This window comes from Mesocricetus auratus, unplaced genomic scaffold, assembly GCF_017639785.1.
Source record: "Mesocricetus auratus isolate SY011 unplaced genomic scaffold, BCM_Maur_2.0 Super-Scaffold_100007, whole genome shotgun sequence".
NCBI lineage: Eukaryota > Metazoa > Chordata > Mammalia > Rodentia > Cricetidae > Mesocricetus > Mesocricetus auratus.
The window spans coordinates 58,525,866-58,637,199 of NW_024429191.1; the positions used below are offsets into that span (position 1 = coordinate 58,525,866).

General features: G+C 42.7%; 3 protein-coding genes and 1 non-coding gene across 8 annotated transcripts; 2 read left to right on the forward strand and 2 right to left on the reverse strand.

The window, feature by feature from the left end:
* Positions 1-6,150: 6,150 nt before the first annotated feature.
* Positions 6,151-62,457, forward strand: Atad5 (ATPase family AAA domain containing 5). The gene is made up of 23 exons (XM_040749267.1): positions 6,151-6,589; positions 15,080-16,974; positions 23,332-23,428; positions 25,091-25,252; positions 26,793-26,919; positions 28,640-28,721; positions 34,393-34,577; positions 36,996-37,150; positions 38,469-38,628; positions 39,246-39,434; positions 41,661-41,757; positions 43,419-43,498; positions 43,740-43,879; positions 44,839-44,989; positions 49,234-49,407; positions 49,735-49,871; positions 50,910-51,003; positions 52,329-52,393; positions 57,291-57,471; positions 58,482-58,660; positions 59,126-59,970; positions 60,700-60,858; positions 60,965-62,457. The coding sequence occupies exons 1-23, from the start codon at positions 6,524-6,526 to the stop codon at positions 61,041-61,043; spliced, it is 5,499 nt and encodes a 1,832-aa protein (XP_040605201.1). The 5' UTR covers positions 6,151-6,523; the 3' UTR covers positions 61,044-62,457.
* On the reverse strand, positions 8,789-8,923 carry LOC121141685. Its single transcript, XR_005878648.1, has one exon. It is a non-coding gene; the product is annotated as a small nucleolar RNA U109 (small nucleolar RNA).
* An 897-nt stretch (positions 62,458-63,354) lies between the features above and the next one.
* Tefm (transcription elongation factor, mitochondrial) lies at positions 63,355-68,519 on the reverse strand. Of its 2 annotated transcripts, none has more exons than XM_013118283.3 (4): positions 68,279-68,519; positions 66,095-66,564; positions 64,426-64,575; positions 63,355-63,951 (listed from the first exon to the last, which is right to left on the reverse strand). In XM_013118283.3, the coding sequence occupies exons 1-4, from the start codon at positions 68,319-68,321 to the stop codon at positions 63,511-63,513; spliced, it is 1,104 nt and encodes a 367-aa protein (XP_012973737.1). In that variant the 5' UTR covers positions 68,322-68,519; the 3' UTR covers positions 63,355-63,510. The 2 variants fall into 2 exon arrangements, with proteins under 2 accessions (XP_012973737.1, XP_005077040.1); XM_005076983.4 differs by having other exon boundaries at positions 66,095-66,552; positions 68,279-68,508.
* A 10,984-nt stretch (positions 68,520-79,503) lies between these two features.
* On the forward strand, positions 79,504-110,111 carry Adap2 (ArfGAP with dual PH domains 2). Of its 4 annotated transcripts, XR_005878335.1 has the most exons (12): positions 79,504-79,922; positions 80,566-80,696; positions 82,679-82,770; positions 85,394-85,473; positions 90,188-90,300; positions 96,295-96,441; positions 100,882-100,965; positions 104,775-104,837; positions 106,824-106,901; positions 107,805-108,033; positions 108,523-108,634; positions 109,151-110,111. XR_005878335.1 is itself a non-coding variant. In XM_005076982.4 (11 exons), the coding sequence occupies exons 1-11, from the start codon at positions 79,670-79,672 to the stop codon at positions 109,183-109,185; spliced, it is 1,305 nt and encodes a 434-aa protein (XP_005077039.2). In that variant the 5' UTR covers positions 79,504-79,669; the 3' UTR covers positions 109,186-110,111. The 4 variants fall into 4 exon arrangements, 3 of the variants coding, with proteins under 3 accessions (XP_005077039.2, XP_012973729.1, XP_040605202.1); XM_005076982.4 differs by lacking the exon at positions 108,523-108,634; XM_013118275.3 differs by lacking the exons at positions 100,882-100,965; positions 108,523-108,634.
* Positions 110,112-111,334: the final 1,223 nt, after the last annotated feature.

The following is a 111,334-nucleotide window of genomic DNA, read 5'->3' on the forward strand; positions in this document are numbered from 1 at the left end:
ACAACGGAAGCTCAGAACCCTTAAATTTTAGCCATAACATTTTTTTTGTTTTTCAAGACAGGGTTTCTCTGTATTGTTTTGGAGGCTGTCCTGGACCTCGCTCTTGTAGACCAGGCTGGTCTACAAGATTTGCCTGACTCTGCCTCCTGAGTGCTGGGATTAAAGGCATTCGCCACCAACACCCAGCTAACCATAACATTTTGACTGAGGTGGAGGACATAGTTGTGCAGAGGTTGTAGAGAAAGTTCCTAAGAGAAAGTAACCCTTAAGCTGGATCTTGTGGTTCTTTTGGAGTCGGCTGCATCTAGTTTTCTTCTTTCCTTTCCAAATATCTATCAAATAACAGTAAAGGAGTTTAAGGTTAGAATTAAGAATTGGAACTCTGGAGAATGGGAGGACGCAAAAGACTATCAGAGAGGCCTGGAAATGGTAGGAAACTGGAAAGCAGATGGAAGAGGTGTCACTGCTCATGTCAACAGAAGGAAGTTGCCTCCTAATCTGCAGAGAGGAACCACTCACAACTCGGCCAACTACCGTCTGAAGATGCTTGAGAAACTTTGGTCGGAATAACCCAGATATATACATATGCATATATATGTACATATACATATACATATACATACACATACACATACACATACATCATACACTCTCATGTAGCCCAGGCTAATTTCAAACTAGCTGTGCAGTGGAGGATAATCTTGACCTTCTGACCTTCCACCTGACTTCCTAAGTGCTATGACTACAGGTATGTGCCACCACACTTGACTAGCCCCAGAAAATGCTTACCACTTTAAAAAAATATATACACTTTGCTGGGTGTTGGTGGCACACTCCTTTGATCCCAGCACTCAGCCAGAAGACATCACTCCAGTCCCCCCCCCGCCCCCCACCTTTTTGTGTTGATTTATTTTGTGTGTGCGGAGGGGTAGTACATGCATACATGTGTGCAGAGGTCAGAGGACAACCCTTGAGAGTCAGCTCTCTAGTTCTCTCCTTCACCGTGTGAGTTTTCGGAATTGAACTCTGGTTATCAGGCTTAGGACCAAATTCCCTGCTGAGTGACTCCTGTCTTTCCCTTACCCTACTTCCATCACTATTTTCTCTTCTATGTTTGTCCTTACACAATATACCATGCACTTTATTGTTACTTTAATTAATATGTCTTCCCACTAGTATATGAACTCCAAGTAGTGGTTTGAATCTGGTTTGTTCACATGTGTTTCCTTGACAGCTGGCATGGAGCAAGCACGACATACTATTTAAGGGCTGGCTGGATGGGTGCATGATGGAAGTATATCATGGAAGATAGTGAGAGATGTCTGCTTGAAGGAGATGATAATGGTGAAAACTAAGGCTTGGCTCTCATGAGCCCATATTCCTTGCTGTTAAGTGATCTATTCTCCTTGCTTCTTTCTGTTCAGTCCCCACGAGTCAGCTTTAAGGAACCATGTAGCAGGCTTTCCTGGACAGCCAGTCCCCAAATCATGATACTGAGACTTATTATGGGTTGTGAATGCTCAGCCTTAGCTTATGCTTGTCCCAGCTTCTAACTTCATTTAAGCTGTTTCTCTTCATCTACATTTTGCCTCAGGGTTTTTACCTTTCATTCTCTAGGTTCTGCTTTTTCTGCTGACGTCTGGCTGCCTGGCTGATGCCTGGCTGACCCTAGATTCCTCCTCCTACTTATTCTCTCTTTCTGCCAGCCCCACATATCCCTCCCTGCCTAGCTATTGGCTGTTTAGCTTTCATTAGACCAATCAGTGTCTAGGGCAAGCAGGGTAAAACAAACGCAGCGCATCTTTACATAGTAAAAGTAATATTCCACAAAAGAATTTTTTTAGGTGCTGGAGAGATAGCTCAGCAATTAAGAGTATTTGTCCAACTGGTAGTGGTGGCACAGGCCTTTAATCCCAGCACTCAGGGAGCAGAGTCAGGTGGATCTCTGTGAGTCTGAGGACAGCCTGGTCTACAGAGTGAGCTCCAGGACAGGCAGGGCTGTTAACACAGAGAAACCCTGTCTTAAAAAAACCAAAGAGTGGGGGCTGGAGAGATGGCTCAGAGGTTAAGAGCACTGACTGCTCTTCCAGAGGTCATGAGTTCAATTCCCAGCAACCACATGGTGGCTCACAACCATCTGTAATGAGATCTGGTGCCCTGAGCCACCATCTGTAATGAGATCTGGTGCCCTCTGCTGGCGTGTAGACGTACATGGGGGCAGGGTGTTGTGTTCATAATAAATAAATCTTAAAAAAAAAAAAACCAAAGAGTACTTATTTCTCTTGCCTATAATTGAGGTTTTATTCCCAGAACCCACTAGGGTGGCTCACAACAATTTGTAAATCCAGTTCCAGAGATCCAACATCCTCTTCTGACCTCCTCAGGCATCAAACACACGTGTGTAGTGCATAAATAGGCATCCAGGCAAAATATGCACATGGATGTAAAATAAAAATAAATTAATCCTTTAAATTGTATTTATTTATTTAATCATTGTTCACAGTGCTCGGGATTGGCTTTAAGACCTTGAGCATGGCAAGGATTAAAAATGTGTGCCACCACCGGGCGTTGGTGGCGCACGCCTTTAATCCCAGCACTTGGGAGGCAGAGGCAGGTGGATCTCTGTGAGTTCGAGGCCTGCCTGGTCTACCAAGCGAGTTCCAGTACAGCCTCCAAGACAATACAGAGAAACCCTCTCTGGAAAAACCAAAAAAAAAAAAAAAAAAAAATGTGTGCCACCATGTCCTGCTTAGGCCTGGAACTCTTATTTTAAACTTTTTTATTTTTTAAAACAATCTTTTTTATTTTTTACATACCAATCCCAGTTCCCTCTATTATCTTTAAAGATATTTATTTATTTATTATTTGAGTTGCAGGGGTGAGTGTGTCTTTGTGTGTACTCTGGGAGGTAGAAGAGGGTCTGTCACTTTCTGCTTATTCCTTAGAGGGAACAGCTCCTTGAACCTGCACTCATGACTTTTCAGTTAGGCTGGAGGACAGGCCCTGTGATCCTTCTGTCTCTGCTGCTAGTCTCAGAGCTGGGATTACAGCCAGACATAGATATCCAGTTTGTTGCATGGTACTGGCTGGAAATTATAATTTTCATGATTGAACATCAATTGCTCTTTTTTTTTTTTTCGAGACAGTGTTTCTCTGTATTGTTTTGGAGGCTGTCCTGGAACTCGATCTGCAGACCAGGCTGGCCTCAAACTCACAGAGATCCACCTGCCTCTGCCTCCCGAGTGCTGGTATTAAAGGCGTGCACCACCACCGCCTGGCTACATCAATCTCTCTTAACACTGTTCTCCTACACTATGCTTAACATTTTCCTTATGGGCTTTTATTTTTAAGTTTATTTATTTTGAAATTATGTGAATAGCTGTGTGTGTGTGGGTATGTGGATATGAGTGAGTGCCTATGAAATTCAGCAGAGGGCATTGGATCCCCTGGAGGTAGAGTTACAGGTTGTTATGACTTGCCTGACTTAGGTGCTGATAACCAAGCTTATGTCCTCTGCAGAAGTGTGAACTCATTTATTTATTTATTTTAAGATTTATTTATTGGGGCTGGAGAGATGGCTCAGAGGCTAAGAGCACTGACTGCTCTTCCAGAGGTCCTGAGTTCAGTTCCCAGCAACCATGTGGTGGCTCACAACCATCTATAATGAGATCTGGTGTCCTCTTCCAGCCCACAGACATACATGCAGGAAGAATACTGTATGCATAATAAATAAATCTTTAAAAAGATTTATTTATTTACAGTGTTCTGTCTGCAGATACCCCTGTATATCAGAAGAGAGCACCAGAGCTCATTACAGATGGTTGTGAGCCATCATGTGGTTGCTGGGAATTGAACTCAGAACCTCTGGAAGGATAGTCAGTGCTCTTAATCTCTGAGCCATCTCTCCAACTCCTTTTTTTTTTTTTTGGTTTTACGAGACAGGGTTTCTCTGTATTGTTTTGGAGGTTGTCGGTCCAGCCTGGCCTCGAACTCACAGAGATCCGCCTGCCTCTGCCTCCCGAGTGCTGGGATTAAAGGCATGCGCCACCACCGCCCAGCTCTCCAACTCCTTCTAAAGTTGACTTTTTTTTGTCTGTTTGTTTGCTTTTTTCCAAGACAAGGTTTCTCTGTGTCACAGTTATAGCTGTCCTGGAATTTTGGCTGTAGACCAGGTTGGCTTTGAATTTACAGAGATTTGTCTGATTCTGCCTCCCAAGTGCTGGGATTAAAGGTGTGCACCACTACCATGCAGCCCAGTGTGCACACTTAACCCCTGAGCTATCTCTCTAGCCCCATGCTTATGTTTGCTTTTGTTTTTAAAGATTCTTTATTTTTATTTTATATGAACGAATGTTTTGCCTGCATCAATGTCTCTTCACAATTTGCTTGGTGCTACAGAAACCAGAAAGAGGGTGATGGATCTATTAGAACTGGAGTTACAGACAGCTGTGAGCTGCCGTGTGGGTGCTAGCAATTGAACTTGGTTCTCTTAACTGCTATCTCTTTACCCCCCCCCCATGCTTGGCTTTTTATTGGTTTAGAGTTACCTTTTGGCAGTGCTCAGGATTGGTCCCACCACCTTGTGAATGGGAGGTATTTCTCTAGCCCTCATTTCTTTTTATTGCTGAGAAGGATTCCATTGTACAGTTATTACATGATTGTACTACACTGTGTTTACTAACCTATCTGATGAAAAGGTGAAAGAAGTTTCATTGTGGGCGATGTTATAGAGCAGTTAAATCTTTAACCACGGTAGCAGGGTTTTACACATACTCTTTGTAATAGTTAAATCATGGCTGGAACTGTAGTTCAGTAGCACAGCACATGCTTTTTGTAACTGGGGACTAGAGAGATAACTCAGCTGTAAAGAGGTCTTATTACTCTTGCAGAGGACCTGGGTTTGGTTTCCAGCATCCACATGGTGCCTCATAACTGCCTTTAACCCCAGGCAATGTCCTCTTCTGTTTTCCACAGGTACCAGGCACACACATGGTGCAAATACATACATGTAGGTAAAACACTCATAACATAAAATAAAAGAAAAAAATTGGATTTTTTTTTCCGAGACAGCGTTTCCCTGTGTAGCTTTGGAGGCTGTCCTGGAACTCGCTCTGTAGACCAGGCTGGCCTCGAACTCACAGAGATCCGCCTGCCTCTGCCTCCCGAGTGCTGGGATTAAAGGCGTGCCTCACCAACGTCCGGCTTTTTTTTTTTTTGAGGCAGAGTTTCTCTGTGGCTTTGGAGGCTGTCCTGGAACTTGCTCTGTAGACCAGGCTGGTCTAGAACTCACAGAGATCCGCCTGCCTCTGCCTCCTGAAGCGTGTGCCACCACTGCCCAGCTGGATTTTTTTTTTTAAACAGGGTTTCTCTGTGTAGACCTGGCTGTCCTAGAACTTTTGCTCTGTAGACCAGGCTGGCCTCGAACTCAGAAATCGGCCTGCTTCTGCCTCCTGAGTGCTGGGATCAAAGGGTGCATTCATCAACACCACCTGGCTCTTCTACCTCTTCTTAAAGTCTTTCTATCATTTACTTATTTGACAGAATCTCTTGGCTCAACTAGAACTCTATGTAGGCCACCACCACCTGGCTTTTCTACCTCTACTTCTTTCTATATTTATTCATTCATTTATTTCTCTCTCTTTTGCTATCTATCTCTCTGATAGAACTCTCTAAGCAGCCCAGACTGTGCCGGAATTAAAGTCATGTATCACTACTTCCTGGTTTTAAAATATAATTTTAAGAATGGCTAAAGTTGCTGGGCAGTGGTGATGCACACCTTTAATCCTAGCACTCAGGAGGCAGAGGACGGAGGATCTCTGTGATTTCGAGGCCAGACTGATCTATAGAGATCCAGAACAGCCAGGACTATTACACAGAGAAACCCTGTCTCATAAAACAAACAAAATTCAAAACAAAACAAAACTGGTTAAAGTCTAAGTCTTAGTTCGGCCACTAAATTACTAGGTAGTCTTAGACAAATCACGTTTTCAATGCCCAAACTGTAACACCGAATTATGAAAGTCTGAAAGCTCATTAAAATTCCAGACAGAACTGGTTCCATCACCTTTTGATTCGCCAAACGAAGTAGTTTGGTCTTTGTGGTTCACCGTAGGCCCGGCCTCCAGAAGCAGTCATAGGCTCCGCCCCCTGCGTTCCGGACGGCGCGAAAACCCAATTGACAAGAAGTCCCTCCGAAGCCCAAGGCCTGGTCCGCGTTCCGTGTGCGGCGGCCACTGAGGCCCGGGGCTCGAACGCTGAGCCTGGAGCGCCTGCCTCGGGGGCCCTGAGCACTGTGAAGCCGCCCCCGTGGCGTCTGCGCCCGCGCTTTTTCGATTAAGCCCGGCTGGACGGCCCTGGGCCCAGCCTCGCACTCGCGTCCGTCCGGTGGGCTCTGGGGGAGCCCGTGACAGACCCCGCGGCCCCGCAGCTTGCTCCCCTTGGACCGGCCGCCTCCATGGCCTCCAGCCAGGCTGGGCCGGACCGCTGGAGGTCCTAGGATCCCTGGCTCTGGGAGGCAGGGATCATGGTGGGGGTCCTGACCATGGCGGCGGCTGCAGCTCCCCGTCCAGTAAAGGACTACGAGATTGAGGTGAGCTCCAGGATCTGTCAGGTTCTTTTCTGCCTGTGTTGGGGAATTGTGGCGTGCGGGTGGTGGGAGTCCTGCTTGTTTTCTGGGACAGGAAAAGAATGATGTGATGATCCACAGCTCTAATTTTGTGTGGGATGGTCGCCTCGGTGTGCTGTGGTAAGCCTTCTTTGGAATTCTCAGAAATTTTCGGGCTCGCTGTAAGCTCAGGATTTAAAAAATCACTGTTCCCGGGTCCTGAAACATTGGTGGAATGACATGTCACCGAGGGTCTCAGACTCAAATTCTTTGTTCGTGATGTGGAATCATAGAACAGCGAAAAAGATAATTTCATCTAGTCCGTACAAACACCTGTCCTAGGAATTCCATGTAGAATTAAGAATTAAGTGAGGTACGTAAGTCGGTTTCTCGTGGCTTCAGAGCTTAAAGCAATGTAGTTAAGAGTCTCTGACACCTTAGGTGTTCTGTATTTACCATGTTTCAGAGAATACACTAAGCTAGAGATAGTACTTGTTCTGGGAAGTCCTGGGTTACAGAAAGAAATAAAAATACACTAGGCAACCATAATGATAGTCTATGCTATTGGGTAGGATCGTAAAGTACATGACTGATATGTATACATAGATAGAAAATCCAACCCAAGTTGGATTCGGACCTACTGATCCTCCTGTCACCACTTTCCAAATGTTGGGACTACAGGCTTGTGCCTCTTCATAGCTGCTATGGTTTTTGGTTTTTTTTAATACACCATATCTCAGACTAGCATTCTAATTCATGTGTTCTGGTGCCTTTCAAGTGAGCTAAGATGTGTATTCACTTAAATTCTAACTCTTTCTTTGTTTTGTTTTTTGAGACAGGGTTTCTCTGTATAGTCCTGGCTGTCCTAGAATTCATTCTATAGATCAGGCTGGCCTAGAACTCAAAGAGATCCTCCTGCCTCTGCCACTTGAGTGCTGAGATTGAAGGCTTTCGCCACTTTCTCAGGCTTGTTTTTATTTCTTGTTACACTTATGAACTTACAGTTTTTGATTGGTGGTGTGGAGATCAGAGGACAACCTGTAGGAGTCAGTTCTCTTCTTCTATCCTGTGGGTCCCAGGGCCTGAACTCAGATTGTCAGTTTGGCAGCGAGCACCGTTTATCTACTGGGTCATCTCACTGGCCCTGTTTTGGTTTTTAGACAAGATCCCATACAGCCCAGGCTTGTGAAAGCTCACCCAGCTTATATTTCTTTGTAGCATATTTAGTAGTTTCTAATTCTTTTTTTTTAAAAGATTTGTTTATTTATTACATATACAGTGTTCTGCCTACATGCCAGAAGAGGACACCAGATTGAATTGTAGATGGTTGTGAGCCACCATGTGGTTGCTGGGAATTGAACTCAGGACCCCTGGAAGAGCAGTCAGTGCTCTTAACCTCTGAGCCATCTCTCCAGCCCCAGTTTCTAATTCTCTTTCTTTCTTTCTTTCTTTCTTTCTTTCTTTCTTTCTTTCTTTCTTTCTTTCTTTCTTTCTTTCTTTCTTTCGTTTTTTTGAGACAGGATTTCTCTGTGGCTTTGGAGGCTGTCCTGGAACTAGCTCTTGTAGATCAAGCTGGTCTCGAACTCACAGAGATCTGCCTGCCTCTGCCTCCTGATTGCAAACTGTCATCTAATTTTCTTAAGAACTTGGTTTCAGAAATATTTCTTCATCAGATATTTTTTAATTGAGTTATTTATTTTACGTATGTTTGTGTTTTAACTGTATGTATGCCTGTGTGAGCAAATCCCCTGGTGCTGGAGTTACAGCTGTGAGCTGCCATGTGGGTGCTGGGAGTTGAACCCTGGTTTTCTGGAAGAGCAGATAGTGCTCTTATCTGCTGAGCCATTTCTCCATCCCCATCACATGAATTTTTTAGTTTCTATGGCTGTTTAGTCATTGTTGTGCCCTGCATCTGACACAAGCAATTTTTAGTGACTTTCTCCATTCCAGATCCTGTGTTTTCAGGATCAGTCAGCCATGCTTCTTCCCAGGGGAAGTTGTCAGTTTGTGTGTTGTCTGCTCCATAGTCACAGTTCTGTTGGGATAGATCCTGGTCACATAGTCACATAAAATCAAGGTGAACAAACAAGAAAGGAAAAAGAGTACTATGAAGTTCTGCAAAATTAATCCCCTATGATTTTTCTCTCTCTTTTTGTTCTCTTCCTTTTTTTTTTCCTTTTTCTTAATTGTAGGAGAAATATGCTACTACTCAACCTCTACGGTAAGGCTGGTAGCCCTGAGAACTCCTTGATCAATGTAGCATGTTATGGATACATTCCTACTCCCAGAGAAGAGAGGAGTGGATATGTTCACATGCAATCATTTTTCTCTTTAATTAGTTCTAACTTTTTTTTTTTTTTTGGTTTTACGAGACAGGGTTTCTCTGTTTTGGAGGCTGTTGGTCCAGCCTGGCCTCGAACTCACAGAGATCCGCCTGCCTCTGCCTCCCGAGTGCTGGGATTAAAGGCGTGCGCCACCAATGCCCGGCTAGTTCTAACTTTTAATTTTTAAAATCAAGTAACTGTTTTCTGTTGCAGAATACGTATATTATTTGCTAAATCAAGTGAATTATTTAACTTATCTCATGTATAAAGGACTTTGGGCATTGACTTATTTGTTTCGGGAGAGTGGGTTTTTTTCAGTCTTTGGCTTATGGTTTTTGCTTAGAAAGTCTATTTTATGAGCCAGGCAGTGGTGGCATATGCCTTTAGTCCCAGCACTCGGAAGGCAGAGGCAGGTGGATCTCTGAGTTTGAGGCTAGCCTGGTCTACAGAGCAAGTTACACAGAGAAACCCTGTCTCCCCCCCCAAAAAAACCCTAAAAAACAAAAAAAAAGAAAGAAAACAAAGAAAAGAAAAAGCAAAGCAAGTCTATTTTATAATAATGATATTTACTCTTTAATATGGTAAAGGCTTTTTACATATTTTTTGCATAATAACCCTGTGATAAGGTATTATCTCTATGAAAGATGGTTGAGTTCCAGGAGAGAGCTGCAATGAGACTGTCTCAAAATGCCTAGTAATAATAATAATAGTAATAATAATAATAATAATAAAATCAATTAAAAAGGATGTGGGCCACCATACCTGATCTATAAGAAAATCTTACATCTGGGCCTAGTGGCATATACCTTTAACACCAGAACTCTGGGGATAGAGACCGGTGGATCTCTGTGAGTTCAAGGTAAGCCTGGTCTACATATCAAATTCCAGGACAACCAGGGCTATGTAGAGAGACACTGTCTCAAAAACAAAAACTACCACCGCGCAGCTACCACTTAAATTCTTTTAAAAATTATTTTGCTACATTTGTTTTATTGTTTGTGCAGGGTTCAACATATGTGTGGAGGTCAGAAGGCAACTTTTCACCATGATCCTGAGATTCAAACTAGGTCACTGGGCTTAGCAGTAAGCACCTTTGCCTACTGGGCTGTGTCAAGGATCCCCTGTATAAATTCTTACACAACCTTGTCTTGTTTTGCTTTTCAGACACACTCCATTGAGCTTCTTGTCTACTTGTGCTATGCTTTTAACCACGATAACTTTGTTAATTCATTTGAATTTTCTAAAAATAAAAACTCATCCTTATTACTTGTCTTTAAAAGTGATTTTTTTTTTTTGCAGATTTAGTTTTTCAAATGAACTGAGAAGTAAGATTGGTAGTAGGATGGAAATATAGCTCAGGGGTAAGTTTATTTAGTACTGTAAGGCTTGTGGTTCAGTGAAGCAAAAGACAGAAAAAAGTTAGGGCTAGAGCAGTGGCTCAGTTGGCAGAGTGCTTGTACCAGCAGGGAGTGGGGTGTTATGGAAACTAATGGAGTTGTTTGTTTATTAGACAATCTCATTATATAGACCAGACAGACTGGCCTCAAACTCAAAGAAGTCTGCCTATCTCTGTCTCCTGAATGCTGGGATTAAAGGCATGTGTGACTATGCACAGCCAATAATTATTTTGTGACCAATATAGTAGTATGCATTTTTAGTTATGCAAGTTACTAATGCATTTATTAACTTACTTTCATCATGTCTTTTTTTTTTTTTTTTTTTTTTTTTTTTTGGCTTTTACGAGACAGGGTTTCTCTGTATTGTTTTGGAGGCTGTCGGTCCAACCTGGCCTCGAACTCACAGAGATCCGCCTGCCTGTGCCTCCCGAGTGCTGGGATTAAAGGCGTGCGCCACCACCGCCTGGCACTTTCATCATGTCTTAGTCACTGTTTTATTGTTGTGAAGAGACACCATGACCAAGGCAAGTTTTTAATTTTAAAAAATTTAGTTTTCATTTTACACATCAACCCCATTTCTCTTTCCTCTTTTTCTACCCCCACCCCAAGGCAACTTTTATAAAGGAAACATTTAATTGGGGCTTGCTTACAGTTTCAGAGGTTTAGTCCATTATCATGTCAGGAGCATGGCAATACTCATGATGCTTGTAGCAGTAGCTGAGACTACATCCTGACTTGCAGACTAAGGGAAAGAGAAAGACTGGGCCTGGCATGGGCTTCTGAAACATCAAGGCTCTCCAACCCTCCACATTGCCAGTGACACACTTTCTCCAACAAGGCCACACCTCCTAATTCTTCTCAAATAGGAAGAGCAGTCAGTGCTCTTAACCTGTGAGCCATCTCTGCAGCTCCTTATAGGCCATTCTTATTCAAACCACCACAACATATTTGCTTAATTTAGTGAATTTCTAGGTCAGGCTTAAGGGTCTTTATAAGTAGTTTATGTTATTTATACCTGTTTCTTTGAGTTTTCATCCTGTAGCCCATGCTGACCTGGAACTCTGTATAACCTAGGAGGGCTTCCAGTTCACTATAGCCATTCTGCCTCAGCTTCCAAGGTACTGGAACTATAGGTATGAGTCTCCATGCCCAGCTTTTGTTTATATTTAAAACGTACAATACTCATAGAAATGAAATGAGAAAGATAGGTTAGATATTGTAATCCAGTACATTCAGGACAGTAAGATACTTCCGTACTCTAGTAGCAAGGTTGATACAATACCATTCACATGTAGTCAAGAAGACAAACATAGATCACAGAAAATCAGACCAGTTAATTTGCCCCGTGCTACCCTACAGGTTTCAAATTACAGTTCAAATTCCCTGTACTCTAAGGTAAAGCCATGAAACCTTTAGAAGATACATGTACAGCCAAAAATGGGATAATTATTGTTAGTGAGCCAGCAGCTGGATGAGTCCCAGTCATACTCAAGATGCATCAAAAGTCTATTTGCTCTAGGGATATAGAGAGCATTAAATCTATGTGTGATCCATATTCAAGTATAGTCTACTTCTAGAAGTTGATTGTTTTTTCTAGTTATGACATTGGTTTTTGTTCCAGACAGTGTCTCATGTAGCCTTGACTGTCTTCAAACTCACTAAACTCACCCTGAGCTTCTGATGTTCCACTTCTATCTCTTCAGTGATGTGATTGCAAGCATGTGCCACCATGCTTGATTTTACTTAGTGGTGGGAACCAAATCCAGGATTTTGTGCATACCTAGGCAGTTATTCTCCTCAGCCTTAGTTATAACAATGGAAATTATATTTTTCTTGATAGTATAACTTGGTTCGTGATTGTCCACCTTGAGCCTCTTATGCTTTTTTCCTAGCAGCCAGTGCCTTGCCCAGTCTTCAACAGCCATACCCGAGCTCATTGTAATCTCTGCTTAGCCTGCATGCAGACAAATATAACTGTCCTTAGTGTTATAATCTCCTTGATTCTGTGAGGGTAATGGCTATTGCCGGGGGTAGGCATTGACTTGTAGTAGCAAATTAAAGCATTAGACATGTGATAAGTGTTCTTTTGTTGGTTCTGTGCTTCTTAAATAACTATTTCTTACAGATACTTAGAATGATGTGTTTAGGACTAGAGAGATGGCTCAGAGGTTAAGAGCACCGGCTGCTCTTCCAGAGGTCCTTAGTTCAATTCCCAGCAACCACATGGTGGCTGACAACCATCTGTAATGATAGCCCTCTTCTGGCCTGTAGGATACATGCAGACAGAACACTGTATACATAATAAAAAAATAAATCTTAAAAAAAAAGAATGAGCCGGGCGTTGGTGGCGCACGCCTTTAATCCCAGCACTCAGGAGGCAGAGGCAGGCGGATCTCTGTGAGTTCGAGACCAGCCTGGACTACCGAGCGAGTTCCAGGACAGCCTCCAAAGCCACAGAGAAACCCTGTCTCAAAAAAAAGAATGATGTGTTTAATTATATATTTATTTTTAAAAATTTATTTATTTATTATGTATGCAGTATTCTGTCTGCATGTGTCCCTGCAGGCCAGAAGAGGGCACCAGATCTCATTACAGATGCTTGTGAGCTACCATGTGGTTGCTGGGAATTGAACTTAGGACCTCTGGAAGAACAACGGGTGCTCTTGACCTCTGAGCCATCTCTCCAGTCCCCTGATGTATTTATTTTTAACCAAAGAAGTAAAGCAGAGCTGGGCATTGGTGGTGCATGCCTTTAATCCCAGCACTTGGGAGACAGAGGCAGGTGTATCTCTGTAAGTTCGAGGCTAGCCTGGTCTACAGAGCAAGTGCCAGGATAGGCTCTAAAGCTACACAGAGAAACCCTGTCTTGAAAAACCAAGAAAAAAAAAGTAAAGCAGAGTGGATTGTTTGTAGGCGCCCTACCCTGTGTTAGGTTCCACATATTTTAATGTATCCAGTATAGATTCTGTGAGGTAGATGGTGTTATTCTAAGGTTATAGAGGGTAGGTGGGGCATGGTGATTGACAGCATTAGTCTCAGCATTTGGGAGGTAGAGCCAGGCAGATCTCTTAAGTTCAAGGCTAACCTGGTCTATATACTGAGTTCCAGGACAGCTGGGCCTGTATAGAAAGATACCATCTCAAAAACACAAAATAAAGTAAAATAATCAGAGGACAGTAGAAATTTGTGTTTTCAGCCTGGCGTTGGTGGCGCACCCTTTTAATCCCAGCACTTAGGAGACAGAGGCCTGTGGATTTCTGTGAGTTCGAGGCCAGCCTGGTCTACAGAGCTAGTTCTAGGACAGCTAGGGCTGTTACATAGGCAAATCTTGTATCAAAAAACCAAAGAGAGAGAGAGGGAGGGAGGGAGGGAGGGAGGGAGGGAGGGAGGGAGGGAGGGAGGGAGGGAGGGAGGGAGAGAGAGAGAGAGAGAGAGATTGATTGATTTGTGTTTCCTTATGAGTTCAGTTTTGTTTCAATATAAATGTTTTGTTTTGTTTGAGCTAGAGTCTCACTATAGTTCCTGGCCTGGAGCTTGCTATGTAGACCAAGCTCTCCTCAAACTCATAGAGATCTGCCAGTCTCAGATTCCTTAGTGCTGATCAATATAAACTTTGTTGTTTTGTTTTTTTTTGCTCATTTGTTTTTGAGGCAGGGTCTGACTACCTGTCCAGTAGCCCTGACTGGCCTAGAACTTTCTCTGTTGACCAAACTGGCCTCCAGCTCACAGAGATCTTCCTGCTTCTAACTCCTAAATACTGGGATTAAAGGCATAAACCACCACACCTAGCAATATAAACTTTTTTTTTTAAAGATTTTATTTATTTATTATGAATACAACATCCTGCCTCTACATATGTCTGCACGCCAGGAGAGGGCTTCAGATCTCATTACGGATGGTTGTGAGCCACCATGTGGTTGCTGGGAATTGAACTCAGGACCTCTGGAAGAGCAGTCAGTGCTCTTAACCGCTGAGCCATCTCTCCAGCCCGCAATATAAACTTTTAATTTAAGTATAGTATATACACATGTGGTGTAAAGTATACAAATTAAATATATAACTTGATATAACATTAAATTTTGAATGTAGGGCTCGGCATTGGTGGCGCATGACTTTAATCCCAGCACTCGGGAGGCAGAGGCAGGCGGATCTCTGAGTTCAAGGCCGGGCTGGACCAACAGCCTTCAAAACAATACAGAGAAACCCTGTCTCGTAAAACCAAAAAAAAAAAAAAAAAAAAAAATGAATGTAGGTTTAACATTAAAGGTCATTTTCTTTCTAATGTATCATTTTTTTTTTACCTAAAGTAGCCTTCTAGAGCTGGGTAGATAGTTCAATGGGTAAGAATGCTTTCATGTACAAGTATAAAACCTGAGTTCAAATCTCCAGCAAGTCAGGAATGGCGACTGTATAGGCCTGTAACTCCAGTGTTTTGGGGAAGCAAAGTCAGGATTGCTGGGACCTGCTGACCACCAAGCTAACTCCAGGTATTAATGAGAGAACCTGCAAGAGAATTAGACTGAAAGTGATAGGTCAGGACACCTGACATCCTCCTCCAGCCTCTGCATGCACTCTTGTATATATGTGTGTGCATACATCACACACATCTTGCATGTATACATACAAAGTAGCCATTCGAAGTTTTTCCATCCATTTATTTGAACTGTGAAATCTGTGTTTATAGTTAATATTTCATATTATTTTACTTGAAATAAATGTGTTTTTCCCTTCCTGTTTTTTTTTTAAATTGCTAGCCATGTAAAAAGCGGAGAAAAGATGATGACAGCTCTTCCTGTGAAACAATTACCAAATATTTATCACCAATAGAGAAGACTGGAGACAGAGTCTTCTCTCCACCAAAACCCAGTAATATTCTTCATTATTTTAGAAAGACTTCACCCACAAATGAGAAGCTACAGTCGACAAAGGAGTGCAAGATAAAGCCATCTCCCTCGTTGCTTGTTGGCAATAGCAAAGAGTGTAAGACACCTATGGAAGTGCTCTCAAATACAGAATTTAAGAAGAAAGGAAAGAGAGTTAATTTATCTCATCAACTGAATGATATTAAAATTGAATCTCCAGTTGGAATTAGTAGTGGTGATAGTAAGGAGGACTGCAGTTTAAGTGATTTTGTGGAAAGCAGATCTGATGTTTTCCTTTACAAGAAACATGTAGAAGTTCTTGAAGAAAGCAGTCAAGACAACAGAAACCAGCCCAATACAATGACCTCCAAACAAAATTCTCAGAAAGGAAATCCTAAACAAGGCACCACAAAAAATGATGGCAAAAGATTGAGAAAAAGGAAGCACAGCCAGATACTGGGTCTGTCTGAAAGTTTACCCTTGACAGACGAAATAAGTCTGCATAAGAAAGGTGGCAAAGACGGTAAACAGACCAGACCTTCCCAGGCCGATGAAAACGAGAGGACTGCAAATCATGTAGACTCCATGGCCTGTGCAACCAAAATGGCTGATTTAAACAAGAGTACAATAACTGTCTCCTATGAGGAATTTTTAAAAAGTCACAAGGCAGCTAGAGTGGAAGAGATACCTGACCCTGTAGTGCCAGCTTGTGTTCCTTCTGGACCTGGTGAAGTGGTCAAAAGTGGTTGTGAAGGTGAATCAGAAAGCTGTGAATTATCTCCACAGGTACACCTTAAGACAGTTACTGTTCTTGCACAAGTTCACCCCACTCCCCCTAAAAAGAAAGGGAAAATACCCTCAATCTTTTTGAAACAGAAACAGCTTGAGCTAGAGAGTAGCTTCTCTGATCCAGAGAATGAGCCATCAGTTCAGAAAAGAAAATCAAATGTTGTGATCCAGGAGGGCCAGTTAGAACTGGCTGTGCTAGAAGCTGGGAGCTCTGAGCCTTCACTACCAAAGTGCAGTGTGGAAGAGAGACAGCAGTTCATGAGAGCATTCAGACAGCCACCATCAGAATTGCTCAAAAATGGGCTCAAGAAACCTGTAGAGAAACAGAAAGACCCAAGTGAAAAATCTGTAAATGAAGAAGATGATAACCATTCTGCAAAAATAATAGAAAATCCTAATATCCGAATAGTTTCAAAACATGGCAGTTCACTGACACACACTGATAAAGCAAGTTTTCCTCAAGAGAAAAGTAAAAAGCTGAAGAAAAAGGGTAAGAAAACTATAGGCACTAGGACCATCTCAGGTGGAAACAGAGAAGAAAACATGCAAAAGGAAAAAACATCCTTTCCCTCAAATGATAAACAAAAGAAAAATAGCCTTCGAAGGAGTTTAAGGCAGAAGTCTGAAGTTTTCAAAAGCAATTTGTTACTTAACAGTGAAAGTCTTGTTTGTGAGGATATAGCACATGACTCTTTAAAAAAGCCTCTGTGTGACAAAAATAAATCAAGAACACACAGCACACCAATCAGGGATGTTACACATATCAAAGCTGACCCTGAAAACAGGATGGTAAACGTTTCCACACCCAAATCAACCAGGAGATCTTTAAGAGGCTGCATGCTTGCCACAGTCACCCTTAGAGATTCTGAGTCTGAGGATGCCCAGGACACGAGTCCTGTGAAGGCTTCCTCTACAAAAGCAGCCAGCAGGTCACAAAAACACAGCCTGTACACAGCGGAATTAATAACAATATCCTCTGATTCGGAGAGCCCCATTAGGTAAAGTTTGTTTTTCTTCTCAAGTTGGAACATTGTTAATTGGGAAGGGAAATTCTTCAAGCACTGTAGAGTTCATTTATTTTCTAGACTACAGTTTGTGTGTGTGTGTGTGTGTGTGTGTGTGTGTGTGTGTGTGTGTGTGTGTATTTTATGTGTATACAACCCCGAGGACTGAACCTCATCGGTAAGTGGTCTACCACTGAGCTACAACCCCATCCTCTTTTCATTCTGAGACAAGGTCTTCTAGGTTGCCAGGCTGGTGTTGATTTTCTGCCAGGTCTTAAACATGCTCACCCTCTCTATACTCTTCCAAGTAGCTTAGTGATAGATCTGTGCCACCAAACCTGGCTTTTGTTTGGTTTGTTTTGGATTTTTATTTTTATTTTTGTCTTTGTTTTTGTTTTTCAAGACAAGAGTTTCTCTGTGTAGCTTTGGTTGTCTTAGAACTCACCTATAGAACAGGCTGGCCTCAAACTCACAGATATCTGCTTGTGTCTGCCTCCCAAGTGCTAGGATTAAAGGCCTACACCACCACTGCCCAGCTAGCACTAAACTCTTCATTTTGTTTTGTTTTGTTTTTTTTCGAGACAGGGATTCTCTGTGTAGCTTCGGAGCCTCACCTGGTACTCTCTCTGTAGACTAGGCTGTCCTTGAACTCACAGAAATCCACCTGCCTGCCTCCCAAGTGCTGGCATCAAAGGCATGCGCCACCACCACCCAATTTAGTACTAAACTCTTATTTGTCATAGTTGAGTAATAGTCCTCAAATATGAGTGCATTGAATGTGAGGTTAAAAATAAATCATAAGAGTGTTTTTTTTTTTGTTGTTCGTTTTTATTATTGGTTTGAAACAGGGATTCTCTATGTAGCCTTGGCTATCCTGGAACTCTATGTAGACCAGTCTGACCTCCAACTCAAAGAGATTCCCTTTTCTCTGTGTCTGTGGTGCTGAGATTAAAGACGTGCACCACCATTCCCAGCTGAGTGTTATTCCTTAGGTAAGCTGACCAGTCAGTACATAATGGATTATATTCCAGATATTGGGCCTGTCTAATGGTATAATGATCCAGGGACTAGTTTTAATTTTCTTCAAGAAGTATTATTTTAGCCTGGCGGTGGTGGCGCACGCCTTTAATCCCAGCACTCAGGAGGCAGAGGCAGGCGGATTTCTGTGAGTTTGAGGCTGGGCTGGACCGACAGACTCAAAAACAATACAGAGAAACACTGTCTCGAAAAACCAAAAAAAAAAGTATTATTTTTCTCTGTTTTCGCTATGCTGATTGGGGTTTAAACTCAGGGCCTTGCTCATGCTAGGTAGGTAGGCTTATCTTCCCTCCTTTCCTCCTTCCATCCCTGTTTTTTTGTTGTTGTTGTTGTTTTTGTTTTTTTAAGACAGGGCCTTTGTTGGATAGCTTGGAACTAGCTATAGAGACCAGGCTATATCATGAGTGATTCTCCTGCCTCTGGTTCCCAAGTGCTTGAATTATGGATGTGTACCACTGTAGTTGAACCTTTTCTTCAGGACTGCTGGCTCCCCAGTAATGACACAGAGACTTACTAATTATGAAAGCTTGGCTAGCCGGGTGTTGGTGGCGCACGCCTTTAATCCCAGCACTCGGGAGGCAGAGGCAGGTGGATCTCTGTGAGTTCGAAGTCAGCCTGGTCAACAGAGCAAGTTCCAGGACAGCCTCCAAAATAATACAGAGAAACCCTGTCTCGAAAAACCAAAAAAAAAAAAAAAAAAAAAAAAAAAAAGAAAAAGAAAAGAAAAGAAAGCTTGGCTGAAAGCTTAGGCTTGTCCCTGTAGCTTTTATAACTTAAATTAACCATTTATATTTATCTATGTGTTACCATGTGACTTATGGCATTTACCTGTTCTCTGCATGTCTTGCACCCTTTCCATCTGGCTGACAACTCCCTGTGTCTCTGCCCTTCTACCAAGTGTCTCTCTGCCCCCAAAATCCTGCCTAGCTATTGACCATTCAGCTTTTTATTAAACCAATCTGAGTAACAAATCTTTATAGTGTACAACAAGATTGTTCTCTGTAGACCAGGCTGGTCTTGAACTCACAGAGAAGTACAAGATTGTTTCACAACATTTCCCCCTTTTGTCTAAATAAAAAGAAAAGGTTTTAACTCTAACATAATAAAACTATAAACAATAAGAAAAATTATTAGATAAGAATTACATTTATAATGTCCAATCCCTTTATATTTGGCATATTTGGGGAAAACACTCCATTATTTATTCTATCTTGATGAATCCAAAGCTCTGTACTTAATTTACCTTCTATCATAACTAAGGAAAACAATGACTGTCTTACTCTTCAAGTCCATCAAAAATCCCAGAAGGATATAACCTTAGTAAACAGGAAGTACAGAAGTACAGAACAAGCAACTTGTGAAACTATAGAAATGACAGAAATAGCTGGCTGCCTGGACAGTCACCTAAGGTTCCTCTGCAACATTGGTTGCATCCATCTTCAGCCTACAGGCCTGGAATATCTGGCAAAATTTTCTGTGAAGCAGGAATTTTTGAAGAACTGCCTTACCCTGCCTTGTCAAAGTTTGGCAGTCACTTTTCTTTCTGTCCTGCTGGTCTGTTTTGGACACCATACTGTCAGAAGTTAAGGTAAGGACAGTTTCTTACCCAAATGGCTAGTTTTTGCCATAAAGAAGGCAAACGCCAGCCAGGCTTTGGTGGCGCACGCCTTTAATCCCAGCACTAGGGAGGCAGAGGCAGGCGGATCTCTGTGAGTTCGAGACCAGCCTGGACTACCCAGCGAGTTCCAGGACAGCCTCCAAAACCCTGTCTCGAAAAACCAAAAAAAAAAAAAAAAAAAAAAAAAAAAAATGCAAACGCCATATGGAGGTTCTTAGTGCCCATCATACTTTTTTGAAGTATATTGGTACTCATTGTCATGAAAAACCTTATGTTATTAAAACATCTTAAATGCTGTATCCTGTAGGTCTGTGAAGTGTTTGAAGACTACCTGTCTATCTAAAATATATCCTTGTTTGACCTTGAAAATGTATCTAACACGACTACAAGTTTGATTGTTATAGGGGACTAACTACTAATGTGCATTTTTATTACCCTAAATAGTTTTTAATAACTTTCAAGGACTAGAAATTTGCATTACATTGTTAAAATGAACTGCAAAGGTACAATACCTTAAACATGAGTAGAAATGTATATATAGTATGTTGAAACAAAGATAACCTTGAATTTGTATCAGTATACAAAAATACCTTAAACAAGAGTAGAAGCACAAATACAGTATAATAAAAATAAATTTGTATCAATATGCAAAAACCTATGCCAATGTAAAATATTTAAGAGTAGTAGTTGCTTTTTAGTTTAAAAGTAGATTCAACAGTCTACCCTTTTGTTCTATCATCTCTGTATCCCCCTTTTCATTTTCAGAATGAGATCCCTGAATCTAAATTTTTTAAGCTTTTTTCCTGACCATTAGCAACAACAACATGTCACTAACCCCCCTAAATGATGACAAATATCCATAATCCATTAAATGATGATAAACTTTCTACCTTATATTTGAGTGGACGTTGTATTCTCTAGGTTGCTTTCTGTTGTCTGGGGCTGTTGGTATCTTTAGGTGATCCTGAGAAAATTGGGATAATAGTCAAATTCTGGGAGAGCTAACTTGTTCAGTCTCTGTGCAATGGAAAAGTGTAAGACTTTTCTGAAGTCCCAGCTAGTACTAGTATTTGAGGCTGGACCATCTCAGCTAGCAGTCTTGAAGCTTTTCTGGATGCAGAACTCTGAGGAACCTGCAACAGAGACACTCTGAGAGGCTGGATCACCTGGGCCACCTGTTTTCATTAGTGTCTGGTTCCCTTGCTCTGAAAACACATAGACTTTCAGAGGTAACATACATATCTGTATTAACACACGGACAGAATGGACAGAATGTGTGGTATACACGTCAGTTAAAGATGATTTTTTTGTTTTGTTTTGTTTTATGTTTGAGCCGGTAAAAGGCATCTGTCAACTTTTTAAGTCTGTTATATAACCAAACTGTAATATAAATCTATCTATGCCATATGAAAGGATGGCATATATCAATAAGTCATGAGGACTTTATAGCCAATAAGATTTATCATGTCTCATCTCAGAGCCATTTCCGTGTCAAGGTGCTTACATGTAACCTGTCTTTTTTTTTCTTTTTCTTTTTGCTTCCTCCCTATGTCTGTAACCAATATTCTTAGGTCTCCCCTGGTCAAGTCTGGTCTCTTTTAATCTGGATGGAATTCACAGCCTTTTGTTTCCTGTGGAAACAAAAACATAACGTCTCCCCCAATGTAACACATTGACTTCCATTTTGAAGTTAAGACATTTTCAAAATGTTGGTTTAATTAACTTTACTCTCTCTTTAAAGATTTTACTCACGATGGGCGTTGGTGGCACATGCCTTTAATCCCAGCACTCCGGAGGCAGAGGCACATGGATCTCTGTTCTCTGTGAGTTCAAGGCCAGCCTGGTCTACAGAGCGAGTTCCAGAACAGCCTCCAAAACAGTAGAGAGAAACCCTGTCTTGAAAAACCAAAAAAAAAAAAAAGAAAAACATTTTACTTACTATTTTTAAATTATTTTTTCTATGATTGTCTATATCCATTTTATTTTTAAGCACATTGCTAAATATACTGTAACCTGTTTAGAGGTTTTTCCCTGTCTGAACCTGTTTTATGGCATATCTGTAACCTTTTTGTCTGCATGAGCAAAAACTTAAACTCACTATGTGACTTAGTTCATGGGGCACTGGAGGCTCAAGCACCCAGGAGACATGTCTTTGTACCATGGCCAGCATTAGAGACAGGAGACTAGGAAGCTGAGTTTGGCTCTGTTTTTGTGTTTAGAACCTTTTTTTTTTTTAATATTTATTATGTATACAGTGTTCTGTCTGCAGGCCAGAAGAGGGCCCCAGATCTCTTTACATATGGTTGTGAGCCATGATGTCGTTGCTGGGAATTGAACTCAGAACCTCTGGAAGGGTAGCCATAGCCATCCCTCCAGCCCGTGTTTAGAACCTTTATAAAAGCTTTCTCAGGTCATAAATAAATAATGTGGTCCCATGTTGGATGCCATTTGTAGTTGGACCTTTTTATCAGGACTGCCAGCTTCTCAATAATGACACAGAGACTTATTAATTATGAAAACTTGGTTGATACCTTAGGCTTGCTAGCTCTTATAACTTAACCCATTTCTGTTCGCCTGTGTGTTACCACATGACTCATGGCATTTAACTGTCCTGCATGTCTTGCTTCCCCTCAGCCTGAGTGGTTACTTCCCACATTTCCACCCTTTTTCTTAGTGTTCTTTCTGCCCTGAAAATCCTGCCAAGCTATTGACTGTTCAGCTTTGTACTAAACTAATCCAAGTGACAAATTTCACAGTGTACAAAAAAAGATTATTTTACAACATAGCACCATACCTGGTATGGCTTATTTTTTGGGAGTGGGGTGTTGAGAAAGGGATTCTTTGTGAAGGCTTGGCTGTCTTGGAACTCACTCTGTAGACCAGACTAGCCTTGAACTCAAATTCAGCCTGCCTTTGCCTTCCAAGACCTGGGATCAAAGGTGTGTGCCCCTACCACCTGGCATGCTTTACTGGTTTTAATTTTTTGCAAGTAAGCAAGATTTTATTGAAGAGTAAGCTCTCCACAGCAGGGAGTAGTCTTAAAAATGTGTTGATTAAAACCTTGTCTCGTAAAACCAAAAGAAAAAAAAATGTGTTGATTAGGCTTATTGTTTTTCTTTCATTTTTTTGGTTTTTGTCGAGACAGGTTTTCTTTCTGTAGCCCTAGCTGTCCTGGAACTAGCTTTGCAGATCAGGCTGGCCTCAAGCTCGTAGAGATGTGCCTGCCTCTGCCTTCTGAATGCTGGGATTAAAGGTGAGGGCCACCGCCGCTGGCTGGGCTTATTAAATGACATAATAAATGATAAAGCGTGTGGCTGGCAATATAGGTTGGTGGTCGAATGGTTGGTCAATATATACATGGCTCCATCTCCAGCACCAGAATTAAATAAAAAATTTTTACTTAACTGTTGAATCAAACTGATAAGAATTGTTTTTTCTTCTTTTGGTTTTTTGAGACAAGGTTTCTCTGTATTATTTTGGAGGCTGTCCTGGAACTCGCTCTGTAGACCAGGCTGGCCTCTAACTCACAGAGATCTGCCTGCTTCTGCCTCCTGAGTTCTGGGATTAAAGGTGTGTGCCACCAACGCCTGGCACTTAATTTTTCTTTTTAAGTTGTAATGTTAACTGGTTTGTTTTTATATTTAAGATTCTTGTACATTATTATGAAAATATTTGTGTCATCTCTTTTTTTCCAGAATGAAATTCACTAGAATTAGTACTCCCAAAAAATCTAAGAAAGGATTTAAGAAATCTGAAACAACTGAGGGTGATCTCACTTCTCTTAAGAGAAAGGTAATCAAAATACTGGAGTCCTGAAGGTGATACTGTTTCCTTAAAAGACTCGCAGTAGATACTGGAAGTCATGTCAAAAAAGATTCCTATGTGTTTGAGTCTATTAATTACAACCTATGCCATTTATTCCCTGTTCCTCTAGGTAATTTATTAAGATTCGTTTGTATACACACACACACACACACACACAGAGTGTATTATGTGATTGTATTAGCTTTGTCTCTTTGGGGTCAAGGGGACAGTGCTGGGATGTGTAAGGCCCTAGGTCTTATGCATTCTAGGTTAAGTGCTCTACCATTAAACCTTATCCTCTGCCCTCTTTTTGCTTTTTTTGAGTCAAAGTCTTTCTAAGTTGCTTAGCTGGCCTTGAACTCAAAAGACAGACAGGCAGGCATTGAATGTGTGATTGGACTGCTTCATTCTTCCTATGTGCTTTGTTTTGTCTTTACTTTTCTTTATTTTTATTTTCTGTATATGGGTGTTTTTGCCTGCTTTTGTGCCTGCATCACAAGTATGCAGTACCTGAAGGAACCAGGAAAGGACTTCAAATCCCCTAGAACCAGAGTTACAGATGGTTGTGAGCTACCTGGGTGCTGGGAATTGAACCCAGTGCTCTTAACTACTAAGATACCTGTACTGGTTTTTTTTTTTTTTTTTAAGATTTATTTAGGCTGGGTGTTGGTGGCACATGCCTTTAATCCCAGCACTCAGGAGGCAGAGGCAGGCAGATCTCTGTGAGTTCAAGATCAGCCTGGGCTATAGAGCAAGTTCCAGGACAGGCTCCAAAGCAATACAGAGAAACCCTGTCTTGGAAAAAAAAAAGTATTTATTATGTATGCAGTGTTCTGTCCATGTGTGCCTATAGGCCAGAAGAAGGCACCAGATCTCATTATAAGTGGCTGTGAGCCACCACGTGGTTGCTGGGACTTGAACTCAGGACCTATGGAAGAGCAGCCAGCGCTCTTAACCGATGAGCCATCTTTCAAGCCTGAGACCTGTGCTCTTATCTAATGAACCACCTCTCCAGCTCCTCCCTATGTGTTCTTAACCCCTTTTATGAAACATGAACTCCCTATGTACACCAGGCTGGTCTAGAACTCAGAGATCCACCTGCCTCTGCCTCCCGAGTGCTTGGATTAAAGGGATGTGCTGCCACTACCTAGCTGGTTCTGGTTTTTTAAACTCAGATTCTCAAACTGAGCCATCTCTTCAGCCCTTTCTTCTGGGTGTTTTACACATATGCAGATACAGTTACAGTGGCAATATAGGTTTAAAAAAAAAAAAGCATACTGGGGCTGGAGAGATGGCTCAGAGGATAAGAGCACTGCCTGCTCTTCCAGAGGTCCTGAGTTCATTTCCCAGCAACCACATGGTGGCTCACAACCATCTGTAATGAGATCTGGTGCCCTCTTCTGGCCTGTGGGCATACAGACATATGCTGTATACATAATAAATAAATAAATAAATGTTTTTAAAAAAAAAAAGCATACTAATTATCTCTAAATACATTTGTGTTTGGGGTACCTGGTAAGATTTGAATAATCATTTCTTGGTTGACTAATGTAATGTAAATATATTTTTTCTATTACATATTTGCTTTTTCTATTCTCAAATATGAAGTTCTTGGTATGCTCTGAATTAATAGTCCAAACTTTTGTCTAGGCAAACAGTACTTCAAAAAATGTATCAAAAGCGAAACAACTTATTGAGAAAGCGAAAGCTTTCCGAGTCAGTGGGTCAAAGGCTGAAGAAACAGCGGTGCCCTTGAGGCGGTCCTCTAGGCACCAGACAATTCCTGAAAGGGAGAAGTTACCAGAGACAGATGTAAGTATCCCAGTATCTCCTGATACAGTTGTTGTTTTGTTATTAGGGATGGGAGAAGGAATCCTTTACAAAGGTGTAAAGTCACGTTTGATAGCCTGGTAGACGCTCTGCTTTAAAAGACTTTGGTTTACAGGGTATAATCCAGTCACAGGCCACTTAAGGTGTCTTGTAAACTGAGCTGATTCTTCCCATGCCCCAAGCCGTTGTTTACCACAGTCATACTAAATTTCATTTCTCCCCACAGTTCACTTTTCACTATTCATTTTATTTTCTCACTTTGAAATTCATATTCCAAAGTCTGTCCTCTACCTGAGAATTCTCTACTTTTACTATCCTGCTAAAAGCCACTACCTCCTATTTTTAAAAATAGTTTTATTGAGATATAATTTACATGCTGTACAGTTGGCCATTTAAGTGTACAATTTAAAACCAAAGGTGTTATGATACAAACCTGGAATTGTAGCACTAGGGAGGTAAGATAGAGGAATCAGAAGTTGGGAGTGATCCTCAGGCTATGTGATAGGTTCAAAGACAGCCTGGCCTACATGAGTCCCTGTCTCAAATAAAAAGAAAAAAGTATGCAGTTCAGTGTCTTCAAATACATTCAGAGTTGTGTATCTACTATAATCAATTTTAGAAAAATTTTTGTTTTTTGAAACAGGATCTTACTATGTAGCGCAGGGTCCTTCAAATTTCCAATCCTTTGCCTCAGCTAGCATTGTCTGGGTCACTGTGCCAGTTTAGAACATTTCCACTGCCTCCAAAGAGGACACCATCTCCCTTTGCTCTTGCTTTCCAATCCTCCCATTTCCCTGTGACAGCTACTTATCATCTGTCTATTTCTGTAGATTTTCTATTCTGGACAGTTCATAAAATACTGTATGATTTAATATGGGAGACTTCTACCAACTGAGCTACAACCCCAGCCTTCTATGATATCAATTATCCCCTTTTCCAGTGTATCCACACTTTATATACTGTCTACCCATTAGTTATTTAGTAGCTATTTCAGTTATCTGATCAACTGAGGCCGGATTAACCATCTTGGTGTCCAGACATCCTTATTTTTCTTGATAGGGGCTCCATAGTATAAGAATAGTAATGCTGGCAATTTGGGTACACATAAGAGAATTAGTGGAAAAGGTGAAAATTCTTCAACTAATAAGGAACTAAGTCTTTAACCTGAGCATCCCAGACAGAGGTAGGCAGATCTCTTGAGTTTGAGGTTAGCATGTTCTGCAGGACAGCCAGGGATATGCTGTGATGACCTGTTTTAAGGACAGAAAGCTATATTCTGAAACTGAAAAAATCTGTAGTAAGAATCTTTTATCTGTGAAACTATGAAGAAAAAGGAAATTCCTTCAGTTTCACTGTCACACCTCAGTCTGTAATAGTTATGGCTGAAGTTTGTGATTAGGTATGTATGTTTGTGAAACCACCTGAGGGTTAGGTATGCACTGAGGTTATTGTAGTCTCATGTGGACAAGGGGAAACACTATAACATTAAGGTGTTTTTTTTTCCTTCTCTATTGTGTTTTAGGACTCTATCATACTAATAGATTCAAGTCCAACTTCTGTAAAGCAACCAGAGAAAAATCAGAAGAAACTTAAGAATTTGAATGATGTACTAGGAAAAAAAATTAACAAGCCTTCTAAAAATATCCCTGGTAATTGGATTTAATACTGTCTGATGAGTAGTAGAAGAATGTTTGGGGGCAATTCTGAATTTTTGGTACAAAGTTAATGTCTTGTCCCATAAAATAGAAAATTTAGGTGTTTTGTTTGTTTGTTTTCTTTTTTTGAGACAGGTTCTCACTATGTATCCCTGGCCTACTGAGAACTGTCTGCCTCTGCCTGTGAAGTGGTGGGATTAAAGGCATGTACCATCATGCCTGGCTTTTGTTTTGTTTTGTGGGTCAGGATCTCCTGTCACCAGGCAAGTTACTTACCATGTAATTGAGGCTGGCCTTGAACTTCTCATCTTCCTGTGTTCACCTTCAAGTGCTGGGATTATAGTGTGTGCCATCTTGCCTGCCTAATTATTGACATTTTGATCAGGATTTTTAAAGAAAAATTGAACATCTTTTTTATATTGGGACATATTTTAAATTATTGTATTTCTGTATATATACTTAGCAGCTCCCAAAATTGGCTATCAAATTTTTCTGTGTTCGTTAAAACATTTCCTTATAGCCAGGTGCAGTGGCACATGCCTTTAATCCAAAGGTAGAGGCACGCAGATCGCTGTGAGTTCGAGACCAGCCTGTCCTACAGAGCAAGTTCTAGGACATCCAGAGCTACACAGAGAAACCCTGTCTTAACACCAAACCAAACCAAAAAAATCATTTCCTCATTATTATTATTATTCTTATTTTGGTGTCTTGGTTTTTAATATAGGGTTTTTCTGTGTAGCCTTGGCTGTCCTGGAACTACCTTTTGTAGATAACGATGGCCTGGATCTCAAAGAAATCTTCCTGCCCCTGCTTCCTGAGTGCTGGGATTAAAGACATACAACACCACTGCCTGGCACATTTCCCTACTTTTTATTGATTGATTGATTTATGTGTTCCTGTGTGAGGGAGCAAGACAATTTCAGGTATCAGTCTTCGCCTTCCACTTGTGGCTTATACATGAGCTTCAGATATGAAGCCTGGTCTTTATGGCTCTATCTACTGAGCCATCTCTACAACCCCCAGTTTTTTAAAAAATAAGTTTTATTTGTTTATTATTTATTTTTAAAGATTTATTTATGTATTGTATGTATATGAGAGCTCTATCTGCATGTATACGTGCACACCAAAAGAGGGCATCAGATCCCACTATAGATACCTGTGAACCACCATGTGCTTGCTGGAAATTGAACTCAGGACCTCTGGAAGTGCAGCCAGTGCTCTTATCTGCTGAGCCCCAACTATTTATTTATTGAGACAAGATCTCACTTCACAATCATATCTGTTCTGGAACTTACTATGTAGAACAAGCTGGCTTTGAACTCAGAAATCAACTGACCTCTGCCTTCCAAGAGCTGGGATTAAAGGTGTACACCACCTTGCCAGCTCCATTTATTTATTTATTTGTTTGTTTGTTTATTGGTTTTTCGAGACAGGGTTTCTCTGTAGCTTTGGAGCCTGTCCTGGAACTCACTTTGTAGACCAGGTTGGCCTTGAACTCACAGAGATCCTGCCTCTGCCATTTCAAATTTTAGGTATTTTCCTTGACACACTGAGCAAAATTTAAAGGGAATTCCAATACTACCAAGTTGATGAAACATTATTATATAGCATTTTTATTGTTAAAAAGTTATGTTTCTAAAAGTTTTTAGAGATAACTGAAGGTAAGTGGAGATACTAAACATTTAATACTAATCCAAGTTTTGCTTTTTCTAAGGAAAAATGAAAATTGCTCCTTTATTTCTTGCCAAAAAGACTAAGACAACAGCTATTACTATCATTGATTTGGATGAAAGCAGGTCAGTCCAATACAAATATGTAAACATTAAATATTTTATGGAATACAAGTTGTATCTACTTGTTTACTTTAATTAGATATCAGTGAACATTTGAAATCTTTTTCATTTTGCATGTGCATGTAAGTGTGGTGTGTGTATATAGCATATTTGTGGGTATCTACTCACGTGTGTTTGTGTACTTGTGTGCAGTTGCTCATATGTGTGTAAATGGATATCAAAGACTGATAACAGGAATCCTTCTCCATTGCTCACCTTGTCTGTGGGTGTTGTGCATCGCAGCTCCAATCTCCACACTTACATGGCAAGTGCTTGATTCACCTGAGTCGTCTCCCTAGTCCTCTGATGAAGTTTTAAAACATACTGTTCTATGTTTGCACTCTCCCCTGAAAAACAAAACAAAACATTCTGTTGATAATGCTGGAAGCTACTGTTGAAGGTCTTAGGTTTTTTTTTTAAAGGCTTTGTGGCTTTTTCACATAAAATAGCAGAATAAAAAAAAAAACACCCTGAATTATTTTGTTCATGACTTTGTTTATTCAGCACTATTTTTTTTTTTTTTTTTTTTTGGTTTTTATGAGACAGGGTTTCTCTGTATTGTTTTGGAGGCTTTCGGTCCAGTATTCAGCACTATTTTTGACACTAGGAATGTTACAGGAAACACATTGCTTGTCCTTATAAGGCTTATAGTCTCCAGAGGGAATACAATCTATAATTAAATATTAACTGGCTTAGCAAATGAAAAATTGACAGTGTGCTAAAGAAAGGGACAAAATTTATTAGTTTATATTAAATAGATTTTTATTTGGTCATTTCACTGACAATTTTGTTACCTGACCTCAAGCGGCACATCAAGGGGAGGGAAAGTGTTCTGGCCAGAGGGAAGTATGTGTGCAAGGTCCCTGAGGCTGCACGATATGTGCTAAGTACCAACGATGCAAAGAATGTAGTGTGACTTGAGCACCAGAGCAGGAGAGGAATGCAAGATTAACTGGAGAGATAGGTACTACCCAGTAGAAGACCATAGATGCCATGCTGAAGAATTTGCTAAGATTGAAACAAATACACAAGGGTTTTAGGCATGAATATTAATGTAAACATATTTGGATTGTGAAAGCTTAATGTGCCTACTAGATATTCTTATGACCTCATAAAGAACAGGATACAGGTTGTTAGAGTACCTTTTCTAACTTGCACGGAGCCACAAGTTTAATTTCTAGCCCTGAATAATTTGGGTGTGAAGATAGACACCTGTAGTTGGGCAGTGTTGGTGTATAACTTTAATCCCAGCACTTGGGAGGCAAAGGCAGGCAGATCTCTGTGAGTTCGAGACCAGCCTGGTCTACAAGAGCTAGTTACAAGACAGGCTCCAAAGGTACCCAGAGAAACCCTGTCTCGAAACCAAACCAAGCAAACAAACGAACAAGCCTCACCACCCCAGCCCTTAGACGATTGGGGCAGGAGAAGCACAGGTGCAGAGCCGTCTTCACATACAGGGAACGTGAGGCCAGCCCAGGATACCTAAGACCCATTTTTTTTGTTTATTTGTTTAAAAGAGTAGAATGATAAATAAGTTAAAGTAGATATAGGAGTACAGATATGAGGTGTTGGGGATGGAAGCTAGAGTGTTGGAAGTGATATATGAATAGATTAGGAGATAAATTTTTGTGGGGTTATGTGTGTGTTTATGTTTTTCTCCAGTACTGGGAATTAAACAGAACCACATTCCAGCCCTGTGTTGATTTGTTTTAGACAGGGTCTTGCTAAGTTACCCAGGCAGGCCCTCTATCCTCAGCCTCCTGAATACAGGTGTGTGCCACCATAGCTGGTAAAATTTTTTCATTATTACTGGGTTGTGGGTTAGGCCTAGGCTCATCTTTTACTCTAGAAAGGAAATATATATATATATATATATATATATATTTCTTCCTCTTACTAACACCACCACCTTCATGACAAGAGATTATTATTTAAATTGCCTATTAACTCCTTTTTAAAAAGATTTACAGGTTGCTTTAGTCACTGTTCCAATGTTGTAAAGAGATACCATGACCAAGGCAGCTCTTATTGAGCAAGGCAGTTGGGAACTTCCTTATAGATTTAGAGGATGTACCAGGCTTTTTCTTTTGGGGCCACAAACCAGCTTACAGAGACTTCTTTTTGTTGTTGTTGTTTTTCTTTTTTCTTTTTTTTGGTTTTATGAGACAGGGCTTCTCTGTATTGTTTTGGAGGCTGTTGGACCAGCCCAGCCTTGAACTCACAGAGATCCGCCTGCCTCTGCCTCCTGAGTGCTGGGATTAAAGGCATGCACCACCACCTCCCGGCGTTGTTGTTGTTTTTCAAGACAGGGTTTCCTTGTCTAGTCCTGACTGTCCTGGAACAGGCTGCCTCAAACTCAGATATCAGCTTGCCTCTGCCTCTTGAATGCTGGGAGGGACCAAAGGTGTGCGCCACCACCACCTGGCCAACACAGACTTCTTATTAGTTATGAATGTTTAGACTAGCTTAGGCACATTTCTGGCTAGCTCTTTTAACTTAAATTAAGCTGTTTCTCTTTATTTACTTTTTGCATTGGGACTTTTACTTTTCTTTCCTTCTGTTTATCTTACTTTCCTGCTTCTCATGTCTGGCTGCCGATCTTCTTGCCCCAGGTGTGTCCCTCTTTCTCCTTGTTCTCTTCTTTTTTTTTGTTCTCTTTTCCCTTGAGTCTGGATTTCTCCTATTTATTCTTTCTCCTGCCTACCTATTGGCTGTTTAACTTTTTATTAGACCAATCAGGTGCCTCAGACAGGCAAAGAGAAACAAATACAACACATCTTTAGTTAATTATACAGCTGCAGCATAAACAAAAGTGACACACCTTTGTAGGCAGAGTTTCTCTGTCTTGACAGCCATTTCCAAATAACCACCCAGAGACTTACAATTAATTATAAATCCTTGACAGACAGCTCAAGCTTGTTACTAGCTATCTCTTATATTTTCAGTTAACATGTGGTGGTACCTTCTTTCAACACAGCACATTCATTTTGTATCTTTCTGCATCCTCTCATGACTCCCGAGACTCCTTCCTTTTTCTTCCTAGCATCCTCTGTATCTGGCTGTCCCACCTGTACCTCCTGCCTAGCTACCATCCAGTCAGCTCTTTTATTAAACCAATCAGAAGGCATCTTAGGAAAGACACATTTTTTTTTTTTTTGGAAAGACATATCTTCACAGTGTACAAAAAGATTATTTCATTACATTTCCCTCATTTAATCTAATTAAAAAAGGTTTTGCCGTGCGTTGGTGGCGCACGCCTTTAATCACAGCACTCGGGAGGCAGAGGCAGGCGGATCTCTGTGAGTTCGAGGCCAGCCTGGTCTACAAAGTGAGTTCCAGGACGGCCTCAAAAAAAAAAAAAAAAAAAAAAAGGTTAAACTTTTACATGGTAAAACTATATATAACAAAGATATTTATCAAGTAAGAATTACAGTTACAATATCCAGTTCATTTGTATTTTGGCAAAATTAGAGAAAATGCTCTATTTTATCTTTGTATGTCTAAAGTTTTATGCCTAATTTATTTTTTATCATAACCAAAAAAAACATAACTTTTTTTTTGTTTTGTTTTTCGAGACAGGGTTTCTCTGTGGCTTTGGAGGCTGTCCTGGAACTCGCTCGGTAGTCCAGGCTGGTCTCAAACTCACAGAGATCCGCCTACCTCTGCCTCCCGAGTGCTGGGATTAAAGGCGTGCGCCACCAACGCCCGGCAAAAAAACATAAATTTAATTACTTAGTCTTTAACTCCCTCAAAGACCTTAGAAGAGTATAATGTTTCCTAATCATAGGGACATCTGTAACATTGGGGTAGAAAAAGTTTGACAGTTGCTTTCTTTTGTGTCCTGCTGGACAATATACTGTCAGCAGTTGAGGCAAGGGCAGTTTCTCTGTCTAGATGGTTAGCTTTTGCCATAAAGAAAGCAAAACTCCATATGGAGGTTCTCTGATGCCCATCATCTTTGTTTTTGCTTTTTCGAGACAGGGTTTCTTTGTGTAACTTGGAAGTCTGTCCTGGAACTCGCTCTGTAGTACAGGCTGTCCTGGAACTCTCAGAGTTCCAGCTGCCTCTGCCTCCCGAGTGCTGGGATTAAAGGCATGCATCACCAGAGCACAGCCATCATCTTCTTTTGAAATAAGTTGGAGCTGTCAGGAACAGCCGTGTCTCACTGTCATGAAAAGCCTTAGGTTAATAAACATATTAAATGCCATAGTCTGTAGTAGGTCTTTGAAGTATTTGAAGACCGTCTATCTAAATATATCTGTATGGCCTTGAAAACATACATAATGGGCTGGAGAGGTGACTCAGGTTAAAAGCACTGGCTGCTCTTCCATAGGTCCTGAGTTCAATTCCTAGCAACCACAGGGACATCTGGTGCCCTCTTCTGGCATGTAAGCATACATGCTGGCAGAATACTGTATACATAATAAATAAATTAAACAAAAGAAAACATTCATAATATGAATATGTTTGACTATTATAGATGACTATTAATCTATATTTCTTCACTGTATGTTACATTTTAAAATGAGCTGCACAGGCCGGGCTTTAAGACTCATTTGCCCCTCAGTTTTTACTCAAAGAAGAGAGGAGAACAGATGCAGAATTTTTTTGCAACCCAAGTTTGTACAGAAATTTTCAGGCCTTGTATATATGGCGGGCTAGGAAGGATATGCAGGCCGTGACAAACCACCACACTCTTTCTACCCTCAATCGCTCCAACTTTCTCGTCTCCCCCTACCCGCACACTTCTCTCCATATCAGCTGTGTTAAAGTTTTCTGTGATTCATAACCTCACAATAAGCCAAGTAAAGTAAATCTTCGTGGCCGGGCGTTGGTGGCGCACGCCTTTAATCCCAGCACTCGGGAGGCAGAGGCAGGCGGATCTCTGTGAGTTCGAGGCCAGCCTGGTCTACAGAGTGAGTTCCAGGACAGCCTCCAAAGCCACAGAGAAACCTTGTCTCGAAAAACCAAAGAAAAGAAAAAAAAAAAAAGTAAATCTTCGTGATGAAGACTTCCCTGTTACTGTACTGGAAACAGTGCTGTTGTGTTGTTATTATGCAAGGGTTACGGGTGTGTACCACTACATCAGCTTCTTTGTTTCTTTTCTTTGGTGGTGCTGGAGATTGAACACAGGCTCCTGCATATACTAGGGAAGGGTTTGCCTATAGAGCTATTGTATTAAGTTCTGAATATGACACTGACTTTGCTTTTCTGATTATAATATAAATGCTTATTTAATAACAACAACATCCCTCATGCTGGGGATGTAGTTCACAGGTAGAGTGCCTGCTTCATAGTATGACCCTGAGTTTGCTTTCTAGCTGGCACAAGGAAGAAAACTCCCATCTGAAGAGTCCCAGTTAGCATTTTCTGGGTACCTTTTAAGACAGGTTTTTGTTTTTTTAATGTATACTTATTTGTCTTATTTAATTTTCTAACATGAGTAATAAGCAAAAAAGAATTTTACTACCTAATTTATTGAATGTGCTTAATTTTGAAAACTTTTTTAGATTTCATTTTGTGTGTGTGCATGCTCCTATGTTGTGGGTACTAGGAAATTGAACTCAGGTTGTCAATTTATTCCTTCAGTGCTTATAACTTTTGCTTTTATTTTTTCAAATAATTTTCTTCAAAGTCAAGATTCATCAGAACAAACTCAGGATTGTGATGTACAGTTTAAAGCAAAACGTGATTTTCTAATGAGTGGTTTGCCAGATTTGCTGAAACGACAGATTGCCAAGAAGGCCGCTGCACTAGATGTGTACAATGCAGTGAGTACCAGTTTCCAGAGAGTTGTTCATGTACAACAGAAGGATGATGGTAAGTTAATTTTGTGTTTATGTGGGTATGTATGTTTTTGTCTATTTATTTATTTAGACAGGTCTCTGTGTAGCTTAGCTGTCTTGGAACTCACAACGAAGACCAGGCTGGCCCCGAATGTATTTATTTTTGAGCCAGGGTCTTATTCTATAGCCCAGTCTAGCTTTGAAATTATGTATCCTTAAAATTAGTGGTATTTCTGCTTTAGCATCCCAAATGTTGGGATTAGAGACATGGGCCAGTACCTGGCTAAGTATTTATTTCTTTGATTTTTTTTTTTTTCCTCACAGGGTTTCTCTGTGTGACAGTCTTGGTTGTCCTGGAATTTGCTTTGTAGACCAGGCTAGCCTTGAACTCACAGCGATCCACCACCACTGCCCTGCTTAAGTATTTATTCTTACTATATTAGAAATAATCTGATAATATGTAAGGTGGTGTTAGAAAAAAATAGGAACTGTCAGGTGGTGGTGGTACACACCTTTAGTACCAGCACTTGGGAGGCTATGACAGGCAGATCTCTGTGAGTTCCAGGCCAGCCTGGTCTACAAAGTGAGTTCTGAGACCACCAGGGTTACACAGAGAAACCCTATTTTGAACCCCCCACCCCCAAAAAAAGAAAGAAAAGAAAAGGGACTTGGGGATGTCCTGGTTGATAGAATATCTGCCTGCATGTGAAGCCAGGGGTTTGATCCTCAGCACAACAAACGGTAAAAGTGAGGCTAAGCTCTAACGACAGTGGCACCGCCTGTTATCCTAACACTGGAGCCTGACAGCAGGAGCATCAATCGTTTGAGGCCATTCTGAGCTATAGTGAGACTCTGGGTTTTTTTGTTTTTCTAAAGAAAAAGAGTTGGAGAAATGTCTCAGTGGTTAGGAGCACTTACCTCTTTCAGAGTACCTGTGTTTGAGTTCCAGAACCTATATGAAGGCTCATAACCACCTGTAACTCCAGCTCCAGGAGATCAGTGTTTATTGTATTCAGGAAGGAAAAACTCTCTCCAGTCCTCAATGGGTACTGGTACACATGTACTACACATACATACATGAAGGCACACACACATAAAAATAAAAATATCCTAGCGTTTAAGAGGTAGAAACAGGTGAAACTCTTGAGTTCAAGGCTAGCCTGGTCTACACAACATGTTCCAGGCCAGCTAGAGCTATATTATGAGACCTGTCTTTAAAAAATGAAAGAAATGCTTTCAAAAATTAATAAATTTTTTGTTTGTTTTTTATTTCGTGAGGCAGGGTTTTTTTGTGTAGCCTTGGCTTTCCTGGAACATACTCTATAGACTAGACTGGCCTTAAACTCACAGAGATCTACCTGCCTCTGTCTCCTGAGTGCTGGGATAATTAAAGGTATGTGTCACCACCTCCTGGTAATAATAAAAATTTAAAAAGAAGAAAATGCTTAGGTTTTCTGGTTTTATAGCATTCTGATGGTGATTTTAGTGACTACAAGTATATTTTATCCTTTTTTTTCTCATCCCTGTACCCTTTTACTAAAGATGCTCTTATATAGAGCAAAGGAGGCAGAGGGATCCTTATCCTATCCCTTGTGTCATCATTGCGTCATTGCTGTAAGGGACCTTGGGTGAATATTGTTTTAATGTTTAAACTTGAACTTGTTGTGAGACTTTGTCTGAGGATCTGTAGGTCATGGCCTGTCAGATATTTATCAGGTTAGTACTAGCCTGGGCTCCATTGTGAGGCTATGTCTAAAAACAAACAGGGCAACAACAATCGAAAAATCAAAACTCATAATGCTAAACAGTACCTTGGTCTTTTAACCTATAATCAAAGTTGATTTAAAAAGAAATGAGCTTTCTGGTATTTGCTCATTTTTTTACAAATTAAACAGAAGATGAAGTAATTTTAATCAGTTGTTTTTTGGTGGGGGCCTTGCTGTGACGCCTAGGCAAGCCTTGTGCTCAGTCCTGTCTCAACCTCTCAAGTGTTGGGATTATAGGATGTACCTTGGCATGGCTGAGCTGTGCATTTGTTGACTATGTATTTGGGTGTTTGATATTTTTGTTTGAACTATATAGCTGCTTTGGTTTGTTTCTTTGCTGGGGTTTTTGCTTTGGTTGTTGCTGTTTGGTATTGCTGAGCTTTGAACTTAGAATCTTTTTGTTTGTTTCTATGTTTTTTTGTTTTCTTTTGTTTGTTTTGTTTTTCAAGACAGGCTTTCTCTGTGGCTTTGGAGGCTGTCCTGGAACTAGCTCTTGTAGACCAGACTGGTCTCGAACTCACAGAGATCCATCTGCTTCTGCCTCCTAAGTGCTAGGATTAAAGGCATGCACTGCCACTGCCTGGCAAACTCAGAGTCTTATATATAAGATTTGTCAGACCTTTTCATGTTTGATATTCCATAAATGAATAGTGTATAACTTAGTATACTTTTCTATTTTTCTTTAGAGTATTGGTTATGGGATTTGAAGCCACCTTCTTGTCCTCTGTTAACTGAATTTAAAGAATCGAGTACTAAAGTAACAGATGTCTCAAAATGTGTTCTTGCTCTTGGTGAATTTTCAACATTGAATTCAAATCCAAGAAGTAATTCTGCTGTTGTGGTGAGTTCAGAGAAACCATCCATGATCCATGGGTTATTCTTTCCCAGCTTTTAGAAGAAATCACTGGCTATCAACTGTTTAGGCTGGGGGCTCCTCTTTTCCTAGGCTCTAGTTTTAAAAATAATTGTATTTGAAATACAGATTCTCAGCCAGGCAGTGATGGTGCACACCTTTCGTCTTAGTACTCAAGGCAGAGGCAGGAGGATTTCTGAGTTCAAGGCCTTCATCCTCTACAGAGCTAGTTCCAGGATAGCCAAGACTATACAGAACCTTGTCTCAAAAAAAAAAAAAAAAAAGAAAAGAAAGAAAGAAAGAAAAGACAAAAGGGGGGAAAGGGGAAAAAGAAAAAAATACATATTCTCTTTAAATAGTCATAGAGCTTTAAAGATGTATATGTGTTTATGTAAATTTTATGTTTATGTGTTCCTCGGTATATGTGTGCATACCATGTGTGCTCATAGAAACCAGAAGAGGGCATGACATGCCCTAGAACTGAAGATAACAGGCAGTTGGGAGTCATCTAATATTGGTGCTGGGAACTGAACAACAGAGTGCTCCTAACCACTGAGCCATTTCTCTAACCCCTTTAAAACATCAGAATATTAATGGTAGAGCCAGGCATGTGGATACATGAGTATAAACCAAGCACCTGGAAGGTTAAGGCATGAAGTTGATGAATTTAAGGCCAGCCTGAGCTATATACTGAAATCTTATCTGTATTTTGAGAAAGGTTTTCAAATTCACTATGTTGCATTGGCTGGCATGGAGCTCACTATGTAGGTCAAGCTGGCCTTGAACTCACAGAGATTTACCTGCCTCTGGGATTAAAGGTATATACCACCATGCTTAGCAAGACCCTACCTTTCAAATAAAATTTAAAAAAAGAATAAAAAAGCAATTTTAACAAAATATTAGATTATATAGCACATTTAAATACTTTGTAAGCCAGAACTACTGTGTAAAGTATAATTAGTTGAAAGTAGAAAATAAATACATGAAATAGGTCCTTCCAAAGCTAAGTTTTTTTTTGTTTGTTTGTTTTAGTTTTTACGAGACAGGGTTTCTCTGTATTGTTTTGGAGGCTGTCGGTCCAGCCTGGCCTCGAACTCACAGAGATCCGCCTGCCTCTGCCTGCGGAGTGCTGGGATTAAAGGCGTACGCCACCACCGCCAGGCCCCAAAGCTAAGTTTTTATGTTTGGTGACTAAAGCTAATATTCCATTGATAGTGACTTTCTGGGCAGGAAGCATTTGGTAGTGTTGTTACTAAGGCAATATATGATACAGGCTCATTATTGTACATCTTGTTCTTCATTGCAGTTGATGAGGACAAGGAAGGATTTTACTAAAGAAGTAAGAAATCTTTTGCTGGAGGAAATAAAGTGGTCAAATCCTGAGTTTTCTTTAGGAAAATATTTTCCCTTGCTTCTAAAAAAACGAATAGAGCACCAGGTACTTTCTGAGGGTCATGGTAAACAAGGTTAGTGATAATCATTGTCATTTATGTCTACGTTTGAGTTTTGTCTCCATTTTGGGGGGGTTGTTTTGTGTTTTTCAGGGTTTGTCTGTGTAGCTGTGACTGTTCTAGAACTCACTTTGTGGACCAGGCTAGTCTTGAACTTTGAACTTAAAAAGATCTGCCTGCTTGCCTACCAAGTCCTGGGATTAAAGGAGCGTGTGCCACCACCACCTGGCTTACATTTGAATTTTGAAAGATGAAGACCCAGTCTTTGACTCTTAGAAGTGGTTATTATAGACAGAACTTTTCTGCCAGTTGGCAAGGGAGGTTGTTTAGGAGTGCAGTGTAGTGTTTGGTCCTGCTAACTTCCAGAGATCCCAACCCAGGCAGATTTAGTTATGTTAAAGTGTTTATCATTTATTAGGAAAGCCTTAAATAAAGTCATTGCAACTTACTTTCTTGTACAATCTAAGTATAAAGGTCTTAAACTTACTCTAATTACATAAAATTTGATTCTTAACTTTTCATCTTAATGTTGTAAGACTATGGGATATTTGAAAGTGATAGAAAGATTATTGGGTTTGAGGATTGTTTTGTTGATTAGTAAGCACATACATTTCTCTCAATTTCCAAAATAGCAAGTCCACAACTACAGCCTCACATCAGTCAAAAAGAAACCAAAAGGAAACGTGTAGAAACAGGAAATCAGAAGTCAAAAAGAAAAAAACCAAATGAATATTCAGTGAGCCCAGAAAAGATAAAGGAGAAGTCAGAAGATCTTGACAAAAGAGTCAGCTCTTCTGGGATGAATCTACATTCTTCCAAAGGTATATTTCTAAATATCTCAGGGAAGAAGCAAACTGCTGTAAGTACATGTAAAGTCAAGACAGAAGCAGTAGATGACGATATTGTGATACTAGATGAAGGCAGAGTCAGTGCAGAAATACTGTCCTTTCCAGACTAGTTGGATTTTTTTCTGCCTCTCATCCTAGAACACATGATTTTTAACCTCTCAATCCCTACCTCATTTTGAGATATTCTTATACAGCTCAGGCTAACCTCAAACAATCTCATCTGACCATGAGCTTCTTGCCTCAACCTCCCAAACTCCAGGATTGTAAGCATGCAATATTTATACATATTGCTGGGGACTGAACCCATGCCTTAGCCCATGCTAGGCAAATATCCTACCTACTAAGCCACATTGTGAATCCCTAACCTGTCACACTTCTTTACCACTCTCCCCATTTTAGAAAAAACAGTTTTCTGGTTGTCTTGAACTTGTTCTTGTGTCTCAACCTCCCAAATAGCTGTGTTGGCTCACACAAAAGTATATTAACATGTTGGTGTTTAATTTATGGTTGTATTGTTCCTCTGTAAATACACATGCTGTTTTGTTTGTAGACATAATATCCTGCTGTGTGTATCTGGCTGGGCTTGAATTCATGAGCATTTGGATTTTTGACCTCCATCACACTTTCCTTCTACTTAAGTTTTGTTTTTTAAGCCAGAGATTAAACAGACCTGTTGGTTCAGGCCTATAACCAAAGTTATTCAGGAAGCCAGTCAGGAGGATCACAAGTTTAAAGTCTAACTTGTGGTATAGAATTGAATTCAAGGCCAGCCTGAGAAACTTAGTGAGACCTGTTTCTGGGACTATAGTGCAGTGGTAGCTCAATCCCCAGCCCTATGAGAAGGAAGAAGGGAGGGAGAGGGAGAGAAATAAACCTGTAATCACACTGTTTATATTGTTTTTCAGTATTATTTTGCCTTTCTGCACATTTCTATTCAGCATATATGTATACACGCACATCTTGTGTAAAAGTATTCTATTGAGTAGATTTTGTTGATGTCTTTTGTATCTTTTTTTCTTTTTTTGGTTTTTACGAGACAGGGTTTCTCTGTATTGTTTTGGAGGCTGTCAGTCCAGCCCAGCCTCGAACTCACAGAGATCCACCTGCCTCTGCCTCCGGAGTGCTGGGATTAAAGGCGTGCACCACCACCACCCGGTGATGTCTTTTGTTTCTGTCTGTACTGGCTGTCATGGAAGTCACTCTTAAGGCAAGGCTAGCCTCAGTCCCAGAGGTCCTCTTGCCTTCTGAGTGCTGGGATTTAAGACGTAAACCACCACACCAGAATCTGTTGAGTTGATTTGATTCATCTGTTTTATATAAAGTTTATGGAATGTTTTAATATTTGATATGGAATGTCACCTACCATTGATTTAAATTTTTTAAAATTTTACTTTATATGCATTTCTCCTACATGTATATTTACACCATATGTAGGATGGGGCTGGCAAAGCACTAGACGAAGGCATTAGAGCTCCTGGAACTGGGGTTACAGATGGTTGTGAGGGTACAAGAACAAACTTGGGTTCTCTGGAAGAGCAGTTAGTCCTCTTAACTTCCAGAGAGCTATCTCTCCAGTCCCCTTGCCTACTACTAGGGATATTTTTATGAACTGACTTCCTTAAGTATACTATCAGCTTCCTCACCTGTATAAATCCCATTGAGATTTTTGAATTTTCATTGGTTGGCATATTAGTTTGGTGAGGATTTCCATCTTGGCAGTCTACTCTGTTAGAGGTGTGTCCTTCATTTCTTTATTCAGATTGGCTTCATAAATCACAGGCTGCTTTTGTTCTTTAGCGGGCTTACTGGTTTCTGTGCTACACACTATTCTTAATGGTTCATATTGCCAAATATGGTAATTTAAGATGTAGTTGTTGAAAGTTGTAATGCACATACATTACTCCATACTTTGTTTTTCGAGACAGGGTTTCTCTGTGTAACAGCAGCCCTGGCTGTCTTGGAACTCACTCTGTAGACCAGGCTGGTTGTTTTTTATTTTGTTTATTTTTGTTTTTTAAGGTGATTTGAGTTTGGTATGACAAATTTTAAATGTAACGTTTTAAAAATAGATTTTTACATTTTACAAATAAAATTTCTATAGATGTCTTTTATTATATTTATAAGAAGGTAAATGTCTAAGGATGTTTGTTTTTGTCAAAGAATGAATAATAATTTAATGTATATTTATTTTTGCCTTAGATTCTGGAACTGAAGACATGCTTTGGACAGAAAAGTACCAGCCTCAAAATTCGAATGAACTCATAGGCAATGAATTAGCTATCAAAAAGTTACATAGGTGGGTAAAATTTGTAAAGGAATTAAGAAATACGTTATGGATCTAGTTTTGCTATTTAGACTAAAATTTAGAAACTACACTGGGCAGTAGTGGTACATGCCTTTAATCCCAGCACTCAAGAGGGAGAGGCAGGTGGATATTTGTGAGTTCTAGGCCATACTGGTCTATAGAGCAAGCTCCAGGACAGGCTCCAAAGCTACACACACAAACTCTGTCTCGGAAGAAAAGGCTCTTTTAAAAAATAATTTCAAATAAAAAGTTTCTCGGGGGCTGGAGAGATGGCCCAGAGGTTAAGAGCACTGCCTACTCTTCCAGAGGACCTGAGTTCAATTCCCAGCAACCACATGGTAGCTCACAACCATCCGTAATGAGATCTGGTGCCCCCTTCTGGTGTCCAAGCATAGAACACTATATGCATACATAATAAAAATTAAAAAGAAAAACAAAAAAAAAGTTTCTCTTTGGGAATGGTGTTGCATGCCTTTGATACCAGCACTAAGGAAGCAGAGGCAGGTGGATGTCTGTGAGTTCAAGGCCAGCCTGGTCTACAGAGTGAGTTCTAGGAAAGCTAAGTCTTTTCTGAGAAATACAATATAGGGGGAGGGGTGTGTTTCTTTTTATTCCTCCTCACCAGAGGTTATCACTATTGAAACCATCTCAAAACTTTCAGACAAAATTATATACACTGGTCATGGTTGTGACACCTATAATCCCAGCAGTCTAGAAATGGATGTAAGAGGACTAGTAAATGCCAGTTTGAACTACATAGCAAGGGTTAGGCTAGTCTGGGCTACATGATTCTCTTACCTCAAAAAAAAAAAAGATACACACATATTAAATTTTATTTGTTTGTTGAAACCTGGTTTCTCTGCATAGCCTTGGTTGTCCTAAGAACTAGCTCTGTAGGCTAGGCTGGCTCCAACTCACAGAGATCCACCTGCCTCTGCCTCCCTAGTGTTGGAGATAAAGGCATGTGCCACCACCATTCAACAATTCTTGCTTTCTAACCAATAGGATTGCATTACTATTAATTTCAGGTCCACAATTCCAAAGCTAAAATTTACTGGCTTTGTAAAGTTCATTATAGTGGGTCTGTATTGGTCATTCTTAGAAATTCCAATTATCCTTCCGAAAGCTGGGCATAGAGGTATACACCTTTAATCCCAACAATTGAAAGGCAAAGGCAGATGGATCTCCTCGTAAGTTCAAGGATAGCCTGGTCTATAGTGAGTTCCAGGACAGCCAGAGCTATATTACGTCTCCAAAACAAAACAAAAAACAAAATTGCCTTTCTAGAGCCAGACTTCATGATGTGCTCCTGTAATCCTAGTACATGGGAGGCTAGGGAAAGAGAATTATTGTCAGTTCAAGGTCAGTGTGGGTGACATAGCCCAGACTGTCTTAAAAAAATAAACCAGTAGGGATCATCATGATGGCTCAGTGGGTAAAGATGTCTGACAGCCTGAGTCCTTTGTTTTTCAAGACAGGGTTTTGTGTTTCAGCTCCAGCTGACCTGTTATACACTCTGGAGATCAGGCTGGCCTTGAATTCACAGAGATCCACCTACCTCTGTCTCCTGAGTGTTGGGATTAAAGGAGTACACTACCTACCACCACCCAGCAGTCTAGATTATTTGTATTAACACATTTCTTTTATGTCAGTTGGTTGAAGGACTGGAAAAGAAGAGCTGAACTGGAAGAAAGACAGAATTTGAAGGGAAAAAGAGATGAAAAACAGGAAGGTATTTTGAGTTATAGTTTTTTTTAATTTCACTGAACATTTTTAGAGTTAAATTTTAGAGCTAAAATTTGCATAAATTTAAGGATTAGTGTATTTCATATTTGATTTTTTTTTTACTCTTTGAGAATTCACTTTATACTGTTTATTGGCAAGAAATCCATGGAGTCTAACTGCTGTGTTTCATGAAGTAAAAGAGCTTCTAAGCAATTAATCATTTTACTTGTATTTGAATAATTTTTCAGATTTGTCAGATAGCGTGGACTTTAAAGGCAGTTCAGATGATGAAGAGTGTCATCTTTGCAACACTGTTCTTATAACAGGACCAACGGGAGTGGGAAAAACTGCTGCCGTGTATGCTTGTGCCCAGGAACTTGGATTTAAGGTTAGTAATTAACAACAGTGAATGTTAATGTAAGAATAGAAAAATAAGCTTGCTAGTTTTCCTGTAGTCCTAGCATTAAACTGGAGGATCAGAAACCCAAGGCCAGCCTGTGTCAATTAAGTCCTGTTTCAAAAAGGAGGAAAAGGTGATGGGGCGGTGACTCTGTTGGAAAAGTACTTGACAACTGAGTTCATATTCCCAGCACCTGTGAGAAAGTTGCTAAGCAGTGCATATATGTTGTCCCAGGGCTGGAGAGGTGAAGTCAGGCAGATTTCTGGAGCACACCAGCTGGACTCATCAGTCACAAATACTAGGTTCACCAAAAGATCCTCTCTCTCTCTCTCTCTCTCTCTCTCTCTCTCTCTCTCTCTCTCTCTCTCTCTCTCTCTCTCTCTCTCTCTCTCTCTCTCTCTCTCTCCCTCTCCCTCTCCCTCTCCCTCTCCCCCTCTTCCTCTCCCTCCCTGTCTCTCTGTCTCTCACTGTCTCTCATTCCCTTCTTTTCCTCTCAATCTCTCAATCTCTCTCTCTTGCTTTTTTTTTTGTTTTGTTTGAGAAAGGGTCTCTATGTAGGCCAGGCTGACCTGGAGCTCAGAGATTCGAATGCCTCTGCCTTCGATTACAAGTTCCAGGATTACAAGTATGCTCCACCACACAGTAATCAAAAGGCCCTTTCTTAAAAACAAGGTGAGGATAAATTGAGGAGGACACCCAAGGTCATACTCTGTCCTCCACATACACACACTCCCACTTGCACATTTGCAGAAGAAGAAGCAGGTATAATGGTTCACACTTGTAATCTTAGCACTCAGGAAGCTGAGGACTGAAACAGAATTGCTTTGCATTCTAGCCCAACCTAGGCTACAGTGTGAGACCCTGTCCCCTGCCCCCTCAAAAAAGAAAGGATAGGAAGAAAATATAAAACCTATTTGCCTTTTTAAAAATATATATTCTTCTTTTAGATATTTGAAGTGAACGCCTCTTCCCAGAGAAGTGGTAGACAAATCCTGTCTCAGCTGAAGGAAGCTACCCAGTCCCATCAAGTAGATAAACAAGGTGTAAACTCCCAAAAACCCTGCTTCTTTAATAACTACAGCATTGGCAAGTCACCAAGTAAGTAACTTACTCCCTTAAACTATAGTCATCTTTTGAAAAGTAAAATCTGAGAGAATAGTTCTCATCAACACCTGCCATTTTCTTTCTCTCTTTTCCTATACACAAATACAGCTGTTTCTCACAGGGCTATAAAATAAATTTGAAGGACATAAATTAGATCTCAAAACCATTCTAATGTTCTAGTCCACATGTTATTCAACATATGTTTCTAAACATTAAGGACTTTCTTTTTTTTTTAAAGGTTTATTTATTTATTATGTATACAGTGTTCTGTCTGCATGCATGCCTGCAGGCCAGATAAAGGCATCAGATCTCATTATAGACAGTTGTGAGCCGCCATGTGGGTACTGGGAATTGAACCCAGGTCCTCTGGAGGAACAGCCAGTGCTCTTAATCACTGATCCATCTCTCCAGCCCCCCATTAAGGACTTTTTAAAAAAGCATAGCAATAGTATAATTAAACCTAACAAAATGAGGCTTGTTTCTTGCTAAAAACCATCTGGTTTCATTTTTCTGTGATTTTACATGGCTTGTTCAAATCAGTATCCAAATTAGGCTCGCATCTCACATTTGACTAGTACTTGCTTCTTAGGTTTCTTTAACATCTCTATCAAGTCCCTACCTTTTCTGTCCCTGTCTTTATGTGTTGAAGAACTGAGTCCTTGTCACACTATGGATTTGGCTTCTCAATGTTTATGTATTCTCATGGTATCAGTCACCATATTCCCCTTCCCACATTTCTTATAAGCTGCTGGTTAGATTACTTTCTATGGTATGACTGAAATACAGGAATGATATCATGAAAGAAGACCTGTCCATGTCTAGTGATTGATGAATGAATTCAGGTATTTTCATTCTGGCTCACTCATTTTAAAACTCTCTGTCATCTTTAATGTTACTGTGTAGCCATTAATCATCTTTTTCTAATATAAGATGTCTCACTGCTACTGACAATTCATCTATTTCTCAGTTGTTTCCTCTTTGCATTTCAATTTGAAAAATTATTGCTGTATATTCAAGTTTGTGAATGTGTTCTGCAGTATCTAAGATGCTTGTAGTGCCATCCAGCATAGTTTTCATTTCCAGAAGTTTCATGTGGGTCTTTTTTGTCCAAACTTCTGTGTTTCCAGTTGTCACATGCCCCATTTTCCTACAAATATTTGATCATGTGGAATGTGATTATAGCTGCTCATTGTTCTTGTCCATATTTCTGTCATCTGTATAATTTCCAAGTTAGTTTTCAGCCTTATTTATGGATTATATTCTTCTTTTGATGCCTGCTGCTTTCTTTAGATTTATTTTTATTGTTTATGTATGTGTTTCTGCAGATGTTTATGTGCACCATTTACATGCAGTGCCTGTAGACAGCCCCACATTATTTGATCCCTAGAATTTTGGAGTTACAGGCAGTTCTGACCTGCCTGGTGTGGATGCTGGAAACAACCTGAGTCCTCTAGAAAGGCAGTATGCTCTTAACCACTGAGCCATGTCTCCAGCCTGAAAGCCCGATACTTGTAATTGCCTGTCAAACTTTATACAGTTTCTCTTGTTGGATGCTGGGTATTTCTGCCTGCTGTAACTGTCCTTGACCTTTGAGTTTGTTCATTTAAGGTCTGTTAAGCTATACTAGGCAAGATCATAGCAGCATTTAGACCTAGGCTGATTCTGCTCCTCTACTTGGTACTGCTTCTGAGCACCCTTGCTTGTCTCTCATCAGTAATGTTGTCTATTGATCTGTCCAGTGAAAAGAATGAATTCAGCCAGGCATGGTGGCACAGGCTATGAGTTTGAGGCCAGCTTTGCTTTATATAGTGAGTTCTAGGTCATTCAGGGCTAGTTAGTGAGACCTTATCTCTAACACAAAACAAATAAGAAAAGGGTGAATTCCCATCCCTAGATTTCTGTATGTGTCTGTTTTTGTTTCCCATGGCCCTTCCCTCATGAGTACTTAATTTTAGACTTGGCAAAGGAGGACTGCAGATTGCAGAGCACTCAATGTAGCTCTCAATTTGTGCATTCTCTCCTATGAGCTCTGTCTGCCTAGATTTTCTCATCACCTGCTCTAGTCTCCTTGACTTAGGAAAATTTGTACTGCATGTGGCTTAGGAATTCTTTCAAAGCAATGAGCTGGGCATCCTTCATGTTTAGCTTTTTGTGTCTTGTCCCTCAGGGATCACTGTCTTTTGTTGGATGGTAGCCAAAAACTTGAAAAATGTTTCATGCAGTTGTCTGTTTTTTTTTTAGTATGTCTATTTTTTTATTGTTACTGTTTTAGATAGAGAAGTAAGTCCAGTTTCAGATCCTCTTATCTTGCCTAGAATCAGAATCACATCTTTTGTTTTTTTCTTCTGGTGTTTATATAATCCCTCTTTGGCTGGCAAGAGACTGTTTCAATGGCTCTGTGTCCTTTCCATGTGGCCTTAGGAATCACTGTATCTCCTTGCTTTCTGCTGTGCCAGGTTGCCCTATACTTAGAGTTGGCTGGAGGTGATTCTTCTATTGGAAAAGTTTTAGAAATTATTTTTTAATTTAAATTTGAGTATCTTGAAATTACAGATAGCATATAATGCCAGGTATAATAGCTCACACCTGAAATACGAATATATAGGAGGCTGAGATGAGTGCAAAGCTACCCTTGGTTGCAGAGTAAGAAACTGTCTCAAAAACAAAGTTGGAAAGGTGCCTTAGCAGTTAAGAGTACTAGCCCTGCAGGGCAGTAGTGGCGCACGCCTTTAATCCTAGCACTTGGGAGGCAGAGGCAGGTGGATTCTGTGAGTTTGAGGCCAGCCTGGTCTACAGAGCTACAAAGAGAAACCCTGTCTCAAAAAATAAATAAATAAATAAATAATAAAAATTTTAAAAAGGAGTACTGACGATGCGCGATGGTGGCGCATGCCTTTAAACCCAGTACTGGGGAGGCAGAGACAGGCGGATCTCTGTAAGTTCGAGACCAGCCTGCTCTACAAGAGTTAGTTTCAGGATAGTCTCCAAAGCCACAGAGAAACCCTGCCTTGAAAAACAAGCCGGGTGGGTGGTGGCGCAGGCCTTTAATCCCAGCACTCGGGAGGCAGAGGCAGGCGGATCTCTGGGACAGAGATAGTCCCAGGACAGCTAGGACTGTTACAAAGAGAAACCCTGTCTTGAAAAACCAAAAAATAAATTGAAAAATCTCATGCTTCGGTAGAGAAGAGATTACCTCTTTATGGTTTGACTTGGTATCCATCTCTAGAATGTGTTTGGAAATGCACACTACTTGCTTGTAATACTGCTGTACTGTATAGCCCAGGGTGTGCCTGCCATTGCCAGTTTTCCTCCAGTGTCTTCTGATTTCAAGCAGCTATAGCAAAAATAACTGGAGGAACTGTGAACATTATTTCAAAATCATGTATTTATCATAGGTGTTTGCTGCATACCTGTAATCTCTGCACTGAGGGCAGAGGTAAAGAGGATTGCGATGTTCAGCATGGCTCCAGGGGTGGCGAAAGAATGAAGAAACAAATTAAATCACAGACACAGCAAAGATGGGGTTGGGTGGACTGGACTCTTTGGAGAAACCCCAACACCTCAGAAACTTAGCGTGCTTACGGTTGAACAGAAACAGGGTTATTGTATACAGCTGCTAAAGAGATGGAGTTATCATATACATACAGATAAACAAGAAGGCAGGGTTTATGGTATATAGTTGAACAGCGAGGCAGGTTTAGCTCATCTAGGCAGGAACAGTTTTCAGGCTGTAACATGGGGAGAGACTGTGACAAATGTTTTCTGCACATACTACCATTGTCTACACATGGATGAGTCGGCTTTGCCATCACTCTGAACCTGGGAGAATGGGTGCCATTTTCTCATGGGCTTGAGGCTGTGGGGTCCTTGACATGACTATGTCCTTGTCAACAATATACATTTACTCAGGACTCACTTACTCAGGACTTCCTCTACACCCCACAAAGGTTCAAAAACTTAAGCCCTATCTGAGTACCATAGAAAGACTTTTTCAAATGGTCAATCAGAGAAAGCATGTATCTTTGGAAAAGATTGTTTCTGACTAGTTGCTTTGTCCTATCATTCTGCTAGAATATATACAATACAATAATATCTGTATAGAGTTTTTGCATAGAAGAATGAAAGAAAATGTCTGCTTTTGGTTTTTATCATGTAAGAGTAGAAATATATCCTGGATAATTTTATTTTGCAATCAGTATAATTTTAGAATGTTCTTAAATGTAGTTTGTTTTTCATAGAAAAGTTAAACTCCCCTGGGAAAGTTGTTACATCACCAAGAAAGCTTCCTCCATCATCACCAAGAGGAAGTGGGCAAAAGCGAGCGCTTCTCCCTAAAACTTTGGCAAATTACTTTAAAGTTCCCTCCAAATCCAAAAATAATGAAGAAATCGGGGCACTCATGGGAAATAAAGGTAAACATTAAGTTAACAAAGCAAATTAACCTTGATGCATGAAACTGTATTTCACGTGGTCCTCTGCTATTTATTAAGCCTCAGTCACACTAATGATCCCAAAGATTTGATGTGGGAGTTCAGTTTCTGGGTATATCTTGTGTTTTATAAAAGGGAGTTTTGCCAGGTGTAGTGGTACATACCTTTAATTCCAGCCCTTTGGAAGTAGAGATGGATAGACCTCTGTAAACTCAAGACCAGCCTGCCTGATCTACACAGTGAAATCCTGTCTAAAAAAGAAAAAAAAAAGTGAGTTTTACCTAAAATGTTAACATTATATTTATGCAGGAATCAAAAATTCTTCTTTGGAACAGAGGCAAATTATTCAGACTAAATCAACAAATGCAAATAATTCAAATGTTAAAGAATGTGGAGCTGAAGAATCCAATAGAAAGAATGCAACATCTCTCATTCTCTTTGAAGAGGTAGGTTTGCAGGGCATACATTGTGAGGTTCATAGTGGAAACTTATTTTAAAAGATTACTATGTGTTTTCTTATAAGGAATTATAAAATAATAAATCCAATTTTAGAATAATATTTCTTTTTTAAAGGATGGTAATTTTTTGTTTTTTATAACATTTTCTTTATATTATTTTCTTTTATGTATGTGGATGTTATGCCTTCCTGTATGAATGTATATCATGTGTGAACATCACCTTAGGAGGCCAGAGGAGGGTGTTGGATCCCTTGGAACTGGAGTTACAGATGGTTGTGAACTGCTGTGTGGATGCTGGGAATCAAACTCAGGTCTTCTGAAAGAGCAACTAATGCTCTTAACCCCAAGCCATTTCTCCAACCCTGTCTAGAATAATTTTAAGATGATTAACATAATTCATACTGATTATAGAAGTTATTGCAACTCATATCTACCCACTTATTGGTGATTGTGTTTTATTTAGCTTTTTGTTTGCTTGTTTTTGTTTTTGTTGTTGTTTGGTTTTGTTTTTGAGACAGGGTGACAGGGTTTCTGTGTAATAGCCCTGACTGTCCTGGAACTTGCTTTGTAGACCAGGCTAGTCTCAAACTCACAAAGAATCTGCCTGCCTCTGCCTCCTGAGTCCTGGGATTAAAGCCATGTACCACCGCTGCCTGGCTTTTATTTGGTTTTAATGTTTACTGTTACCGTCTTAAAGGTTCTTTTATGGTATAAGACAATGCTTTCTCCAGGCAGTTGAGGTGCACACTTTTAATCCCATCACTCAGGAGGCAGAGACAAGCAGATCTTGAGTTTGAGGCCAGCCCTTGTCTATAGAGTGAGATCCAGGACAGTCAGGACTACACAGAAAAACCCTGTCTTGAAAAACCAAAAATAAATAAATAAATTTTCAGCGTGAGGTCAATATTCTAAAATTAATCAGCGTTGACTCTGACATCATATGTGTACTGTATATAACTATAGCTGATCTGAATACTAGGGTATTGTTACTCTCACTAAATTAATATTCTAATGAATGGTTTGTAGGTTGATGTCATTTTTGATGAAGATGCTGGATTTTTGAATGCAGTCAAAACATTCATGGCAACAACTAAACGACCAGTAATTCTCACTACAAGTGGTATGTAACAATAAATCCAGTACAGCTTATTTTTTGTTGAAGTGTTTTGGGAGAGCTACTAACTTTAAAGTTTAGTAAAGCACAGTATGGACTGGGGAGATGGCTCAGCAGGTCAAGGCGCCTTCCAGACAAGTCTATTGACCTGAGTTTGATGCCTGAAATCCACTTAAAGGTGGAAGGAGAATATCAGTTCCATAGGGTTAATATGTTGCTTCTGAATGCTTATTTATATACATAACCACACACAAAACAAAATACTAATAATAAATGACACTTTAAAACAAATGGGGTACTGGAAACATGACTCCATGGTTAAGAGCACTCATTGTTTTCAGAGAAGCTGGGTTCAGCACCCACATGACAGCATACTCAAGTTTCCTGGGATTTAATGTCCTCGTCTGACCTCCTCAGGCACCAGGCACTCACATGGGACACAGACATACATGCAGGCAAAAATTCAAACACATAAATAAATTGAAAAAGCTTTTTTTTTTTCTTTTCAAAACAAGGCATAATGTAATCTGTAATTCTAGTACTCAGGAGGCAGAGGCAGGAAGCTCCCTACAAATTTGAGGCTAGCCTAATGTCTGTAATGAATTACAGGCCAGCTAATACTACATAGCCAAAACCTCTCTTAAAACAAAACAAACAAAAGCTGTCACACAAAGGCTATACTTAGAAACCCTGTCTCGAAGGAGGAAGAGGAGGAGGGGAAAATCTTAATAATCATAGTTTAGGTGATAATTTAATTAAAAGGTCATAATTACTTTGGATCAAATAGAAAGTTCCTACAGGAATTACCATTTGTATGAAACTGTAGTCTCCCTTCATCTGAGAGGGATACTTCCACACTTTACCACCCCATGGATGCTTGACATTTTAAATAGTGCCACACTGTATATATACCTTTCCTCCTATACATACATACTTAGAACACTAGTTGTAGTTAGAAATTAACAACCAATTACCAAGAGAACAATTAAAACACTTGTTAACAATTGTAAATATAAGGACCGGGAGAGTTGATTCAACAGTTAAGAGCACTTGGAGAGGAGCCAGGTTTAGTCCCCAGACCCTGAAGACCAGAAGTATCAGATCTCCTGGAGCTGGGGTTACAGGCAGTTGTGAGCTATGTGAGATATGATTTCTGGGAACTAAACTCTAGCCCTCTGCAAGATCAGAAAGCACTATAGCCACTGACCCATCTTTACAATTCCTGTCCTTTAATTGCCAATGAAATGCTAGATGTTGTCATACAAAAGTATAACTGAAAAAAGTTATTTAGTGGTCTCATTTAAAAAAAAAACTTTGTTGTTTTCTTATAGATCCCACATTTAGTTTAGTGTTTGATGGCTGCTTTGAAGAAATCAATTTCAATATTCCTTCCCCGGTAAGTTTTGAATTTTCATGATCATAATCATGATCATGATCGTAGATTATATGTACCACAATTATGTAAAAGATATCTTTTAAATTGAATTTATATTTCGAAATGTGTTTTTTCAAGGGAAATGTTAAACCTTCTGAGTTTTAGAAAACTTGTGGTTATTTCCTTTTTTGCTCTAAAATAAAGTTTTTTTTCGGATATTTAAGTTTTCTGTATATTCTAATACTCCCTTTTGTTTTTGTTTTTGTTTTTCCTTTGAGATTGTTATACTATGTAGCATTGGAGGGCTTGAAACTCTATGTAGTCTTGAACTTACAGAGATTCACTGCCTCTGCCTCCTGAGTGCAGGGATTAGAGTTAAACCTTGCACTTTTCTGAGGCCGATATAATCACAGTCTAGACCTGAATAGAGAACTGTCTCCCTCTTTGCTTCTGAAGGTCTGGCTATGTGCTCCTCACATGCAGCATGACTCACAGGACTGTTGTAAGGATTTACAACCTAAGAACAGGGTGAATATTTGAAATTATCAAATTCACGGTGTTAACCTTGTGTGTTAAGTTCATCTTAAACAATAAACCTGTTTACTTTTTTTAAAGACTTATTTTGTTTTTATGTGTGTGACTGTTTGCATACATGCATGTATAGGCAACACGTGCATGCTTGGTGCCTGTGGAGGTTAGAAGAGGATGTTAGATCCCCTGAAACTAAAGTTACAGATGGTTAGGAACCACCAGGAGAGTGCTGCTTACTGAATCCCTGGCTCTCTGCTACAAGTGTTCTTAACTTCTGAGCCTTCTTCTCTAGCATATCCCCCCATCTTCTTCTTAAAGATTTATTTTAGCTAAGCATTGTGGTACACACCTTTAGTCCCAGCACTTGGAGGCAGAGGCTTATTTATTCTGTGTGTAAATGGATTTATATGGGTGCACATGTGACATGACAAATGTATAGAGGTCAGAGGGCCGCTTTTAGGAGTTGGGTCTCCTTCCGTAGCATGTGGGTTCTGGGGATTGAACTCAGACTGTCAGCCTTTTAACCAGGGCTATTAGCCTGAGCCATCTTACTCAGAGAGATGTCCCTGAATGGGCTCTCTTTAGCTTTTGAGGCATGATCTCATTTAGTCCAGGTTGCTTTGAGTTTACTGTATAGCCAAGAATGAACAAGCCTTTACCACCAAACCTGGTTTATGTGGTGCCTGGAATGAAATCTAGGGCCTCTTGCATGCTAAGCACTTTGCCAACTGAGCTGGTTGTCCCTAGACTTGTTTTTGTAATAGCATCTATTATAGGCCATACTGGCCTCAATCTAAATGTGCATTTGAATATGACCCCTGGTCTTCTTGCATTCATACTCAAAATAATAGGATGACAGATGTGTGTTACCTTTACTGAGGTTTTTAGGATATTGAGCCTTGTTTTTTTCCCACTCTTCCTTTATTGGTGATTGAATCCAGAGTTTTGTATGCTTAACACTCTGGCAGGAGCTATAGCCCTTGGATTTTTCAGATGCTCTTACTATTTATCCCTGACTGGCCCAGAACCTGCAGTCCTTCTCCAATGCTAGAGTTATAGGCATGAACCACCGTGCACAGCTGTTTGTTGTCTTTTCAAGGGCCGTCTGACTATCTGTACCTCCTTATTGAAGTATTCCTTCAAAGTTTTGAGAAAGGTTGAGTGGGGTGCCGAGAATGAATGCTGAGCTTTGTGCCTGTCAGTCAAACACTGGAAGTGAACTGTATATACTCCCAGCTCCTTTTCAGATGTCTTGTCTCCTCCTTTAATTAGTTATTTATTTACTGAAGTATTTTTTAAAATAACGTGGGTATGTTTACATTAGATTTGTATCTTATAAATGATTTTTCCCAGTTCATGGCTTTTCTTTTTTTTTAATTGTAAGGTAAACATTTTTAATTTTAATAAAATATACTTTACTGGATTTTTATTTCATAGTTTGTGGTTCTATATACCGTTTAAGCTTATAACAATTCTGCCTATGCAATTTTATAATAGCTGTTTTACTTAGGTCTAAAACCTGCTTAGACCGAATTTTATAAGATGATTTGTTTTCTTTTTTTTTCTTTTCTTTTCTTTTCTTTTTTTTTTTCTTTTTTTTTTTTTTTTGGTTTTTCGAGACAGGGTTTCTCTGTAATGTTTTGGAGGCTGTCCTGGAACTCGCTCTGTAGACCAGGCTGGCCTTGAACTCACAGAGATCCGCCTGCCTCTGCCTCCCGAGTGCTGGGATTAAAGGCGTGTGCCACCACCGCCCGGCCGATGATTTGTTTTCTTATAGATATCTAATTGTTCAAACATTACTTATTCAAAGTACCTCTATTTGTTTTGTTTGAAGACATATTATGTATACTGTGTTTCTCCTGCATGTACACACCTGCAAGCCAGAAGAGGGCACCAGATCTCATTATGGATGGTTGTGAGCCACCATGTGGTCGCTGGGAATTGAACTCAAAACATCTAGAAGAGCAGCCAGTGCTCTTAACTGCTGAACCATCTCTCCAGCTCCCCCCCCCCCCCCTTTTTGTTTTGAGATAGGGTTTGTCTATGTAGCCGTGGCTATCCAAGAATCCCCAGTGTAGACCAGGCTGGCCTCAAACTCACAGATATCCATTTCCTATGCCTCCTGAGCGCTGGGATTAAAGGTGAGCTCCCCCCATGCCAGGCTTCAAAGTACCTTTTCCAAAATTTTGTAAGTTAAATGTATTTATTGTGTGTGTGCCCATGGTGCACATGTGAAGGTCAGAGGATAGCTTGCAGGAGTTGTTTCACTTCTGCCCAACCTAGGGATCAAAAGGAAGTCATCAGAAGGTTTGGAGGTTTGCATTTACCTGCTGTGCCATCTTGTTGGGCCGCAAAGTACCCTTTTGTTTTGTTCTGTTTTTAGGTGCAGGATTTCTCTGTGTAGCTTTGGAGTCTGTCCTAGAACTTAGTCTGTAGACTAGGCTAGCCTCAAACTCACAGAGATCTGCCTGCCTCTGCCTCCCGAGTGCTTGGATTAAAATCGTACACCACCACTGCCCATCAAAAGATACCTTTTTGCAGTAAGCACTACTACAGGATTTTGTTTAGTTTTTCCAACTATGCTTACTTTGTTCTTAATATTTATGTGAGAATTGATGTTGGCTTGATTACTGTAACTGTACCAAGTCTTGAAGTTAAGGACCTCTTTTACTTTGCTAAATTGTTTTGACTGTTACAGATATTACTCATTTCTCTGCTAATTTTAGAAAGGGATTGTCAATTTTTACAGTTTATTCTGGTGTTGTCTTAGAATTTGATTGACTTTATAATCAAATTTGGGGCAGTAGACATTTGATGATACTGAATCTTGTAATTAATGGTCATTTTGCTTAGGGGCAGTATTGATTTTTCTCAAATTTGTTTGTTGGTTTGGTTTTTTGATATAGGGTCTCTCTATATAGCCGTGGCTTCCTTGGCTTTATGTGGCTGCCTTATTTTACTCGACACAGGTTTGAGTATTTTGTAGCATCTGTGTTGACTTCAAACTCAGTATGTAGCTGAGGATGACCTTGAACTCTTGATCTTTCTGTTTCCTTCTCTCAAAAGTTAGTTTACAGGCTAGGATTACTGGCATAGGCCACCACACCTGGCTCTTTTTAATTTCCTTCTCATACTTTATTCATTGATGATGACATCAATGCCACACTAAGTAGAGGTATTGGCAGTCGACAATTGTAGCTGTTTATAGACACAACCTCAGATAGGAAGTGATCACTATTACTATTGGCCACAAAGCTACCTGTAGGATTTTTTTTGTACACTTTGTAGGAGTAAGGATATTCCCTATTAATCAGATTTTAAAAGGATTTTTTATAAAGAATAAATTCATGATTTAAGTTGTACTTTATTATTTTTTCTGTTACTACTTGATAGTTTTCTAATTTTTATTTTAAAATTAGAAAAGTATATTTCAGTATTGTTATAATATTTATAATTTTACTGGCTATAAAATATCCTGTGAATCATCTAGGTATAGTGATGTACACCTTTAATCCCAGCACTTGGGAGAAAGAGGCAGGATCCTTGTGAGTTGGAGGCCATTCTTGGTTTACAGAGTGAGTTCCAGGACAGCCAGGGCTATAAAGAGAGGCCTTGTCTCAAAATTTAAAAAAGGTGTGGGGGAGAGGAAAGGAATCCTGTCCCGTGTACCATTACTTAACCCAGCTCTATAAAACTGTCTGTTGTTCAAGTTAGAGCATTTTGTGTAAGTTTCCTTGCCAGGCTGAATGTGGTAGTACACACCTATAATCCTAGCATCCAAGAGGCAGAGTCAAGGAGTATGTGAGTTTGAGGTCTGCCTGGGCTGTATAGCAAGAACCTGATTAAAACAACAACAAAACCAGGTATAGGGGAAAATGCTAGTAATCCTAGCACTTGGGAGGTGGTGGCAGAAGAATCAGAGATTCAAGTTCAAGACCAGCCTAGATTGTATAAGATTCTGTTTTAAACACACATAGTTTTTTGTTGTTGCTGTCCTGGACTGTATACAATCAACACAAGAAGAATATATAAATGCCTTTAATTTGGTGGTATATGCTCTTGTATTTTCTAAAGAAATTTCATTCTCAAAAAGTTTTAAGATATTGTGGATTCTGCCAGGCAGTGGTAGCGCACACCTTTAATCCCAGCACTCGGGAGACAGAGGCAGGCAGATCTCTGTGAGTTCGACATCAGCCTGGTTTACAGAGTGAGTTCTAGGACAGCCTCCATAGCCACAGAGAAACCCTGTCTCGAAAAACAAACAAAAAAAATATATTGTGGATTTTAACAAAGTTCTTCCTCGATGTCCAGGATTATTACTCCATTTCTGACAGTTATGTAACTAACTGTGTCATTCTCTCCCCCATCTTGTTTTTCTATTTTTAAGATGAATGTTGCCAGCTATTTACAAGTGATCTGTTTAGTTGAGAATTTCAGAACCGACTTAAAAGACTTTGTAACCTTGTTGACTGCAAATGCTTGTGACATCAGAAAAAGTATCCTTTACTTACAGTTTTGGATTAGAAGTGGAGGAGGAATTTTAGAAGAAATGCCATTATCACAGTATCGTAAGTAGTCTGTCATGAGAAAATGTTCTTAATAGACCATTGTTTTGACTGTTACAGGTCTTATGGAACCATATTCTTGAGTATATACTCTATCAAAATATTTTTAGCCAGGCCCTGTTTTGGTTTTTAGACAAGATCTCTTGTATTATATTTAATAGTTTGTAATTCTACGAACTTGGTTTCAGAAATATTTTTTCTCACATATGTATTTTTACTTTCTACTACTCTTCAGTTACTGTTGTGCCCTTTGCACAAGCAATTATTGGTGACTTTCTCCATTCCAGATCCTGTGTTTTCAGGATCAGTCAGCCATGCTTCTTCCCAGGGGAAGTTGTCAGTTTGTGTGTTGTCTGCTCCATAGTCACAGTTCTGTTGGGATAGATCCTGGTCACATAGTCACATAAAATCAAGGTGAACAAACAAGATAGGAAGATGAAAAACAGTAGTATGAAGTTCTGCGAAATTAATCCCCTATCATTTTTTAAGTAGTTCAAAATTTAAGCATTGTTTTTCAAAATAGATGTACCTATATTTTTTATTCATTGTAAGCTAGCAGCTTTAACAAGCTCTCAAAAGATAAATATGATAAATAAAACATGGGAAAAAACATCCTGGTGTGTGATCACAGCAGAATCAGATGTTCAAGGTTGTATACACCTGAAGTTGTCCTCTGACCACCAAACACACAAAGGAGTTCAAGGTTATCCTTGCCTATATTGCAAATGTGAGGCCAGCCTGGGCTAAATGAGGTCCTGACTCAATGAAATAATAAAATAGCCTTGGTATAAACATCAAATACTGATAATAAATAAAAGATAGGGTGAATCATTTCACTTAGGTATTTTGCAAGTGATGAATTACATTGTGTTTCTAATGTAGTAAATGCGCGTGGAGAACAAAAGGGATAAAGGCCAGGAGTTGGGCAGGGCACCTCTTCAGAACTTGTGCTTTGTTTCATACAGTTTCTTTAAAATATATTCGCCTAAGATTTGTCTTTATTAATTTTCTAGGAGGAAATAGCAGAAATGAACTGATTTGCTCTGAAGATGGCACTGATACAAAAATTAACTCTAAAAACAGCAGAAGGAACCGAGTTGCCCTCCCCAAATGCGACACTGGCTGTACAGAGGCATTGTTTGGACTCAAGAACATTGCCTCCCCATCCCAAGACTTATTTTCATTTTTAAAGGTATTTTCCACATCTGTGTGGAATGTTGAATTCATGGTCTGTCTTCTCAGTATTTACCCTGTGTTTTGAGTATTAGTTCAACTTAAAATACACTAATATTTTTTAGACTGTAGATGTGAGATTGTAACTCACTTGCCTGTGTTGATAAACGGTGCATAGGCATAACTTTAAAAGTATAGTATGAGGGCGCTGGAGAGATGGCTCAGCAGTTAAGAGCACTGACTCCTCTTCCAGACCTCCTGAGTTCAATTCCCAGCAACCACATGGTGGTTCACAGCCATCCATAGTGGGATCTGATACGTCCTTATGGCTTTGCAGGTGTACATGCAGATAGAGCACTCATACATATAAAATAAATAAATCTTTAAAAAATAGATAAAAGGTAGAGATACATAGAAGTAAGTCTATATTCCTAAGGGTGGGAAGAAACTCTTAAACATCTCTTTACTCAAAATTGCTTTTCAGCACAAGATCACAACAAAGGAAGAATGGCATAAATTCATCCAGCTCCTCACAGAATTCCACCTGCAAAATATAGATTTATTATATAGTAATCTTGAGTTCATCTTGCCATTGCCAGTTACTGTCATTCCAGTAGTAAAAGATGCTTATGGCTTCCCAGTGACTACAGAAGCCAGTGCACCAGCAAGCATGGAGCATCTTCCCAGGAAGCAGTCAGAAGACCAGCCATTAAAGAAGTCACAGAAAAGGAAACATAAAAAAATGATGACCCTAGATGACAGTGACTTATTTGACACTGGACTGGACTTTTCTGATGAACTGACTAGCTTGTCTCCTGTGCCTTCCTCAGCTTTAGAAGATGTCACAAGCAGAGACAGAGAAGGCAACTCAGAAACACAAACACAAAACAAATGTTCCACGTCTGACTCTGTGCCTCAGCCTCCTAAGATACCAGCAGAGAAGTGTTCTGTGCTCGTTTCCCACTGTTTAAATTCTCTTACTGAGTTCATGGAGAACATGTCCTTCTTAGATGCCCTTTTAACAGACCCAAGGGAACAGAATGAACTGGGTAAAAATCCTTTTCACTGGACAAGTGGAAAGGTTAAAAGTGGACTTTGTGATGAGTTCAGTATTGAGAGTAGAGATGGGCGGGCTCCTCGGAGCTCTGAAGAATTAAAAGCAGCTGCAGAAGCTCTCAGCTTTACTAAATGCTCTTCTAGCATTTCAAAAGCACTGGAGTCCTTGAATTCACACACACATTCAGGGAGAGATGCAGTCAGTGAGCTCAGTTTCTGTGTTTCACAAAGGTGCAGTGATGTATGCTTCCGCCAGTCAGCAGCTAATCTACAGTAAGTATTATTTGTTACCTTCTATTTATTTCAGTAATCAGTCTAGTTTTAAAATGTTGGGATATTGATAATGGGAAACAGTGTTAATATAGCTTCTCATACAAGTTGAAGAGATTACTGAAAAAACTAGCTTGAATGAAATTTGAGAAACCTAGGTGAGTGTGTGGTGCACACCTTTAATCTGAGTGCTCAGGAGGCAGAGGCGGGCAGATCTCTCTGAGTCCAAGGCCAGCCTGGTCTATGGAGTGAGTTCCAGGACAGCTAGTGCTACACAAAACAATCCTGTCTTGGAAAAGAAAAGAAAAAAAAAATTGGGTGACAGAGGAGTGTAGGTGACAGGAGTTTAGAGTTGTGACAGGTAAAAAGTAGCCATTAAGATATTTCCCTATCACCCCAGGCATGGTGGCACATGTTGGTAATCACAGGACTTAGGAGGTAGAGGCACAAGGATCAAGAGTTTGAAGCTAACCCCAGCTACATGAGATCCTGTCTCAAAACAAAAATTGTCAATATGAAGTTGAATGTATCAGTACAAGACTGAGTGAAGTCAGGCTGAGCTATATGGAGTTCTAGGCCAGTCTGGGTATATAGGACTGTGACTGATACTGTCGACAGGAAATTGCAAGCATCATCTGGTCTAGACCAGAAGCAGGAACACTGGTTACATTTGGGGTTGTAACATTTTTATGTACAAAATACCAAAAAATAATGCTTACTCTTAATTTGTAGCAATGCTGACAAGAGGATGGCAGTCATTAAAAGAGTATTTTCTAGTCGATCTCTTCTGAGTGTGGGTAATAAGCAAGCTAGTATAGTTGACTACCTGCCAACTCTTCGGAACATTTGTCGGACAGAGAAGCTAAAAGAACAAGTGAAAAATAAAAGAAGGTAAAGTGTGTTAAAAAGTAATGTTTTAAGTAGACACATCAAGATTAGTAAATGTGTTCGTGGTAATGGAAATACTGATGTTAAATTATTTTTGTAATTTTGACAGATTTCTGCACTACTTTGAAGGAATTCATCTTGATATTCCTGAAGAGACTGTGACTGATTTGGCCACTGACTTCCCTTGATGCTTCCCGTCTTCAGTGTCCTGTACAGATGATGTAGTCCTTAAAACACACTAGATTATGTAGATTTTAAAGAAGAGCTTATTTCTCTTAATGTAAATTTTAATAGACTTTGTATTTTTGTGATTCAAGTATTTAAAAGGAAAAAATGGGTTTCAAACTGTATATATGATTGTGGAATATTTTTTTCTGAATGTTTTGTATTACTGATTTTTGCTTTGCTGGTGTGCTTTCTGTGTGTGAGAGCTGTCTGTAGAAGGTAGTGTTCACTAGGAGACTTCTAAAGTTGTTTTAGTGCTGAGCTCATCTGCAGTTTTCCCTTTTCTTCTGCCCTTCCTCTGCTCTCCAGCATCAGAGCGGTACCGCCATGAATAGGCGTGGCACCTAGCGTGCAGTCCCTAAAGTTACACAGCATAAAAGGTACATATGGAGTAATTTTTAAGTCTACTAGGAAGGAAATTATGTATCAGTTTTGGAAAGCCTTTATGTCTTGTGCCCTTCTCCAGCATGTTTTACCATCTAATCATTGAGTCATTTGTGTTGGCAAAGTAAAGCATTCTGAAATCTAAGCTTTCATAAACCTTTCTTATCACTCCAAGTAGGTAAGTCTTGTGCATTTTGCCAACTCAGATCATCTGTACATTTTCTAGTACTTTTACATCATGTTTTCTTAAAAAATGTAATGACATTAATTCATCTATTTTGGACAAGTTTTTGATGGTTGAAGAAATAATGAAGGATTCTACCATGGGGTTTCTACCTAACAAGCTATTTCCATTTAAGTTTGGTTTTTTGGTTTTGTGGTGCTGAGGATTTAAACCCAGGGTCTTTGTGTTGTAGGCAAGTGTCCTATGTCTTAGTACATACACAATCCTGTTTTTGTAACTATTTGTGGTGCTACAGATCAAACCCAAGGCCTTGTACATTCGAGGGACACACTTAACCACCCTGTTTTTGAGACGAGGTCTGGTTATAATGCTTAGGCTACCTCCAAACTCCTTCCCAACTTATATGATCCTCCTGTCTCAGCTTTTCAAGTACCTGGAAATACAGGCATATGCTGCCACACCCAGTAAGGTCATGGGTTTTTCTTTTTCTTTTTTTTTTAAGTACCTATTTTTACTTTAGTAACAAGATTTTAAAACGTCACATTTTCCTTAATGTTATTTTTCAGTCAGATAATCAGGTATGTTTAAAATTGCTTCATATTATATATATTTGTATAATAATACAATATTCAGGTACATTTTCTGATGAATTGTATTTTTAACTCAAAAGTTAAGGATCCTAGTTTTGTACTTTCTTAAAGCGTGGGTGCACACCTGTTTACAAATGTGTGTAAAGATGTGTTTTTACCTTTTGTTCAACCTACTTTTTCTTGTATTAATTAGCAAATTAATTAAAAGTTAAAGCCAAAGGCTTTAAGTGGTATTTAAATAGTTATGATCGTCTTAATGTACATGTATATTGAATACATTCAGATAAATGCTACAACTTTGCTGAAGAAAAAACAATATGGTCAAAGCTTTTTAAAGATTTGCTTTTTATATGTGTTAATGTTTTGCCTGCATGTATGCATGTGCATCACATGCTTGCAATGCTTGAGGAGGCCAGAAGAGGCCATTGGATACCATGGAATTAGAGTTTAGGGATGATGGTTGTGAGCTGCCTATCATATGAGGGTTCAGAACTGTACCTGGGACCCCTTCAAGGGCTGCAAGTGCTCTTAATGCTGAGCCATCTCTCCAAATCCTGAAGCCTTTAAGTGTGCATATCTGTTTTCCGACAGTGTCTACTACAGGTGCTTAGCTGCTAGTTGGGTGTTTTATTATTAGGGACTTTGACCATCTCAATAACTGATGAACCAATACAATCACATAAAAGTGTTCAAGTTAGGGGCTAAATAGATGGCTTAGTGGTTAAGAGTACCCACTGCTATTCCAGAGGTCCTGAGTTCAAGTCCCAGCAACCATATGGTGTTTCACCACCATTTATAATGGGGTCTGATACCTTTCTTGGTGTATAGGCATATATGCAGTCAGAGTACTCATACATAAATAAATTTGTTTTGTTTTGTTTTTTGAGAAGGGTTTCTCTGTGGCTCTAGAGGCTGTCCTGGAACTCACTCTTGTAGAGCAGGCTGGTCTCGAACTCACAGAGATCCACCTCCCGAGTGCTGGGGTTCTCTGGAAAAGCAAGTGCTGTTAATAGCCAAGACATTTCTCTAGCCTGGTACTTGCTTTTAAACAGAGGTAACTTGTGGCTGTGTAGGTGGCATCTTACTATTTAGCACTTAAACGAATAAGGCACAGAATTTCACAAAATATTTATTGATTTCATCTTGGTTCATTTATACTATTTCACAGCCAAGATTCTCATTTTATAAACATAGAAAATATACTATTCTCCACTAACATGGAGGATGAGAACAGCTAGTTTAATAAATTAATATAACACTAGAGTGAGTGCATTATTGGACCTCTGAGCCTTTGCCAAAAGCTAACTCATAAAAGGCAACAGCTTGTAACAGTGAATCGTACAGCTCTTCAATGTGGTGTGAGTCCTTCAGAACCTTCTGTCTGTACTGCACTATTCGCCCGTGTGGGAAGAACACCCGAGGCTCCTCCTTCAGCACAGAGTCAGAGAGGAACTGCTTCACTAGCTCTCTGCCACTAGTCCTTGTGTCGCCGATCATCAGGTCAAAGTGCTTGCCCACCACATTTCGATTCATGCTTAGCACCCGATGCTGGCCATCCTTGGCAAAAGTTTTGTTGAGTAAGGCATACAGCATGGCTTCCGTGATAAGAAAGTGTAACAGTATAGGAAACAGGGATGTGTTCTGAATGGAAGGTCCTGATTTTTCCAAAATGTAGAGATCTGCTTGAGGCATCTTTGAAATGACTGAAGAAATCTTAAAAAAAAATCAGAAATAATTGATTATTAATGTTTCGTGCTTGTCCCACTTCTGACAACCCTAGAAGAACAAAAGCTCAGGAAGAAGCTAAAATGAATGAGCTCTTGTCCTGGCAGTGTTGTCATCCCTAACATCTGTACTGGCTTCAGGATTCAGCAACCCAAAACTTGACCATCTGAAATGCTTTGAAGAGGACTGGCACTGGCCAGGAATTTCTGCTGGTGTCACTAATACAGCAATTACTACCCATTTCACATCTTGAATTTAAAGAAAAGGTTTCTAAATTTTTTAAATTCAACATAATAAAGCTGTAATAGGAGTAAAAAGGCACCCCCCTAAAGACGAGCTTCACTATTCTTTGTTTTGTTTTCTCTTACATCCCTTTTGAAACTGCCAAGCTAAACTGTACAAGGAACCATGTAGGAATGCACAAGACAGAAAACAAGAAGCAGGGACCAGCCACTGCCTTACCTCTTCCAGATAGACAGATGATGGGTATATTCTGTTCGTTAATTTCCAACACACAGCCTGCTGCCAATCCAGCACCTGAAGTTTCCGGTCAAGGTGAGCCCATGCAATTCTTCGAGTACCAAAAACAATAGATACTATACTATTAACTGCCTAAAGGAAATAAGTAATAAATAAATAAAAGTTTTGTCTTGCTGTATGTGTGTGTGCTCTCCAGTGTGCCTTAGCATCTCTAGATGGACTGTGACTTCTAAAATGGAAAGGAATCCTTTTCCAAGTTGCTTTTGGTCATAGTGTTTTCACACAGCAACAGAAAGCAAAATAAGACACTCGGTTTCAAAAAACAAAACAAAACAGGGTTGGGTCAGCAAGATTGCTTGGTGGGTAAAGACAGAAAGAGTCAGTTGAGCCAGGCGGTGGTGGCGCACGCTTTTAATCCCAGCACTCTGGAAGCAGAGGCAGGTGGATCTCTGTGAGTTCGAGGCCAGGCTGGACTGACAGCCTCCAAAACAATACAGAGAAACCCTGTCTCGTAAAACCAAAAAAAAAAAAAAAAAAAAAAGAGTCAGTTGACTCCCACAAGGTGTCCTCTGATTTCTACTGTGAAAGGGACACATGAATAAAAATGCAATTAAACCTTAAAAAACAACAACCACAAGATAGCAAAGGAGGAATGTCACCTGAAGTCCATGGCACACATGTGCTCTGCATACATATGCACATAAATAAAAATTAAATGAGGTAGAGGGACAACTTAGTGAGGAAAGCTGCTTTCCACTAAGCCAGAGTTCAATCCCTGAGACCCACATGGTGGAAGGAAAAAACTAGCTCATTCAGATTATCCTCTGACCTCCCACGCATCCATACACACCAAAAATAAACACAGAAGTAAATAAATGTAATGAAAAAGGCAGAGCAGCATCTTCAAAATAAAAAGCTGTTTCCTGTGCATGGATGTTACTATACAACCTGCACACAACCCTTCTCTGGACAACTGATTTTTATTTTTAATTGATTTTAATGGGGGGCGAGCAGGCAGATCTCTGTGATTTGAAGGCCAGCCTGGTCTACAGAGAGAGTTCCAGGACAGCCTCCAAAACAAGACAGAGAAACCCTGTCTCAAAAAACCAAAAGAAAAAAAATTGTTTTGGTGTGTGGTATATGTACATCAGTACTGTGAGGGTGCGTGTGTTTGAAGGTGTGTACAACTACACTGGACTTAGAACATAATTTTAAATTGTGCTAGAAAGACTGCCATTAAAATCTTCTGTAGACATACTTCTTGTTATTCATATTTTCTATCCAGAATGCCCTCTTCCTGCCAGCCTAATTAGCTCTTTTCCAAATAAACTGAGTTCTCAGTAAACTTTTCCCAAGTTCTACCTCACAGCATTCCCTCCGATTTGCCAACTGTCTATACCTTTCATTTTGTTCCATAGATGATCTATTAATAGGAGTATATCTAGATTCCTAACTAAACCTAAAGGTTCTTGTTTTAAGCCAGTTAAAGCCCTCACAACCAAGCTTGACAAGGACCCATGTGACAGAAGGAAAGAATGGACTCTTGAAAATTGTTCTCTGACTACACACACACACACATCTCTAACCCACTACTGGGAATAGTGCTTTCTAGAGTAAGTTCTCAAAGGGTAGGTGGTCAGGGAAACTGTACCTTAAGTCTCTCTCTCTCTACAGCTGGTTTGATGAACTTTCCTAGCAGCCACTTTTCCTGCGACTTTTTTTTCCTCCCATTCTCTGGACAAAGAATGGAGTTACACACTTGAACAGCAGTTTTATATTGGATCAAGGGTACGTCTGTCAAACTCTCCAGATTCTGAAATGGCCCAAACTTCTTTCTGTGCTCCACAATGTTGACGGACTTCCTTCCACGGAGCAGTCTGAAAGCTTCCAGTTCCTTATCAGAAGCTGTGTTCAACACGTGCAAGACAGAGGCCTGCTGTTCCGGGGAGAAGAGCTTGTCTACTGCATCCTCAGGCTTCCTTCCGTTTGTGCCACAAACTACACCGGCAACAATTTTCTCAGGTGCGGTAGACTTTCTCCGAGAGCAGACATTATTTAGGACTGGAGGCAGGGATGAGTACTCTGAGACTGGAAGCCATCTCCACCTCCCTAAAAGGAAAACTTAAAAATTTGAATTGGGACGTTCTCCTTTGAGTGTTAATTTCCAAGTTTGTACAGTCACACAGACTTGCACACAAACCATATTATCACAGAGAATTGTCTTTAAAAACCGTAAAGTGCGGGGCGTTGGTGGCACGCACCTTTAATCACAGCACTGGGGAGACTGAGGCAGGTGGATCTCTGAGTTCGAGGTCAGCCTGGTCTACAGAGAGAATTCCAGGACAGCCTCCAAAACAAGACAGAGAAACCCTGTCTGGAAAAACCAAAAAAAAAAAAAAAATGTGTAAAGCTTGTGGTAGTTGTCCATGCCTTTAATCCCAGCACTAGGGAGGGAGAAGCAGGTAGATCTCTGAGTTCAAGACCAGCCTAGTCTACAAAGCAATTTCCAGGTCAGTCAGGGATACAGAGAAACCTGGTATCAAAAACAAATAAAACAAAGAGTAGTCTTAGAATTAATACAGTTATCTCTATCACTAAAGGGTTCTTTTGTTTGATTTTGAGTATTGGTGATGGGGGGGGGTTGTTTTTGAAACAGGGTCTCACTAGATAGTCCAATCAGGCAATCAGGCCTCAAATTTAGTATGTAGATCAGGATGGCCTTGAGTTCACATCCACCTGCACCAGGGTAGCCACTGCTACACAGAGGCCCTGACTTGTCAAGGAAAAAGCTGTAGTTCCCTGGCATTGTAATCACTTATCTATAATCTCAGCAACTGAGAGGCAGAAGAATCAGATTCCAGGCAAGACTCGGTAAATTTGCCACCAGTCCAGGCTGCATGAGACCATGTCTCCAAAAAATAAATTAGTTAAAATAAAAAAAAATTGTAGTTTTCCAGGTGTAGTGGAGCCCACCTTTAATCCTGGCATTAGAGAGGCAAAGACAGGCAGATCTCTGTGATAGGCATTTGCCTATTCCAGATGTCTGATCTTTCTAGTATTTGTAATCTTCCCCTTTTGGTTTTTTGTTTGAGACAGGTTTTTTTTCTGTATAGCCCTGCTTGTTCTGGGACTCGCTCTGAAGACCAGGCCGGCGTCGAACTCGGAGATCCACCTGCCTGTCTCCCGAGTGAATTAAAGCTGTGAGCCACCACTGCCCGACAACAGGATCTTTTGTAACATCGTTTAAGATTTATCTCCACTTCCGTTTTCACTAGTTTCTCATCTGATGGAACTAAAGACAATTTAACTTTATACGTTTATAATAAATGTTGTAACTGGTCACGAGTGGTAGTCCTCGCTTGTAAGGAAGATTCAGGATTAGGGTCATCCTCAACTACTTTATGAGTTCAGGCCAATTTGGGCAACATGGAGCTTTGTTTGGAGCGGGCCGGGCTGGTGGTATTAACTAAGTGGTAGGATGGGTTTATTTTGTTCTGCACACTTCTCAATATTTCTAACATGACTACGTTTTTGCAAGGCAAGGCATACACCATGCAATGTATAACTTTGTGAAACAGTAGAAAGTCATTCTGACTTAACGGCCAGAGGCACGATACGGTTAGTGTCTGAACTCACTGCATGACGCCCGGCCCGGGAAGGGGGGCACTCGGACCCTGCGCCACAGAAGCACGCGGTCTCCGGGGCTGGGGGAGGGAACGCCCCTAAGCTCCTCTACAACTCCACGCGGGAGAACCAGATACGGGACAGGAAAGAAACACTCCAGGTCACAGGCTGATGGCAGGTAGGCAATCAACCTCATGCTCAGGAACCCTACCTCCGGCCTTGATGAGGGAAGCAAGGTTAGTCCTCCAAGCCATCGCCAGGCTATCTCCCGCTTGTCTTCCTCCGCCAACTTCCGGTTGCGTGTGCTCCAACTAAAAGTGTTCGACTCGGGCTGAGCAGAAGAAGGGTTCCCGCGGAAAAGACGGTCCGAGGCCCAACGTCTGTGATTTGCCCCTCATTTCCTAGTGATTGATAGCTAATGGTCTCAGAACGCGCGGACGGGATCTCCAAGAAGGAAAGGACTAGACTAGGTTTAGTTCTGCTTTGGAGCGAAACTTCTCTGGGTTCCTGGACACACAGACAGAGCGGACAGAGGAGAGCTTGTACGCACACAGATACCGTTATGAATTGAGAGGAGTAACTAGGAAAGATGCACGGGAAAGGGAAGGAAGGCCGATGTAGGAGATCACTTGGACGCTGGGCATTGTTGCCCATTTGAGAAAGGTGGAGGGAGGTGAATCTGGAGCCACATTTGATCCTTAGAATGAGGAATGGAACAGTTGAAAAAGTTCGGCGGGACGCTTGTGTTTTAGTTGCAAAACCAGATTGGAGGAGGTCTCTAGAAAAAAAAAAAGGGCGGGTCATTTGTAACCAATGTGAGGCTGGATTGGAGAAGAGCCCGAGCAAGAAAAGAAGTCGGGAAGGTGATTGTCTTGCCAAGGCAGAATGAACAGTGGGAAATGAAACCTGGGAGATGGGAATGGAAGAAGGGGGGAGGGGAGCAGGCAGGATTTTTGCTAGATACTGGGATGGCTGGGATGGGGTACTTAAGTCACCTCTTTTTTTTTTTTTTAATCGGCTTTCAGGAGGAAGGTTTGTGTTTGTGTGTGTGTGTGTGTGTGTGTGTGTGTGTGTGTTTGACGATCAAATTGTAACTGTAAATCACATGCGGGTTACCCTTAGGTTTGTGTTTATATCAGACATGGTAGCTAACCTGCAATCCCTGCGTTTAGGAAGATGAGGAATGAGGAGAATTGTTGTGACTTTGAATCTTTTGAATCCAGCCTGGGCTATATGGTGAGTTTGAGGCCATCCTAAACTACAGAGTGAGACCCTGACTCAAAAGAGAGCAACAACAAATGTTTTGCACAGCTCAGCCCTTAAGAGCACTTGTTCTTGTGGTGGACCTGGCTTTGGTTCACAGCACCCACATGGCAGCTTACAACCATCTATAATTCCTGTTCCAGGGTAATCGACACCCTCTTCTGACCTCCACAGGCAACAGGCACATATGTGGTACCCACACATACATATAGACAAAACACTCAAAATAAGTCCGGCGTTGGTGGCGAACGCCTTTAATCTGAGCACGTGGGAGGCAGAGGCAGGTGGATCTCTGTGAGTTCGAGGCCAGCCTGGTCTACAGAGAGAGTTCCAGGACAGCCTCCAGAACAAGACAGAGAAGCCCTGTCTCAAAAAACCAAAACAAAAAACAAACAAAAAAAGCCCACTCAAAATAAAATAAATAAGTCTAAAATAAAAGTTATACATGACCGGGCAGCAGTGGCATACACCTAAATCCCAGCACTCCAGAGGCAGAGGCAGGTGGATCTCTGTGAGTTCAAGACTAGCCTGGTCTATATCAGCTAGTTCCAGGACAACCTTCAAAGCTACAGAGAAATACTGTCTTGAAACCTCCTTCCCACAAAAAATGTTAATCATAAGAGAGTTAATCATAAATGTAGTAGCACATTCCTGCAATCAAACATGAGTTCCAAGTCAGACTGCTTGTCTTTTTTTTTTTGATTGGTTGGTTGGTTTTGGTGTTTTGCCTATATGTATGTGTGTGTGACAGTGTCAGATTCCCTGGAACTGAAGTTAAAACAGTTGTGAACTGCAATGTGGGTGATGGAAATGGAATCCAGGTCCTTTATAGGAGCAGCCAGTGCTCTTAATTGCTAAACCATCTCTCCAGCCCCAACAAGATCCTGTCTTAAAAAAAACAAAACAAAACAAAACAAACAAAAACCAGCAGAGATGGGAAACACCTTTTTTCTTAAGATTTATTTAATGTATACAGTATTCTGTCTGCATGTATGCCTGCAGGCCAAAAGAGAACTCCAGATCTTGTTTCAGATGGTTATGAGCCACCATGTGGTTGCTGGGAATTGAACTCAAGACCTCTGGAAGACCAGCTAGCGTTCTTAACCATTGAGCCATCTCTCCAACCCCATGAGGAACACTCTTAATCCCAGCACTCAGGAGGCAGAGGCACGGATCTCTGTGAGTATGAGGTCAGCCTAGTCTACAGAGTAAGTTCGAGAGCAGCCAGAAACCCAGTCTCTAAAAACTAAAACAAAAGGAACAGCCAAAAAAGTGTTTCATGGGCGGTGGTGGCGCACGCCTTTAATCCCAGCACTTGGGAGGCAGAGGCAGTGAATCTCTGTGAGTTCAAGGCCAGCCTAGTCTACAGAGCCTACAAAACAATACAGAGAAACCCTGTCTCAAAAAAAAAAAAAAACAAACAAAAAAGTGTTTCATGTGTGAGTGTAATAGAGCTGCTGAAATCAACTATGAAAAATTTATTCTCTCACAGTTTAGGAGTCTAGAAATCTGCAGTCAGAATGGCAGTGAGGTTGGCTTCTTCTGAGGACTCTGTAGGAAATGTGTTGCATGCCTCTCTCTGACTTCAGGCCACTAGACTACCTTCCTCAGCATACAATGTGTCACTCCATCATTACTAGGCATTCACATGGACATCTCATAAGGACAGTAGGCATGATGGAATGGCATTTCATTTTTTAATTTTAGAATTTTTTTTTTTTTTGGTTTTTCGAGACAGGGTTTCTCTGTAGCTTTGGAGGCTGTCCTGGAACTAGCTCTTGTAGACCAGGCTGGCCTCGAACTCACAGAGATCTGCCTGCCTCTGCCTCCCGAGTGCTGGGATTAAAGGCGTGCGCCACCAACGCCCGGCCTATTTTAGAATTTTTAATGGGCTGGTAAGATGCCTCACTGAGCAAAGGATATTGCCACCAAGTCTGGTGGCCTGAGTTTGATTCATATAAGTTGTCCTCAGACCACCATGCAAGCATAATGTGGATGTCCATAAACCCATCACACACACACACACACAGAATGAATTTTAAAATGTAAAACTTCAGAGTAAGTGCTGGAGAGATGGTTCAGCAGTTAAAAGGCAGTGCTGCTCTTGCAGAGGACCTGAGTCCACATCAGGCAAGTCACAGCCAACTTCAAGGGGTCTTCTGGCCTCCTTAGGCACCTTGACTCATTGGCACCCCCCCAACACACGTATACACACATAATTTTTATTTTTTATCTTTTGGTTTTTTGAGACAGGGTTTCTCTGTAGGTTTGCAGACTGTCCTGGAACTCTCTTTGAAGACCAGGCTGGCCTCGAACTCACATAGATCTACCTGTCTCTGCCTCTGCCTCCCAAGTACTGAAATATTTTTTTAAGTTTCTAATCCAAGAAGAAATGACTACCTTTTCATTCTAGAACCTAACTCTAATGGGGTATTGTCATTGAATTACATCCTTCAAAAAAGATATATTGAAACCTTAACTCCCAGTACCTCAGAACAACCTTATTTGGAAACAAGGTCACTGTCGATGTCACTAATTAAAATAAGGTAGAAGCTGGAGTGTGAGTAGCTCTTGCTTGCACACGTGAGGCTCTGGATTCAATCCCCAGCACTGCACAATCCAAAGAGTAAAAGTGACCATGGGATATGGTCCCAGGTCCTTGGATGGCTGAGGTGAGAGGATCCTCTGATTCCAGAATAAGAGCATGACACTGGACTGGGGCCATGGCCATTCCAGAATTCCTGCTGTCCTTATGACATGCCCATGTGAATGCCTAGTGATGATGGGGTGACATGTCTATATGCCAAGGAAGGTCGCCTGAAGGTCAGAGAGAGGCATGCAAGAGATTTCCTGCAGAGTCCTCAGGAAGAACCAACCTCACTGACATTCTGATTGCAGGTTTCTAGACTCCTGGACTGAGAAAAAATAAATTCCCCATGATTCATTTTAGCAGCTCTGTGACACACATGAAACAAACACCTAGGAGAACTGGTGGTGGCCTGAGGGATGTCACAGTTGAGCAAACCCCAACTTAGCACCTGCTAGCGGAGAGTTTCCTCCCTGAGCCTCAGCTTCCTCATTTGTAACTTGGGAGACTGAGGTACCTGCCTCACAGACCTGCTGATAACATCAAGAAATTGGATGCAGAGAACCTGTGTACAATACAGGCCCAGGGAGTGCTAGTTTCCCATCAGAGCATCACACGCTCTTCAGAACTAATGATTAATAGCCCTGAGAGGAAATGTCCTCATCAGAGTTGTCCTATTCAGAGCTGAACTTTGACCAGAGACTGGAGGTGGCAGGGCAAGAGACAACCAAGTCTTCATGATTCTCTGCAAACCAGAACCAAGTTGTTCAAAAATGAAAGTGGTCACCTTCCTCCTGAAATCAGCTCCTTCTCATTTCCCTCTTTTGATTTCCAGATAATTTTCCTTGGAACAAATTAATTTTGTTTGCAGACATTAAAGTTAGTTCTCCATAGCCAGATATGGAGGTGCACACCTATAACCTTAACACTCAGGAGGCTACGGTAGGAGGATTGTGAGGTCAAGGGCGTCTTGGCCATTGGTAAAACCCTGGCTGTGGTGTGTGCGTATCTATCCTGAATGAGGCTCTGGATTCAAGGCCCAGTACTGCACAATCACAGAGTGAAAATGTCAATGGCAAGGCTGGCATGAGGGCTCAGGAAGTAAAGGCACTTGCTGCCAGTTCTGAAAGCCTGTTAAGTCCTTAGAAGCCACGTGGCAGATTTGACTCCTACAAGTTATTCTCTGACCTCCACACATGCATCGCTGCACACAAGTGTGGTGTGAATACATAGATACATAAACAAATGTAACTCAAAAAAGGACTAAACAAAAGTTTTATAACGTAGAAGTATGTGGATCCCCCCCCCCCCCCCCCCGTTTCTTGAAAAATAGGGTTTCTCTGTGTAGCCTTGGCTGTCCTGGAGCTCTCTGTAGACTAGGCTGGCCCTGAACTTTACAAAGATCTGCCTTCCTCTGCCTTCCAAGTACTGGGATTAAAGGTATAAAGCCACCACTGCCTAACATTAAGTGAAACTTAAAATATGACACATGAAAATTTAAAGGGATGTAAAATGGTATGAAACTATGGTTTGGATCATATCAAGTTAGGTATGAAAGACCAGAGGAGACACACACACACACACACACACACACACACACACACACACACACACACACACACACACGAGTGTTTGTAGCAGGTCTGGTAAGTGCACTGTGCCACTCATCTGCCTGCTGTTGCATTTTTTTGGGAGGTTAGGTTCACAGCTCAACCTGATGCATTGGTAACAATGTGCCAAGGTAAACTGAATTCAAACCCAGCACCAGTGCTGCATCCACTCAGGGTGCTTCATCTTAGTCATGTGACCTGTAACTAAATGTAACTAAATGTAACTAGTCAATGTAATTAAATTGCTCTCTGGGCTGTAGTTGCCTTGTTCACCATGTGGGCCTGAAACTAGTTTCTGACTGGAGGTAGTGACAAAGATAAAATGAAATTGTCTACGTAGGCAGTCTGACAAAATGCAACCCATGACCAATCAGTGGGAATGAATCTTTCTTTCATTGTGTTTTCCAAATTCCCTATAATTATGGTTTTCTTGAAAATTCTAAGACTAATAAATATAATTTTTTTTACATTTTCAAAGGGGTCATGCTCTATTCCCTGGAGATCTCAAGCCTGTTCCTGGGAACATAGTGGAAGGCTTTCTTCCAGGCCTGCTGTGGTTCATCTTAGCTGGATAGCAATGATCTTCGACCAGGGCTAAATGTTTGTGTCCTGAGGAGCCCTGGGAGTTTTGTTTACAGAGGACATTCTGTCCCGGGGTCCTGGTTTCTCCATCACCCGAGCAGCTGCTGTCTGGACTGAGCACCCAATCCAGAGACTGTCTGAAGCCACCCCTGAGTTCTGGTCTCAGTCTTCAGCAGTGACCAGGGGGCATGGCAGCCTCCAGCTCAGGCCTCTTCCCTGGGGAACAGCTTCCAAATTCTTTTCTCCTTTTCTCTGCCTACCCCTTTTCCTTTCCTTTCTTTTAAAAACATTTCAGGGTTATTTATGCGTATGAATGTTATCCCTTCGTACTTGTCATGGAGGCCAAAAGAGTGTGTCGGATACCTAGACTGGAATTACAGGCAGTTGTGAGTCGCTGTGTGGGTGCTGGGAACCAAATCCAAGTCCTTTGCAGTGGTGAAGTTCTCACCACCACACCCCTTCCTTTCCTTTTTGTCAGTATTGGGTATGGAACTTAGGGTCCCATGTGTGCTAGGCAAATGCCTTTCCACTAAGTTAGAAAGCCAATTTTCTTTTACTTTTTTCTTAAAGATTTCTGTCCTGGGTCTTTTTGATCCACAGGCACAGCCCAGCTGTTCCACTATGTCTGTGACATCAGGGTCAGACCCCAATGGCAGAGGCCTCAAGGACTCACCAAAGGGATGCATAGTCAGCATTTTAGCAAATTACAACTTTGGGATTGGCAGGGGTTGGGGGTGAGATGAGGGGGGTGGAAACTGGGTTTTCTGGGGGGGCATTCAGAAGGGTGAGGGAAATACAAGGAGCTGTTCATCCTTTGTCATGTTCCAGATCCTGAATCCAGGAAAATAAAGGCTCACCTCTTGGCCATGTGTCTATTCAGAACAGGTTCCGATATGACTTAAAGCCATGGATTCAGGTGTGGCCTCTATTACCTCACCAGGGACCTACTGAACCCATACAGGCTTTGGGCAGCTCCAGACTTCTCATCCTGGTAGCCCACATCCTAAAGTATGAACCACATTTGGGTTAGCTTGGGTTTGACTGTTCTTCCAATATTGATGGGATGAGGACTGTGGCAGTGGCACTAGGGATGGGGTCCTCTAAAACTCAACATTTCCCATAATCCCAAGTGCACATGGCCTTAGACGTGATAATTCTGTAGGAAGGGGAGACTGGCCTGTAGATGCTGTGGCATATATTTGTTAATTCTTTTTTGTTTGTTTGTTTTTTCGATTTCTCTGTGGCTTTGGAGGCTGTCCTGGAACTCACTCTGTAGACCAGGCTGGTCTTGAACTCACAGAGATCCACCTGCCTCTGCCTTCCAAGTTCTGGGATTAAATGTGTGTGCCACCAACACCCAGCTAAATTTGTTAATTCTTGAAGGAAAAAAAAACAGATTAATTTTAGGACTGGAGATATAGTTCAGCAGAGTGCTTTTGGCTCTTATAGAGGACCCAAGCATGGTGGTTCATTACTACCTTTAACTCTACCTCCAGGGGATCCAATGCCTTTGGACTCTATTCCCACAAACACATTCACATAAGTTAAAAAATAAAAAATATTTTAAATTATTTATTTTTATACATATAATAAATAATAATATAAATCTTTTAAAATTATTTGGTTTGCTTTTATTTACATAAGTGTAAGTGAAATGTATGTGTGATGAAGAAAAGATTGTCCATCCCAGGCAGATCTCTGTGAGTTGGAGGCCAGCCTGTTCTACACATCGAGTTCCTGGACAGCCTCCAAAGCTACAGAGAAACCCTGTCCTGGAAAAAAAAATAAAACAAAACAAAACAACAACAAAAAAGAGTGTCCAGTTCTCTGCAGCAGGAGCTACAAGTTGCCGTGAGCTGCCTGACATGGTACTGTGAACCCTGACTGGGTCCTCTGCAAGAGCCGCAGGTACCTAGACCACTGAGCCCCTCTGTTTACCTTTTGTTTATTTGTTTTTGGGTTTTTTTTTTTTGAGACAGGATTTCTGTGTACCCGTGACTGTCCTGGAACTCAGTATGTAGAGAAGGCTGGCTTGGAATTCACAGAGATCTGCCTGCCTCTGCCTCCAGTGTGCTGGTATTAAAAGTGTGGACCACCACCACCCAGATTTACTTTTTATTTCTAGAAAAGATTTTGCTCATGTGTATTGGGAACTCACTGTGTAAATCAGCATGCCTCAAATTCTCAATCTTCCTGCTTCAGTCGAGCTGTCATGAGAGGAACGCTACCACATCCCCTTAACTTGTGATTTCTAAACAAAAAAAAACAGAGTAAAGCTTATATCGTGTCAAATCCAGGAGTATGTTACAGTTTCTGTTGGGTGTGGTGAATATGTTTTAAAAATAATCAGGAAAATACAGAGTAAAAACTTTGAGTTATAAGATGAACACAGCAGGCAGGTGGTGGATGTGGGTTTTTGTTGTAGTGATGATGATCCTGTGTGGGGGGTGGTTTTAATTAAGGTTAATTTTTTTAAAATATATATAAGCATGTTTGTGTTTATGTGCACATGATTGCAGGTGTCCTCAGAGGTCAGAAGGCATCAGATTCCATGGAAATGGAGTTACTGACAGTTGTGAGCCAACATGTGAGTGCTGGGAATTGAACCTAGGTCCTCTGGAACAGCAGCCAGTGCTCTAACCACTGAGCAATCTCTCTGGCCTGGATGTGTTGAATATGATTATCATTACACAGAGTACCAGATCATCACTTTGTGTATGTTATGGGTATACACGTGAAAGGGTAGAGTGGAATTTAACTCAGAGATAGAGTGCTTGCCTAGTATGCACACAGTCATAGGTTTAACCCCCAGCACAGAAAGATAAACAAAAATGCAGGATGAGAAGGAAGAGTGGTTTCATGAAGTAAAGACTAAATGATACTGTGACAGGAAATCTGGCTGTAGGTCCCTGTTGCACACACTATTTGACCACAAGACCTTAGGTAACAGCTCCCCTGGGGCTTGGCTTTTAGTCTCTTCTATGGAACGACATGCCTGCTGTGCACTGAGGACATCCTGAAGCTCAAAGGCATCAATGTCTGGAGTTTGGTCTGCTGAGCCCCAGCCAGTGCTGTTCCCTTCTACCCCCAACACAGAGGCTGGGAGGTAGAACCCTGGCACAAAGCAGCAGGCTACCAACATTTTTCCTTCTTCGGATGGTTGAGGGTCCACCTCAGTCTTTGCTATCTTTTAAACTAAAACCTCCAAAAATGAGGACAGAAGAAATCCAAGGGGACCTTGTCAGTCTCTGATTGTTCTCTGAACTGACTGCTGCTGGATTCTTTTTGTTTGTTTTGGTTTGGTTTTTTTTGTTTGTTTGTTTTTGTTTTTTGAGGCAGGGTTTCTCTGTATTGTTTTGGAGCCTGTCCTGGAACTCTCGGTAGACCAGGCTGGCCTCGAACTCACAGAGATTAAAGGCGTGCGTCACCAACTCCCTGCTGCTGCTGCAATTCTTGAGTTCAGAGGTGCAGGGCAGTGGTGGCACAGGCACGCCTTTAATCCCAGCACTTGGGAGGCAGAGGCAGGTGGATCTCTGAGTTCAAGGACCGCCTGGTCTACAGAGTGATTTCCAGAACAGCCAAAGACACACAGAGAAACCCTGTCTTAGAAAAAAAAAAGAGTCCAGATGCTACAGGAAATTAAGGCTGTGGCTCCAAACGGTCCAACTTTGCCATGAGGATGAGCAGAGGGCAGATGTCCTGGGCCTGTGCCCTCTTTTCCCCTACCCCTCTCCCCTCTGTTCATGCCTTACATTGTTGCTTTTCCCATCCTTCTCCTGGGAGACTTATTTCTATCTCTTTTTATCCAATGAAGCGGAAATGAATCATCTCTGAGTTCGTTTAATAAATAGTTTCATGTCTCCTGACCCCAGCTGTCCCATTTACTGGTTCCTTTATGGATGTTCCCAGGATAGCTACCCCCAACCCCACAGTATAGTCAAAACCTCTACGGATTGGCTGTTTCTGGAATGTGCTTCTTCTCCAGGTCTGGTGGCTTGACCTCCTCCACTGTGGGAATGTTGAGAAATGAAGCCTAGCCTTCCAGATGAGTCCCATCAGCTGATCAAGCTTTGTGTGCTATCTCAGCATTCCTCAAAATCCTCGTCTCACAGACCGAGGTCAGGAAAAGGATGGAACAGACTTCCTTCACAAACAGGAAAAGATGGAGTCAGAGCCAACATTCATATCTTGAATTTGTGGAATCCTAGATTCATCCCACTATATCATACTACTGCATGCGTGTGCGTGTGTGTTGAATAGAAATCCAACATCTCCGGCATTGAGCTTTATGTGTGTCAGGGATGAATGACAGGAGTTCAGTGAGTCACTGGGATGGTGTCAAAGAAAGGGATGTAGGAAAATAGGTTCAACCCCCCCAAGTCCTGCCCACCCCACAATGATGTAACTGCACAGGTTCCAGCTGTCTCCAGGTTGGTCTACTCCCTGGTGAATCCAGTCATGAAACCTTTTCTATTTCTCAAAATGGAGAGAGGCTCTTTCCCAGAACAGAAAATCTTGCTTCCTAAAATAGAATATTGACACTGAACTCTATTGAGGCCATAGGGATAAAAATTAACACAGGTATCTAAGCTACTATAATGTAGCATGGATCACAGATGTGGTCAGGGCTACAGAAGATAGATTACCCTATTAAGGAATTGTAACAGGACCGACAGTGTACTGGAGACTGGGGATCATGGAGGGTGTCCTGAGTAGGGGTATTTGCACCTAGCTGTCTCTAAACAGATGTAAGACCCGCAGAACTCTTTAACACGAGTTAGAACATGTTCAGTGTTTCCAAGGAGCCCTGAAGTGCAGACACATGTCTCTCTTCTCCTGGAGAGACATGAACAAATGTCTCTTCATCCTATGTAGGGCACCAATGATAGGCCAGTGAAATTGTACCCAAGTCTAGCTTGACAAACCAATGAGTTTTAAGGCTACTTACAGGGGCATGGATGACTCAAAAGAAGCAGCATTGCCAAAAAGCCCACCCAGCATTAATTCCCATTCACAAAAGCTGTTTAGTTGGATTTCCCTGTTCAACTTGTAGGCAGCCCCAGCAAAGGGGCTTCTCTTCCCAACTTCGAGAGTTTTCTACTTTTTGAACTCCCTGAGTCTTATGAGCAACCCTCATCCTCACAGAGCAGAATGTTTCAATGCTGAGGAAACAGCTACACTGCTCTTCTTTTTTAATTAATTAATTACTTATTTTATTTCATACGCGCTCGTGTTTTGTCTAGATGTCTGTTTGTGTGAAGGTGTCTGATCCCCTAGAGTTACAGGTGGTTGTGAGCTGCCATGTGGGTGTTGGGGATTGAACCTGGGACCTCTGGAAGATGAGCCAGAACTCTTGCTGAGCCATCTCTCCAGCCTCTCTTTTTCAGAGGTGGAAACTGAGACCTAGAGAGTGAATAAACCAGTTATCAAGTAACCACTTAGGATTACATCTGGTACATTCCTGCCCCCCCCACACACACTTAGGTAGTGAAACTGGACGGACGGCCTTGGGGGCGGGGTATATTGTCCAGGGGTGTGGTCGAGGATCTGGAGGAGGGGCATGCTGTCCCGTGGGCGGAGCCGGCGACCGCACTGGACTGAAGTCTTGGGAGAGCTAAGTCCCTCTCCCACGGCCGGGCAAACGCAGGACCATGGGCGTCCAGGAGCGGGAAGCACAGAGGCGGCGGGGCTGAGAACCACTGAGACCTCCGGTACGGCCATGGGCGACCGCGAGCGCAACAAGAAGCGGCTACTGGAGCTGCTGCAAGCTGCGGGCACCGGCAACGCTCACTGCGCCGACTGCGGGGCTGCGGGTAAGGGCAAGGCGTGCGGGGCAGGTGCAGCCAGGCACGGCCCTGGTCCCTGGCTCGTCGGTCCCTTCCCTAGGAGTCCATCCACGCGCGACCCAGCCTCGTTCCTCGCCTGGGAACCCCAGTCCTTATCCACGGAGCGTCTCCGGCGGCCCCGACGGTCCTCTGCCTCCCTGCTCTCGAAGGCCGGGACCTCAGTCCTCGCTCTGCACCAAATGCCGTCCACGCCCTGTTCCCTCTCACTTTCCCACTGGGCATCCTACTACCCTGGACATCATCTCCGACCCTGGGCCCTTCCCGCACCCTCGGACCCTGAGGTCCTCACCTCCGATGCCTCCTAGGCCCCCGCGACTCTCACTGAGGCATGTTGACCCTGAGGGTGCTGATGCGGCTCCCGTCCCTGAGGCTCTGAGCTGATCTCTCACTTGCTCCCTCTTCTCGGTTCCTCCTTCCGAGGTCTCCTGGGTGTCGCTGCGCCAAAGGGTGGGCTAAGCACGGTCTATGAGTTACCTCAGTTGTCCAAGGTTGGGGACCAAGAAAGAAATGATAACCGGCGTGGGCGGAGCTGGCCTCCGACTCAGAATCCTAACTGTCCAGCCCCAGTCCTGGTCCGGCTCAGCGGAGATCCTGCCCTTCCACCCCGCAGATCCTGATTGGGCCTCTTACAAGCTGGGGATTTTCATCTGTCTCCACTGCTCTGGCGTCCATCGCAACTTCCCAGACGTCAGCAAAGTTAAATCCGTGAGACTGGACTTCTGGGACGACAGTATGGTGGAGGTAGAATGTCGCGCGTATGCAGATTCTTGGAATTGGGCGTGGGGAGAGGAGGCGGGACACAGGTGTTCCTCCTATTCCACAGAGGAGGAAATGAAGCCTTAAGAGGTGCAATGACCAACGAGAGGAAACAACAGACTATTAGGTGGTGGCTTAGAGAAAGACCCTGAGTTCAAATCCTAGCTAATCATTTGCTCCCCTTACAAGGGGTGCGCACGTGTGCCCGTGTGTGTTTAAAGACATGTGTGTACCTGAGTGTATGTACGTGCACCACATATGTGCAGGAGCCCACAGAGGTCAGAAGAAGGTATCAGCTCCCCTGGAATTGGAGTTACAAGCAGTTTCGGGCTGCCATAGTGGTGCTGGGAATTGAACCCAGGTCTTCTGAAAGAACAATAAGTGTTCTTAACTACTGAGCCATCTCTCTAGCTCTTACTTAATCTTAGCTATGGATTCTATTTCCACACCCATGTTATGGACATGCACCATCCTCTCACTGGCTGCTGTAAGAATAAAACATAGCCGGGTGATGGTGGCACACGTCTTTGAGCCCAGCACTTGGGAGGTACAGGCAGGTGGATCTCTGTGAGTTCGAGGCCAGCCCCGTCTACAGAGCAAAGAGCAGGACAGCCAAGGCTACACAGAGTTTCTGTCTAAAAAAAAAAAAACAGGAAAAAAAGTATAAAACACAGACACAAAGCAAATTAACAGTTACTGTCATCCTTCATGGGAGCCAGGAACAGAGGAAGAGAAACATCACAATTTGTAGGCCAAGGTCCTTCCCTAGCCCACTCTGCTTTCCTGCCCAGTTAGTATGGAGCCCTCAGCCTGGGCGAAGCCATTTTGGCCAGAAAACCTGAAGAGAGCAGACAGGTCCACAGCACACTGGTGAACTGAGAAGTTTGTGGGCCACCGGAGAATCAGGTAACATTGTTGAGCATTCCCATTCTACAGCAAGACTATCTGGACTGGACTCTACCATTCTGTACACACAGATGTAACAGTAATGTCCTTGATGGGGACACAGAGTGGTTATCTAGTCAAGGCTTACTTTCCGTGCAAGGGAAACACAGGGATTCGACCAATCAGTCCATACACCCACAGGTTTTTGCCTTCTGACTCCCTGTTATGTCTTCACTGGGACAGCTGGGCTCCCCCAATCACTCATTCTCTGCTGGGGTCCACAGGCAATTCTTGTCTATGCCACAGCTCCAGAGACTCCAGGGAGGATGACAGTGGTCACTGAGTCCAGAGACAGGGATTTACAAACCTGCTGTTCCTGCTTTACCCCACTAAATCACTGCCCACTGGCACATCAGCATATACCTGGACAGAACGCCACTCTGAGCCTCAGGTGACATTGGTTATGCTATGGGGCTGGCAGCCACTTCCATTCTCCAGCTAGCCCAGTCTTCTGTAAACTTTAAGGACTGTGAGAGGGCTTGGCTGTCTGTGGAAGGAGTAAGAGGAAGGACATGAGCTTTGTGGTCCAGCAGAAACAGGTTGACATCATCCCTTTGTATTAATTAACTAGCTGTGTTGCCTTGAGCAAGCCAGCAAACCTCTCTGAGCCCTGTGTCCTCTTTAAAAACAGAATAGCAGTGTCAAAACAGTTGAGAGGACCCAATAAACTATTGCGTGTGAACTGTAAAGAGCTGTTCCTATATGAGGCACAGTTATCAGTCCTCCATGTTACGACAAACTAGGGTTTTACATGCCTGGGGAGATGCCACCTTACAGGCAGGTTCTCCTGGCCCTGCCTCAGAGCCAGTGAAAGTCACAGGCTTTTTATTTTTTGAAATAGGGTCTCTCTGCATAGTCCTAGACTTCCTGGAACTCACTGTGCAGAACAGGCTGACCTCAAACCCACAGAGATCCACCTGTCTGTGCCTAGCAAGCAGTCTTCTGGGTGGCGGACCATGGTTTCATTTCACATATTTTTTTCTCAAGTTCTACAATTACTCCAACTTGCTCTTGTTTTACAGTTCATGACCCACAATGGAAATCTCAATGGGAAAGCCAAATTTGAAGCCAGAGTCCCAGCTTTTTACTATGTGCCTCAAGCCAGCGACTGCCTGTAAGTGAGTGATTCCCTAGAATCTGGGGAGGGATCTTCCCAGTCCTCCTCTCTTCCTGGTACCGTTGTCTGAGGTGATTTCTCCTGTGACCTGGTTAAAAGGTTCTTTCAGGGATGAATTTGGTATCATCACAGGTAGCACACAGGAATCCTGGTTTAAACCAGGTGTGTTGGCAAACGCCTGTAATTCTGGTGCATAGGAGGTGAATAAAAAGAGTATGATCAGGAATTCAAGGTCAGTCTCAGCTACATAGTGAGTCAGAGGTCAGCTTGGGCTACTTGAGACTATGCCTCAAACAAAACAAAAGCCATTAATATTTATGGAGCTTTACCCATATGCCAAGCTCTTTGCTAAAGGCTGTGTATGTTATTGTCAAACATTCTCTGAACCCTGCAAATATGACTGTTACCCTCTGTTTGAGAGATAGAACAGGGTGGGTGTGAAGGAACATAGAGCTGGGTATGGATCACCTGACACCAAGGGACATTAGGAAAACACAGTATAGCAGGAGGGTTATAAAGGTGAGGGATGAGGGGGACCCTAGACACTAGTGACCCCAAGCCTCTGAAAGGCTGACTCTCTGAACCTGGGCCTCCTTCTCAGGGACTTGGCCTCATTCAGGGCCGTCAGACAGTGTCCTGTGTACTCAGGAAGAGGACATCTAGGTAAACACAGTCTCATGCAAGCTTGGCTGGACAGTTGCATTTGAACCACCAGTCTCAACATGGTGCTTTCAGGCCTTGCACCGATGCATAACTGTGATTGGTGGTTCTGTAGTTTTGCAGTTAAATGACCCAAGGGCTACTGATGCCATGTGGAGAGACAGGGAAGCATATTTCTATGTGCAGAAGGCCTCAGGTCCATCCCCCTCAACTCTACTGCTACTCAGCTATAAGAAGGTGGCCATGGCCAAAGCTAGGTGGTGGTGGTGCATCCCTTTAATCCAAGCACTTGGGAGGCAGAGGTAGGCGGATCTCTTGAGCATCTGGTGTGTTTCTTCCACAGTCTTCATATACTCTCCTGGCACTTGTCCCTCCATCTTTCTCTCAGCCAGATTTCTACCTGCAGCTGACAGCAAATCTACTTGCAGGTTCATGCTACATGTCCCAGGATGACCCAGAGAGGACTTCCAGCTAGTCTCTTAACTTTTGGTTCCTTTGACCCCTAACAGCCCAGGGCAACCCAGAGCTCCAAGTGACCTGCTTAGGTCAGATTCACAGCTCCAGGTCATTCCTGTTCCCAGGGCATTTTATCAGCTAACCTTTGAAATATGTACCTAGAAAAGATAAGAAGAAACAAAAAAATGAAAATAAGCTTGTTTTCAGCTGCACCAAGAATAACATTTGGTTAATGTTAGTATTAAGGACCTACTATGAGCTGAACAGTAGTGGTGCATGTTTTTAGTCCCATCACTCAGGATGCAGAGACAGATCTCTGTGAGTTTGAGGGCATCCTGGTCTACAAAGTGAGTTCCAGGACAGCCAGGGTTACACAGAGAAACTCTGTCTCCAAAAGCAAGCAAACAAACAAACAAAAAAAGGACCTACTGTGAGAACGTTGTTGTGAAGCACACCTTTATCTAACTGTCTGGAAACAGAAGCAGGCATATCTCAGTGAGTTCATGACCAGCCTACATAGTAAGACCCTGTCAATAACACAAAAAGTCCTACTGTGTGTTGAGTATGGTGCTGAGTCCTTTAATCAACAACTACCCTCCTCAACAGCATGAAGGAAGGCAGGTATATTGCTGCCCCATTTCCCAAATTTAGATCTCTTTAGTAATTTGGTCTGGGGAGGCATCACAGTTGGTAGAGTGCCTACCTAACATCCTTAAAGCCCTGGGTTTGATCCCCCGGAGCTTCATAAAGCTGGTATGGTGGCACAAACCTGTAATCCCAGCACTTGGGAGGTGGAAGCAGGAGGATCATGAGTTCAAAGTCATTCTCAGTTATTTTGGCCACGTAGGTCAGCCTGGGACACACTCATCAGTCTGTTCTGTGCAGTGTGGTGGCTCAGGGCCCATCAGCAGGTCCAGGATATTTTTGGCTCAAGTTCACAAGCAGAGAATTTGGGGGGGGAGGATATTGGGGGATGGGTAATTGTCTAGGGAGCTCATATATTTTGTTTCTTTGTTTGTTTTGTTTTTCCAGACAGGGTTTCTCTGTGTAGCTTTGGAGCCTATCCTGGCACTCTGTAGAACAGGCTGGCCTCGAACTCACAGATTTCCACCTGCCTCTGCCTCCTGAGTGCTGAGATTAAAGGCGTGTGCCACCAACGCCCATCAGGGGAGCTCATATCTTCATCATTGACATAGATTACTGAGGGACAGTGCAGTACTTCTCAACCCACTAGAAGACAAACTTCCCTGGTGTGTCTCCTGGAAAGTAGAAGCTCCCGGAATCTAGGAGTAGAAGCCAGAGGTGCTGCCACACTTTCCATAAAGCACAGGACAGCCCCCACCCCCACCACAGAGAATCACCTAGCACCGATGCTAACTATCCTAAGGTTGAGAACCTCTGGGTAGCTTGAGGTGGCAGCCACTAGGCTGTCCCCAACCTCCCCTGTAGGGTCTTGGCAAGTCACTGCAGCAGACACAACTGACCAAAAGTTCTCTCTATTTAGGGTCTTAAAGGAACAATGGATTCGAGCTAAATATGAAAGACAGGAATTTATGGCTAATGAGAAAGCTGTCTCACCCCCAGGTAAAGTTACTATGATGTCTGCTTGTATGTATGTGTACCACATGTATGCAATACATCCAGAGGCCAGGACAGGGTATTGGATCCCCTGCAACTAGAGTTGTGACAGTTTTGAGTCATGTAGGTGTTGGGATTTGAACTTGGGTCATCTGGAAGGGTAGCCAGTGCACTCAGTCACTGAGTCATCTCTGCAGCCTAAAGTAACCATCGTGATGTGTTGAGGTCTATGTTCTAATGATCTCTAGAAAAATGAAAGGTGGGGGGCAGTCTTTGGGAGGAGCTTGAGCTAGATTCCAGTCTCCGATTCCACACTCATGCAGGGCAAACCTCACTGATGGCCCTCGACCCAGAGCACTTTTCATTCATGCTCAAGTTGGCACTGCCCACAGGACAAGGCTTGAAAGGACAAAGCTTTCAGGATTTGCGGAATGTAAATTATTCTTCACACTAGTGTCTTGAGGTCACTCTTTTTTTTTTTTTTTTTTGTTTTTCGAGACAGGGTTTCTCTGTGGCTTTGGAGGCTGTCCTGCAACTCGCTTGGTAGTCCAGGCTGGTCTCGAACTCACAGAGATCCGCCTGCCTCTGCCTCCCGAGTGCTGGCATTAAAGGCGTGCGCCACCAACGCCCAGCTTTGAGGTCACTCTTCTACTCTTCTTTTCTTTTTCTACAAGGCAGGGTTTCTCTGTGTAGCTCTAGCTGACCTGGATCTATGTAGACCAGGCTGGCCTCAAACTTAGAGATCTTCCTACCTCTGCCCCTGAGTTCTGAGATACATAATTTATATAAATTATATACATAATCTATATAATATAAATTTTTTTGGTTTTTTGAGACAGAGTTTCTTAGTAGGTTTTGGAGACTGTCTTGGAACTTTCTTTGAGGACCAAACTGGCCTCCGATTCTCAGAGATCTGCCTCCAGAGTACTGGGATTAAAGGTGTGGGCCACCACCTCCCAGCATAATATAAAAATTTTTAGACAGGGTCTCACTCTATATTCCTGACTTGCTTAAAATTCTTAATGTGTCCCAGGCTGATCCTAAACTCAGAGATCCATCTGTCTTTGCCTCTGGAGTGCTGGCATCAAAGGTGTGTACCACCACCACCATCACAACCACCACACACACACACACACACACACACACACACACACACACACACACTTCATTCTTTTGAGGCAAGATCTCATCTATTTCAGGCTGGCCTTCAATCCACTGTATAGGCAAGGACAACCTTGAACTCCTGATTCTCATGCCTCTACCTTCTGAATGTTAGGATACAGACATGTGCCCCACAACTGACCTTATGCAGCACTGTGTGTTAAAGCCAAAGTGTCTTGCAGGCTATGAGAGACTCTGCCAGCTGAACCACATCCCAGGACCTTTTTCAAACCAGTCCAGTTTCTTGACACTTGGTCTTCTTTTTTTCTTTATTTTTTATTACTTTAATTTTAAATAGCTTGCTTCACATGTCAATCCCAGTTCCCTCTCCCTCCCCTCCTCCTTCATCACCCCCACCATCCTCCTCAGCCTCCCACCCTATCCCCACTTCCTTCCACATAGGCGATATCCAGAGCCTGTCATTTCACTCAGGGCAGGGTCCAGGCACTCCCCTAAGAGTCCAGGCTGAGAGAGCATCCCTCTTTGTGTTATGGGCACACGAAGTCTGTATGCCAGGGATAAATACCGATCCACTGCCCAGGCCTCCTCACTGACTCTCACACTCAGGGGATCTGGATCAGTCCCATGTTGGCTTCCCAGCTGTCGGTCTGGGGTCCAAGAGCTCTCTCTTTGTTCAGATCAGCTGTCTCTGCTGGTTTTGCCAGCCCATTCTTTGCCAATTTGCTCATCGCTCCTCTCTCTCTGTCACTGGGTTCCATGGATTCAGTTCAGTGTTTAACTGTGGGTGTTTGCCTCTGCTTCCATCAGTCACTAGATGAAGGTTCTAGGATGGCATATAGGGTAGACATCAAGTTCATTATCAGGAATGGGCATTTAAGGTGGTTTCTCCACTATTGCTTAGTTGCCAGTTGGTGCCATTCCTTTAGATCACTAGAGGTCTCACTGGTGCCAGATCTCTCTTAACCTATGACTCCCTCTATTCTGGTATTTCTCATCCTGTTCTCCCCTATTCTTCCCCCCACTCAACCTTCCTGTTCCCCATGACTTATTCTCTCTTCCTCTTCTCCCCATCTCTTCTTCCCGGTTCCTACTCCCCCCCCCCCACCTATCGCCGTGCTCCTAATCTGTTCAGGAGATCTTGCCTCATTCCTCTTCTCTGGGGTACCATGCATATCTCTCTTAGGTTCTTTCCTGTTTCCCAGACTCTCTGTTAGTGGAAGTGCAGACTGGCACTATCCTGATCCATGTCTAAAATCCATAAATGAGTGAGTAAATACCATGTTTGTCTTTTTGTGACTGGGTTACCTCACTCAGGATGGTTTCTTCTAGTGCCATCCATTTACCTGCGAATTTCAAGATTCCATTGTTTTTTTTCTGCTGAGTAGTACTTCATTGTGTAAATGTACCACATTTTTTCTATCCACTCTTCAGTTGAGGGGCATCTAGGTTGCTTCCAGGTTCTGGCTATTACAAATAATGCTGCTATGAACATAGTGGAGCAGATGCCCTTGTTGTATGAATGGGCATCTTTTGGATATATGCCTAAGAGTGGAGTTTCTGGGTCTTGTGGTAGGTTTATTCCCATTTTTCTGAGGAATCTTTATACTGATTTCCAAAGTGGCTGTACAAGTTGACACTCCCACCAGCAGTGGAGGAGTGTTCCCCTCTCTCCACATCCTCTCCAGCATAAATTGTCTTCGGTGTTTTTGATTTTAGCCATTCTGACAGGAGTAACATGGTATCTCAGAGTTGTTTTGATTTGCATTTCCCTGATGGCTAAGGATGTTGAGCACTTTCTCAAGTGTCTCTCAGTCATTTTAGACTCTCCTATTGAGAATTCTTTGTTTAGTTCTGCACCCCACTTTTTAATTGGATCCTTTGGTGTTTTGTAGACTTGCTTCTTGAGTTCTTTGTAAATTTTGGAGATCAGCCCTCTGTCAGATGTGGGATAAGTGAATATCTTTTCCCATTCTGTGGACTGCCTTTTTGTCTTGTTGGCTGTGTCCTTTGCCTTACAGAAGCTTCTTAGTTTCAGGAGGTCCCATTTGTTAATTGTTGATCTCAGTGTCTGTGCTACTGGTGTTATGTTCAGGAAGCAGTCTCCTGTACCAATTTGTTAAAGAGTATCTCCCACTTTCTCTTTTAAGAGTTTCAGTGTGGTTGGATTTATGTTAAGGTCTTTAATCCATTTTGACTTAAGTTTTGTGCAAGGCGCCGGGCGTTGGTGGCACACACCTTTAATCCCAGCACTCGGGAGGCAGAGGCAGGCGGATCTCTGTGAATTTGAGGCCAGCCTGGTCTACAAAGCGAGTCCCAGGACAGCCTCCAAAACAATACAGAGAAACCCTGTCTTGAAAGAACCAAAAAAAAATGGCAATCTTGCCAAAAGCAGTCTACAGATTCAATGCAATCCCTATCAAAATTCTGGCACAATTCTTCACAGACCTTGAGAAAACAATAATCAACTTTATATGGAAAGACACTTGGCCTTCTTAAAAGAATTTTTCTTTTCTCTCCTTCCAAACCCTTCTCTCTTCTTTGTTTTTCCTTTTATATCAAATTAAAAAAATTCTTTGTTTTGTTTTCATTTTTCGAGACAGGGTTTCTCTGTATAGCCTGTCTATCCTGGAATTCACTCCGTAGACCAGTCTGGCCTCTAACTCAGAGATCTGTCTGCCTCTGCCTCCTGAGTGCCACCACTGCTGGCTCGAAATTACAAAGAATTAATTTAGCCAGGTGGTGGTGGCTCACGCCCTTAATCCCAGCACTCAGGAGGCAGAGGCAGGTGGATCTCTGTGAATTTGAGACCAGCCTGGTCTACAAAAAAAAAGTGAGTTCCAGAACAGCCAGTACTGTTATACAGAGAAACCCTGTCTCAAAAAAAAAAAGTTAACTTCATCGTTATATTTACAATTGTTTCCCTCAGAGGTCAGAAGAGATTGTTTGGTCCACTAGAACTGGAGTTATGGATGGTTGTGAGAAGTCATGTGGGTACTAGGTCCTCTGCAAGAGCAAGCGCTCAGGCCGGGCGTTGGTGGCGCACGCCTTTAATCCCAGCACTCGGGAGGCAGAGGCAGGCGGATCTCTGTGAGTTCGAGACCAGCCTGGACTACCAAGTGAGTTCCAGGACAGCCTCCAAAAGCCACAGAGAAACCCTGTCTCGAAAAACCAAAAAAAAAAAAAAAAAAAAAAAAAGAGCAAGCGCTCTTAATTGCTGAGCCATCTCTCCAACATTGTTTTCCTTTCTTTCTTATGACAAAGTCTTACTATGTAGCTAAGACTGGCATCAAACTCATAACCACTCTCTTTCCTCAGCTGAAGTGCTAGGATTACAGGCCCTGCCACATCTGGCTTGCACTGAAGCAGACTGACCTCAGGGAGAGTCAAGATAGGAAGGTTTTGCACAGTAGGTGGAGACTGAAATTATATAAAGTTGGCCCCAGATAGGACTCCATGTCCCGCACCTGAAACAACCCAGTTAGATTGGCTGTATCTGAGTGGCATGTGGAGGCTCTTCCTATACCCAGGACCTTGAGGCACTCTTTAGCTGATTTATGTTGACTTCATGATTCACTTCTTCTCGCCCTTGGGGGTTAAGGTGACCGGGAAGTGTTCCTGTGGAAGCGGGGGCGCGACAATGCACAGTTCCTGAGAAGGAGGTTTGTCCTTCTGGCAAGAGAAGGCCTCCTGAAGTATTACACCAAGGAGGAGGTAAGAGACCAGGCTGCCTGTGCTTCCTCTGCTCACTAAGGCCGTTGTGGACAGTCAGTCCCTTGTCTTATGGAGAACTTCAGCCCTGGCAAGCATGACATTCTCCTACTTTTCCTTGGCTACTGTCAATCCAGTCTGCTAGTAACCACACTGTGGTCACTTGAAATCACTTCTGTTGGTCCATTTCATTGTTGTTATTCTCTATTTTTTTTCTTTTTGAGACAGAGTATCACTATGCAGCTCTTACTAACCCAGAACTTGATGTGTATATTAGGATATCCTTGGACCATTGAGAGCCATTCCTGAGTCCTGGGATTAAAGGAGTATGCCACCATGCCTGGCCAAAAACAATTTTGTTGAGATATATGTACATATATTACTTATTCATTTAAATGAGGCTGGGCAAAGTGGCTTGTGACAATAATCCCAGCACCCAGGAAGCAGAGACAGTTAGGTGTGGGTGAGTCAGAGGTCAGCCTGGTCTACATTGTGAGTTCCAGGACATCCAGGACTGTGTAGAGAGACCCTGTCCCAAAAAACCAAAACTAACTACTAGCTAAATATTTAAACAATAAAATAAAACAGAACTCTCCCTCACCTGCACAGTGCCCTGAGGATGCCCTGTGGTCAGACAATTGCCTCCTCTTCTACTTGTGATGTTAGCGATTGGACTCAGGATGTGTGTGTCCTGGACCAGCACTGTATCACTAAGCTTACCCCTCACACAGCTAGGTCAGGTTTCTTTATCGAATAGAGTCTGTTTCCTTTCTTTCTTTTTTCTTTTTGTTTTTTGAGACAGGTTTTTTCTGTGTAACAGTCCTGGCTGTCCTGGAACCTTCTCTGTAGACCAGCCTGACCTGGAACTCACAAGGACCTACCTACCTGCCTCTGCTTCCTGAGTGCTGGGATAAAAGGCTTGCACCACTACCGCCAGCCTGAAGCAGTTTTCTAAACAAAAGTGACAGCCTGATCTACATAGTGAGTTCCAGGCCAGCCTAGGGTAGTATTTTGTTTTGTTTTGTTTTGTTTTTTGAGCCAGGGTTTCTCTGTATAGCTTTGGAGGCTGTCCTGGAACTTGTTCTGTAGACCAGGCTGGCCTCGAACTCACAGATATCCATCTGCCTCTGCCTCTGCCTCCCCAGCGCTGGGATTAAAGGTGTGCTTTCACCGCCTCCAGGCTCAACCTGAGGAGTATAGCAAGACCCTGTCTAAAAAAGGGCTGGAAAAGTGGTTCCCCAGTTAAGAGCACTGTAGCTCTTGCAGAGGACCCTGGTGTGGTTCTCAGCGCCCACATCATGGCTCACAACCACACGTAACAATTCAAGTTCCAAGGGATTCAACACCCTCCTCTAAACTCTGCCACATCAGGTGTGTGCATGTGACACACATATTTACACAGAAGCAAAACACTTGAAGTCCTGCAGCCAGCCTTGCTTAAAGGAAAGGGTACAATTTCACATCGTTATGGGTAGAGCTTCTGGGGCCTCCTGGGAGAGAAAGAAATGGTGAGGACATTTGGAGACTAGCTATGACATTGAACCTTGGGGCAGTGCAGTATCAGAGAACAGAAAAACAAAAGGTTCTGACAAAGTGAATGGGAAGGAGCAGCCGACCAGTGGGGTAAGAGCTGAGCTCTTTGGCTTGCACTTGAGGCTTTTGGTCTGTGTATCTCCTCTGTTGCTTTCCTAGAGGAACAGGCAGTGCTAGAAGATTGAGCTGGTGTGCTCCAGTCTAGGACAGTGAAAAGTGTTTGGGGAGAAGGGTGTTAGCCCTCCAGGTACAAGTGGGGACCTGCAGTTTTAAGGTCTGACAACTTGCTTTTTCAACATTTCTTTTTTACTTTCTTTCTTTTCCTTTAAAAAAAAAGATTTGCCAGGTGGTGGCACCTTTAATCCCAGCACTCAGGAGGCAGAGGCAGGTGGATCTCTGAGTTCCAGGACAGCCTCTAAAGCCACAGAGAAACTGTGTCTCAAAAAAAGCAAAACAAAACAAAAAAATGAATCCACAGCCTCTCATTTTCTGTGGAAATAAAAGCATAGCCTCTCCCCAAAAGCAACACACCTTTTGACTTCCATTTTGAAGTCAAGGTATTTTTTTTAAATATGTAAGTTGATTTAATCTTGCAGCTTTCATAACCAAATGTCTTTTAGGAGCTATCTCTCCTTTATTAGTAGTCAAAAAAATTAAAGACAACACAATACTTACAGGATCCAGACTCTCTGTATGTTCCATCTTTTTTTCCCAGACAAGGTTTCTTTGTATAACAGCTCTGGCTGTCCTGGAACTAGTTCTATAGACCAACTGGTCTTGAACTCACAGAGATCTGCCTGCCTCTGCCCCCTGAGTGCTGGGATTAAAAGTGTGTGCCACCACTGCCCAGCATGTTTTCCAGCTTTACATGCCTTGTTTTTTATTACTTTATTCCTTTTTAAAGGATTTATTATTTTTAAACCATTTTTTAAAATCTATGACTATATAGCCTTTGTCTTTGCTCTCACAAGTCTATGTATATTTTTAAACATACTATAAGCTGTTTAGAGTTTTTTTCAACCTGGATCTGTCTTTGCTGAGCATTTATATTGTTTTTGAGCATGTGAGATGAATCTTAAGTTGCTATGTCAGCCACCAGCACTGCTCAGTTTAGTGAATGGTGCTAGTGCATGGTACTTGGTGGCTGGCTCTGTACTGTGGCCGGCATGAGAGACGTGAGAATAGAAAGCTGTGTTTGCCCCCATTTTTGCGTGTTTAGAACATTTTTAAAGCTTTCTCGGGACATATGTGGATGTAAGTGCTTCACTTTGGGCAACATATGTAGGTGCACTTTTCTTTCCTGCCAACCACTCCCCAAATAACTACACAGAGACTTATTGTTAATTATAAATGCTTGGCTGATAGCTTAGGTTTGGTTTTTAACTAGCTCTTATAACTTAAATTAACCAATTTCTATTAATCTGTGTGCTGCCCCAAGGATCATTTACCTCATGTATGTACTTTCCATCTTGCTCACTCTGCATCTATGGTGTCTCCTTGCTGCTCAGACTCCATCCTTCTTCTTCCCAGTGTCCTCCTAGTCTGGCTCTCCCTCACAGTCTCATCCTGCCCAGCTATTGGACAGTCAGCTCTTTATAAACCAATGAGAGTAAGACATATTCACAGTGTACAAAGATTGTTCCACAGCAATAAATGCTTTGCCATTGAGCCATGCTTCCATCCTGGTGTTGTCATATTTCTATTGAAGTTAGAAAGAAGGTTGGGCATGATGGCATACACCTTTAATCCTAATATTCAGGAGACAGAGAAGATGGAGCTCTGTGACTCTGAAGCCATCTACAGCTGCATAGTGAGAGCCTGACTCAAAAAGAGACAGAATATAAATATAACTGTATATTTTTATTGTGTTTGTAAATAACATAGCAATTATAATATGCATATTTATGTGATTTTTGTTTTGTTTTTTTAGATAGGCTTTCTCTGTGTAACAGTGCTGACTGTCCCAGAACTTGATTTGTGGACCAGATTGGCCTTGAACTCACAGAGATCCACCAGCCTCTGCCTCTCAAGTGCTGGGATTAAAGATGTGCCCCACCACCACCTGGTTATTTAGGTTCCTGATATAGTTATTGTTCTAGGAGTTGGTATTACTCTCTAATAGATATTATGAATAATTTTTCATGTTAATAATACTGATGGGGAACCTTTTTGGAAGTACTTGTTTTTTTTTTTAAAGACAGGGTTTCTCTATGTAACAGCTCTGACTGTCCTGGAATCTACGTTGTAGAACAGGCTGGTCTTGAATTCATAGAGATCTGCTTGCCTCTGCCTTCTGAGTGCTGGAATTAAAGATGTGTTCTACCACCACCTGATAGGAAATTTTGTTTTGTTTGGGACAGGATTTCTTTGCATAGCTCTTGCTGTTCTAGAACTCACTCTGTAGACCAGGCTGGCCTTGAACTCAGAGATCCACTTGCCTCTACCTCCTGAATGCTTAAAGGTATGTACCACCACTGCCCAGATAGACTGGTGGTATACGCTGAGCTGCATCCTAGGCCCTATTTTCTTTTTTTAAAGATTTATTTATTTATGATGTATACAATGTTCTGCCTACATGTATATATGCATGCCAGAAGAAGGCTCCAGTTCTCAGTACGGATGGTTGTGAGCCACCATGTAGTTGCTGGGAATTAAAGTCAGGACCTCGCCGGGCGGTGGTGGCGCACGCCTTTAATCCCAGCACTCGGGAGGCAGAGGCAGGCGGATCTCTGTGAGTTCAAGGCCAGCCTGGTCTACAAAGTGAGTTCCAGGACAGCCTCCAAAGCCACAGAGAAACCCTGTCTCGAAAAACCAAAAAATAAAAAAATAAAGTCAGGACCTCTGGAAAAGCAGCCAGTGCTCTTAACCTTTGAGCCATCTCATTGTTTTATTTTGAAATTGCATCTGGCTCTAGAGCCCAGCCTGACTCAGAACTCTAATCTTAGTTTCCTGAGTACTGGGAGTATAGGCATGTGCTCTTTATTATTATTATTATTAGTGGTGGTGTTGGAGGTGGTGGTGGTAGTGGTTTTTCAAGACAAGGTTTCTGCCAGTCGTTGATGGCGCATGCCTTTAATCCTAGCACTTGGGAGGCAGAGGCAGGCGGATCTCTGTGAGTTCGAGAACAGCCTGGTCTACAGAGCGAGTTTCAGGATAGCCTCAGAAACAATACACAGAAACCCTGTCTCGAAAAACCAAAAAGGACGGGATTTCTCTGTGTAACAGCCCTAGCTGACTTGGAGCTCACTTTGTAGACCAGGTTGGCCTGGAATTCACTGAGATCCATCTGCCTCTGTCTCTGCCTCCCAAGTGCTGGGATTAAAGGTATGTGCCACCAATGCCTGGCCAATTTTTTAATTCTGTAGTATTCCATTGTGTGCCTGTAATGTGGTTTATTTAGCCCATTATAATTGATAACATTTAATTTGTTTCCCTTGTTTTGTGGTGTGTGTGTGTGTGTGTTTGGTGTGTATGTGCATGCTTGTGGTGCTGGGATTGAATTTATGGCCCTGGACATGCAAGGCAAACAATCTATCACTATGGTACATTCCCCAGACCTTTTGCTACCTATACAATCCTATAGCAAACATGGTTTGACACATGTCTGCATAGTCACGCAGCTATTTCCTTGTAGTAGATTCTTAGATGCAAACTGTAGGTCAAACAACACACTCGGGTCAGGAAGACGGCCCAGTGGGTGTGAGTGCCTGGCAGTCTGAGTTCATGTCCTGGAGCAGATGATGGGAGGGGAGAACTGACTCCTGACGGTTGTGCTTTGACTTTCTCATGTGTTCCGTGGCACACACACACCCACAGGCACACGCAACAACAGTAGTCATCGCATCAACATTTTAATGGGTAGGACCAGGTTTCCCTCTAGAGATGTTCCATAGACATTTCCCTGGTGATGAAGTATTCTGTGTATGCCCTGTCTGGGTCTCATAGCCATGGGTGTTAGCTGGCTAGTGAGCACTTGACATGAGACCAAGTGTGACTAAGAATGGAATTTTCAAATTGTGTTTGAAAAAGTTTTGGACTCAACGTGGTTCCTGCAGGTGTGGGGGCTTGGAATCATCATGTCTCTGGTCAGGGTTCCTTTCTGGTATCATTTAGTTCTCCACCATGTGTCAGAGCCCAAGGATCAGGCACAGAGGATGTGTGTGACAGGTGTGCTCTGAGCCCCCACGACTGCTTCTATTTCTATTTCACGACAGTGGCTGGTTTACTCCAGGCAAGTTTCTGTGGCTAAAATGTGTGAAAAATTCAAAGCGAATGGTTTCTAGACCTGCTTCCAGCTCCGAGGGGCCAGTGTGGCTAGGCAGCAGGAGGACAGCTGTGCCTTTGGCTATTAGAACAACCCAGGGCTATGTATTGGGGGCTTGTTTGTATTAAAGGTCTTGGCAAAGGTGACAATAAGGCACCTATTGCCATCAGTATCTTGAGAATTGTCCTTCTCTCTTCTAGGGTAAAACCCCAAAGGCTGTCATCAACATCAAGGACTTGAATGCCACCTTCCAGACAGAGAAGATAGGACATCCCCATGGGCTGCAGATCACCTACAGAAGAGAGGGTCACACCAGGAATCTCTTTGTATATCATGACAGTGGGAAGGTGAGATGGCTCAAGTCACCTCTGCAGTCTCCAGCGTGGCACCCAGCCCTTTGGGCTCTGCTCACTATTCCTACCCCGCAGTTCATCATGGGTTTGCTAGGCTGCTGCTGCTGCGCTGCTGCTTCTGCTGCTGTTTGTCTTGGTCTGTTTCCACTTTGTAGTAAGTCAGAGATCTAAGGGAGGCAGAATGAGATGTAGGAGATGAACCTTTCAGATGCTGAGAACATACACTAGCAGGGCACAGTGAGAGAGAAGGTGGCAGGGAGGCCCACAGCCAGAAATGGCAATCCAATGGTTGCGGCAGTGCACACCAGGTCCCAGGAGGCAAAGTCTGGTGGATCTCTGCGAGTTTCAGGCCAGCCTGCTCTACATAGTGAATTCTAGGCAAGCCAGGACTACGTAGCGAGACAAGAACAACAACAACACACACAACAAACAAACAGTGAAGAAATGGCAAGTCCAGGTAGGGCCCGAGATTGTGATTTGGGAGGAAGGTCAGCTCCCAACACCCACATGATGGTTCACAACAGTCTATAACTTCAGTTTCAGGGCAGCAAATGCCCTCTTCTGGCCTCTGTGGGCACAAGGCACTTATGTGGTGCATAGACATACATGCAGGCAAAACATTTATACACATTAAATAAAAACAAATAATTTTTTTTGTGTGGTTTTCCGAGACAGGGTTTCTCTGTATTGTTTCGGAGGCTGTCCTGGAACTCGGCTCTGTAGACCACACTGGCCTCGAACTCACAGAGATCTGCCTGCCTCTGCCTTCTGAGTGCTGGAATTAAAGGCATGTGCCACCAATGCCCAGCACAAATAAATATTTTAAGAAAATTATTTTATGTATGAGGTGTTTTGCCTGCATTTATATCTGTGTATCATGTATGAGCCTTGTGTTCATGGAGGCCAGGATAAGGTATCGGATTCCCCTGGAACAGGAATTACAAATAGTTGTGAGGTACCATGTGGGTGCTGGGAGTCAAACCTGGGTCCTCTGGAAGAACAACAGCCAGTGTGCTTAACTGCTGAGCTGTCTGTCCAGCCCCCAAATAAATAGATAAAAGGACTGGTCTTAAGGCACCCAGACCCTCTCAATTAGAGACTCTGACAGAGTCTTGGGTGATTAGAACATACAATAATGCTTGAGAACCAGTATGTTCCTATAATCCCAGGGGTTGGCAGGCTGAAGCAGGAGATTCGTGGGTTTGAGGACTACATAGCAAGACAGGGACATTGGTCCAGTCAGAGGAGGGCAGTCAGGCAAAAGGATATATGTGAGAGTGAATTGGATCAGATCATCAGCATAGTCAGTGATGGTTACAGGGTGGAGACACTAGGTAGGCGTGGGGGAAGCACTGGCTGACATTTTGGGGTCGTTTAACTTTGCTAGACGTACTCTTGGTGGCTGTTAACCTTCATTTCCTTAGAGACAGGGTTTCTTTGTGCAGCCCTGGCTATCCTGAAACTCGATCTAGACCTGGCTGGCCTCGAACTTGCAGAGATCCGCCTGCCTCTGCCTCTTAACTGCTGGGATTAAAGGCTTGTTTTCTATTTTCAATGCTGGGAACTTGACCATGTACATACTGAGTACCTTTTTTTCTGAAGTGGTCCCATTTATGTAATGCCTAAGACCCAAGACCTTTTGTGGGTTTTTTGTTCGTTTGTTTTGTTTTTCTTTTTTTTTTTCTTTTTTTTTTCTTTTTTTCTTTTTTTTCTTTTTTTTTTTTTTGGTTTTTCGAGACAGGGTTTCTCTGTGGCTTTGGAGGCTGTCCTGGAACTCGCTCTGTAGACCAGGCTGGCCTCGAACTCACAGAGATCCACCTGCCTCTGCCTCCCGAGTGCTGGGATTAAAGGCGTGCGCCACCAACGCCCGGCTTGTTTTGTTTTTCAAGACAGGGTTTCTCTGTGGCTTTGGAGGCTGTCCTGGAACTAGCTCTTGTAGACAAGGCTGGTCTCGAACTCACAGAGATCCGCCTGCCTCTGCCTCCTGAGTGCTGGGATTAAAGACGTGAGCCACCAACACCCGGCTGACCTTTTATGTTTTATAGTTTGTTTTTCTTTCTTTTCTCAGGAGGACTTATGTTTTGCTATGTAGTCCAGCTGGTTTTTAACTTGGAGAAATCCTCCTGCCTTAGCCTTCCTCCTGCTGAGATTATAGACATAGGCCAACATACCCTGCCAAGAAAGCCCTTAACAAACACCAGGACAGGAGAGCTCACGTGTCCAGGGGACCAGGCCCCCATGTCTGTCTGGGGGATAGAAAAGAACTTGTTGCATCCTGTTGGAACTGTGTTCTACCGACTTTCCCAGTCATGACAGCCCTGTACCACAGCTATCCAAGCAAGTCTTTCAACCTCTGCATGCCAAATTCCTGGGAGAGAGAACCTAACTGACAAGTCCGGCACCTCCTCTGTATTGGTCCAGTTGCTGTAGCTAAGTCAGGGTGGGGATTGTAGGGTGTGGGATTGAGGATCAGGCCAGCAATTCTCAGAGGAGAAAGACGGGGGCAGGAGCCAAATGCCTGAGAATCTATCCCAGCATCTAAACACCTATGTAAGGAATGGACTGTTGTAGGTAAAAGAGGGGGAGGGCAGGAGGGAAGGGAGCCTGAGGTGATGTGAGTGTGGGTAGTGAGTGGGATGTGCGCACCATCTTTTTTTTTTTTTTTTTTCGAGACAGGATTTCTCTGTATTGTTTTGGAGGCTGTCCTGGAACTCACTCTGTAGACCAGGCTGGTCTCGAGCTCACAGAGATCCACCTGCCTCTGCCTCCCGAGTGCTGGGATTAAAGGCGTACGCCACCACCACCCGGCCGAGGTGCACACCATCTTACTCGGTGTTTCCTTTTGGTATTTTATGTTTATAGGTATTTTGCCTGTGTGTATTATCTCTAAACCATATGCATGCACTGACTGGAGGTCAGAAGAGGGATTCCCTGGAACTGGAGTTACTGATGGTTGTGAGCTATCATGCAAGTGCTGGGAATCAATCCCAGGTCTTTGTAAGAATAGACAGTGCTCCCAACCACTGAGCCATCTCTTCAACCCCTTGCTCTGTGTCGACGCTACCAATTGTCTTAGTACAAGTTTCCTTCTTGTTTGTTTGAGATAGGGTCTCACTATATAGCTCTGGCTATCTTGGAACTCACTATGTAGACCAGGCTGGCTTCAAATGAATATAGATTTACCTACCTGTGCCTGCTGAGTGCTGGGATAAAGGGTGTATCCACTATGCCTGCCTCAGTATAAGCTTTCAATGAAAATTTCTTAAGAAAGAAAGAAAGAAAGAAGGAGGGAGGAAGAAAGGAAGGAAGGGATGAATGTGGTGATACACACACAATTCTAGTAAATGGGAGGTAGAGGTAGGAGGCTCACAACCAAGTTCAAGTATGGACTACATGGCAAGACCCTGTATCAAAAATAACAATAAAATAAAAAGGTATGGTAATGCACATCTGCAATCCCTGTATGTGGGAGAAAGAGGCAGAAGGATCAACAGTTCAAGGCTAGCCTCTGCTACTTAGCTACAAGGCCACTCTGAGACTTTACCTCAAAAAACAAAAAGCAAACAAACAAAAAAGTAAAAAGGACTCTGGAGATACAGATCAGTTGTTGAGGGCTTCCCTAGATACTGTGAAAAGCAGAGGCTGGAGAGATGTCTCAGGAGTTAAGAGCACTTGCTGTTCTTACAGCGGCCCTGAGTTCAGTTTCCAGCACTTACATGGTAGCTTACAGCTGCTTATAACTCCAGTTATAGGGGATCCAAGGCTCTCTTCTGTCTTCTGCACTTGGGGGCACATACACACATGTAGGTACTCACACATACACATGAAATGAAGCATGGGGGTAGAATGAAGAAAGAGGAAGGATGTCTGATTGGAGAGCAGCTGATAAAGCCTTGAACATCTCCAGGTGGGATGATGTTGCCCCGTGATTATGAAGGATGTATTCTCTCACTGTGGCAACAGAAAAGTCCATCCAGCTGTGGCATTCCAGGTCCTGAGCATCTCTGATGGAGGAGGAGTGTCTCCATATGTAATCCCCACCCCCATCCAAAGACGTGTGTGCGTCCCAGCAGCCCACAGCATCGCAGCCCCTGAGAGGCGTAGTCTCAGGCCCACTCCACACCGATGATCTCCTAGTAGGAATCCAGGGGATTCTCACAAACTTTAGGAAGTGGACTAAGCCATTTTGTGCAGCTCACACTGGTCTTTTTCCATGGCTGGGAGCCCTTCCTGTCTGTGACTTCCGGCTAGCTCAGGGCAGTCCCCTGGGCTCTGACATCACCCTCTCCAGATGTCCCTCAATGGGACTGTGTGATGTGTCTGTTTGCTGGATGCTTGTGCATGTTGGTAACCCTGATACCTCTAGCCCTGCCATCAGGTCCTCACACACCCGTTCATCTCACCACTGTGTGTACTCTGAATTTTCCCTGGCAGGAGATAGTGGATTGGTTCAATGCTCTCCGTGCAGCCCGCCTGCAATACCTAAAACTGGCCTTCCCTGATCTCCCAGAGTCTGAGGTGAGCTAAATGTGGGCCTGGCTTCTGGATCTCCCATCCCCTCCCTTTTCCTCTTCCTGTCTCCTGACCCCCTAAAATACTTAGGGGCTAGACCAGGTTTATTGCAGGTAAAGCCCAGGGAGACTGGAGGATAATAAGTTTCTGCAGGGTCAAAGGTCTCAGCCTTCAAACATCTTTCTGACCTCTCCCATATGCAAATGGCCCCACATACTGTATGCACAGTGCTTTTGACCCATTTTATCTCATAACCCTTTCTATACAGTAATTACTTAGAACAGGCAATTGGGCTGGGTGATTATTTCTGCTAAGTAAGTAATGAAATGCGTTCTTCCCTGGCTATCCCCACTATGCGCTGTGGTGCCCTGCGCTTAGGAAGATGTAGGGGCTCTCCTTATTTATTACAGGGGTGCATCTGCCTGTGGTGGGGAAGGTAACAGTAAACTGAGAACTTCATTTTGATTGTCCATTTCCCCAGTCTTGTTGGGGGACACTGGAGTGACATGGGGCAAAGGATGACGTTTTAAATCGGGAGGCCTGGGCCTCATGGACACCCAGTCACTGACATGCTATGTGACCCTTACTGGTCATGATGCCTTTCTGAGCATGTTTCCATATTAGGAAGATAGAGGCTGGTCCAGATCTCCTTCAGGGTCCCTTTACCTATGAGGTTCTATAATTGAGGATGTGGGTTTCCTTTTTGTTCTTTTGGTGGTGGTATTTGTTTGAGACACAGTCTCAGTATGTAGCTCAGTCTGTTCTAGAACTCACTCTGTAGACCAGATTGGCCTGTAACTCACAGAGATCCACCTACCTGGGCCTCCTGAGTGCTGGGATTAAAGGTGTTCAACACCATGCCAGCCTTGAGGACATTTAAGCTTCCTGTTAAAAGGATTTTTTTAAAGTTATAGGGACAAAGGGACCATGCTGATCCTTGGGTCTGTCTTTCTTCTTGACAGAATCTTGTAACTGAGGCTGGCCTAGAACTCACTATGTAACTGAGGATGATCTTGAACTCCTCACCCTCCTCCCTCTACCTCCCAAATACTGATATTACAGGCCCACATCCTGAAAATCCTGAAGTTTCTTTTTCTTGAGGCTTTTCCTTCCTTCCTTCCTTCCTTCCTTCCTTCCTTCCTTCCTTCCTTCCTTCCTTCCTCTCTCTCTCTTTCTTTCTAAGTTTTTGATATATATTTATTCCCTGTGTGCACTAAGCCATCTTACCAGCCTGAATCCTGTGTGTGTGTATGTGTGTATGTGTGTGTGTTTGTGTGTACATATACATGTGGAGTCCAGAAGTCAGCCTCATGTGACATTCCTTAGCTGCCACCCACCTTTATTTCTTAAGGCAATCCCTCTTCATTGGCTTGGGCTCTCCCATTAGGCTAGGCTGACTGGCCAGAGAACCCCAAGGACCCTCCCGTCCGGTGCTGAGGTTACCACACTCATGACCATGCTCGGTTTTTATGTGGGTACTGTTGCTCAAAATTGGGTGGGTCCTCATGCTGCCATGGCAAGCATTTACCTACAGGACCATCTCCTCAGCCTGATCCTGGAGTTTCTCAGTCTACTCTGTCAGACCTTAATTGAAAGCCTAAATGTTCCTCAATTCCCAGTGTTTACAGGGAGTTGAGTGTCTGGAAGAGGGTTGACTCCAGGCCCAGTAATGCACCCATTTAGAAGTTCCCTAGGCACTGTTCCAGCAAGGCTTGGGGTCAGGCCTCAAAGCCGAAGTTGCTGTGCTTAGTCAGCACCCAGAGCTGGTTGCTGCTGGCTCAGTGAAAAGTGCAGGGTGCTGACTGCTGACCCAGGAGGCGGGAGGGTACGGAGCAGGTGCTCAGCCTTGTTTAATCTGGCCTGGCTTCATGTGTTTGCTAAACTGTGTGGAGGAAGTTAGTCTTTGACCAGTGCCCTCCATGCCCCTTGTCTCCTTCATCAACCACTATCGTACCTGCCCTGCCTGCTCCTCTTTCTTCCCTACGTTAGGTGTGGTGCCTTGGCTTAAGAAATTGGTGCTGGAAACCCAGGAAGTCTTTGCGGAGATGTAATCCTCTCATCTGAACTGCACTGTAGCTCAATAGCAGAGCACTTGCCTAGTTTGGGTTAGACCTTGAGTCCCATTCTCAACACTGGGCCAGCCTGGGCCACACAGTGAGTTCAAAATCAGGCCAGCTTGGGATACAGAAAACATGTCGAGGGTGGAAGAAGGAAAAAAAGGAGGGATGGAGGGAGGGAATGAAAGGAGAAGTGTGCCAGGTGGCGGTGGCACACGCCTTTGATCCCGGAACTCAGGAGGCAGAGGCAGGAGGATCTCTGTGAGTTCGAGGCTAGCCTGGTCTACAGAGCGAGTTTCAGGACAGCTAGGACTGTTACACAGAGAAGCCCTGTCCCAAAAAACAAAACAAAAAAGAAAAAGAGAAGAGAAGTGCACATAGACCCTGGAATCAGAGAGCCTAGTGTGCTGCCCAGTAAATGACATCATCTCTGAGCTTCAGAGTACTCAACTGTCTTGTCACCAAGGCCTTGATGAAAATAGTGAGTCAGTGTCTGAAGTATAGCAAAGAGCACTCCAGTCAGGTGACTTCCCTTGTTTCTTTTGTCCACCTAGGCCTGTGCTGCCTCAAATTCAGAGTTCAGAACGGTGGGGGCCCTATTTTATCCAAACAGAATAAATGCTATAGAATGTATTTGAGGAGAATTGAGTAGTCTGGTGTAGATTTTAATTTGGGGTCTCAACTTCTCTCTCTTGCTTCCTGTCATGATTCCCCACATCCCACCTCAGTTTTACCCCTGTAGCTCCAGGGACCCTGCTGTTGTTCTGCCGTTTGAACCCTGAATTTGTCCAGTTCCCCTCTCCCCACTTCCAGGAAGCACAGGAAGCCATGGCCAATTTCTGGGAGCTCCTTTCTCTAGGCATAGGAAAGCAGACTGTGAGGGCTGTTGTAGGTCACAGTTGAAAATGGACCCCCAGAGACAGAAGTCTTACCAAGGTAACAGCTGGCTGAGGCCAGAAGTGGTGCTAAGATTCTGATCGCCTAACACCCAGTCCAGAGCTTTCTCTATTTGTCCTTCCTGCCGTCGCCTCTTCACGGCCTGTGCCAGAATCTGTGAGCAGGTCTCAGCTGGCATGGCAGGGAGTGTGGTCAAAGGGCTCCGCATCTTTACACAGTGTGATGGTACACAGGCCTGCTGCCTGTCAGCCCTGAGTATGAGCCCCACCTCTTCATGCTATCAGCCACCACGTGACTTCAGCAAAGTGTCTGCTCACATCTCTGTGGCCTGGATTCTTAGTGAGTAAGGTGAGGCTGATGAAATCTACTGCCCAGGGTGGTAGGGAATTATACCCAGAGCCTGCCACAACAGACAAGTGGGTTTCTCCCCACCCCCTTCCTTTTGAAATAAGGTTTCTCTATGTAGCCCTAGCTATCTTGGAACTCACTCTGTAGACCAGGCTGGCCTCAAACTGAGAGATCTGTCTGCTTCCCCCAGGGACTGGGATTAAAGGCAATCGATACCATGCCTGTTGACAAGTGGGTCTCTTGACAGCCTTGCCTGAATGAATGAATGAATGAATGAATGAGGCACTTAAATCATGACTGGCCTGTGCTAGGAAACTCTACAGACACATCAGGGGCCCTTTGACTGGCTTTCTTGAACTATTTGTATTATATCCAACACACACTCCAAATATAACCCATTACCCATGGGTACACTCGCTTCTCCACTCCAAACTTCTGTCCTGGGCCCGAATTCAGTCTGGAACCTGAAAGGTCTCTGTGAGAATAGGGAGTCAGCCTTGTCTCTCCCTGCAGCTCGTGCCTCTCATCACCAGGAACTACCTCAAACAAGGCTTCATGGAGAAGACTGGTCCGAAGGTACATTTTCTGGGCTATTTGACATGGTCCTGTCCCAACCACCAGTAAAGCAGAAAGGTGTGGGCGGAGGTGGGAGGGAGGGCTGAGGAGAAAGGGGAAGAAAGAACACCAGTATTTGTGAGTTTCCGTGTTGAAGGACTGAGCAGAGACTAGTTGACTGCTGTGTGACCCGACATTGCTCTAGCGGCTGCTGAAATGTTTCTGCACCTGAATAATCCTGTCTGCTGAGGCAGCAATGTGAACCAGACCAAATCAATCTGAATTAGAAGAAAGCCCATGTTTAATAGATAAAACGCTCCTGGATGATTTTCCAGCCCCCCAGACAGGAGATGGAAAAGGGAGCCCAGGAGTCTGTTTTCTGGGGGACAGTGTAAATACCTGTGGTCTTGAGCATCTCTAGGGGAGGGGTCATCATTTGGTGGGCTTTCTGAGATGCAACAGAATTTGGAGATAGGGCTTGGGGTGGAACTTTCCACCAGAACAGTTGTGTACCACCCTGTCAGGTTCATTGTGTCTGTCACCATTAGACTTTAGCTAATCCTGGGAAAGCAATGCTGAGAAGGAATTCCCTAGAGAGACGGCTTTGAGCGGATGTTTCTGAATCTAGCAGACAGGGCTAGTTTGAAAAAGCATGGTAAAAAAAAAAAAAAGGGGGAAGGAAGAAAGAAAGAAAGAAAAAGCATGGCAATGCATTCATTCTTCTCTCAGCCCACCCCCACCTCACTAGAGCCCATGCCTTCCATGCCTTCACTATTTTCTGAGGAGGAAGAGGAGATGCCCCTGAGGGGAGGAGCCTGGGGTTTCCTGTGAACCAGACAACGGTTGCACAAACTCAGATTCTTAGGAGGCTGAGACAGAAGAATGCAAGCTAGCCTGGCCTACATAACAAATCCAAAGTGAGGCTGCATCCCCTCCCATCTCAAAATAAAAAGCTTAATAAGGTGGGGTAGGGTGCGGTGTGTAGTTCAGGGTAAAGGGCTTGCCTAGCATGCATAAGGTCAGGGGTTCAGTGCAAAAACACAATTATAATGTCTTACACGATGGTTGTTACGAGGTTCCTGAAAGGTGTTGGAGGTCAGTGGAAGAAAACCTTAGGAGCCAGGCTGTGGTGGCTCACACCTTTAATCCCAGCCCTGGGGAGGCAGGTGGATCTCTGAGTTGGAGGCCAACCTGGTCTACAGAACAAGGTCCAAGATAGCCAAGACAATGCAGAGAAACTATGTCCCAAAAAAAAGAAGGAGAAGGAGGAGAAAGGAAGGAAGGAAGGAAGACAGAAAGAAAGACAGAAAGAAAGAGAAAAAGAAGGAAGGGAAAAGAAAAGAAAGTCTCAGGAGTTGGAAACTTGGTCAGTTGGTGGTATACAGGCCCCTTCCGGCAGAAGCCAGGCACAGTCCCTGGTTTTTGCCTCAAGCCTTTCTCTCCCCTGACCTAGGTTGAGCCAAAGGCCAGCGCTTTCAACTTTGTGAGCAGGAGCCACTTTTGACTTCCCTGGCTTCCTTTTTCTGAGCCTTCTTTGTTGGCAGCCTGAGAAAGAGGGAAGTACCTCTGTCACTCCCTAGCGCACCTAGACGTGCAAAGCAAAGCCGAGGGTGTTGGGTGGAGAGGGACTGGGCTGAGCCGAGTCTGAGCCAGTGCTGGCTCACTGTGGTGTACGCCTTTAATTCCAGCATTCCTGGGTAGAAGCTGGGGAATCCAGAGCAGCCAGGATTACACAGCGAGACCCTGTCTCAAAGCAATCAAACAACCCAGAGTCTGAGTAGGTGTTCAGACCTGAGGACCCCAGAACCAGTTTGGCTGGACTCCAGCCCCAGCCCTCCCTGTCAGGTGGGGAGAGCATGCATTTCCAGGAGCTAGCCTCAGGGAGAAGCTCTGGTGTCTGATTGCAAAAGCCAGGCTGGAGAACCAGTGTGATGACTCTTCTGTGAGCTGGCTCTGACCTCTGTGCCTGGCTTCACCATGTCTGATAAGAGGTTCCTTCTTTTGCAGCAGAGAGAACCCTTCAAGAAAAGATGGTTTGCCCTGGATCCCCTGGAGCGAAGGCTGCTGTATTACAAGAACCCCCTGGTAAGAGCCATTCCAGAACCCTCCCTAGTGTGTTCCCAGTCAGGTGGGCTAATACAGAAAGAATATCTCTTAGAATCCCAGGACAGGGGAACCCATGACAGGAAAGCCTGTATCCCTACTTCTCACTCAGCTCCATTCAGGATCCCCAGAGCAGACAACTGTGGTTAAAGCAAGGTGTGACCAACTTCTCCCTTGTAACCTGGAGGTTTGGAGTGGAGTGATTAGGGCTATGGGGCTCAGGAACCAGTTTGGCTAGGCTCTGGCCTCTAGTCTCAGCCCTGCCATTGTAGAGCCAAGCCCTGGTATGGGTATGCAGGTAGCTCTCTATGCTGCATTTGCCTTCTTACCAAAATACTGGCTTAGCACTAATGCCTTGCTCAGAAGTGGCCATGATGAGTATACAAGTTGCTAACATGTAAACCACTTCAGCTAGGTCTGGGGGGCACCAGCCTGTAATCCCAGCTACTGGGGAAGTTGAGACTGTTGGATTGCAGATTCAGACTCCCTGGGCTTCAGAAGAAGTTCAAGGCCAACCTGTGTAATTTAGTGAGAACTAGTCTCAAAATTAAAGTGAGGGAGTGGGACTAGGCTCAGCAGTAGAGGGTTTGCCTGGTTTGTTTCAGACTCTTTGCTTAATCCCCAGTGCCTAAAACAAAGCAAAAACAAACAAACAAAAAACCCAGCCTTTGAGTTCTCAGTGCCTGGTGTATTCTCTGTATGCTAGTGTCTTCAGCAGATTAGGGTGCCACATACTTTAGGCTTTGATGTTTCAGATTTGAAGTCACATCTGGCAATGACATGGACGGACAGATCTTTACTAAGCCTGACCTTGGGAATGGCAGGGCTGCGAAGGTCCCTCTGCCCAAGAACAGCCTCTGATGACCACATGTCTTCCATTTTCAGGATGCTTTTGAGCAGGGCCAGGTTTTACTGGGAAGAAATGAGCAGGGGTATGAAGTATGTGAAGACCTGCCCAAGGGCATCCGAGGGAATCGCTGGAAGGCTGGACTCACTGTCATCACTCCAGAGCGGAAATTCATCTTCACCTGCCCTAGTGAGAAGGAGCAGCGAGAATGGCTGGAGAGTCTTCGGGGTGTCCTGTCCAGTCCCTTATCGCCCCTCCAACTCCTCAGTGAGAAGCGGGGCTGGGGGTGGGCTTAGGGGCTCTTTTGGGTGAGGGCAGAAAAGGGCTCTTTCACTGTGATCCCGGAAGGGCCTGACTCAGCGTTTTCTGTTAACCTTAACTTCCGGCCAGAGAAAAGCACACACATTGCACATTATTGCCAGAAAGTCCCCTCTGCACCAAGTTCCTCTATGCAGCTGTCCTCATGAGCTTCAGGAGGAGTCTTGCCCTAGCAGAACTATGGAGACAGGCTCTGCCCAGCTGCTCAGATTCTCCACACCCTTGTCCTTTTTCTCATAAGAAAATGCTGGCCTGGTATCCTTAGCAGAGGTCACCCTGCCAGGCACCTCCCAGGATTCTGGATTCCTCCCCTCCCAGAGGGGAGGTTATTTTTAGTGTTCTCCCTTTCCTTAACCCTCTCTTTTGTCTGTCCCCCTACCCTGTTCCTCCTCTTCACCCCACATGTGTCACAAGGAGACTGTTCCCATCTGTTGACAGCTCTGTGAAAAGCAGAGATATGCTGAGCTAAGGAGGAAACATCTGGCCCAGGGCCCAGCTTCTGGGGCATAAAGGAAAAGTTCTTGTGTTTGGAAAAGTACAGACTAAACAGGTAACCCCAACAGCCCCTGGGGGAGGCCCTTGTGTCTTTCTAGACTTACCAGTATAAATACAACTGTTACAACCTGGCGTGGTACTAGTGCATGCCTTTAGTCCCAGTACTTGGGAGGCAGAAGCAGGTAGAACTCATTGAGTTCTAAGCCAGCCTGGCCTACATAGTGAGTTCCAGGACAGCTGGAGCTACATAGCGAGACCCTGTCTCAAACTACAAAAAACAAAACAAAACAAAAACAAAGAAAACCCCGCAACTTCAGCACTGCTCTCTCTTCTCTGTGGGCCTGCTCTGTGTCTGTCCCTGCTTTACTTTCCCTTTCTACCCGTGTGTCTGTCCCCTATCTACCTCCTTCAGTCATTATTTCCGTTTTATTCTCATTTAAAGTTTCTTTCTGCTTTCAGTGCTGTTCTGGCTCCCTCTGTCATCCCACACTTCTCCCCGTGGCTATTCCTTTCCCCTAGCAGGACAGCACTAGCACGGCCACCTTCCCCAGACCGCTTCTTTCCCTTGCAGATGCATCAGCAGAGAGTCGCTGTGGCCTCAGGTGACCTCTCTCAGAACTGACTGGCCACTGAGCACCTAAAATCCTGGAGAAATGTTCACCTCTGCCCTGGTTGTCCAGAGGAAGCGCGGAGGCCAGCAGCTGCCCCTGTGAGTGAACTCTGTCAAGACTGAGGGTGTGGTTTATCTTGTGGCTCCCACCATCCTTCCAGCAAACATTTCCCAGTCTTGGGGAGCTGGTACCAAGAAGAATTTAGCTCCCCAAGCTTACAAGTCCTGAGGCTTTCTCATATCTGCATCGAGAGTGGGTGTGGAGAAGCATGCCTGTCAAGAGGCAGGAGTGCCAGCCTGGACCACACAGAGAGTTCAATTCCAACCTGAATTACATAGCAAGACCTTGTCTCAAAACAAAAACAAGCCGGGTGTTGGTGGTGCACGCCTTTAATCCCAGCACCAGGGAGGCAGAGGCAGGCGGATCTCTGAGTTCGAGGCCAGCCTGGTCTACAGAGCAAGTGCCAGGACAGCCTCCAAAACAATACAGAGAAACCCTGTCTCGAAAAACCAAAAAACAAACAAACAAAAACAAAAACAAAGGAAGCAAACAAACAACAAAAACTACAGAGAATGGGAAGAGACATTGCAGTAAAAAGGCACCATCAAAGGGTGTTGGTGGTGCACTCCTTTCAACCCAGCACTCAGGAGGCAGAGGCAGGCGGATCTCTTTGCATTCGAGACCAGCGTGGTCTACATAGTGAGTTCCAGGACAAGTTCCAAAGCAACACAGAGAAACCCTGTCTCAAAAAAACCAAAAGGAAAAAAAAGCACCCTCAGCATCAAGATTGGACAAGTAGAAAAACCGTAAAAGTTTAGTGTGAACCTAAATATGAAGGAATAATCAGACATTCAAATATTACATGTTGCTATACAACTAGCCTGAACTCTTCCAATATCAATATTAAAAGATAAAACTGGACAGACATGGTAATGCATGCCTTTAGGCCCATGCACTCAGCAGGAAGAGGAAGGTGGATCTCTGTGAGTTTAAGGCCAGCTTGGTTTACATATCAACTTTCAGGACAGCCTGGAATATACAAAGAGAACTTGTTTAAAAAAAATTGAGAGGATGCCGGGCATTGGTGGCGCACGTCTTTAATTCCAGCACTCGGAAGGCAGAGGCAGGCGGATCTCTGTGAGTTCGAGGCCAGCCTGGAACAAAGTGAGTTCCAGGATAGCCTCCAAAGCTACAGAGAAAACCTGTCTCGAAAAAAAAAAAAAATTGAGAGGAGGGTCTGGAGAGATGATTCAGTGGTTAAGAGCACTGGCTGCTCTTCCGGAGGACCCGGGTTTAATTCCCAGCACTCACATGGCATCTTACAACTGTCTGTAACTCCAAGATCTGACACCCTCACACAGACATACATGCAGGCAAAACACCAATGTACTTAAAATAATACATTAAGAAAGAGAAGCTGGAGGTTGGAGAGATGGCTCAGCAGTTAAGAGCACTGGCTGCTCTTCCAGGGGATCTCTGTTTAATTCCCAGCACTGTCATGGTAACTCACAACTGTAATTCCAGTTCCAGAGAATCTGACACCATCACACCAATACACATAAAATAAAATGATTTTTAAAAAAGAATCCACTGTAAAGGACATAATTGATGTTGCAGAAAACAGGACCTGGATATGTATTAGCTAACAGCATTGTAAAATTGTGACAATCATGATGTGTTTGCATAGTGTTCCTGTTCTTAGGGGACATGTGACACAGTAAAGTGTAAATGGTGTCTGCGGCTAACTTTTTTTTTTTTTTTTTTTTTTTTTTTTTGGTTTTTACGAGATAGGGTTTCTCTGTATTGTTTTGGAGGCTATCGGTCCAGCCCGGCCTCGAACTCACAGAGATTGCACCAAACTTTTAAATGGTTCAGCTAAAAGAAAAACATCAATACATGTAGTACACAAGTAGAATGCACATATGTCCATTCCTCTGTCTCTCTCTCTCTCTACACACACACACACACACACACACAGCACACCACTGATGAATCTAGAGGAAGCATAGATGGGCATTTCTTTTCCTACTTGTGAGCATTTTACACAGATTTGAGTTTTCATATTAAAAAGTTGATAAAACACCCAGTCTTCACTTTTCAAAGGCAATGGTTTTCCTTCAAGAATCCAATACCCCAAAGCGGGG

Excerpts from the sequence above, each read along its gene's own strand:
- Atad5 (XM_040749267.1), top strand. The coding sequence starts at position 6,524 with ATGGTGGGGGTCCTGACCATGGCGGCGGCTGCAGCTCCCCGTCCAGTA. Across the intron at positions 41,758-43,418 it reads GCTATCAAAAAGTTACATAG|TTGGTTGAAGGACTGGAAAA; the intron begins GTGGGTAAAATT and ends CTTTTATGTCAG. Across the intron at positions 60,859-60,964 it reads CAAGTGAAAAATAAAAGAAG|ATTTCTGCACTACTTTGAAG; the intron begins GTAAAGTGTGTT and ends TAATTTTGACAG.
- Adap2 (XM_005076982.4), top strand. The coding sequence starts at position 79,670 with ATGCTGTCCCGTGGGCGGAGCCGGCGACCGCACTGGACTGAAGTCTTG. Across the intron at positions 106,902-107,804 it reads TGTATTACAAGAACCCCCTG|GATGCTTTTGAGCAGGGCCA; the intron begins GTAAGAGCCATT and ends TTCCATTTTCAG. Across the intron at positions 108,034-109,150 it reads ATCGCCCCTCCAACTCCTCA|ATGCATCAGCAGAGAGTCGC; the intron begins GTGAGAAGCGGG and ends TTTCCCTTGCAG.
- Tefm (XM_013118283.3), bottom strand. The coding sequence starts at position 68,321 with ATGGCTTGGAGGACTAACCTTGCTTCCCTCATCAAGGCCGGAG. Across the intron at positions 64,576-66,094 it reads TAGAGAGAGAGAGACTTAAG|GCAGTTAATAGTATAGTATC; the intron begins GTACAGTTTCCC and ends TATTTCCTTTAG. Across the intron at positions 63,952-64,425 it reads CATCTGTCTATCTGGAAGAG|ATTTCTTCAGTCATTTCAAA; the intron begins GTAAGGCAGTGG and ends TTTTTTTTTAAG.